The sequence below is a fragment of the Bos indicus genome, chromosome 16 (genome assembly GCF_029378745.1).
Source record: "Bos indicus isolate NIAB-ARS_2022 breed Sahiwal x Tharparkar chromosome 16, NIAB-ARS_B.indTharparkar_mat_pri_1.0, whole genome shotgun sequence".
Classification (NCBI taxonomy): domain Eukaryota; kingdom Metazoa; phylum Chordata; class Mammalia; order Artiodactyla; family Bovidae; genus Bos; species Bos indicus.
This window is the reverse complement of record NC_091775.1, coordinates 30,225,030-30,369,208: the sequence shown is the minus strand read 5'-3', so window position 1 is coordinate 30,369,208 and position 144,179 is coordinate 30,225,030. Positions and strand designations below refer to the sequence as shown.

Below are 144,179 nucleotides of genomic sequence, written 5' to 3'. Positions count from 1 at the left end.
GCCCTCAGAGTGGATTCTCTGAAGTTGGCTGGGTCTGAGACCCCAAAGTCCAACGTGAAGAGGAGCCCACCTCAGCACCCCTGTTCAGCAGAACCACAGGAGTGTCCCCCTGCCCTCAACTCCTTTCTGGCTCTGATTCCCCAGGGCTAGGGCTGAAAGCCACAGCCTGAAGGTTGTAGCCCACCACACGACCCCTCCTCTTCCTCCTTCTCCTTTCCTTCTCTGTGAAAGCCCCTGAACCTAGACATTCAACCCACAGATTTAGCAAGAACAGAACTCATGTTCCCTCAGGATATTCAGGGCAGGAAGGAAGAACCAGCAGCCTTTGCTGGCAATAGAAGGAGGAAGTCTATCTAGACAGCTGCTCTTCCAATACAGCAGTCACGAGCCATCAATGGCTATTTAAATCTAAATGAATTAAAATTAGATAAAGTTTAAAATTCAACTGCTCAGTTTCACAAACCACATTTTGAGTGTTCAAAAGTCACATGTGGCAACCAGTCACTGAGAATCAAACGTTTCCATCATTATGGAAGGTTCTGTGCTGTGTGCTTAGTCGCTCAGTCATATCTGATTCTTTGCAATCCCATGGACTGTAGCCCACCGGGCTCCTCTGTCTATGGGATTCTCCAGGCAAGAATACTCGAGTGGGTTGCCATGCCCTCCTCCAGGGGATCTTTCTAACCCAGGAACTGAACCAGAGTCTCCTGCATTGCAGGCAGATTATTTACCAGCTGAGCTACCAGGGAAGCCCAAGGAAGGTTCTATCTGCTGCAGTTCCACTCCTGGGATTATACCCCGAAGAAACCTTCACATATGTGCTCCAGGAGAAACCACAAGAATCTTTATAGCAAAATAATCTGTAATAGCAAAGCATTGAGAAGAGCTTCAATGGTCATCTAATGTGCAGAGAATATAGGCTACAGTGGAAATTAATAGCAGCTTTACACATTTGTGTGGACAAATCTCACATGATGTTCAATTTTTTAAATTTCTTTTTATTGAAGGATAATTGCTTTACAGAATTTTGTTGTTTTCTGTCAAACCTCAACATGAAGCAGCCATAGGTATACATATATCCCCTCCCTTTTGAACCTCCCTCCAATCTCCCTCCCCATCCCACCCCCATAGGTTGATACAGAACCCCTGTTTGAGTTTCCTGAGCCATACAGTAAATTCCCATTAGCTATCTATTTTACATATAGTAATGTAAGTTTCCATGTTACTCTTTCCATCCATCTCACCCTCTCCTCCCCTCTCCCCATGTCCATAAGTCTATTCTCTATGTCTGTTTCTCCATTACTGCCCTGTAAGTAAATTCTTCAATACCAGTTTTCTAGATTCTGTATATATGTGTTAGAATATGATATTCATCTTTCTCTTTCTGACTCACTTCACTCTGCATAATAGGTTCTAGGTTCATCCACCTCATCAGAACTGACTCAAATGTGTTCCTTTTTGTGGCTAAGTGATATTCCATTGTGTATATGTACCACAACTTCTTTATCTATTCATCTGTTGATGGACATCTAGGTTGCTTCCATGTTCTAGCTATTATAAATAGTGCTGCAATGAACAATGGGATACACATGTCTTTTTCAATTTTGGTTTCCTCAGGGTATATGCCTAGGAGTGGGATTGCTGGGTCATATGGTGGTTTTATTCCCAGTTTTTTAAGGACTTTCTATACTGTCTTCCATAGTGGCTATATCAATTTACATTCCCACCAACATTGCAAGAGTGTTCCCTTTTCTCCACATCTTCTCCAGCATTTATTGTTTATAGATTTTTGATGAGGGCCATTCTGACTGGTGTGAGGTGATATCTCATTTCAGTTTTGATTTGCATTTCTCTAATAATGAGCGATGTTGAGCATCTTTTCATGTGATTGTTAGCCATATGTATGTCTTCTTTGGAGAAATGTCTGTTTAAGTCTTTTTCCCACTTTTTGATTGCATTGTTTGTTTTTCTGGCATTGAGTTGTATGAGCTGCTTGTATATTTTGGAAATTAATCCTTTGTCAGTTGTTTCATTTTCTATTATTTTCTTCCATTCTGAGGGTTGTCTTTTCACCTTGCTTATAGTTTGCTGTGCAAAAGCTTTTAAGTTTAATCAGGTCCCACTTGTTTACTTTTGTTTTTATTTCCATTAACCTAGGAGGTAGATCATAGAGGATCTTGCTTTGATTTATGTCATTGAGTGTTCTGCCTATGTTTCCCTTTAAGAGTTTTATAGTTTCTGGTCTTACATTTAGGTCCTTTAATCCATTTTGAGTTTATCTTTGTGTATGGTGTTAGGAAGTATTCTAATTTCATTCTTTTACATGTAGCTGTTCAGTTTTCTCAACACCATTTATTGAAGAGGCTGTCTTTGTCCCATTGTATATTCTTGCCTCCTTTGTCAAAAATAGGGTACCCATAAATGCATGGGTTTATTTCTGGGCTTTCTGTCTTGTTCCATTGGTCTATATTTCTCTTTTTGTGCCAGTGCCATACTGTCTTGATGACTGTAGCTTTGTAGCATAATCTGAAGTCAGGAAGCTTGATTCCTCCAGCTCCATTCTTCTTTCTCAAGACTGCTTTGGTTATTCAGGGTCTTTTGTGTTTCCTTATGAATTGTGAAATTTTTGGTTCTAGTTCTGTGCAAAATGCCATTGGTAATTTGATAGAGATCGCATTGAATCTGTAGATTACACTTGGTAGTATAGTCATTTTCACAATATTGATTCTTCCTACCCATGAACATGGAATATCTCCCCATCTGTTTATGTCATCTTTGATTTCTTTCATTAGTGTCTTATAATTTCTGTGTACAGTTCTTTTGTCTCCTTAGGTAAGTTTATTCCTAGATATTTAATTCTTTTTGTTGCAGTGGTGAATGGGATTGATTGCTTAATTTCTCTTTCTGATTTTTCATTGTTAGTGTATAGAAATGCAAGTGATTTCTGTGTATTGATTTTGTGTCCTGCAACTTTGCTAAATTCACTGATTAGCTCTTGTAATTTTCTGATACTATCTTTAGGGTTTTCTACGTACAGTATCATGTCATTTGCAAACAGTGAGAGCTTTCTTTCTTCTTTTCTGATCTGGATTCCTTTTATTTCTTTTTCTTCTCTCATTGCTGTAGCTAGGACTTCCAGGACTATGTTGAATAATAGTGGTGAAAGTGGACACCCTTGCCTTGTTCTGATCATAGGGGAAATGTACCGGGGTCCAGCCCCAGCAGGATCCAGGGATACCCTCAGGATGAACGGTGTCGGCGAGAGAGATAAAAGTAAAGGGGAGAGAAAGAGGCTGATATCCCTTGGTTTACACAGAAAGCCAATAAAGTCCCTGACATGGGACTTGCTCTGTTCACGGAGGCTACAGGCGCCCTCTCGGTGGGGTGAAGATGCAGGGCGTCCCCTCCCCTGAAAATGCAGGGCGCCTTCCTGATTGAGTCTTAGAAGCCCAGGCAGAAAAGTGAACTCAGAGGGCCTCTGTGCTCCAAGGAGTCAGCCTGAAAGAAAGAGAGAAAGGGAGAAGGAAAGAATGACACGGGGAGACCAAGCTTCAGTGAGCAAGGCCTGTAACTTTATTTTTAAAAGGAGCTTTTATACCCTCAGTTGTACATAGAGGATAATGGAAGGTGCAGAGTCATGCAGGGTCAGCAGTCCTTGACCCTTATCGAGACCAGCTTTCTTTAGGTGATTCACATCATCATCTGGCCAGGAGGCCTGTTAACATTTTTCTTCTGATAAAGGTTAGTCAACCAGAAAACTTACATTCTCTAAGAGTGATTTTTCTAAAGTCTGGCGCCACTCTCCGAAAGCACTAGATAAAGTTGCATTCCTATAGGGCAAAGGTGCAGTGGGGTATAACAAGGAAAGAATTTATTAACTCAAGGGTCTAAAGTTTAACACCAAGGCTACTACTTATTTTTTCTATATACCAACTATATCAACTAATATACTCCCAAGGACACAATGGGATATGGAAACTTGGCAGCAAGCATTGGCCCAACAATGAAATCCTTCACCAGTTCTATTCTAATAATTTTTAACTCCTTGAAAGGCTCTATATTTTTAGAATGTTTTAAGCTTCCCATTCCTCTCGTGGTTGGGAGGCTGTAAACAATCACATGCGTAGTCGTAAGAGTCCGGATAAACCTGTCAGGCAAGTTAGAAAGCCATCTGAGGGGTTTGAATTGAAACACTCCTATTATGCCCAGGAGACTTATTAACTAGAGCTCTAAGTTGGTTTCCTTTAGGGAAAGGTAGTCGAGGATAGCCCCCCACTAATGTCAGAGGAGTTGGTGAAAGTCATAAAATAGTAAGACAGACAGATTCTGGTTTGGGGGTAGATGCTTGAGCAGGTCCAGGGGATCCCTTGAGTCCTGATCTGCCTTGCCTGTCAGGTCTCTTCCACATGACCTTGTCATGGGTGGGATCTCCCATGCTGGCTCCCGGCAGGAATGCTTTCAATTTTTCACCACTGAGAATAATGTTTTCTGTAGGTTTATCATATATGGCCTTTAATATGTTGAGGTGGGTTCCTTCTATGCCCATTTTTTGAAGAGTTTTAATCATAAATGGGTGCTGAATTTTGTCAAAGGCTTTTTCTGCATCTATTGATGCTTTTGAACTGTGGTGTTGGAGAAGACTCTTGAGAGTCCCTTGGACTGCAAGGAGATCCAACCAGTCCATTCTGAAGAAGATCAGCCCTGGGATTTCTTTGGAAGGAATGATGCTAAAGCTGAAACTCCAGTACTTTGGCCACCTCATGCGAAGACTTGACTCATTGGAAAAGACTCTGATGCTGGGAGGGATTGGGGGCAGGAGGAGAAGGGGACGACAGAGGATGAGATGGCTGGATGGCATCACCAATTCAATGGACGTGAGTCTGAGTGAACTCCGGGAGTTGGTGATGGACAGGGAGGCCTGGCGTGCTGTGATTCATGGGGTTGCAAAGAGTCGGACACGACTGAGCAACTGATCTGATCTGATCTGATCTGATTGAGATTATCATATGGTTTTTATTTTTCAATTTGTTAATATAGTGTATCACATTGATTGATTTGCATATATTGAAGAATCCTTGCATTCCTGGAATAAATCCAACTTGATCATGGTATATGAGCTTTTTGATATGCTGCTGAATTCTGTTTGCTAAAATTTTGTTGAGGATTTTTGCATCTATGTTCTTCAGTGCTATTGGCCTGTAGTTTTCTTTTTTTGTGTTGTCTTTGTCTGGTTTTGGTATCAGGGTGATGGTGGCCTAGTAGAATGAGTTTGGAGGTGTTCCTTCCTCTGCAATTTTTTGAAAGAGTTTTATAAGGATAGGCATTAGCTCTTCTCTAAATGTTTGATAGAACTCTCCTGTGAAGCCATCTGGTCCTGGGCTTTTGTTTTTTGGGAGATTTTTTTTATCACAGCTTCAATTTCAGTGCTTGTAATTGGGTTGTTCATAATTTCTATTTCTTCCTGGTTCAGTCTTGGAATATTGAACTTTTCTAAGAATCTGTCCATTTCTTCCAGGATGACGTTCAATTTGAAAAAGCAAGTCTTCATCATTGGACAAATAGATTTTTAAAATGTGGCATACCCATACCATGAAATATTATTTTGTGGTAAAAAGGAATGAGGTACTGCCATGATATGAATGCATGTTGGAAACATCACAATAAGTGAAATAAGTCAGTTATGAAAAACTTCATGTTATATGACTCCATTCATATGAAAGTCCAGAATAAGCAAATCCCATGTTTTTTCTGTCCTAGAGACAAAAAGTAGATTAGTGGTTGCTTAGAGCTGAGGCTGGGGCTGGGAAGAAAGGAGAGTGATAACTAGAGCTTAATTCTGAGGTGATGAAAATACTCTAAAACTGATTGTGGTGATGGATGCATATTTCTATGAATATACTAAAAATTATTTTTTTTTAAAAAAGTGAAAGTGTTAGTTGCTTAGTCTTGCCCAATTCTTTGCAATACCATGGACAGTAGCCAGCAGGCTCCTAGGTCCATGGAATTCTCCAGGCAAGAATACTGGAGTGGGTAGCCATTCCCTTCCCCAGGGATCTTCCCAAACCAGGGCTCAAAACTGGGTCTCCTAAAAATGTACTCTTTAAATGGGTGAATTGTGTATGTGGTATGTGAATGACATCTTAAGGCTGTTTCAAAATGAAATGAAACAGCAAGTCACAGAAGAATATATATAATTTGAAGCAGATCAAAAACAAGACCAAACAATGCATTGTGTAGGTTACATATTTGGTAAAACTATAGGGAAAAGGATGGGATGATAAACACAAAATCCAGTAGAATACCTGTTTCTGGGGTGGGAAGGACAGAGATGTGATCATGGAGGTGAACACAAAGGCTTCCAATAGTGTCAGGAATGATTCTGTGTCTTCAGCAAGGTAGTGGGTCACAGGGGTTTAATTCTGATACTGGAATGTCCTACAACTGCTGTTAGCAGGTGGCAGTGATGACATAGTTGTCATTGCCTGGAATATATCTTTTTTTTTTTTCCTCAAACTTTTGTTTATTTTTTGGCCACACCATGAGGCATGTAGGGTCTTAGTTTCCTGGTCAGGGATTGAACCCATGATCCCTGAAGTGAAAGCAGGGAGTCTTAACCACTAGGCCACCGGGGAAGTCCCAATGCCTGAAATGTATCTTAAAGAGATTTTTGCATTTTTATTTTCCTTTTGACGTATGCACAGTTACACATGCCATAAATCTAAGTCTGAGAGACCTCTTACAGCAGGTATAAAATTTAAAAGTAAATGACAAGAAGAATACAAAACAGAGAAGAGAAAAGGGGAGCAAAAGCCACCTGAGTTGGGTGAGAGCAAAGGTTGGGAAAGGAGTGTCAAACATGGAGTCCAGGAGAATCTGGGATGGAATTAGGGAGGCAAGGAAAGAGCCGCTGGAGGATTGGTTGGGAATTAAACATAAGATCCTCCTTGATGCCCTTCAAGAGACTCAAGTACACAGTGCGATTCCTCTGAAATTATTTACAACCTGTTTCTGTAAGTGATTCTTCCCATGTATCCCAGCTTCAGGTCGGAACCACAGGAGTCAAGGAGTCCACAGGGTGGCCATGGGCAGGCAGCTTCCATTTAGCACTAATTAATTTATATCTGCCTCTTTGCAACAACAAAAACCAACAACCAAGAAAGGACCATTAGTGAAGCAAGCAAGTACACTTAAGCTCCCTGAATCTTATTTTCTTCATCTGACAAATTGGGCTCCTGATGCCAAGTATCAGGGAGTCCAGGTGACCAGGTGTGAGGCTGCAAAGATTCAATGAGTACACAAGTGAAGCACCATCACAATTACCTGGGACCAGGTAAAGCTCCCAGGCTTCCCAGGTGGCACAGAGGTAAAGGACCCACCTGCCAATGCAGAGATGCAAGAGACCCTGGCTCAATCCCAGGGTTGGGAAGATCCCCTGGAGAAAGAATTGGCAACCCACTCCAGTATTCTTGACCAAAGAGTCCAACGCAACTGAGCAGACACACACACATGAACTGCAGCTCCTTCCTCCTTACTTATAGAATACTTACAGAATAAGTATTTATTCTTATAGAATCACGTGACTGTTTCAAATGAAATAATAGGGGTAGAATACTTACGGAATCATGTGGCTGTTTCAAATGAGATAATAGGGGTAGCAGCGTCCTGAAAGCAAAAAGCCTCTCTAAATGAAAGTCACTACTGCTGTCTTTATTACTAATTTCATGTGCTTTACAGACATGAAATTGACAAAGGAAATGTAATAACAGCTTGTCAAAGAAACTTCAGGCGTGTTCTACCTTTCTCAAATCTTGAAAGCAGGAAAAAGGAGGTGACCAGGGAGGCATTTTTTAGTCCCTCTCCCTTAAAGGGGAGTCATCATCAGTGGAGGGAGGGGCGGGTGACGATGACTCACCAATCTCTGAACCACTAAGACTCAGAGAGGAGTGACCAGCCTTGGAAGCAGTGGGGCTGGAGCTTCAGCCCACCTCATTGGACTCCTATGTGAGGGCTCCTGGCACCATTCAGCTTGGCCTGATGAGCTGATGAGCACCAGAGCTGTAGATACCAGGGTGTGACGGTATAAACGAGCCCATGGTCAAGTCCGCCCTCCTACTTTGGGGGGCTAGTCAAGTCTGCCCTCCTACCTTTGGGGGCTGCTCTGTCAAATGGGAAACCAGAACAGAATCTGAATGGCGCCCTGGCTAACCCAGGGCAGAAATTTTCTGGGAAAACTTCTCAGCCCAGCTGACTGTCCTGTTTACACTGACAGGTTGCAGGAGCCACTGCTGTACCTCCCCTCCAGACAGATACAGGGTTGAGACAGGTGGGAAAGTTTGAAGTTCATCTGGACCTGATGCACATGACTGGAGGATTTCTGCACAGGCTTTGAGAGTCACTGATATTTCTTCCCCAGCCTCTCTTCAAACCTACCCTTCTACCCCTCCCAGGAAAAGTGTGCCTTGTCCCTGCATGCCTAACAGCCTCTTTTGTGATCCTGAGCATGAATTCTGTCCCGGGTCTGGGGGAGTGCCACCTTATTTGAACCTGTCATTGTTTACTGCTCACCCACCTACACTTACCTGCTTTTTAAGAATGCACTTAAAGACTTTTTCCCTAGACACCTACACGTACCTGCTTTTTAAAAATGCACTTAAGGAATTTTTCCACCGATTTCCTCTATTCCTTCTAATTGAACTTGTTCGTTTGACTTGTATTTAAGGGTCTGGCCCAGGCCTGGCTCCAGAGGATTTCCTGGTGGCCTCAGTTCAGTTCAGTTCAGTTGCTCAGTCATGTCCGACTCTTTGCGACCCCATGAATCGCAGCATGCCAGGCCTCCCTGTCCATCACCAACTCCCAGAGTCCACCCAAACCCATGTCCTTCGAGTCGGTGATGCCATCCAACCATCTCATCCTCTGTTGTCCCCTTCTTCTCCTGCCCTCAATCTTTCCCAGCATCAGGGTCTTTTTGGTTACAATTCCAGGCTTTCACTTTGTTGTGCTGTGCTGTGCTCAGTCACTTCAGTCGTGTCCGACTCTGCAGTTCCATGGACTGTAGTCCACCAGGTTCCTCTCTCTATGGCATTTCCCAGGCAATAGTACTGGAGTGGGTTGCCATGCCCTCCTTCAGGGGATCTTCCCAACCTGGGATTGAACCCAGATATCTTGTGTCTCCTTCATTGGCAGGAGGTGTTCTTTACCACTTGAACTACCTCCCCTGGCCTGGGGTTCAATCCCTGGTCAGGGAACTGAGATCCTGCAAGCCATGCAGCACGGTAAAAATAAAAAAAGAATATTTCAATTTGTTACTTCTCTGCCCATCTGTCTCTGTAGCCACCCAGTCTCCAGTGCAGAGTGATGGTAGGAGGCAGGTGGGTGGCCCTGCCCTGACCCCTCACCTCTCTCCCCCACCAGCCCAGGAGCCTCACCAACAGTGTCCCCGTGGGAACTGCAAAGCCAGCCTTGCATGCTAATAGTACCCAGCCCCAAAACAGATACATCATCAAACAAAATGTAAAGCGGAGAACACACAAACCATCCCCGGAAGGACTGCGGGGCATAAGAAGAAAGATACAACTTGGCTTGTTAAGCTGCCATCAGTCATCCAGAAGGCCGTGGGTTGGGGCTGGAGTTGAAAGTTCCAGGGAAGATTCTACTCTTGTCAAATTACATACTATGCCCCCCCACCTCACCCCCCAGTTTCCTGGGCCTCAAAGTGGTTCCGAAGTGCTGGCTCTAGAAGCCCTGGAGAGACTTCGGTGAGGATTACCAGGATTGTTCAAATGAGATGAGAGCTGTGAGGCTGCTCGAAAAGAAAAGGCCCTCACACAGGCAGGCTGCTGGTATCAGGACTGTTATGACTATTATTAAGGTAAACGCTCTTCAGGCCTAAAAGCTAGCAAGGGAGAAGTAAAAACAGCTGAGCCAGTAAGCCCTAAGGTGTGCTGCTCTCTTCTCAAAGTCCTAATACTATTGAAAATAGAAAAGGGATTCTTGGAGCTGAAATGTACACGCTTATTTCCCTTTGCAACTCACTGCTATTCACCCTCTTTAGGATAAGCTCGCAGCATCAGTGCAGGAAGTGTTCCTAATGGGCTCAAAGAGACTCCCTGCCTGGACTCCCAGGCCGAGTGGACGGCATGGCCAACGCCAGGAGGCTATTTTCTACTTTTCAGAAACCTCTCAGCTTCTAAGATTCTCCTGTAAAAGGCTGTCTGCTGCAGGTGGTAATGAACCTGGAATGTTTCAGTGTTCCAACTCAGGCACAGCCCAGACCTGACTGTGCTGCCAAAATCTTGGCTCCCGGTGCACCGATGCCAAACAGAAATACAGAGGCAGAGTTATGGAGGAGAAGGAAAAAGTGGCTTTATTTCTTCACCAGACAAAAGGGAAACACAATAGGCTAGCACCTCAAGAATTGTGCCCCACCCCCTGGTGAATAGGGAGAGGTTGTATAGTCAGGAAGGGCTATGTGATAAGGATCAAGGTAGTAACAGTCTTGCATTCTTCTGCAAAGTTTCAAAAGGTTGGGGTTACTGACAAGGTTGCAAACTTGAATTTTCTGAGCTATGTCAGACTCCACAAGGACTTAATAATTCCCCCACCCTCTTCCACAGGTTTTGGCTAAAGATTTGAGAGGATTACACCTGTATTAAGGTTAAATGGACTTCCCAGGTGGTGTTAAGTGGTAAAGAATCTGCCTGCCAATGCAAGAGTGGTTAAAAGACTCTGGTTCGATCCCTGGGTCAGGAAGATCCCCTGGAGGAGGGCATGGCAACCCACTCCAGTATTCTTGCCTGGGAAGTCCCATGAATAGAGGAAACTGGTGGGCTACAGTCCAAGGAATCGCAAAGTCAAACAGACTGAAGTGATTTAGCACACACTGACAAGATTAGGGTGTGTGCGGGGTCTCAGGTGCTCCTAATTTTGATGAGCTTCTCTGGTCCCTTTAATCCTGTCTAAGGCAGTTTCCTGGCTGCTCCTTGATTGGCAACTGTTCAAATCTGCTCTTTGGAACTCATGTAAAAAGGTCATGGAGGCTGGAGTCTTGCCTATAAGAAATGGGGGACAAAAAGGCCTCCGTGTCTGGGAGCCCCACAGGGCCCTGCTTGGCGTCAACTGTGAGATCAGGCCCTGTCCCTACCCTTGATGCCTCAGATCTGAAATGACAGCCTTTCTACCCTCCTCTGAGGCCTGCCTTGAAGACAAATGGACCAGTGTTCTACTAAATGCCTCCTGCTCCTCTGAGCAACCTCTAAAGTGAAAGTGAAAGTGAAGTCGATCAGTCGTGTCCGACTCCTAGCGACCCCATGGACTACAGCCCACCAGGCCTATGGGATTTTCCAGGCAAGAGTACTGGAGTGGGGTGCCATTGCCTTCTCCGTTAACAGTGGCTAGGCATATTATATTTACTTGGAGCTGGTATACTTGGTGACAGCCTTAGTGCCCTCGGACACAGCGTGCTTGGCCAGCTCCCCAGGTAGCAGCAAGCACAGGGCGGTCTGGATCTCCCTGGATGTGATTGTCGAGCGCTTGTTGTAATGCGCCAGGCGTGATGCCTCGCCAGTGATGCGCTCGAAAATGTCGTTGATGAAGGAGTTCATGATTCCCATAGCCTTGGACGAGATGCCCGTGTCCGGATGGACTTGCTTCAGCAACCTCTGCAGAGTAATAAAAGCTGTGGGGGCTACAGACTGTCTTCAGCTGGTTGTATGGAAGCAGGTATGGGAGGAGATTTGCCCTCAGTCTCCAGGAAAACTTGAGAGACCAGCTTGGCCTTGGTGTGGCTGGGCCTCCAAAGAGGGGAGTGTGGGCACCAGCAGTGCTGGGGCTGAACTCCAGCCCTGCTGAAGGAGTCTTCCTCCTCCTCTTCACTCCCTTACCCAGTTAAGTGGGTGTAATGGGGGCCCCAGTTGAGGCAAAGCAGGGTGGGCCTGGTGTCGGTCAACCTACAAGAACCCCCAGTACAGTCACCAGCTTTCACGTAATCAGTGGAAACCAACCCAAGGCACTTTTCAAATTCTATTTGTTACAGGCTTATTCAACATAACAAAGATCATCCAGTATAAGATTACCTAAACTAATTCTTTTTTATGCAACACACACATTTTTTGGAGTTGGGATAAAAGACCACGTGTACCTTAACTTCCAGGTGAGTGTCTGGGATGGCTGCTCAACTTGTAAAATGGAAACTCTCTTCCCATCAGCAGCTGCCTAGGCCAACCTGTGGATTGAATCCAATATGAAGACTTTTGTCTGTGACAATGGATTATATGCAAAAATAGGAAGGTCAGTTACATTGATTCTAGGTTTGCTAGCTGTATGTGCTGCCTGTCCCTCAGTGACACTCTGGCTCTGTCACCCATCTGGTTGTAGGTTTTATGTATATGCAAATTGTGCTAAGTCACTCAGTCATGTCTAAGTCTTTTTGACCCTATGGACTGTAGCCTGTCAGGCTTCTCTGTCCATGGAATTTTCCAGGCAAGAATACTGGAGTGGGTTGCCATTTCCTTCTAGAGGGGATATTCCCAACCCAGGGATCAAACTCATGTCTCTTATGTCTCCTGCAATGGTAGGTGGCTTCTTTACCAAGAGAGCCACCTGAGAAGGGCAACCAAAAATATTAATGTAAATAGGATAAGATGGCCTGCATATTAGGAAGCTGGCGGCCTTCATGGGTTGGTATTGAGTCATAATCCATACACTCTGCACAAATGTGCTGTAGTCTCCCTTAGCCCAGAACCAAAATTCTAAGAGTAGTCCCATTAGTCCTTCTCAAACTGCCCCTTCCCAGCAAGCTCCTCAATGAGTGGGAAATGAAGCCAGATGTTAATCAGTCCTTCCCTCCCCCCAGCCAAAGACAGAGCTTGTAAACATCTGGAGTGCCAGGACCATGTCTGTCAGGCCTCCCTAGCATGACATCCCCTACACAGGGATGCAAAAGGATTTGGGATGATAATGGCAAAACATGGCCCTACCAGAATCCCATGTGGACTGGTAAAGCTGACCCAGAGAGGGTCAATGATTATACTTCATCCTCCTGCCATAGCAATTGGTTTAGAAACATGTGACCTAATTAGAATTACACATCAGTTCAGTTCAGTTCAGTCGCTCAGTCGTGTCCGACTCTTTGCCACCCCATGAATCACAGCATGCCAGGCCTCCCTGTCCATCACCAACTCCCAGAGTTTACTCAGACTCATGTCCATCACATCGGTGATGCCATCCAGCCATCTCATCCTCTGTTGTCCCCTTCTCCTCCTGCCCCCAATCCCTCCCAGCATCAGAATCCTTTCCAATGAGTTGACTCTTCATATAAGGTGGCCAAAGTATTGGAGTTTCAGCTTCAGCATCAGTCCTTCCAATGAAGACCCAGGACTGATCACCTTTAGGATGGATTGGTTGGCTCTCCTTGCAGTCCAAGGGACTCTCAAGTCTTCTCCAACATCACAGTTCAAAAGCATCAATTCTTTGGTGCTCAGCTTTCTTTACAGTCCAACTCTCACATCCATACATGACCACTGGAAAAACCATAGCCTTGACTAGACAGACCTTTGTTGGCAAAGTAATGTCTCTGCTTTTTAATATGCTATCTAGGTTGGTCATTCCCATGGACGGAGGAGCCTGGTAGGCTGCAGTCCATGGGGTCGCTAAGAGTCGGACACGACTGAGCAACTTCACTTTCACTTTTCACTTTCATGCACTGGAGAAGGAAATGGCAACCCACTCCAGTGTTCTTGCCTGGAGAACCCCAGGGACAGAGGAGCCTGATGGGCTGCCGTCTACGGGGTTGCATGGAGTTGGACGTGACTGAAGCGACTTAGCAGCAGCAGCAGGTTGGTCATAATTTTCCTTCCAAGGAGTAAGCGTCTTTTAATTTCATGGCTGCAATCACCATCTGCAGTGATTTTTGGAGCCCCCCAAAAATAAAGTCTGACACTGTTTCCATTGTTTCCTCATCTATTTCTCATGCAGTGATGGGACCCGATGCCATGATCTTAGTTTTCTGAATGTTGAGCTTTAAGCCAACTTTTTCACTCTCCTCTTGCACTTTCATCAAGAGGCTTTTTAGTTCCTCTTCACTTTCTGCCATAAGGGTGGTGTCATCTGCATATCTGAGGTTATTGATATTTCTCCCAGAAATCTTGATTCCAGCTTATGCTTCCTCCAGCCCCGTGTTTCTCATGATATACTCTGCACACAGGCTTCCCTAAAATTAAAGAACCCTGGGGGAGACTCTCCTTCACCAGGAGTCACCATATCAGGAGGATGTGAGTCCATGGCAACCAGCATCCACGGTACCCGCAGTGAGGTAACACGAGCAGGGGTCAGCTTGGCCAGATGAAAAGAGAGAACATCCCCAAGAACTTTGAGCAACTGGACCTAGCTGCACCAAAAGGGACAGCAACCCTGTTATATCAGCAAATAGAATTTATATTTACAAGAAAGTTTGTTTTTTCTGTCAAACCCAGAATTCATGATAATATAATGGTTATATGTTCATGCTATTATTTTCATACCTCATCATGGTGCTCACAGAACATTTATTAGTGTTTGCTGACTTACAAATATGGGGTGTATACAATAGCTGACGTTTTTCTACAACCACAATTGTCCTCCAAGTCAGCTAAACTAATTCTTATGGGGCTATAGGGCACAGGACAGAGTTCCATGAACTGTAGGTTACCATGCTCCCACCATGCCCCTTCAAAACATACCTAGAAAATGTACAAATGTCTCCTGAACAGTCCTGGTAATAAGAATTGATAGTATTACCTGTAAACGTATCTTTTGCCACGTTCAGTTCAGTTGCTCAGTCATGTCCGACTCTTTGCGACCCCATGAATCACAGCACGCCAGGCCTCCCTGTCCATCACCAACTCCTGGAATTTACCCAGACTCATGTCCATCGAGTCAGTGATGCCATCCAGCCATCGCATCCTCTGTCATCCCCTTCTCCTCCTGCCCCCAATCCCTCCCAGCATCAGAGTCTTTTCCAATGAGTCAACTCTTCGCATGAGGTGGCCAAAGTACTGGAGTTTCAGCTTTAGCATCATTCCTTCCAAAGAAATCCCAGGGCTGATCTTCTTCAGAATGGACTGGTTGGATCTCCTTGCAGTCCAAGGGACTCTCAAGAGTCTTCTCCAACACCACAGTTCAAAAGCATCAATTCTTCAGTGCTCAGCCTTCTTCACAGTCCAACTCTCACATCCATACATGACCACAGGAAAAACCATAGCCTTGACTAGACGAACCTTTGTTGGCAAAGTAATGTGGAGAGTAAAAACAGGAAATAATTTTTAGGATGGGCCCACTCATCCTGTTGTCCCTCTTTTATGATCACCCAGAATCTAACACCAACAGTTACAATCACAATCATGAAAATACTACACATGTACACTTTTCTAACCGAGAATTCTAACCGTAAGGTCTGGTTATTCAGTTCAGGAGGCCCAAGTGTCCTCAATTCAGCAGGAATGATCAGGGCTTGGCAAATTTGATTTAACTGGAGTTCCAAAGAAATGATTTGAGGAACCAGAATGACTATTTATTGGTTTAGAATGAGAAACATGACATTTAACATTTAATTGACAAGATCGGAGAATTTACGTTGTCTGCTCTGAACATTGTCTTCTTAGTAAGAAAATCTACTTGGAAAATTGAATTAAGGAGGCCATTGGGTAAACATGAAATGAGACTAATGGCCTTGGATAGTCATACTGTTTGTGTTCCTCAGGCTGGAATAACCAGATGACTCATGTTTGTCCAGTTGTCAGAGGGTCATTTCCGCAGGTCAGAGCACACTCTCTAATAGATGGAACCACAGACTTCCTAAGAAATCCTTCCATATTCATATAACAGTTCCCTCTTCACCTTCTTCTCTGGGCATTCAAGACGTTCTCATCATTCAAGGCCAATTTCAATAAAAGGCTCAGAAGAAGGTAAGCGGGAATGGAAAGAATCTAGAAGCTTCTCTGGTGGACTTTGCTGGTTGCCGACCCCGCCCTCCTAAGAGAACTCCAATTGAGTTCTGGAGCCATGCTCATTCCCTGTAGCCCATGTGCTTCAGTTCAATTCAGTTCAGTTGAGTCATTTGGTCATGTCCGACTCTTTGCGACCCCATGGACTGCAATACACCAGGCCTCCCTGTCCATCACCACCTTCAGGAGTTTATTCAAACTCATGTCCATTGAGTCGGTGATACCATCCAACCATCTCATCCTCTGTCGTCCCCTTCTCCTCCTGCCTGCAATCTTTCCCAGCATCAGGGTCTTTTCCAAGGAGTCAGTTCTTCGCATCAGGTGGCCAAAGTATTGGAGTTTCAGCTTCAGCATCAGTCCTTCCAATGAACACCCAGGACTGATCTCCTTTAGGATGGACTGGCTGGATCTCCTTGCAGTCCGAGGGACTCTCAAGAGTCTTCTCCAACATCACAGTTCAAAAGCATCAATTCTTTGGTGCTCAGCTTTCTTTATAGTCCAACTCTCACATCCATACACGACCACTGGAAAAACCATAGCCTTGACTAGATGGACCTTTGTTGGCAAAGTAATGTCTCTGTTTTTTAATATGCTGTCTAGGTTGGTCTTCACTTTTCTTCCAAGGAGCAAGCGTCTTTTAATTTCATGGCTGCAGTCACCATCTGCAGTGATTTTGGAGCCCCCAAAAATAAAGTCGGCCACTGTTTCCACTGTTTCCCCATCAATTTGCCATGAAGTGATGGGCCCAGATGCCATGATCTTAGTTTCCTGAATGTTGAGCTTTAAGCCAACTTTTTCACTCTCCTCTTGCACTTTCATCAAGAGGCTCTTTAGTTCTTCTTCACTTTCTGCCATAAGGGTGGTGTCATCTGCATATCTGAGGTTATTGATGTTTCTCCTGGCAATCTTCTTTCCAGACTGTGCTTTATCCAGCCCAGCATTTTACATGATGTACTCTGAATATAAGTTAAAAAATCAGGGTGACAATGTACAGCCTTGACGTACTCCTTTTCCTATTTGGAACCAGTCTGCTGCTCTACGTTCAGTTCTAACTGTTGCTTCCTGACCTGCATACAGATTTCTCAAGAGGCAGGTCAGGTGGTCTGGTATTCCCACCTCTTTCAGAATTTTCCACAGTTTGTTGTAGTCCACACTGTCAAAGGCTTTGGCAAAGTCAGTAAAGCAGTAGATATTTTTCTGGAACTCTCTTGCTTTTTCGATGATCCAACAGATGTTGGCAATTTGATCTCTGGTTTCTCTGCCTTTTCTAAATCCAGCTTGAACATCTGGAAGTTCACGGTTCATGTACTGTTGAAGCTTGGCTTGGAGAATTTTGAACATTGCTTTACTAGGGTGTGAGATGAGTGCAATTGTGCGGTAGTTTGAGCATTCTTTGGCATTGCTATGTGCTTCAGGAGAAGTTAAACTATCACCAGCTCTAGGAGCAGCTCTAGGACTGGGAGCTGACTGTAGCTCAGAACGTGAACTCCTTATTGCAAACTTCAGGCTTAAATTGAAGAAAGTAGGGACAACCACTAGACCATTCAGGCATGACCTAAATCAAATCCCTTACAATCCCTTATAGTGGAAGTGACAAACAGATTCAAGGGATTAGATCTGATAGAGTGCCTGAAGAACTATGGACGGAGGTTTGTGACATTGTACAGGAGGCAGTGATTAAGACCATCCCCAAGGAAAAGAAATGCAAGAAGGCAAAATGGTTGTCTGAGGAAGCCTTACAAATAGCTGAGAAAGGAAGAAAAGCTAAAGTCAAAGGAAAAAAGGAAAGATATACCCATTTGAATGCAGAGTTCCAAAGAATGGCAAGGAGAGATAAGAAAGCCTTCCTCAATGATCAATGCAAAGAAATAGAGGAAAACAATAGAATGGGAAAGACTAGAAATCTCTTCAAGAAAATTAGAGATACCAAGGGAACATTTCATGCAAGGATGGGCACTAAAATAAAGGACAGAAATGGTATGGACCTAACAGAAGCAGAAGATATGAAGAAGAGGTGGCAAGAATACACAGAAGAACTGTACAAAAAAGATCTTCATGACCCAGATAATCACGATGATATGATCACTGACCTAGAGCCAGACATCCTGGAATGTGAAGTCAAGTGGGCCTTAGAAAGCATCACTACAACAAAACTAGTGAAAGCAATGGAATTCCAGCTGAGCTATTTCAAATCCTGAAAGATGATGCTGTAAAAGTGCTGCGCTCAATATGCCAGCAAATTTGGAAAACTCAGCAGTGGCCACAGGACTGGAAAAGGTCAGTTTTCATTCCAATCCCAAAAAAAGGCAATGCCAAAGAATGTTCAAACTACCACACAATTGCACTCATCTCACACGCTAGTAAAGCAATGTTCAAAATTCTCCAAGCCAAGCTTCAACAGTACATGAACCGTGAACTTCCAGATGTTCAAGCTGGATTTAGAAAAGGCAGAGAAACCAGAGATCAAATTGCCAACATCTGTTGGATCATCGAAAAAGCAAGAGAGTTCCAGAAAAATATCTACTGCTTTACTGACTTTGCCAAAGCCTTTGACAGTGTGGACTACAACAAACTGTGGAAAATTCTGAAAGAGGTGGGAATACCAGACCACCTGACCTGCCTCTTGAGAAATCTGTATGCAGGTCAGGAAGCAACAGTTAGAACTGAACGTAGAGCAGCAGACTGGTTCCAAATAGGAAAAGGAGTACGTCAAGGCTGTACATTGTCACCCTGATTTTTTAACTTATATTCAGAGTACATCATGTAAAATGCTGGGCTGGATAAAGCACAGTCTGGAAAGAAGATTGCCAGGAGAAACATCAATAACCTCAGATATGCAGATGACACCACCCTTATGGCAGAAAGTGAAGAAGAACTAAAGAGCCTCTTGATGAAAGTGCAAGAGGAGAGTGAAAAAGTTGGCTTAAAGCTCAACATTCAGGAAACTAAGATCATGGCATCTGGGCCCATCACTTCATGGCAAATTGATGGGGAAACAGTGGAAACAGTGGCCGACTTTATTTTTGGGGGCTCCAAAATCACTGCAGATGGTGACTGCAGCCATGAAATTAAAAGACGCTTGCTCCTTGGAAGAAAAGTGAAGACCAACCTAGACAGCATATTAAAAAACAGAGACATTACTTTGCCAACAAAGGTCCATCTAGTCAAGGCTATGGTTTTTCCAGTGGTCGTGTATGGATGTGAGAGTTGGACTATAAAGAAAGCTGAGCACCAAAGAATTGATGCTTTTGAACTGTGATGTTGGAGAAGACTCTTGAGAGTCCCTCGGACTGCAAGGAGATCCAGCCAGTCCATCCTAAAGGAGATCAGTCCTGGGTGTTCATTGGAAGGACTGATGCTGAAGCTGAAACTCCAATACTTTGGCCACCTGATGCGAAGAACTGACTCCTTGGAAAAGACCCTGATGCTGGGAAAGATTGCAGGCAGGAGGAGAAGGGGACGACAGAGGATGAGATGGTTGGATGGTATCACCGACTCAATGGACATGAGTTTGAATAAACTCCTGAAGGTGGTGATGGACAGGGAGGCCTGGTGTATTGCAGTCCATGGGGTCGCAAAGAGGTGGACACAAGTGAGTGACTGGACTGAACTGAACTTAGGAGGTCTAATTAGTCTCCAGGCACCCACATCTCCCGTGAAGAGATTGGTTCCAAAATGCATGTGACCTAATCTAAGACAATCAGTGGCGGCTTCTGGGAAGTTAGCTTCACTTCCCCCCTGTGAATATTTTCCTATTTGACCATGAGGCTGAATTTCAGGCTTCATCTTGGGCACCAGCCTGAAGATGAAACCAGCACCCACAGGAGGTCTGAGTAAGAGGCTCACAGAGAAACAGAGCCAGAGGCTGTGGATGGTGTCTCCCCTGACATTGACCCCACACTAGGACTTGAGTATGCCAGACAGTAGATGTCCTTATTGTTTAAATGAGTTCAGCTATGTTTTTTATTACTCGAAGCCACAGGCAACCTAACTGAACCATTTCCTCATTTGAGGATTATTTGGAGAGACAGGAGTGTTTGTTTGGTATCCTGGGGCAGAGTACAATAAACTCATCTCCTTTAACAATCATTTGATTAGACGCTGAACAAACGTAGGTGGAACAAGAATCCTCACAATCAGATCCCTAATTAGTTAACTCATACACTTTACTTCCTCCTGTTCATAAAGAGTCTCCAAACCCAAGAGAAAGAGGAAGGAGGAAAAGGTGAAATAATATGACTGGTGCAGGGGAAAGTTTGAGTTTTACATACAGCAGTTTATCAAATGAAAGCTTCAGGGAGCCCATAGGGTAGGTGGGTCTTCTCCAGGCCTGGCCTAAGGTTCTGATGCTCGGCGGGGGGGTGGGGGAAGGGCGGGGAGGGGGATGGGATGAGTACAGGGAAGGGAGGAACCAGGAGTTACATTATTCAAAACAAGCTGTCCAAAGATAGCCCTAAGGCATCCAGAACCTCCCCTCTTCATCTGACTCCTGCTTCATCCTTCTTACATAAGACTGCAGCTCAGCTGGTAAAGAATCCACTGGTGCTAGAGACCTGGGTTCGATCCCTGGATTGGGAGGAAGAACCCCTGGAGAAGGGAACGGCTACCCACTCCGGTATTCTGGCCTAGAGAATCCCATGGACTGTATAGAACATGGGGTCGCAAAGAATCGGACATGACTGAGCGACTTTCACTTGTACACTTGTAAGTTATTAGGGAACCATTGACCAAAACTGCCTGTCTTGGCCAAGAACAATGATAACCACTCACATGTGTTGTCTCACAACAGAAGATCCCTGTGAGGAACATGCTGCTGCCTCTGAAAACTAACCAGAATTCAGGAGGGGCCAAAAGGACGGAGGAGACACCAGCCCATAATATTGTCCTATCGCCCTCCTAGAATCCTTTGCACTGGCATCTATGTTGGCTGAGAGAAGCATGTGTCACCAGGAACCTGAGTTCTGACCTGAATCAGACCAAATATGTGCCAAGCAAGATGTCTGGCCAGAGACAACCCAGAAACTAATCCCATCACCTTGAAACCTGAGACTGTGAGCCTCATGGCAGAGCAGTTCTCCTGGATTCCCTTACCCTGATGCTCTCTGCCTGGGTGCTTTTTCCCAATAAAGTCTTTCTCTTTGTCAGCACGTGTGTCTCCTCAGACAATTCATTTCTGAGTGTTACTTTTTGTTTGTTTTTTAATATTTGCTTTTTTAAAAACTTTGGCTGTGCTGGGTCTTAGTTGTGGCACATGGGTTCCTTAGTTGTGGTATTTGAACTCTTAGCTGTGGCATGTGGGATCTAGTTCCCTGACCAGGTATTGAACCAGGGCCCCCGGTATTGGGAGTGCAGAGTCAGCCACTGGACCACCAGGGAAGTCTGAGTGTTAGATAAGAGCCCACTCTAGGACCCTGGAAGGGGTCCCCCTTTCTGCAACAAAATTATAAAATATAAATATTCACCAAAATATCTTTTAATAAAATTTAATATATAAATATATTTATGTTAAAATATTGTAATGAAGAATGAACTAGGTAAAACAAAGCTGGCTATAGGATGTATGTAAGCCAATTATGGGAAGAAACTTCCATTTCATAAAAACATTAAGTGAGAGACTTTGCATGACAGTCAGAGGGCTTCCCCTGATTCTACCATGACACTTGGCCTGAAGAGGAGAAGACGTTGAGAGAAGACGCGTGAACAGAGGTCTTATAGAGCAAAGCTGACTTGCTATGTGGCCCCAGAGCTCAGGATGCTTCCCAAGCTTTCTTCTCCCTGCCTTCTGCCATCTCCCCACCAGTCACCACTCAACACGCTGAACTGGCCAAAGCAACTTCTTTGTGACTAGTACTCAGCAGGCAAGGTTATTGCCTCACACAGTGTTGCACAGATATTGAAAATGGATCCCAGGGCAAAGTTTCATGTGAGCCCCTACCTGGGCCTTCCCACCCCATGAGTGGAACTGAGTTTGGCTGAACAAGGAGAAGTTTCTCAAAGAGTGAGAAAGCAAGTGTTTATTCTTCAGCGAGGAGAGGTTGTTTAGCCTAGGAGTTTGGGTGAAGTAGATTCTCTGCCATGCGAATAGCCTCAGGCAAGTGTAGACTCCAAAGCAGCTGAGTGGACAGAAGCCCCAACCCTCTCCCCACCCTTCCCTTCCAAGCTGAGCACTAACCAGGACTCCATAGCCCCAGGACAAAACCCACTGCAGAGAGGGGAGCAGAGTGGCCTCCAGCAGTATTTTTAGCCACCAGACCTCAGCCTGCTTGAGTCCAGCTTTGGTTTGGGGCTTTTATTTTTTTTAATGTATTCATTTTTTTCTCCTTTTCTTTTCTTTTTACAGATTAGTGATTTCTACTTTTAATTAAAAAGTTTATATAGTCAACTTTTTTTCTTTCAAATTCAAGTAAAAAAGAAGTAGGCAAAATATCCTACCACCTGCCAGCAACTAGAAATGAATGTAACAAGAGTTGGGCAAGACCTTAAAACATACGGAAGGACACAAAGGAAGGCTGGAACCAAGGGAACATTATGCCATTTTTTAGATAGGAAGACTCATAATAAAAAATGTAAATTCTCCAAAATTAATTTATAAAATTGAGACAACCCGTTACAAATCACAACAACAACAAAATACTAATTTTTTTTTTAACCAGGCAAGCTGGTTAAAGTTTAAATGAAAAAAGGAACAAGAATATCTAGGAAAATGCTGAAGAAGAAAAGCAATGATGGGAGATGAGGCCTCCCAGATATTAAAATGTATCTATATAAAACTTTATTAATTAAAACAACTCGAACACACAGAATAATGGAACAGAGTGAAATTTTTTAATGGGTCCCCAAATACAGGAATTTTGCATATGATAAAAGAGGCCCTCAGATTGATGGAAGAGAAGACGAACTATTCAAAACATGGAGTCGGGAAAACCAGATAGTCATCTGGAAAAAATAATTAAATAGGAGCCATGCCTCACACCACACAACAGCATACAATCAAATGTTCAAATAAAAGAATAAAAGGAACCATAAAATTACACATCCCGAGTCCGGTTCATTCACCTCTCAGGCTTGGGCTACTGGCTGCATGGAGAACACTGGCCACTGATGCCGTAGCCTGCTTTCCCAGCCACTATCTCCATCTCTGGGATGTTACCCAAAAAATTGAGTTCACTTCTCAGTGGCTATTGAGAAAAAAAGACAAAACCAAGCCAAAGATTTGAAGAAAGAAGGATTCATTGCTTGGAACAAGTAAGAAAAGTACCAAAGGTCTTTCCCAAAGCAGTGTCTCCCCAACAACACAACTGGGGAAGCTTTAAGCCAAGGGAACAGGCGTATTCATGAAGGAGCTTAAGCAGAGGAGAATTCAACGTAGAATTGGAGCGAAAAGGATCTGAAAAGGTCAACATCACCTTTCCATCCTCTACCTGGGTGGGGACCTTACTTTCTACAGAACTCAGATATGTATCAGATTGAGGTGTTGATTTCACAGGTACATTCATTTGTCAAAACTCTTTAAAAGGGACTTCCCTGGTGGTCAGTGATTGAGAGCTTGCCAGCCAACGCAGGGGACACAGGTTTGATCCCTGGTCTGAGAGGATTCCACATGCCACAGGACAACTAAATCTGGGTACCACAACTACTGACCCTGAACGCTGGAGGCCCCGAGCTACAACTGCTGAGCACACAGGTCCTAAGGCCGGTTCTTTGAAACAGGAGAGGCCACCACAGTAAGAAGCCCATGCACCGCTGCTGGAGAGGAGCCCCGGTTTGCTACAATTAGAGAAGGACTGCGAGCAGCAATGAAGACCCAGGGCAGTCATAAATAAAATAAACATTTTTTTTAAAAGAATGTTAACTATTCAGAAAAAAATTCTTTAAAGGGTACAATTGAGTCCATTTTATGTATGAAAATTTAGTCCAATAAAGAAGATTTTAAAACTATACTGAGATATGCTGCACCTATCAGATTGACAAAATTCCAAAAATTTGATAATACATTCTGTTGGCAAAACTGTGAGGAAAACCACTCTTATCAGTATTAATTAGTACATTTACAGATGGCAGTTTGCTGAATTAATCAAAATTACAGCTTCATATGGGCTTCCCTGGTAGATCAGACAGTAGAGAATCCACCTGCAATGCAGGAGGCCTAGGTTCGATCCCTTCTGGGTCGGGAAGACCCTTTGGAGAAGGGAATGGAAACCCACTCCAGTATTCTTGCCTGCAGAGTCCCCATGGACAGAGGAGCCTTGCGGGCTACAGTCCATGGGTTCGCAAAGAGTCGGACACGACTCAGTGACTAAGCACAGCACAGCTTCATATTCCTTGGCCTAGCAATTACACTTCCAAGGATTTATCCTATAGGAATACTTATGCATATGCAAATTAATATATATGCAAGGCTCTTTACTGCAACATCAATTGGAGTAGCAAAAGTTTGGACACAATCTAAAGGCTTATCAATAAGAGACTTTTTTAAAATCATGGTATTATCATGTTCTAAATCTTGCCTCCCAGATATTAAAATATATTATAAAACACAGGGCAACCATACAGACACTGAGGATGCTGTTTGTACTGATAAAGACCTCTGAGATATATTGTTAGGTGAAGGTAAGGTACAGAGCAGCATGTATGTATAAAAAAAGGAGAAATTTTTTTAAAAATGTTTCATTTACTTATATATGCATAAAGAAACTCTGGAAGTATATACATGTTGTTATACTATTAGGATAAACCAAAAGATATAATGAAAAAGAGGAGGAACCTGAAGGGAAACTGGCAGATGGACCTATACTGAAGACTCATTACTGATTTTTATTTCTTTCTGGCTGCGCTGGGTCTTCGTTGCTGTGTGCTGGCTTTCTCTAGTTTCGACAAGTGGGGGCTACTCTCTAGCTGCAGTGCACGAGCTTATCACTGCGGTGGCTCCTCTTGTTGCCGCTCCCAGGCTGTAGAGCTCAGGCTCAGTAGTCCTGGCTCACGGGCCTAGTTGCCCCAGGTCATGTGGGATCTTCCTGGACCAGGGATTAAACCCATGTCCTCTGCATTGACAGGCGGACTCTCAATCACTGGACCACCATGGAAGTCTTGATTATTTTCTTAGTTTGGGACCATGAGATATAATATCTAGTTGGAAAATTCTATGAAAAAAATTTTAAATTTAGCAGTATAGAAAAATATACCCCTACCCCGCCCCCCCCCCCAAAAAAGAGGAGAGGGGAATGAGGAGAAGAGAAAAATCCCCCAATGTCCTGGCACCACAGCCAGCGGTAACACTGGTGACCACGGGCACCTGGGAAGAGAAGGTTTGCTCAAGGTCTCTCCGGGCTGTGTGTCCCAGCTGTCATAACTCCTTCCCCGTAGAGCTGGCAGAGAGCCTGCGTGATGGGGGTCCTCGCAGGCACTGTACACTTAACCAGTGTCTGCAGGCCATAGGATCACTTTGGTAAGAAGAACCAAGCTCAGCTAACTCACCCTCTCCCATCTGTTAGGCTCAGATACCAGCCAGCTTCAGAAACCCCAGTTATTTCTGTTGTTCCCCAGGGGTACCTCAGGTGTGCTAAGAAACAAGTCCTGGCTGTCACTTCCCTTCCTCTCCAGATGCAGGCTCCTCCAGCGATGGCTGCTGCTGGAGCCTTGGCTGACTACCAAGAATCGAGAAGGCGCGCTGCTGCTGGGACCACTGACCCCGAGGCCACCGCTGGTACGGCTGATGTGTTGGAATCCCTCCTCAGGCTGCTCAGGCTGGACAGTGGCCTGTGGGAGAGCAGGAACAACAGCCTCTTTTCCGCAATGTTTTCCAAAAAGGTCCTAAAGCGGGGCTGCCTGTGCACTGATGATCTGGAAACAGTTGTTGATGCGCCAACGCTCATTCCCCTCAAATGACTGGTCTAATCCAGTCCCAGTAATTGCATCTGCACATCACAGCTGGAGCTGCTGACCCGCAGGACAGCACAGTAAGAGACAGAAAGAGCCCTGAAATCAAGCCCGAGAGTCTGATGAGCTGTAAACTTTTCTATTACAAGAAATAATATTGTCTAGGTCATTTTGAGTTGAGGTTTCTGTTTTAAGCAGTTGGAAGAATCCAAATTGATTCCTGTGAATCAGAGAATTTTAGTGAGTATAGCTCTTCACTCTCTCTCCCTCCTTGGTCCCTGGAGAGCGGGACCAGTGAAAATCCAGTGACAAATCTCACACTGGGCTCACAGTCCCCCTCCCTGGAGACCATGCCAGGAGCAAGCCCAGCTTACACAGGTAAACGGCACTGGCTGGGTATTGGGCCATGACTTTACACCTGGGAGATGGTGGAAGCATTGCAGTTGTGACTTGCACTCAAATCTTATTTGCTATGTGCTAGTTCTCCACCTCCAGTGAACTGTTTGCCCTCCTTAGACCTCACTATCTTACCTATAAAATAGAGAAAATATAGTGTCTACCTTAATGAGTTTGTCCATCTCTTCATTCACTCCCCAGAACCTTTTTGAGTACTGCTCACATACCACTGGGCACACCTGATGCGAAGAGCCGACCCATTAGAAAAGACCCTGATCCTGGGAAAGATTGAGAGCAGGAGGAGAAGGGGACAACAGAGGATGAGATGGTTGGATGGCATCACCAACTCGATAGACACGAGTTTGAGCAAGCTCCCAGAGATGGTGAAGGACAGGGAAGCCTGATGTGCTGCAATTCATGGGGTTGAAAAAAGTTGGACCTAACAGAAGCAGAAGATATTAAGAAGAGGAGGCAAGAATATACAGAAGAACTATGCAAAAAAGATCTTCATGTCCCAGATAACCAGGATGGTGTGATCACTCCCCTAGAGCCAGACATCCTGAAATGTGATCTCAAGAGGGCCTTAGGAAGCATCACGACGAACAAAGCTAGTGGAGGTGATGGAATTTCAGTTGAACTATTTAAAACACTAAAAGATGATGCTGTGAAAGTGCTGCAGTCAATATGCCAGCAAATTTGGAAAACTCAGCAGTGGTCACAGAACAGGAAAAGGTCAGTTTTCATTCCAATCCCCAAAAAAGACAATGCCAAAGAATGCTCAAACTACCACACAATTGCCCTCATCTCACACGCTAGCAAAGTAATGCTCAAAATTCTCCAAGCCAGGCTTCAACAGTACATGAACTGTGAACTTTCAGATGTTCAAGCTGTATTTAGAAAAGGCAGAGGAACCAGAAATCAAATTGCCAAAATCTGCTGGATCATCAAAAAAGCAAGAGTACCAGAAAAACATCTATCTCTGCTTTATTGACTATGCCAAAGCCTTTGACTGTGTGGATTACAACAAACTGTGGAAATTTCTTAAAGAAATGGGAATACCAAACCACCTTACCTGCCTCCTGAGAAACCTGTATGCAAGTCAAGAAGCAACAGTTAGAACTGGACATGGAACAACAGACTGGTTCCAAATAGGAAAAGGAGTACATCAAGGCTGTATATTGTCACCCTGCTTATTTAACTTTTATGCAGAATACATCATGCAAAATACTGGACTGGATGAAGCACAAGCTGGAATCAAGATTGCTGGGAGAAAAATCAATAACCTCAGATATGCAGATGACACCACCGTTATGGCATAAAGCAAAGAGAAACTGAAGAGCCTATTGAAGAAAGGGAAAGAGGAGAGTGAAAAACCTGGCTTAAAACTCACATTCAAAAAACTAAGGTTGTGGCATCCTGTCCCATCACTTCATGGCAAATAAATGGGGAAACAATGGAAACATTGACAGACTTTATTTTGGGGGGGCTCCAAAATCACTGCAGATGGTGACTGCAGCCATGAAATTAAAAGATGCTTGCTCCTTGGAAGAAAAGCTATGACCAACACAGACAGCATATTAAAAAGCAGAGACATTACTTTACCAACAAAGGTCCATCTAGTCAAAGCTATGGTTTTTCCAGTTGTCATGTATGGATGTGAGAGTTGGACTGTGAAGAAAGCTGAGCACCAAAGAATTGAAGCTTTTGAACTGTGGTGTTGGAGAAGACTTGAGAGTCCCTTGAACTACAAGGAGATCCAACCAGTCTATTCTAAAGGAGATCAGTCTTGAATATTCATTGGAAGGACTGATGTTGAAGCTGAAACGCCAATACTTTGGCCACCTGATGAGAAGAACTGACTCGTTTGAAAAGATGCTGATGCTGGAAAAGATTGAAGGCAGGAGGAGAAGGGGACAACAGAGGATGAGATGGTTGGATGGCATCACCGACATGACGGACATGAGTTTGAGCAAGCTCAAGGAGTTGGTGGCAGATAGGGAAACCTGGCATGCTGCAGTCCATGGGGTCGCAAAGAGTCGGACACAACTGAGTGACTCAACTGAACTGAACTGAACTGAACTGAGCAAGTGAACAACAACAACACATACCGGTGTCCTAGGCGCCAGGACATAAGAAAATTAAATGAGATTTCTGATGAAAGATGTTCAATAACCTTTTTCATTGAAGTCAGGGAACTGTAACCTTTTACAGTTCAGGAGGTCAGGAAGCCAGGACTAGGAACTTTGAGTCAGGCGTCTCCTGTTCCCAGTGGCCCACTGCCCCAATCCACAACAGAAGGGTGATTCCCAGAATGCGTAGACCCCCATTCCCAGACCCTGCACCAGGAATTTGGGGGTGGGGGTTGGAGAGAAGCTGGGCCCTGCTCTCCAGCAGCCACCAGACACCAGGGGGCACTGCCAGCCAGTGGGGTCGGGGTGGAGGACAAACTGCCACAAGTCCAGGCCCAAAAGGGCCTGGGAGCCAGATCCTGATGGGTAACCCACAGAGGCAGAGGTTGTGAATCCAGACTTCAAGTCCTTGTCGTGATCTTTTCCCACCAGACCTCACTTGCTACCTGCTAAGTCGCTTCAGTCGTGTCCGACTCTGCAACCCCATAGACGGCAGCCCATCAGGCTCCTCTGTCCATAGGATTTTCCAGGCAAGAGTACTGGAGTGGGGTGCCATTGCCTTCTCCAAGACCTCACTTACAGAAGCTCAAATTCATAAAGTTACTAAGCATTTCAAGGGCACCCACTACAGAGCATTAAACCTAACGCCTGCAGGCCCTTCTATCAGTGGGGCCCTGTACAACCCACGTGCTCACCCCTGAGGCCAGGCCTGATTTAAGGTTATAATTATAGGTGCTCAGAAAATGCTTGTTAATTAATTTGAGACTCTTTGAGAATTTAAAGCAACTGGAAACCTTCACTGACATTTATTTGTCTTGCTGGACCGCAGCAATGCTTCCCCAAGTGTGGGCCCATGGGCTCTCGTGGTTAAAATGCAGATCCCTGGGGCCCACTCCAGACCTCCTTAGTCAGAATTGGGAGTGAGGCCTGGGAATCTTCACACTTATAGCTCATCCTCAAGACTCTTCAAGGATTGAGAGACTGAGAACCACTGAATTCAGGCTGTGAGGACAGAAAGCATGGGATCTGTTGATGGAAGCCTCCCTCTATGTCCCTATTCTGCTGTGGACTTCACTTGCCTGGGACGATGCTTTGTCTTCTGTCTTTAAATGGATATAATGTCTGACTGGCTCACCCAGCAGGGCTTCTGTAAAGGCCACTCCCTCCAGGTCTGTGGACAGGCCCAGCTCCTCTTAGGACATTCTGTGCTTGAGCCAAGGAACCAGGTTCATGGGATTCACATCTGTGAATGCAACCCAAGTCTTTGGCTCTTCGGCCTCAAGGCTTCGCTGAAGAAGTGTTTGTTTAATTCTGTTGCCCATTCTCCTCCATCCTCCCACATATCTTCATCTCCTCATCTATTGCTGGACACAGTAATGGGAGGGTTTATGACAGTCATGAAGGTAGTGACCTGGGTGCCACATGCCCACCTCCTCTGTTATGTTCCCTAGCTGCTTCCTCCCTAGGGCTGGTCCTAAGCCTTGGGCTGTCTGAGCTTTGGGTCACCAGGGCTCCCAGACTGGGCTCCATCCACACCTCAGACCCAACCCCTCTGAGCAGCCAAGCGGGAGGGGGGTAGAGAGAACAAGCATGGAGGTTCCCCAGAGAAGCACTTCATTGCCCATTGAATTAATGTTTTCAGCAGACGTCTCCTTGAGTTTTATGAAAGCCTGCTTGCATCTGATAGACTACGGCAAATCAGGAAGGGAAGGTGCCACTCCCCAAAGGCTCTGCCTCTGCAGAAGAGAGTTTCAGTTGCTTCCCACAGACTGCCCAGCAACCACTCTAAAGCATGTTACCCCCAGTCGGTGTTCCCTCCTTTCCTGTTACTGCAAACAGGCTGGGTTCTATCTAAGAGCTGGAGCCTAAGGCTGATCAGAATAACCATCATGGAGTCTAAGCCGCCTCCATCGCTCTGAGGGGCCAGCCATTCCTGGTCCCCTTGCCTCATCCATACATGGATAGTCAATCCAGCCGTCCACCCAGAGCCCTCGCAGGACTTGGGGCTCCAGTGTTCCTGCATACTACAAGACCAAGATGGCAGGAAACCCCACAGCTCTGGCTTAAGCCCCTGCTTTACCAACTGATTGCTCAGTTGGTAAAGAATCCACCTGCAATGCAGGAGACCCCGGTTCAATTCTTGAGTCAAGGAAGATCCACCGGAGAAAGGATAGGCTACCACTCCAGTTTTCTTGGGCTTTCCTTGTGGCTCAGCTAGTAAAGAATCTGCCTGCAATGCAGGAGAATGAGTTCGATCCCTGGGTTGGGAAGATCTCCTGGAGAAGGGAAAGGCTACCCACTCCAGAGCTCTGGCCTAGAGAATTCCATGGACTGTATATAGTCCATGGGTCAGAAAGAGTCCCACACGACTGAGCAACTTTCACTTTCTTTTCTTCTCTGGAAGGGAGTGCAGAGCCCTGAGGCTCAGCTTCAAGGGTAAAAATCTCCCATCTCCAGCAGCCCAGCCCAGGGGAACACCCAGCTCTGCCAGAGGTGAGCTGACAGCGTCAAACCAAAGCCTGGATGTCCCTCTCTGCTGTTGCTGCTGCTGCTGCTAAGTCACTTCAGTTGTGTCCGACTCTGTGCGACCCCATAGACTGCAGCCCACCAGGCTCCCCCATCCCTGGGATTCTCCAGGAAAGAACACTGGAGTGGGTTGCCATTTCCTTCTCCAATACATGAAAGTAAAAAGTGAAAGTGAAGTCACTCAGTCATGTCTGACCCTCAGCAACCCCATGGACTGCAGCCTTCCAGGCTCCTCCATCCATGGGATTTTCCAGGCAAGAGTACTGGAGTGGGGTGCCATTGCCTTCTCCATGTCCCTCTCTAGGGATAACCTAATTTGACTTCCATCCTATTCATCGCTGTCTCCAGCAAGCCCCATGCGTTCATTAACATGGTGGAGTCTGGAGCCTGCAGCTGCCCGGGTTAATTGGAATTCCACGCCTCCAGCTAATTGGAAATTGATGACCGCCTCTGGGTGAGGAATAAATCGTCTTTCTTGGCAGCCCAAGGTCCTCACCCCAGGCTGTACTCGCCCGGGTCTGTGCCCTCCCCTGGGAAACGCACCATGTTCATCGTTCCAGCCTCCCTTCTGATGGGCACAGCATCGGTAGTGCTTCCTCGGGGTGTTAGGTACCTGAACGGGGAGCAGCCCAGCCACACCCTCCAGGCCCTCACCACCCTCTGTGCGATTCCACGATGTGCAGGCAGAGTGAAATTCTTAACCACAGGATGCAGATAACCCACTTCCTCATTTATAGGGGGATATATGTTTTTTCACTTATGTGGAAAAAAACCTCTTAAATATGTCCAATCAGAGTGGTGACTCAATTTAACAATGTCAATCCAAACCTCAGCATGTGTGCTGTGAAATTTTAAGAGTGCCAAGCCGGGGCTGTGGAAGCCAGCAATTGTGCTGTTACAGGTGCCATGGAAATCCCCCACCAAGATGCAACTCCAGTTTGTGATGGGATGACTACTGCCTTCTCAGAGCTGTCCGGAATCAGAACTGGAGAGCCCAAAACGGGGGGTCAGTGGGGTGTGCGGATGATGTTGCTGGCTTGAAGCGCCATATTTGGGCATCTGACTCTCTGGTAAGTGTGAAAGTTCTCCTGCCCAAGGGCACCAAGATGAACTTCTGCCTGGAGAACCATCTGTGATCAAGGAACAGACCAAGCACAGCTGGGCACCAGTCTCCAGGCCTGGCTCCTCACCACCATGCCTAACCAGCTCTCTCTCCACTTGCCTGCGGCATCCCACAGACAGGATGGCCACGTGGGCGGAAGCTGTGATCCTTCGCTGATGTCCCCACTGGCAGTTCCTGGACAAAGGCCCAGATACTTGCCTCTCAACACACTGCCTTGTCTCCCTCCGCTGCTGTGGCTTCTCAGAGAGACAGCCCTGGCCAGCTCTCCCCCACCCTATGCTCCTTGGGCCCCCTGTCTTTCTCTCCAAGGACTGGGGGCTGAGAATCTCTCTTAGTCTTGGCTCTCGGCCGGATGATTGAACACTTTAATTTATTTGCCAAGAGATATCTTTACAGCTCCGGCCTCAGTCATTCTCCCTGCAGCCATCTGCTGGGATGGGTATAATTCAGTGCCAAGAGGGTTCTGGGATGTACAGCTTGAGATAAAACTGCTAGGAAGGGGGCTTGGAGCAGATCAAAGCAGAGGGAGGGAGAGGCTCCTGGCTGGGGGTGGGTCCTGCCCCAGCTGGGGGCTGGCTCAGTGCGATCTCCATGCTGGCTGTGCCTTAGAATCACCAGAGGAGCTTTAAAAGTGATGATCCCCGAGCGCCACCACAGACCAATTAAATAAGGCATCAGTATTTTCAAAAAGCTTCCCTGGTGATTCTAAAGATCACCCAGAGATGAGATCAGCAGGCTCAGCTACGGCTGCTGGGGAGGGAGAGAGAGGGGGCCACTCCCAGTTGGAGGGGTGTCAATCCCACACACATCTCCCCCTTTAAGGCCAGAGAACAAGGGGATGGGGGTGTAAACCCTGGGTGTGTGCTCCTGTCTCTAAGAGAGGAGGTTGGCCTTGCAGAGCTTGCTGGGGTGGAGGGGGTGGGGGCAGTTCCCTGCTGCTCAGATGCCCCAGAGAGTAACCAGCGAAGGGGGCCCCAAAGTGGCCAGGCCTATTTCTGTGCTTCCTTTCTTCCTGATCCCACCTCCCGCTCCCTGCACCCCTACCCACAACTTTATCCTCTAAATCCTCCCCATCCACTAAGGCCCGACTCAGACAGCACCTCCTATTCATTCAACAAGCAAATACACAGCACCTACTGTGCAGTAGGCACTAGTTTCTGGGGACAGGAAGTGGGGACATGGTTCCAGCCTGAAGTTGCTCACTGCAGAGGGACCCTGGGAATCACAGCTCTCCATAGCACACAGTAACTGCCATGGGGGTGATCTCAGAGAGACAGCTGTGAGAGATCCTGAAGAGAGATCCTCACTTTCACACATCGGAGAAGGAAATGGCAACCCACTCCAGTGTTCTTGCCTGGAGAATCCCAGGGACAGAGAAGCCTGGTGGGCTGCCGTCTATGGGGTCACACAGAGTTGGACACGACTGAAGCGACTTAGCAGCAGCTTGGATGAAAGGGATCCCCAGGTGGTACTGGTGGTAAAACAAACAAACAAACAAACAAAAAACCTGCCTGCCAATGCAGGAGACAGTAAAAGACTCCAGTCTGATACCTGGGTCAGGAAGATCCCCCGAAGGAGAGTATGGCAACCCACTCCAGTATTCTTGCCTGGAGAATCCCATGGACAGAGAAGCCTGGCAGGCTACAGTCCATAGGGTCACAAAGAATCTGACACGACCGAAGCAACTTAGTATGCACACACAATGCTTGGATGAAAACTAGGAATCCTAGCTGCTAGACCAGGGGCTAGAGGCTAGAAGCAAAGTGGGCCTGGCTCTTGCCCTGTTTGAAAGCAAAAATGTTTCAAGGAGGCAAAAAATGCAAAAATAGGTACTAAATGTATTATTAGAGACACAGCACAATTTATGGAGAGCACACAGAGAAACAGTTTATTTAAGACAGAAGCAAGGCAGAAATACGCACTGGAAAGAAAGGGTATGGTGTCCTCTCTGATGAAGAGGCGTAAAGGAGCAGTAAAGAGGTAGTGTAAATCACTTGCATAGGACTGTCCTTCTGGGTCTTTGTTTACCTTTGGTCAATTATCTTGTTCCTATTTTCACACCAGTCAGGTGTGACCCTCCCTGATGTGCATGCACAATTTTTTGCTAAGATGGATCCCACCAAAGAAGACTGTGGGTACATGTCCAGACTTATTATGCGGTGGGGCCCCCTCCCTTTTTGACCCCCGAGGAGCCTTCCAACACATATGCAGACAGGGAAGTTTTCCTTGACCTCAAGAGTGGGCACCTTATCTCTTTACTCCAGCAGAGCTCAGCTTCTGCCACTAGCTTTGTCCTTTGAGTGTTTGGAGGAAAACAAAGCTTCAGTTTTACTCCACTTGACAAGCACCAGTTGTTCACCCCAAGGATCCATCTATCGTCTACCTCAGAGTTGCTGGGAGCACCTGGGGGCCTTCTTAATGGGACTTGAGGTCTTCTAGGGGGTTGTGACACTTAAGCAAAGTTTTAAGGGGCAGTAGTGTTCCTTGGAGGCTTTCTCAGGTTCTCACAGCCTCAGTTAACATCCCCCTTTTCCCTGTGACCAATGCATGGGCACCTTCTCTACATCAGGTGTCCTGTAACAGGTGTTTTGTGGCTGTACCTGAGAGCAGAAATGAGGTGCTTAGGTGGAAGGAAGGAGACTTGGTAACCCCAAAGCCTAGCTTGGCAACTGGTGTGCAGTAAATACCCAATGAATGGTTGTTGAACTAAATCCAGCTCTGGCTCTCACTTTTGTTGGGTGTGGGGCAGCAAAGCGAGGGCTTTCCTACAGTCGTATCCTCAGGCCTCTGTGGGACCAGGCCCTCCGCTCCTCTCTGTGTGCTCTGGGGTGCGAGCAGGAAGAAGAGGAGGGGAGGGCTGTGGTGCACGGCTGTGGGCCTTGAGGTAGAGTCCAGACGCTGCCCGGCAAGAGGACAGGAGCCAGGCTGTGAGGGCAGCGGCCTCTCTGGAGAGTATGGGTGGCCAGGCCTTCTCGCCTGAGGGGACGGGGGCCACCACCATGGATCTGCTCCAGGACTGTGCACAATTTGCAGGAGGGTTGAGGGACGGAGAGAGACTGAGAGGGCCTGGAGGTGTTCTGCGAAGAAGAAAGGGGAAAACAAGGAAAGAGAGCGTGTGCCGTATATGGCAGTTTGAAGTGAGGAGAAGGTCAGAGTGGAAGAGATGTGGCCCAAGGCCACTGGGAGGACTTGACCAGGAGCCTTGCCAGGTAAGAGGCCCAAGTCAGCCTCACAGACGGCCTCAGCTGCTTCATCCACCAGGGCCAGAGGTGGATAAGGGTCACCTGTGGTGAGATTTTTCAAAATACACTGGCTCAGGTCCAGCAGTCCTAAAGATTCTGATCTAGGCAGGGGCCCAGGATGTGTGTTTGAGGGGGAATAAAGGAAAGGAATACACGTAACGTACTTAGAAGGGCTCACACAAGCACTCAATACATCTTAGCTGTTTTATTCATTATTATCCAAAAAAGTCTACATATTTTGAGTATCGATGTAGCACTGACAATCTAACATTGATAATCTAACACCTCTGCCATCTTATAGAAAGAGAGATGGAAACTAGTAAATTCAAGGAGTGCCAGATCCCATCTTTCGTCTAGGCCTGCCTGTCTTTCTAGCCTCCAGATCCATCTCTCTATTCCTATCGCGCACAGTCATGGTCCAGGCCACCATCACCTCCCACCAAGGTGGCTCCGACAGCCCCTGTTTTCCTCTGCCCCCTGTCTTGCAACAGAGCAACAAGAGAGACTCTCTAAAGGCACATCTTCCTCCTCTCCTGCCAGTTCCCAAATCTCTTTTAAAGCGTGCTGCCAGTAAACAAAACGAGACTGCCAAACTGGGGCGGATTAGATCTTTCCCCAGCATCACGCTTACTTGTGCAGCTCCAGTGATGTGTGCATAGGGGGTGTGTATGTGTATGGGACACCATCTAGTGGACAGCAGGGCAACTTATTTCCAGACTATGAAATGGAAATAGGGCTTCCCCAAGCCCTAGTCAAGCTTCCTAATATCAGAGATTTAGTACATAGCCAGTTATTTAAAATAAAGATTTCTTTCACTCCACAGTAAGATCAATGTGGCAAAGGCAATTTATAGCCTGCTTGGAAGACCCTGACTCTAGGCCCAGGGAAGGGAAGAGTGGGTTGTTTCACACAGCGGGTGACCTGGCCTCCAGGGCAGCTCTGCTGATAAATGCCTGACTGTGAGCAGTGCTCCTAGTGCCCAGGGCCTCCACTGCCTCATCTGTAAACAAACGGCTTGTACTAGATGAATCCCAAACCCCTTCCAGCTCTAACAGTCTAGGTCCTATCAGATCACACTCCTCCTGCTGACCACAGCTTTCCTGAAAATGGGAAAGTGTTAGTCTCTCAGTCATGTCTGACTGTTTTGCGACCCCATGGACTATAGCTCCCAGGCTTCTCTGTCCATGAGATTCTCCAGGCAAGAATACTGGAGTGGATAGCTATTCCCCTCTACAGAGGATCTTCCTGACCCAGGGATCGAACCCAGAACTGCAGGCAGATTCATTACCATCTGAGCCACTAGGAAAGCAGGGTGACGATATAATTTATCATCCAAGACAGGACACTTTTTTCCAAGAGAAAATCTAGAGCAGATGGACACCAAGACTGCAGGTGTGAATTGGACAGTCCTTCTCAAACCAGGACAAATGACTGGCCACCTATAAAAAGGCAGCTCTTTGGAACTGTCCTAAAACATTGATGTTCACTCTTGCCATCTCCCATTTGACCACTTCCAATTTACCTTGATTCCTGGACCTAACATTCCAGGTTCCTAAGCAATATTGTTCTTTACAGCATCACACTATACTTCCATCACCAGTCACATCCATAACTGGATGTTGTTTTTGCTTTGGCTCAGCCTCTTCATTCTTTCTGGAGCTATTTCTCTGCTCTTCTCCAGGAGCATATTGGGCACCTACCAACCTGGGGAGTTAATCTTTTAGTGTCATATCTTTTTGCCTTTTCATACTCTTCATGGCATTCTCAAGGCAAGAATACTGAAGTGGTTTGCTATTCAACTCTCCAGTGAATCACGTTTTATCAGAAAATTTGGAAAACCCAGCAGTGGCCACAGGACTGGAAAAGGTCAATTTTCATTTTAACCCAAAGAAAGGCATCTGTTGGATCACAGAAAAAGCAAGAGGATTCCAGAAAAACATCTACTTCTGCTTCATTGACTACACTAAAGCCTTTGACCATGTGGATCACAGCAAACTGTGGAAAATTCTCAAAGGGATGGGAATGCCAGACCACCATAGCTGTCTCCTGAGAAATCTGTGTCCAGGTCAAAAGGCAATAGTTAGAACTGGACATGGAACAATGGACTGGTTCCAAATTGGGAAAGGAATACGTCAAGGATGTGTATTGTCACCCTGCTTATTTAAATTATATACAGAATATGTCATGCAAAATGCTGGGCTGGATGAAGTACATGCTGGAATCAAGATTGCCGGGAGAGACATCAATAACCTCAGATATGCAGACGACACCACCCTTATGGCAGAAAGCGAAGAGGAACTAAAGAGCCTGTTGAAGAAAGTGAAAGAGGAGAGTGAAAAAGCTGGCTTAAAACTCAACATTCAAAAAACTAAGATCGTGGCATCCGGTCCCATAATTTCATGGCAAATATATGGGGAACAGTGGAAACAGTGACAGACTTTATTTTCTTGGGCTCCAAAATCACTGCAGATGGTGATTGCAGCCATGAAATTAAAAGACGCTTGCTCCTTGGAAGAAAAGCTACAACCAATCTAGACAGCATATTAAAATGCAGAGACATTACTTTGCCCAAAAAGGTCCATACAGCTAAAGCTGTGGTTTTTCCAGTAGTCATGTATGGATGTGAGAGTTGGACCAAAAAGAAAGCTGAATGCCAAAGAATTGATGCTTTTGAACTGTGATGTTGGAGAAGACTCTTGAGAGTCCCTTGGACTGCAAGCAGATCCAACCAGTCCATCCTAAAGGAAATCAGTACTGGCTATTCATTGGAAGGACTGATGTTGAAGCTGAAACTCCAATACTTTGGCCACCTGATGTGAAGAGCCAACTCATTAGAGAAGACCCTGATGCTGGGAAAGATTGAAGGCAGGAGAAAGGGACAGCAGAGGATGAGATGGTTGGATAGTATCACCAACTTGATGGACATGAGTTTGAGCAAGCTCCAGGAGTTGGTGATGGAGAGGGAAGCCTGGTGTGCTGCAGTCCATGGGGTTGCCAAGAGTTGGACATGACTGAGCAACTGAACTGAACTGAACTGAACTTGGAACTGTCAGTCATAAGATGAGGGTGTACTCTCAAACTCCAGTGCTTTCCATGCCCATCCCAAGGACAGAGTGAAAAGGAAGAGTGTCACTCAGCCCAGAGTGCCTTAGTTTGGGTTCCCCCAGAAGCAGACCTGACTCAAGGACTTGGGTGGTGGTTTATTTTGGAGTGGGAGGGAGGTGGGGAAGAAATGAGACATAAGAGGAACTGTCACCAAAACAGGCTACTTTATCAAATGATTCCCTCTGAGGGCAGTTGAAGCTTAATCCAGAAGGGAAATTCTAGAAGCTTCAGAATGATCCCAGCCCCAGGACAAGGGAGCTGAAGCATTTCTACATCATCAACCAGAGCAGATCTCAGCTGCTGGAATGGAGGTCGGACATCCTGAGTAGAGGAGACAAGGGGAAGTGGAGAGGGGGTGGGCACCCACAGAGGCTACTACACTGGACTTGGAGATGTTTTCTTTATTTTTTTCTTTTCTGCTTTTTTCTTTTTAAAGTATAATTGCTTTACAATTTTGTGTTAGTTTCTGCTGTACAGCAATGTGAATCAGCTGTATGTTTATTTATCTGCCCTTCCTCTTGGACCTTCCTCCCATTCCCCGCTCCCATCCCACCCCTCTAGGTTATCACCGAGCACTAAACTGAGCTCCCTGTGCTATAGAGCAGCGTCCCACTCAGTTCAGTTCAGTTCAGTCGCTCAGTCGTGTCTGACTCTTTGCGACCCCATGAATCCCAGCACGCCAGGCCTCCCTGTCCATCACCAACTCCCGGAGTTCACTCAGACTCATGTCCATTGAGTCAGTGATGCCATCCAGCCATCTCATCCTCTGTCGTCCCCTTCTCCTCCTGCCCGCAATCCCTCCCAGCATCAGAGACTTTTCCAATGAGTCAACTCTTCGCATGAGGTGGCCAAAGTGTTGGAGTTTCAGCTTTAGCATCATTCCTTCCAAAGAAATCCCAGGGCCGATCTCCCTCAGAATGGACTGGGTTACACATGGTAGTGTACAAAGTCAAGGCTACTGTCCTGTTTGCCCCACCCTCCACTTCCTGCTCGTGTCCACATGTTCATTCTCTGTGTCTACATCTCTATTCCTGCCCTATCAATAGGTTCATCAGTACTGTTTTTCTTGAGGGAAACATTTTCATGGTATCATATAGGCAATGTTTCAAACAAAAAGAAGGAAGGGATAAGAGATGCCTCATACTTATTTAATAAAAAACTGGGGATTGCAAGTATACAGGAACCCATGAGCACCCCCAAACCCACCACCATTGATGTTAAGAGGGAAGGACTTCCTCACTCCTGGTGGGAAAGATTTTCCAAGCACAGTCCTGACTTCTCCCTCCTCCTTTACTCCCCTGCCCGTAGGAGACAGATGCATCCTTGTCCCCACACCCACCAGGTCCAGGCAGGCTCCCAAATTCTGCCTCTTTCGGGAGTTCGGTATTAGCAAGATCCCTGACCCAGAGTCTTATCCTCCAAGCTGGCCCCTATCGGTAAAAAGGGGGATGTTTTTCTTTCCTGTTCTGATTTATTTCTCAGTGCCTCTAAAGTCCAGGGTAGAGAAGAGGGTGCTGTTTGTTGGGGAGTCACTGGGACACCAGACAACAAGCAAGGCCAAGCCAGCAGTTGGCCCCTACCTCACCCACCCCTTCAGATGGCACATTGTCCCCATTTTTGTGTTCCCTCGCAACTGTCTTCAGTGTCTGTTTGGAGATTGTTTTCTCTTGATTTAAAAAACAAAAAAAAAAATTGTTTTGGGACTTGGAGAGGCGAGGTGAGCACAGCAGAGGATTTGGTGACAGCGTCTGGGACCATCCTGGCCACAGGGAGCTGCATGAAGGCCGGGCCTGGCCCGAGTCTCTAATCGCGGCCTCAGCCAGGGCCAGGTGGTGGGGCACTCTGGGAGCGAGGCTGTGTGTTCAGTCCCTCCCAGGCCCCTCTCACTTCCCCTCCGCCTGCGGTCATCTGTCTGAGGAGAGTCAGGAGGAAGTGACTGGCTGCTGCCTTCCTTTCACAGGTGAGGAGCTGGGACCCAGAGTGGAGACCTGAACACAGCACGAGAGTCGGTCGGTGCTTCCTGCGCTGTTCAGACGAGAAGGCACGGTGCCCAGGGGACCCAGGCGCTGGTCCACTCTGTGGATCCAGTCCAGAGCACAGGGATAGTCCTAGCCTCTTTCCTAAAAGGACGATAGCCCTGACCAGTTCATTCCAAATGCGGGTCTCCACTGGGCGCTGGTGTTTTCAGTAGTAAATTAACACATGGGGCCTGACTTTTACATCACTTTCTCAGTTGGTTTCCAGCTGCTTTCTTCTGGGTGTATGGATAACACTGAGTTATGAGACTCAGCTGAGGATGAGAGACTAGAACCTGGTGAGCCCGTCAAGACTGGGCCAGCTGGGCCTGTCCTGAGTACCAGCGACCTGGCCTTTCTCTGGAACTGCCATCTTGTCACATCTTCAGTCACAATCCATGAATGTGACGATCAGAGCCTGGGCTCTTCACAGGCTGGTGAGTGCTGGTCAGAGGCCATTCATTCAGTAAATGTTTACTGAGCTCCTTCTGTGGGCCAGGCTAGGAGCTTCTCAGGCATTATCTTATTGAATCTTCACAGCAGCCTCATAGGTCCCACTGGTATTATGTCCCTTTCACAGATGAAGAAATGGAAGATTAGAAAGGTTGGGACCTTGTTCAGGGACAAGAGCTAGGGCCAAGATTCAAACCCAGGTCCTCCTGAGACTTCAAAACCTGGGCTATAAACTACTGTGCCCCGTGTGATGGGAAGATGACATAGACCACCAACAAGGCACCCCGTCAGAAACTCTCCTCCTCCCTTGTTTTTTGAGAAAACTATATGCTGTACTTGTCAATGGGCCAGTTCTGTGATCTCCCAGAGGAAAAAAGCTTGCTTCTCACAAGGACGTATGAATGCTGAGCCCCAAAGAGGGGTGTCTGCTAATGGACACTCAGTACCTGCTAGCCACAGACCCTTGGTAAACTGTGATGGGTTGGCAGGAGGCTGTTAATTTATTCTTCTTCCCTCAAGGATGCTGGAAGTGGTCCTTTGGGGAGACACCCAATTCCCCCTGGGACAAGGACAGCTGCCCTCCCCTGTCCTTGTCTATTCTACAGACAGACCCCTGCAATCAGAGGACCAGCACCAGCACCCATTAGATGTAGAGCCAGACTGTTTGAGGGCCTTGGGCTCCCCAGCAGGTTCCTCCCCACCTCTGTGGGCAGAAAGGATGAAAGTACTATGGAGAGCTTCCATATAGGTTTGTTTGTTGGTGACGTATTGTTTGAAACTTTTTATTATGAACTATGTGGGACTTTCCAGGCAGTGCAGTAGTAAAGAATCTGCCTGCCAATGCAGGGGACACAAGAGACTTGACTTTGATCCCTGGGTCAGAAAGATCACCTGGAGTAGGAAATGGTAACCCGTTCCAGTGTTCTTGCCTGGGAAATCCCATGGACAGAGGAGCCTGGCGGGCTACAGTCCATGAGGTCACAAAGAGTCAGACACGACTGCAGCAACTTAGCACTCACACATGCATTCCACTGAAATGTGGGTTGTTTCCATTTGGAGTTGTTATGAACAGTTCTGCTACCAACATTTTGCAATGTTCTCTTCTTGATGCTCATGGGCAAGCATCTTTCTAGCAATAAAACTATGGGTCAGAGGGATGAACAAGTTCAACTTTATTAGGCAATGGGTGGTTGTGGTTTTATTCTGCCCTGGGGTTGGCTCTAAATGGGGAAGTTGCCATTGTTTATTTATTTTGCAAATATTTGATGAGCTGTTTTTGTACCAGTCACTGTGCTGGGTAGAATTTCAAAAATGAACCAGATATTGCCTTTGTCCTGAAGGATTCACAAGTTAGATGGGAAAACCAGCTATGTGAGCAGATTATTTTAAAACAGGATTCAGCGTATGGTTAAGGAGAGTCCATGAGTTTACTCTAGGCTCTGGGAAGCTCTGAAAGAATGCCTCTTTGGTTGTGTCTCCAGGGCACAGTCGCTGGGTCTGGAGAGGGGTCCTTGCCCTCCATGTCCTACCTGTGGTACAATCGAGGTGACTGAGCCTGTCTTGGGTTGTCCTGGCCTTCTGAGTCTGCATCATTGCTGGTTTGCTCACTGCCACTTCTTTACACCTCTGCCCACACCTTCGTCTCACAATAAGAGAATGCTTCTATCCAGAACACTAGCCCTCAACCCATATAGATTGATCATATTCCTGTTGGACAGAGTGGAGAAAGTCTGGGCTGGAATGGCTGTGTTCTCTCCCACTCTGCCCTCACTAGCTGGGTGACCTTTGGGAAATCACAGTAGCTCTGGTCTTGTTACCAAGAGTGTGTGGGATCCGGCTGCTCGCCGCTCAAAAGCCAATAAACAAGCCAAGTTGATGGAAAGGAAAGTTTGCTTTATTTCAGATGCCAGCATCTGGGGTTTGGGGGGCCACATGCAGAAACAACACAGTACATTTCTAACAGTCATCTTCAAATTGGTCATCAGTGGTCTGACCAGCATCATCTTGGTTGTTTTAGGTAGCTAATCTTCAGTTCCAGGGTCCATTTGTTCCCCTTTCTTTGCGGCTAATTCTCAGAATTGTGGCAGCTGTTGTCCTGGTCACAGTCTGGTCATCATGTAGTTAACTTTTCACCTGGTGTTTTGGTGTATATAAGACAACTCATGGGATATGCTTCAGAATATTATCTATAGCCCTGTGTGTATGTGTTAGTCGCTCAGTTCAGTTCATTTCAGTTGCTCAGTTGTGTCTGACTCTGCCACCCCATGAATCACAGCACGCCAGGCCTGCCTGTCCATCACCAACTCCCGAAGTTCACTCAAACTCATGTCCATCGAGTTGGTGATGCCATCTAGCCATCTCATCCTCTGTCGTCCCCTTCTCCTCCTGCCCCTAATCCCTCCCAGCATCAGGATCTTCTCCAATGAGTCAACTCTTCGCATGAGGTGGCTAAAGTATTGGAGTTTCAGCTTTACCATCAGTCCTTCCAAAGAATACCCAGGACTGATCTCCTTTAGGATGGACTGATTGGATCTCCTTGGAGTCCAGGGGACTCTCAAGAGTCTTCTCCAACACCACAGTTCCAAAGCATCAATTCTTCAGCGCTTAGCTTTCTTCACAGTCCAACTCTCACATCTATACATGACCACTGGAAAAACCATAGCCTTGACTAGACGGACCTTTGTTGGCAAAGTAAGGTCTCTGCTTTTTAATATACTATCTAGGTTGGTCGTAACTTTCCTTCCAAGGAGTAAGTGTCTTAATTTCATGGCTCAGTCATGTCCAACTCTTTGCAACCCCATGGACTATAACCCACCAGGCTCCTCTGCCCATGGAATTCTCCAGGCAAGAATAAATAAAGTGGGTTGCCATTCTCTTCTCCAGGGGATCTTCCCAACCCAGGGATGGAACTTGAGTCTCCTGCATTGCAGGCAGATTCTTTACTATCTGAGCCACCAGGGAAGCCCCTGAGAGGGAACTAAAGATCCTTGACTATGCTTAATAACTACATTATTATTGCTTAGTCTCCTTTGACTGTTTTCCTTTGTTTCAGCATTTCTCACTTCTCTGATTAAACTTATTCTTTGATTAATGTTTTCGACAGACAAAAGGCAGGCAGAGGACGTGGTGTGGGGGCAAGGACCATAGGGTCCTGCTCCGTTTCAGTTTGAACTGTAAACCCAGGAGACCAGACACAGCTCCAAGATCCCTCCCTGTTTTCAAAGTCTGGGGATGGGGACTTTTGGCCCAGCAGTTATCACTCCTTGCTTCCGATGGGAGGTGGGAGGTTCAAGAGGGAGGGGACATACATATACTTATGGCTGATTCATGTTGATATATGGCAGAAACCAACAGTGTTGTAAAGCAATTATCCTCCAATTAAAAATAACTAAATTTAAATTTTAAAAACTTAAAAAAAAAAAAAAAGAACTCCATGCTTTCACTGCAAGGGACATGGGTATGAGTTGAATCCCTGGCGGAGGAGCTAAGATCCTGAAGCACAGAAAGAAAAAAAAATTTTTTTTAATTCTGGGGGTGGAGAGCGGGGGTAGAGGGTTGCTATTATTGTATTCCAGGGAATTAAATTCAACTCAAGTTATTTCTCAATAAGTCAAATCACAAATCTCACTACAATAGGGTTCTACTGTCATTCAAACAATCAAACCTTTAAACATTAAATTATGTGTGTATTTAGTTCTAACTAAATTTTCTGCCCTCTGAAATTGTACAGAAAGAAGAATCACTGATTTTGATGCTTTTTTTTTTTAAAGGAATAGTCATTAAACAATAAATCATAACAGTTGAAAAAATGACTCTGTGTAAATGCAGTTAGGAAGTCTGCATTCTGATTAGAATTATGTAATGATTTCCAAGGCAGTTCTGTCTCAAATACAAAGTTTCCCAACTGTATGGTAATATAACTGTGGCTTGGGGAAGCTATTACCCACTTGAATTGGTGAGCTACCTGTAGCTTTATTTTCTTCTCTTTTCTCCTTTGTATGTTTTTTTTAAAGAACAAAGAAATAAAATAAGATTGTCTCAATCACTAAGAGAACAGGGACAGAGATCTTCAAACTAGAAATGTGGGAATGAGAATGTATACTGTCCGTGGCTTTGCTTTCACTCGAGAAATGAGCTTGCTGCCAGCATTTAAGTTCCTGCATCAGCCTCAGACCTACGGATGAGGCTTTGATCTCTCGGCAGTTCTTTCTAGAACATTTCAGTCCATCATAACAAAGCCCCAATTCATGACAGAAAATCAACGTCCAGGACAATTGTGCGGGCTTAGCAGGGAACATAATCTTCTGAGGCAATCGTGAGTTTCTTTACATTAGTCTCGTGTTTCAAAAAAAACTAGGCTTATTTGCTGTGTGAAAAAGGCGCTCAGGAGAAAACTGGCCTCCATGCTCAGAGAGGTGGGGCAGCGCAGCTGGGCTCAGACCAGGCTCAACCTGGTCTGGGCTCACTGAACTGAGCCCACCGCTGAGGGGCCCTACATCTTCACCAGGCCCTGTTGGGTTTGCTCCCGCCTTTTTTTCTTTTTCTTAGATTTATTTTATTTGTTGGCTCTGGTGGGTCTTCGTTGCTGCACACGGGCTTTCTCTAGTTTCGGTGAGCAGGGGCTACTCTCTTGTGGAGTACAGGCTCTAGGCAAGAGGGCTACAGTCGTTGCCGCTGGAGGGCTGAGTTACATGTGGTGTCTTCCTGGGATTCAACCTGTGTCCCTTGCATTATAAGGCAGATTCTTAATCACTGGATCACCAGGGAGATCCATACTCCCACTTCTTTCAAGGCCAGTCAAAGAAAAAATTTTTTTATGTATTTATAAATGCCAACCAAGGTCCATCTAGTCAAAACTATGGTTTTCCCAATAATCATATATAGATGTGAGAGTTGGGCCATAAAGAAAGCAGAGCACCAAAGAACTGATGCTTTTGAACTGTGGTGTTGGAGAAGACTATTGAGAGAGTCCCTTGGACTGCAAGGAGATCCAACCAGTCCATCCTAAAAGAGATCAGTCCTGGGTGTTCATTGGAAGGACTGATGCTGAAGCTGAAGCTCCAAAACTTTGGCCACCTGATGCGAAGAACTGACTCATCTGAAAAGACCCTGATGCTGGGAAGGATTGAAGGCAGGAGGAGAAGGGGATGAGAGGATGAGATGGCTGGATGGTATCACTGACTCAATGGACATAAGTTTGAGTAAGCTCCGGGAGTTGGTGACGGAGATGGAAGCCTGGTGTGCTACAGTCCATGGGGTTGCAAAGAGTCAAACACAACTGAGCGACTCAACTGAACTGAACTGAAATGTATTCCCAGGTGGCGCTAGTGGTAAAGAATCCACCTCCAGTGTAGGAGACCCAAGAGACACGGGTTCAATCCCTGGGTCGGGAAGATCCCCTGGAGGAGAGCATGGCAACCCACTCCAGTATTCTTGCCTGGAGAATCCCATGGACAGAAGAGTCTGGTGGGCTACAATCCGTGGAGTCACAAAGAGTTGGACACAACTACGTGACTGAGCACAAATGTATTCAGTCATTCATTCATTCAACAAATGTTTACTAAATTGTTTATCATACGCAGATGCAAGGCTAAGAGTGAAGAATACAAAAGAATTCATTTTATAACTTACCTATATTGCCAAGTAGTAGAGCTGCGTTATTCACTCATTCATTGATTCACAGGGCACTGCAAGTATAATATGGCTAAGACTCTCAAGGAGCAAGTGCCAGTCCTTAAAGAATTTACAGTTTAGTAGGAAGTGCAATTGGCATGATGAAGGTCATTGTAGGGGCTGCCTTCCACTCATTCATTCATTCATTGATTCATTTCTACAGAAGCTGTTTTTTCTAAATTGCCTGACCCAAGTGTCCCTTTGGAATAATCTATGTTAAGTATTGCCAATCACTCAAAAAGTCCAGAGCGATCCCGTTACCCCTTTTTGAGATGTGGCCTCCAAGCATGCCCTGGTCAGGACTCCTTGGCATGTAGATTGGCACTAGGGGGTAGAAGAGAACAAAACTTAAGAGGCCCAAGAAAATTCTTGAGAGAAATGGCAGAATCCAACCTCTCCGTCTCTCACTACAACTCCTCTGTCTGACTGAAATGGTTCCATCTGAGGTCTGCAGCAACAATGTCCGCGAGGGCTCCAAAGATACCAGCGCTCAGACTGATGGGGAAGGGGTACTGGTTACAGCACAATTGTAGCCTGTGTTTGGAACTAAACAGTTGACGCTCATGGACATTCCTCATCCCCCACCAAAGGGCTCCATGTGGGCTCTGGTCCTAAGGTGCTCCTTCAGCTCAAATGACACATCTTTCTCATACACAAGGCTCAGGAGGCAGTCATCAAAATGAGGAGGAGCCCTGAAGTCTTCCATGCCACCATATTTATGCCAGGAACTGCTCCAGGCCCCAGGGACCCAGCAGTGAACAAGAACCAAATGCACAGAGAGCCTGCGTGTGGACACCACCTTCTGGAGCAGCCACCAAAATGTGAATAGAGCCAGAGTCTTACCGCCTTCCTCACCTGAAAGTAACGTGGCTTTGCTTTGTTTCTAAGGCTGCATGTTTTACTTATAAAATCAGGGAAGCAACAAGGCTGTAATATTGTGGCTTTTTAAAAGGAAGACAAGCAAAGGAGGGTGAGGCCATGCGTGGTAGAGGCGGCCATGGAAACAGGCCTTCTCCGCCTCTCACTCTGCACAGACCCCTGGCTCCAACCGCCCACCACAGTCTCCCAGCATCATTTCTGTCTTCCCTCATCATGCAAGAGCATTTGTTCTTCTCATCTCACTCTGTTAATAAACCAGGCAACATAATGTAGGGTAGAGAGCATTTGAAAGTAGGAACAAACAGGGAAATAAAGTAAGGCATGTTTATATGTCATTTAAAAAGAACTATGAGTCTTAGAGTAAACAATGTGGAAAATATTTTTTTAATGGGCAAAAGGTAGAACAAGAAATTTTTCTCACTCTTTTTTTTTTTTTTAATTCTTTTGGCCACATCTCTCAGCACGTGGGAATTTAGTTCCCTAACCAGGGATTAAACCCATACCCCCTGCAGTGGAAGCACAGTCTTAACCACTGCACCACCAGGGAAGTCCCAGAACAAGAAATTCAAGAAGACATTGAAATAGCCAATGAATATATAAAAAGATATTCAATTTTGTTGACAGTCAAAAACTATTTAAATAAAAAATATTAAAACCCAACAATACTAAATGTTGGTAAAGATATGTAACTAATGGAACTCGGACACAGTGCTCTCAGGGGTGTAAATTGGGAGGAACATTTTGGAAAACTGGCAGAATCTAATCAAATGTATGCAAGCCCTATGATTTACAATCCCACTCCTAGGTAAAACTAACCTAAATTGGAAAGGAGCTCCAAAAGTTATGTATTGTGTTGACCAAAAAGTTTGTGTGGATTTTTCTGCAAACGTGACAGAAAACCCAGGCAAACTTTGTGACCAACCCAATACATTCTAGTGGATAGTAATGAAACCTGGATCAACCAAAAACACGGAAACAGCCTAGATATCCATCAACAGAAGTACGTTGAAGTGTGGTCACCTGGTGGAATAACATGCAGCAATTAGTGACCGAAGTGCAAACACACGCAACCCTGGGGTGAATCTCACAGACACAATGGTGAGCAAAAGTTAAGCATTAAAGAGCACAGAGTATAGGAATCCATTTGCATGAAGCTCAAAAGCAAACAAAACTATAGAGACAGAAGCCAAGCAGTGGTTGGTGGGAAGTAATAACAGGGAGCGCACACGGGGGCTGCTTTTGAGGAGCTGGGGATGCTCTGTATCCTGAACTGGGCGGTGGTCATGCAGAGGAATTCTCTCAGTAAAAATCCATCAAGCTGTTTGCTCAAGACATGTGCACTTTACTGTATGTATGTTATTCTTCAACAACATCATTACAAATAAAATCAGAAAATCATTAGAGTCTCAAAATTCAAGGGACTGTACATTTATCCACACATTCACAACTTCCACCAGATGTTAGTCTCAAACGCTGCTGGAGGGAGTATAAATCAGTATAGCCTCCTCAAGGAGCAATTTGCCAGATTCTCTAAAAATTTTAAATTCATCATCCCGTCTCTAGGACTCTGTCTCAGAAATCATAGCAGAGGTGTACAAAAACAAATGCGTAAGGGTGGAAATGGCAGCACTTTTTTTTCCAGTTCAATTCAGTTCAGTCGCTCAGTCGTGTCCGACTCTTTGCGACCCCATGAATCCCAGCACGCCAGGCCTCCCTGTCCATCACCAACTCCCGGAGTTCACTCAAACTCATGTCCATCCAGTCGGTGATGCCATCCAGCTATCTCATCCTCTGTCGTCCCCTTTTCCTCGTGCCCCCAATCCCTCCCAGCATCAGAGTCTTTTCCAATGAGTCAACTCTTCGCATGAGGGTTTTTTTTTTTTTAAGAACAACAAAAAAAAGTAAGTAACAATCTAGATTTTTATAAAAGCCAAGTAAATTAAGGGGAGAGAGACTGACTGAGTGGCGGATGTCATGTAACATCCAACCCACCCCAAATCCCATGAAGCCAGAGAATAAAAAATATTTTTAAATTTATTTGTGTATTTATGTATTTGGCCGTGCTTGGTCTTAGTTGCGGCACTTGGGACCTTCCATCTTCATCGCAGCATGTGAGGTCTTTCTAGTTGCGGCATGTGGAATCTAGTTCCCTGACCAGGGATCAAACCTGGGCTCCCTGCACTAGGAGTCTGCACTAGGTCCAGTGGAGTCTTAGCTACTGGACCACCAGGGAAGTCCCCAGGGAAGAAATATGTTAAAGTAATTAATAAGCCCATAACAGTACAGGAAGACAAGAAAGCGTGCAGTCGGTGTGTTCTGATCACTCCCTCCTCACCCCGTTAGTGAGGGAGTGATCCCTGCCCTAAATAGTAGGACATGACAGCTGATACTGAGCAGATGAGGGTGACGGGAGCTTCTTAGTCACCTGTATCACAGCGTCGGGGGGAGGGCACACACACCAGGAAGGGCCACACCAGGGCTGTACTTGGGAGCAGAGTGAAAAAGCACTGACTGTTGGAGGCAGGCTTTGAGGTGACAAGGAGATGGGCTGACCCTTGGTTTCCATGGTGTGGGGATGTCATTGACTTGTTTGAACAAATGTTCAGGCTGGCAGGAAGGTAAAACCCCTTTGATTGAGGCTGTGGACCAAGAATGTCACCTGCTGTTTCAGTGAACAAGGATGCTGTGGCCTTCAAGTCCTCAGCCACTGCAGTCACCGCTGATGGTGTGTCCTGAGGGAATTCGGAGTGGAGAAAAACAAGATACTGGCCCTAGATAATTAATGCACATATCAAAGCATAATTCCATCAAGCCCAGACTTTTGCATCTTCCCGTATATAGAAAAGCTCTACATTCACTGATTTGATATGCTTTTTTAATTACCAGTAATCTTTTGATGTTTAACTACCTGTTTTTTGTTTGGTTTTTGTTTGGTTGATTTTTTTTTTTTTTTTGCAAAACCTCCTGGCTCCTTCCTTGTCTCTTTCAAACAGGCCCTCAGAGTTATATGAGAGGCTGCCTCCTGGGCTTAAGTGCTCAGTAATGCAGCAAATAAAACATAAGTCTCAACTTTTCGACAGTGTATTTTTTCCAGTCAATGAGATTCAGGTGGGTAGGGTGCTGTAGCCCAGTTGATACAGGAACTAACCAGTGGGGAGCCTTTCCTAATAGGAGACGGGCACGCTGGTGAGAGCCAGGGAACACAGGGTTGGGTCCCGTGAGGCCCAAGGATGGCAAGGCAGGACATGGCATCCCAGGTCTTACAACGTATGGTGGACCAAGGCCTCAGAAAACCCCAAACGACAGAGGAGACAGGGTGGGGCGTGTGGGGAAACTCCCAGGTAACACCACAGCAGACGGTGCCGCAGGAGCAAGGCTGGGTGTTGGAGGACGGAGGGAATGAAATTTGCCCACTGAACTCAGAAGGCATCTTAAGACTGAAAAAATGAGGCAGGCCACTCCTTACAATCAATGGATCGGTTTATTATAGAGTCACTTACTCACTTGGTGGGAGCATAATCAGGTTGATCCGGAAGAATGTGCAGCTGCTCTCCACACCTGGGACAATTTTATAGTTAATCTAGGAAATGAGGGCAGAGGCTTAGAAACAGCACATGCATTCCTAAGTCAAGACTTACAAATGACTAACTAGTCTCATGGGCACCAGAAATATATCAGCGAAGGTTTCCATCATTGTCTGGGGAATAACAGAGCATAGAGGCTACATGGTCCTAATAATTATTAAACAATATCTACTAATTACAATGCCCTTGACAACAGAGAAATGATTTGCTGCACAGTACAGTCCTGGGTAGGGTGAACAGAAGGATAGGAGAAACTGTAAGTGCCCGAGATGGAGTCAGTTATGCTAATAGCCGACTCCATCAGCTATTAGTGGGTAAGGAAAGCTGCACACCCAGGCAACAGCTAAAAGGGGAAGAGGAATTTAGGGGTATTAGTCAAGGCTATGAGGGCACATCCAGGTTAGGTGTGGGAACTGGAGAGCCTCTTGTGGCTCCTGACTTCTGCTGTCTCCAGGAGGGGTAAGAACTCCTGCAGGCAGAATAACCTACCAGCACCCCATTGCAGGAGCATGCACCCACTCTCACCTCCCCACCCTGCTCCCCACAGACTAAATCACCAGCCATGACAAACAAAACCAGAGATGAACACATATATAATCTCTAATACACACATCAGCAGGTGACCAAGAACGACTAAAGGTTTAAATCCTGCCAACACTACAAAAGTCACACACAGTAAAACCCAGAGACAGCTCTGGTTCAGAGTTCAGGTGATCGGTTACAGTGTGCTTCCTCCCCACGCTTGGTTCTCAAATAGGGGCAAGATAAATTTTATCTTTGGAGGAGACGGAGGGCAGGGCATATATAAAACTCTTTGGAGAAAACATAGAGGAACAGCTTCATGATGCTGGATTTTAACAGCGCTTTTTTTTCTTTTTGGATTTGACCAAAAGCATGGGCAACAAAAGTAAAAACAGGTAAGTTAGACTAAAAATTAATTAAATGTTAGTCAAAATTTAAAACTTCTGTGGATTAGAAGACATATACAACACAGTGGGAAATCTATAGAATGGGAGAAAATATTTGCAAATCATATATTTGATAAGGAGGATTATGTTAAATATATATATAGAAGTTCTACAACTCAAGAGTAAGAAAACAAACAACTCTACTACAAAATGGCCAAAGGACCTGAGTAGACATTCCTCCAGACGTACAAACACCGACAAGCATGTTAAGAGATGCTCAACCTTACTAATCATTTCAATTCAGTTCAGTTCAGTCGCTCAGTCGTGACCGACTCTACTAATCATTTAGAGAAATGCAAATCTAAACCACGTTGAGGCACCATCTCACGCCCATTAGAATGGCTACTATAAAAAGAAAAGAAGACCACAGAAAAGTACAAATATTGGGGAGGATGTGGAAAAACTGAAATACTTAAGCAGTGTAGATGAGCATGTAAAATAGTACAGCTGCTGTGCAATGGCGCCCCACTCGAGCACTCTTGCCTGGAAAATCCCATGGACGGAGGAGCCTGGTGGGCTGCAATCCATGGGGTCGCTAAGAGTCAGACACGACTGAGCGACTTCACTTCCACCTTTCACTTTCATGCATTGGAGAAGGAAATGGCAACCCACTCCGGTGTTCTTGCCTGGAGAATCCCAGGGATGGCTGAGCCTGGCAGGCTGCCGTCTATGGGGTCGCACAGAGTTGGACACGACTGAGGCGACTTGGCAGCAGCAGCAGCTGTGAAAAGCAGTATGGTGGTTTCTCAAAATTTTTCAAATAGAATTACCATATAATCCAGTAATTCCACTTCTGGATATGTACTCAACATAATTGACCATAGGACCTCAAGTAGAGCTGCATTATTCACAATAGCCAAAAGAAGGAAGCAACCCAAGTGTTCATGGACAGGTGAGTGGATAAAATGTGATATACACATACCATGGAATATTATTCAGTATTAAAAACAAAGGAAATTCTGATACATACTACATTATAACATGGTTGAAACTTGAGGACATTATGCTGAGTAAAATAAGCCAGACGCAAAAGGACAAATACTATATGATTCCACACTTACATGAATACCTAGAACAAACTTCCAATTCATAGACAGAAAGTAGCAGGGTAGGTGCCAGGAGTTAAGAGGAAGGAAGAAATGGGGAGTTGTTTCATAAGTATACACTTTGAGTTTTACTGAAAAGAGTTCTGGAAAGCGGTTGCACAACAGCAGTAATGTATTTAACACTACTGTTGAATACATTCTCTTAGAAATGGTTCACACACTTAAAAATGGTTAAGATTATAAATATTATGTGTGTTTTATCATAATTAAAATAAAATTTAAAAAACTTTCGATTAGTTGATATTTTCTATTTTACCTTCATTCTTATTTCACTGATCACTGATTTCTGCTCTTATTTATTTTATTCTGTCTTTATACTTAGAGTTTATTGTTTTTGTCACTTCCTCTTTTTTACCTATTTTTTTTAAGTTGGAGTATAGGTGATTTATAATATTATGTTAGTTTTAGGTGTATGGCAAAGTGATTCATGTATATATATATATATTCTTTTTTCAATTAATTTCCATTACAGATTATTAAAGATATTGAACCTAGTACCCTGTGCTATACAGTAAACTCTTGTTGCTTATTATCACTTCTTGTTTTAAAAAATTTTTATTGGAGTATAGTTGATTTGCAATTTGTGTTAGTTTCTGCTGTACAGCAAAGTGAATGAATTATATGTATACAAAATGATATATCCACGTCTTTCTAGATTCTTTTCTCATATGGGTCATTGCAGAGTATTGAGTAGAGTTCCCTGTGCTATATATTAGGTCCTTATTAGTTATCTGTTTTATGTATAGCAGTGTGCATATGTCAATCCCAGTATCCCAGATTATCCCTCCACCACCCACTTTCCCCAGTGGTAACCATAAGTGTTTTTTCTATATCCATGACTCTATTTCTGTTTTGTAAATATGTTCATTTGCATCATTTTTTCTTTTCACATATTAGTGATATCATATGATATTTGTCTCTGTCTGACTTATTTCACTTAGTATGGTAATCTCTAGGTCCATCCATGTTGCTGCAAATGGCATTATTTCATTCATTGTTTATGGTTAAGTAATATTCCATTGTGTATATTTTATATATATATATATATATATATACACACACACATCTTCTTTATCCATTCATTTGAACATTTATTATCACTTCTTAAATACGGACATTAACTCATTTTGAAAAATGGGCTTTCTTCTTTTTTTAATATAAGTAGTTAAGACTATAAATTGCCCTTAGAGGGCCAATCTTGCTGGATTCCATAACTTTGAAGCAAAATGTTTTCGTTATCATTCAGTCCTGGGCATTTTAAATTTTTTATTTTGTCTTTTTTTAAAAAAGAATTACTTTTAAAAAAAAAAATCAAGGTATAATTTACACGCAATAAAATACACAGATCTTAAGTATTCAGTTTGGTGAGTTTCAGCAATTGTAAACCCCTAAGTTATTAAAACACAAAATAACAAACAAAACATTTCTATTATCCCACACCTCTTCCAGTCCATAGTCACCCACCCACGCCTGCTGCAATTACCGTTCTGATTTCCATCACCAGCATTAACATTCTGTAGTTGGCTTCTTTTGCGCAATATGATGTTTTAATATTTATCTTTGTTATCAGTAGTTTATTCCTTTGTATTGCTGAGGCATAGTTCTTTGAAAGAATGTAATATAATTGGTTATCTATTATCCTATTGATGGGTGTTTGGATTATTTCTAGTGCTTGGCTATGTAAATAAAGTTGCTATGATTCTTTTCTTTTTACAGAATATGTTTTCATTATTCTTGAGTATCTAGGAATGAAATTCTTGGCGTAGATATATACATAATTTTATGAGAAACTGTCAAAGAATTCTCCAAAGTAGTTGTTCCATTTACAATCCCGCCAGCAATGTGAAGGAACTCCACTTCTGCCACATTTTCACCAACACTTGGAATTGTCAGCCTTTTCAATTGTAGCTGTTCTGTTGGGTATGAACTAGTACCTCATTATGGTTTTAATTTGTACTCCTGCTGACTCATGCTCTTGAGTTCCTCGTTTTCTTCCCTGAGATGTCTCTATTCTTTTACATGTCTTTACTAGGTTGCTTTTTTGCTTAATATTAACATATATTGATTTCAAATTCTTTTTCAGGTACACCTGTGCAAACGTAGTCTCAAATTCTATAGCTTACTTATTTAGCATCTTCATAGTGTGTCTTGAGAAGCTCAAGTTTTTCATTTTGATGAAGTACAATTTATCACTGTTTTCTTTCACAGAAGCTCTCTTTATTGTAGAGACTTATACTCAGCTTTTTAAAAGATAATGCACATTCTTTCTCGCGTGCTTACGCCTCTGTGTTCAGACCGTCCACAAACGCTACCTCAGATGTTTCTCCAGATTGAAGCAGTCTAAATTATGGGTGACTCCTTCAAATTGGTGTTTGCTTTACTAGCATGTGGGGTTTTTAATTATAATAGTATTAGCACAAGAGGAGTTCCTTTGCCAGGCCCATCAAGATGTGCAGTTTTCACTTCCACTGATACCTCAACTTTCTCCCACTCTGTTCTTGCCTCCTTTATTGTGAGACCAAAATGTGGAAGGCATTCTGAGACCTTGCCTGTTTTCTCTCTTAAGGCCTATTTTGTGTCTTTCTCTCTTAAGACCTAGGGGGCTTCCTGGCAGCTCAGTTGGTAAAGAATCTGCCTGCAATGCAGGACACTGTCTGCAATGCAGGAAACCCAGGTTCGATCCCTAGGTTGGGAAGAGCCCCTGGAGAAGGAAATGGCAACCCACTCCAGTATTCTTTGTGTTAATTTTCTAGCTAACCTTGATGTCTTTAGCTTTTCCCATAAAAGATATATTTTCCTCTGGAATCTCTCTGACCAATACTACATGGTTTTGCTGTTGGAAAATCTGGTGGCAAATTGATTCTCGTTCTTTTGCGTGTTCTGCTCTTTCTTTATATAGGTTTTGCCATTTTCTCTTTATTTTTGGTATCCTTACACTTCTGTATGAGTCTACATGTGGGTTTTTTTTTTTCTATCTGAAATTCTATGGATCTTGCAATCAAAGGTTTTTCATGTTTCTTTGTTTGTTTTAATTTTGAGGAAATACCATCAGTATTTCTTGAAATAATTCCTTCTCTCCATTTCTATTCTTCTCTTTCTGAGATAGAGAAGAATAGGGATTTCTATTATTCAGATATTAGGATTTCTATTTCTTGTCTTCAGTTTGGTAAGTGGCAATGCCAGTACTCAAAACAATGCATCTTGGAGAAGGATCAGGGTTGTGGAGAAACCAGAAGAGTTTACTGTCTTTATTTTATTTGCAATTAAGGTATTTATTTCTTTATTTTAAATATTTATTTGGCTACATCGGCTCTTAGTTGCGGCTCTTGGGATCTTTAGTTGCAACATGTGAACTCTCAGTTGTGGCATGTGGGATCTAGTTCCCTGACCAGGGATCGAACCAGGGCCCCCTGCACTGGGAGCATGGAGTCTTTGCCACTGGTTAGTCAGGGAACTTCCCCTAAGGTATTTATTTTATTTTATTCTATTTTCTTGGCCACATGTGTGGCATGTGGCATCTTAGTTCCCCAATAAGGAACTGCAACCCTGTCCCCTGCATTGGAGACACAGAATCTTAACCACTGGATCACTGGGGAAGTCTCTGCAATTAAAGTATTTATGAAAAGTAATAGTATAAACTTTTTCAAAGACAAACAAACAAAAGCACGATATACATACACAATCTGAAGAATATGGAAAAAACATAATTCAGGATAAAGTACAAAGTCTTAAAATACATATTGGAAAGCAATAAAAATCAGTAACAACTTAGGGAGGCAAGAGGTTAGATTATGAAATTGAATTTTCATCTTTTGCTCTGTACACATTTATTTTCTCCAAATCAGCTCTGCCCAAAATAAATATAATGCAAAACGCTTATGTAATTTCAAATTTTAGCCATTAAAAAAAAAGCATAAAATTGATTTTAACAATATATTTTATTTAACCCAATATTCCAAAACATTATCATTTCAACATATAATCAATATAAACAAATTACCAGTGAGATATTTTACTTTAGATTTTTCATACTAAGTCTCCAAAATCCAATGTGCATTTACACGTACGGCACATCTGAATTCAAACTCACCACATTTCAGGTGCTCTGTAGTCACACATGGGAAGTGGCTGCTGTGTTGAACACAGCCCTGTGGCTCAGTTGGTAAAGAATCTGCCTGCAGACCAGGAGACCTGGGTTTGATCCCTGGGTCGGGATGATCCCCTGGAAGAGGAAATGGCAACCCACTCTAGTATTCTTGCCTGAAGAATTCCATGGACAGAGGAGCCTGGCAGGCTATAGTCCATATGTTGAGTCAGATACAACTTAGCAACTAAACCACTAAACCTAAATATTTTACAAAATGGATGTGTCTGTGTGTCATGTGTGAAATATGAAAACTCAGTACAGATAAACATAAGTAACATTATCATCCCTCCAAACAAACCAACGAAAGTATGGTTCATCTATTTTATAAATGTGCAAGCAGCTGTTGAAAGGAATGGTATCTCTGGGATACTAAAAAATGTAGGGTACAGTATGTATTCAACTCATGCTGTGTGTGTAAAGAATCTTGCAGGTTATAGGCTGAACCATAAACAATGATGAGTGATGACCTCTGAGCTGTGGGAACAGGTGTAGGGACAGCTTGAGAGTAGAAAGGCTTCCATTCTTTATTCTATTCATACCTGTGTTGTTTAATTTATTGTTTGTTTTTGTTGTTTAGTTTTATCAAAGAAAAACCACCATACGTCCCTTAAATTCAGTCTCTCTCACACACATACACCTCTCCCCAAAACAATAATACCTGGGCTCTGAGCTCCTCAGGCATCTCTGGAGGTCCTGAGAGACGGTGAGCAGGTGGGGATGTATTTCCTTGCCCCTGGTCAGTTGCCCATCCCCACATACAACAGGAATTGAGGTTCCTGTGGAGCTAGTTATACAATAAAAAGAAAATTGAGGGTACTTGAAAAATATGGATTTGATTAAATAAACACTTTCTGAAGGCCAGCTAAATGCCAGGCATCTAGCTGTCATACAGAAATAATGTTGAGCAAAAGAAAGTTTCTGCCAAGGAAGAGCTGAAACCTAGTGAGGGGCCAGGTCTGGCCACAGCCGGCTGCAGTACAAGGAAGAGTCTAGAAGACACCGGCGCTTTCATCAGAGAGAGAAGGATGGAGGAGACAGTGGCGTAAACTGTAAATTGAGAGGGAAAGGCAGAGGCTCAGTTCTCTTTCTGGCTTTAATACCAGGTGACCTTGAGCTGTCCATTCTTCTCTGCTTATCTTCATTTTCTTATCTGAAATGAAAACAGCTCCTGGAAAGAATGTAACTTAAAAAGTGAACACATAGCATAGAGACTGAGTCTTCCCTGAGAAGAGAGGGCAGCTGCCATGCTGTGAGGGAGCCCAAATCACAGCGAGGCCATGTGAAGGGGCTTCCGCCTACAGCCCAGCCAAGAGCCAGCTGCAGCCACCAAAGGAAGCCTTCCAGCTGACTGCAACCACCTGAGACCCTGGGTGAGACCCATCTGGTAGAAACCAGCCAACCTCCAGGAACATGGCTGGTAATGACTATTTGAAAAGACCCTGATGCTGGGAAAGATTGAAGGCAAGAGGAGAAGGGGACGACAGAGGATGAGATGGTTGGATGGCATCACTGACTCAATGGACATGCGTTTGAGTAAACTCCAGGAGTTGGTGATGGACAGGGAGGCCTGGCGTGCTGCAGTCCATGGTGTCGCAAAGAGTCGGACATGACTGAGCTACTGAACTGAATGACCATAAGTGACTTTATTGCTTTTCACCTCATAGTTTTGAGTGGTTGATTATGCAGCAATAGATAACAGGGAAGTAGCAAGAGGTGAGAGGACAACGACAATTGAGTACCCCATTTTAAATGAGCAACACCCATTCAGCTCCAGCCAATTTTTGCCACATGAGAATTCGAGATCCAGGGTTCCCACATTTCAAGTTAAAACAGAAATCCAGGCTTTTATGAGAAACATTCAGGTTTTGAAATGTTAACAAACAGTTCAAAACCATCTTAAGCCAATTTAAGACAATGCTGTGGGCCAAATGTGGCCTTCAGGCCACCAGCTGCCTGGGTCTGGTTGGGCAAAGTGGAGTAACTATTGTCTGCCTAGCCCCTTCTTTCTCTGGGAACCCACCCCACCCCACCCCATCTAAGTAGCTGCTATAGAGAAGCTCCATGTTCTTACGTGACCAGACCTCTGAGTCCCTGTTGATTGGCTCGGGGATAGGCATCTGACCCACACTGTTTTCATCAGAATTCCCACCTGAAATGTCTTATGCAAAACAGAGGGGAAAAGACCCTCCCCCTAATGATACAAGCTATTAAAAAAAGAGAGGTCAAGAGACATCTGGGGCCTTAATCTCTGCTGTATGTAGCAGAAGCCAGTCTTCTATAAGAAACATGTTCTGGAGAAGTGGCAACAAGAAGCGGAGATAGTCCCAGAGGCATCTCAGTCCCTGGATCCCACCGTCTCTATTGCCATCCACATTCCATCCTTCCCAGGTTTGGGTGATTCTTCCTTCTCTTCTTGGGGCTTCCCTGGTGGCTCAGATGGTAATCTGCCTGCAAGGCAGGAGACCCAGGTTCAATCCCTGGGTCAGGAAGATCCCTTGCAGGAGGAAATGACAACCCATTCCAGTATTCTTGCCTAGAGAATTCCATGGACAGAGGAGCCTAGCAGACTACCGTCCATGTGGTCACAAGAGTTGGACAGGACTGAGCAACTAACTTTGACTTTCCTTCTCTTACACAACTACTTCAGTATTCTCTCCCTAAATTTCCCTTCTGACCCATCTTCTTTCTAGCCAGATTTCTGTCACGTATAAGCAAAAAGTATTTTTTTTTTTTAATTTCACTATTTATTTTTGGCTGCACTGGGTCTTCATTGCTGCACGCAGGCTTTCTTTAGTTGCAGTGCGCCAGCTTCTCATTGCAGTGGCTTCTCTTGTGGATCACAGGCTTATCTCCCCTGAGGTCTGTGGGATCTTCCAGGACCAGGGATGAAAACCATGTGCCCCTCTTTGGCAGGAAGATTCTTAACCACTGGACCACCAGGGGAGTCCTAGAGTCGAAAAAATAATTTTTTTTTCCTTTTTTTTTAAATGTATTTTTAGTTGGAAGGTAATTGCTTTACAATATTGCGTTGGTTGTCAACGTTTTGATACGGAAATTCAAGAGAGGGTTTTGAGCAGAGTAGACATCATGATCAACTTCATTTTTTAAAAAAGTTAACTTTGGAGGTTTGACAGAAAACAGCAAAATTCTGTAAAGCAATTATCCTTCAATAAAAAGTAAATTTAAAAAAAAGAATCCAAAAAAAGAGGTGGGGGAGATATGCATAGCTATGGCTGATTCATGTTGACGTTTGGCAGAAACCAACACAATTCTGTAAAGCCATTATCCTTCAATTAATAATAAATCAATTTTTAAAAAATAAAAAAGACAAATTTGGCAATGGATGTATTGGAAGAGGGTGAGCAGAATAACACTGAGGGGCAAGGTGGTAAAGATGATGGCAGAGGGAGGCAGAGGAAGGGCCAGGGAGGCAGCAGACAAGGCTTAAATGACCAAGGAATGAGCTGTCACTAGGCCTTTCAGGCTCATGCGCTTATGTGAAAACTGGGACTCAGAAACCCCCAGAAACACTGCTGAGGCAAGTGAGAGCGAGGGGCGCTGAGCGACTCTGCCTCCCTGAGGCAGGGCAGAGGAGGCCCTGAGAAGCCTGAGGTCAAATGTCGTTATAGGCTCTTTGCATAAACTTGCCAGAAGGAGCCCAGGAAAATCCATCCAGATGCTTCAGTCATTCTCAAGTTATTCTTTAAATGCTCAGAAAGGGGACTCCCTGGCAGTCAAGTTAAGACTTCACCTTCCAATGCAGGGGGTACAGGTTGGATCCCTGGTTGGGGAGCTAAGATCCCACATGGCTTATTGCCCAAGAAACCAAAACATAAAACAGAAGCAATATTGTAACAAATTCAATAAAGACTTTAAGAATGGTCCACACCAAGGGGGAAAAAAAAAAAATCTTATAAAATGCTCAGAAATGTGGAAAGCCTTGTCTGACGAAGAGAAAGGAAAAAGTCAAGAGTGGACAAGGCCCCTTATCAAACAGATATGAAAACTTTTATTTCTCCCAAAATGGAAACAAAAAGTTCAGGGTTTCCAACCACCCAAAAAGCCTCCTTTGGCCGGTTTCTTGTGTTTGGTGTACCACCCCAAAACCAAAGAGGATCCTGGTCCGTCTACTGGCAATGATGCAAAGAAACCGGGAGAGATGTGAGAGACAGTGCTGCAGATGGCAGGCAGCCTGAAAAGGAGTCTGCACTGTGGCAGGAAAAGTACCGAAAGGATCTTGCTGCATCCTGAGCCAAAGGAAGGCTGATACGGCAAAAAAAAAAAAAAAAAAAAAAGATGATGTCAAGGCTGATCCAAACAAGAAAAAAAAGAGAGAGAAAGACAATGAAGGAGAGATAAATGAAGAGGAGGAAGATAAAGACAACAAAGTCGAAGGTAATGATTAGTGATGAATGAAATAGTTCTAGGGCAGCTTTTATTTTTTTTTCTTCTTTCTTTTCTGTCAAGCAGTTAACCTCCCTGGACACAATTCATTCCTTTTAAATTGAAAAAAAACTGAAATGTAAAACTGTAAGATTTTCTTTTAAACTGCCCCTTTTGGGGGTGGGGGATTATTGTTAACAAGAATTCCCCAATAAGTTTTTAGACAGCCCTGTACTGGTGCTATTTTTCATGGCCACCAACCTCACCTGGTATCACTTTTGGTTGTAAATCAGCATGGGAATTCAAACCAGCTTCATGTTGGCGCCCAGGACAAATTAATTATATAGGTGCATGGTTGTTTTTTCAGTTGTCTCTCATGCAGCTTATAGGAAATAGTTGTTCTGTTACTGAATTGTCCCCTGTAATTGGAGGTAGGGGGAGTTATAACAGTTTCATGACAGTCTAAATGCTTCTAAGTAAATATAATAGTGTATTAATTAAAACAAAAAAAAACTTTTATGGCATTATCAGTTCAGTTCAGTTGCTCAGTTGTGTCCGACTCTTTGCGACCCCATGGACTGCAGCACACCAGGCTTCCCTGTCCCTTGCCAATTCCTGGAGTTTACTCAAACTCATGTCATTAAACTCATTAAACAGGTGGGCTCTGCAAAGGAAGTACCAAACGTGCATTCATTCATTCACTCAACCAATATTTTGAGTGCTTGTGCACTCAGGATATTACAACAGGCAAAATCGCTGCCCTAGTGGAGCTTACATTTTGGTAAAGGAGACAGACAATAAACATATACATGTATATGAAATATGCTTAGAAATAATAAGTGCAAAGAAGAACATAAGCAGGGCAAGAAGATGAAGATAGCGTACAAATGAAGTATCTTAGCTGGGGTGGTCACAGAGACATGTGAGCAGAGGCTGAATGAAGACAGGGAGTGAGGCTTGTGCTCACTGGTAAAAACTTTTGGGTGGGTGGGGGTGGGCTTGAGGAACATGCAGGAAGCCAGAGTGGCTGGGACAGTGGGAGCCCTCAGGAGATGATGGCAACAAAGTCAGGGAAGCAGCCAGAGCTCAGATTCAGCCATAGGAAGAACTCTGGATTTTATTCCAAGTGTGATGAAAAGCCTTTAGGTTTTGGACGTGGAAGTAACACAGGATGAGATCTAAAGTGACCTCACATGCTTTCATGGGCAGAAAAAGAATGTAAAAGGGCCAGCATGGAAGGAGACTCTCCCAGAACCGCCAAATATGTAGGCGGTCCTGAAACCAGTGCTATGTTGATGGGAAGATACTGAGAGACTGTGGAGGTCAGGAAGTCAACATTCAGCGACGGATCGGATATGGAATAGAAAAAGAATCAAGTCTGACTACGAAGCATTTAGCCTAAGCAATGCAGAGGACCATGGACCATTTGCCGAGGTAGAAAGCACTGGGGGAGGTTTTGGACATTACTGGATGTCCATGTAAGATATCCAAACAGAAATATCGAGTAGAGGGGTAGAATATACCTGGCTTTCCTTAGTGTTCTTGGGCAGGAATTCCTCTCACCTTTTTGTAAATTGAATCAACCCCATGGAGTGCAGCCCACCAGGCTCCCGTGTCCACCGGATTCTCCAGGCGAGAGTACTGGAGTGGGTTGCCATTGCCTTCTCCAATAGTTGATTTACAAAATTGTGCTTATTTCTTCTGTACAGCAAAGTGATTCAGTTATACAAATTTTTTTCATATTCTTTTCCATTAGGGTTTATTACAGGATATTGAATATTGTTCCCTGAGCTATCAGATAAAATCTTGCTATTTATTCAATCTATATATAACAGTTTGCATTTGCAAACTTCCAATCCAACCTCCCACTTGGCAAGCATAATCCCTTCTCTATGTCTGTGAGTCTGTTTCATATGTAAGTTCATTTGCATCATATGTTAAGACTCCACATGTAAGTGATATATGGTATTTGTCTCTCACTTCACTTCATATAATTATCTCTCCAGTATTCTTGCCTGGAGAATCCCATGGACAGAGGAGTCTGGCAGGCTACAGTTCATGGGGTCGCCAAGAGTCGGACACGACTTAGCAACTAAACTACTAAACTACTGCTAGGCCCACTCACGTAGCTGCAAATGGCATTATTTCATCCTTTTTTATGGCTTATACTCCATTCCATTCATCTGTCAATGGATATTTGGGTTGTTTCGACGTCTTGACTATCGTATACAGTTCTGCTACGAACATAGGAGCGCGTGTATCTTTTCAAATTATAGTTTCGTTCAGATATATGTAAGGCAGGGATTCTTAACCTTTGTGTGTGCACCCAAGGCCCATTTGTCAATCCAGTGAAGTCTATGAGCCTCTAATGCAATAGTAGCTTCCAGATACACTATCAGGCAAGTTATCTGAGAAGTCACAGAACAGAAAGCTCCACAGACTAAGATGCTTGAATTGCAGGGCTTATTAAATCAATTTGAAACACCTAATTGACATCTTCTGCAGCAAGGAGAACAACATGGGGTGGATAACATACCCAGGACAGGCTGGAGGAGAGATGGAGCACGTCATCTAAACCCGGGATCTTGCAATGTTCATTTGTTCTGTCTCTCTCTGAGACTGACAGTGGGGTTATGAAGACTGGAATTGAAGATATTCAAAGTTATTCAACAGAGAGTAAGTACCTGGAGCCAACCCACAGTCACCTATCAGAAAGACACAGGGGCAAGCACACCTGGCCGCAGACGTAGCTCGCCAATAACCTGCTGAACAGACGTGGGTTTTATCTGTGGTTCTTGAGCAGAGCACATGGAAGCCAGAATGGGATCACAACATTATTACCAGTGAGTGGCTATTAGGGATGACACACTTGTCAACCCAGAGGTCAGATGATGATGCCTGTTGATTTGGTTACCCTCCAAGTAAAATTCTTTTATTTGTTGCATCGTATATTCCACTTACTCTATTCACATGTAACATATCAAACAGGTCACTACTTAAGCTTCTTGCCTAGGTCTGTCTCACAACCTACTAGCCTACTCAACATCTGCATCTCAAAAACTTCTGGCTTTTTCCTTCTGTATGTTTAACAAGTTTTGTTTCATTCATCTTGTTTATTTTTCTTTTCCTCTATAGAATGGAATATTCTCAAATAGAGCATATTCCATTATAATCATGTTTTAGATGAATAAAATAAAATGCATAGAATTGAAAAAGAAACCAGGTATATACAGTTCTACATTAAATAACAAGACCCAAGGCAATGGCAACCCACTCCAGTACTCTTGCCTGGAAAATCCCATGGACGGAGGTCCATGGGGTTGCTGAGGGTCAGACACGACTGAGCAACTTCACTTTCATTTTTCACTTTCCTGCACTGGAGAAGGAAATGGCAACCCACTCCAGTACTCTTGCCTGGAGAATCCCAGGGATGGGGGAGCCTGGTGGGCTGCCTTCTGTGGGGTCACACAGAGTCAGACACGACTGAAGTGACTTAGCAGGGAGGCAGATCTTTCAGTGACTGAAATTTAAGTAGTGATGAGCTTAATACTGAGTTCTCCCTGTTGACTAAAAAAAGATGTACAACTTGAGAGTTGTGAGTTAAGTTCTATTTGGGGCAAAATGAGGACTGCAGCCTGGGAGGCAGGATCTCAGATAGCTCTGAGACTGCTCCAAAGCAGCAGTGGGGGAAAGTCAATATATAAGGTTTTGGTGAAGGGGGAGTTCACTGCCATGAAACACTCATTTTACAAAGGGTTTTTGTTAGTCATGAGGATCTGATGTCACCATGAAGGGATTTAGTGCTTCTCTAGATATGAGGAGAGGCAAGGACTGAGATCATAAAATCTGTTCCTCAACACATCCAACTATCTAAAGACCTGTCCCATCAGATTCCCTGGAGCACAGAGTGCCTCACTCCACCCTGAACTCCCTCAGGGCTGTTGAAGGTCAATAGCTTTAGCAGCATGGGGTTCAATCTCTGTTGTTGTTGTCATTGGCAATGCTCTTGGTAAGTGCCAATTTGTAGTTTACATCCCCAACAACTGTAAAGTGACATGACAGTGCTGTGATAACTATTGCTGAGACTCCCGAACTTTGTATCCATGCATTAAAATCCATATGAAGGCGATGCTAGACTTCAGTTAATATTCGGTCCCAATGGTCCGCAGACTGCAGTCAAGCCCAGGCGAAGGCCTGCCCAGGTCCTCTGGCTGCCAAAGGACTTTCCCCAGCTAGTCCAGCCCCTTCCAGATCTGGCTGGAATCAGCTGTGAAAACACTTAAGCCTTCCTGGGGACAAACAGTGAAAGGGGACACATGGTGAAAGGACTGGCACCCCGTCCTTCCCAGGGCTGCAGGCGAAGGGTCTGCCGGGCCTCTGCCTCCAGCATCCCGGAGGGAGGTCGCGCAGCCGCAGGCGCCGGGGAACTACCGCCCCCACCCCCGGCCGGCAGGGGGCGCGCGCGCCGGCGGCCCCGCCCCTGCGCACGGGCGCCGGGGCGTGCCCGCCGCCAGGCATCAGCAATCTATCGGGAGCGGCGGGTGGCCTACGCGGCGTGTTCGGAGGCGGCGGCGGTTCTAGGCGCCTGGCCGCCGGGTAGCGGATCGGTGGTTGAGACGGCAGTAGCAGCAGCGGGTCTCCTGGTCGCGGCGTCGGGCTTCCGGAGCTGTGAGCGGTAGAAGGATGGCGGAGTCTTCAGACAAGCTCTACCGGGTCGAGTACGCCAAGAGCGGGCGCGCGTCTTGCAAGAAATGCAAAGAGAGCATCCCCAAGGACTCGATCCGGATGGCCTTCATGGTGCAGGTGCGGGCGGATGGGGCGCTTTGTGCGCGGCCGGGCCTTCGCGCGTCCGAGGAGGGTGGGGGGAGGGCCGGCCCGGAGCCGTGGGCCTGGCCGACCGCTCCCAGCCAGCGCGGGGCCTGCGGGCACAGCTGCTATCGCGGGACAAGCCCGCCGGGTGGACCCTTCTTCCGTCAGGTTTTGCTGATCTTGCAGGAAAAGCCCGGGAAATACGGTCTGGAGCCGGTGGGGCCTTTTACTTTGTGAAAATTGGGAGCCGCTTCTGTCCTTAATTCTGGGTTTATTTTATTGCCATACGTTTCGGGAAGGAAACTGACTCGTGGTTTTTTGAGGCTAGTCTGTCTGGTTTTGACCTACCTTGTTTTGGAAGATATTTGTCCTACATTGACGGTGGCGACTGGCAAGTGACGATTTGGATTTTTTTAAATCTATTTTTGGCTATCATTTCAACACCCGCTCACTCTTTTTTTTTAATTAATTATGCAAAACTATGCAAGTCGATGTCATTTCAGTACAGTGCGTTCACTTTTGGCTTACGTTATGGTTTAACATTTCCCCCCAAACTTTCCAAGTTCACAGAACGTCGTCTTTGTAGCTATCCGGTTTGAGTAAGAGTGGTTCGTAGTGATTCTCATCTGGGCTTGTTAATAGAGTCAAGATTCCCTCCGGTGGTCCCTAAGGCTTCGGAGCAGGCCAGGAGAGTTGTTGAAGTGAGGTGGTGTGTCTGAAGACCCCTCCCAGGGCAGAGAGATTCCTGCCACTTTAAGCTTCCAAAAAGCTCCCGTCTGTCTGTGTAATTCTAGTTCCCACCTGCCCTGTCCTCCCCACCCCAAGGTAAAGCTTTTGTCCAAGCTTAGTGCTCATGGTCAAGATAGCTTGATTTCCCTCCACCGGTGAGGCAGTAGGTATTTTAGGAATGACTAGGTGGTATTGCTGCATTTGCGGTAGTTAGGTGGTGTAGGGGAATGGGTACCAGTGTGTACTAAGGCTATCTCATTTCATAATATTGTTACCAAGTCCCAGCTCAATTTGCTTACTGCCCGACAGGCTAATTGAAGCAAGGAATACTAACTTCATTATTTGGAAAGTCAACTGACTGAGAAAATGGCAGACTGTTGTCTTAAAGTCAGTTGTCTTGTTGGGATCTGGATGCCAGCTTCTTTTATAGGACACAGAGGGGAAGGAGTTCAGAAAGTAAAGATCATTTTCTTGCAAATCTCTCCTGAAATGGCCAACCTTAGGGAGGGGAAAGAAACTGAAGTTGCTTAGTCGTGTTCAACTCTGCAACCCCATGGACTGTAGCCTGCTGGGCTCCTCTGTCCATGTGATTTTCCAGGCAAGAATACTGGAGTGGGTTGCCATTTCCTTCTCCAGGGGGTCTTTTCGACCCAGGGATCCAACCCGGGTCCCCGGCACTGCAGGCAGATTCTTTACCATCTGAGCCACCAGGGGAGCCCTTAGAGAGGGGATGTATGTGTTAATCCCTTTAGGCAGAGGGACAGGGTGCCCGGAAGCAGATTATTTTATATGATTATAGTAACGAACAATGAAAAACGAAGGTTAAAGTCCAATAAACAGATCCTGATCCATCTGGGAGTTAGAATTAGCAACAGTATGTCACTTCTCAGGTGGCACTAGTGGTAAAGAACCTGTCTGCCAATGCAGGAGACCTGAGAGATGCAGGTTTAATCCCTGGGTCTGGAAGATCCCCTGAAGAAGGAAATGGGAACCCACTGCAGTATTCTTGCCCGGGAAATTACATGGACAGAGGAGCCTGACAGGCTCCAACAATATGACAGGGGTTGGCATTGTCATCTTAGTATCATTCTCAGGGCCACCTAGCTCACTACTGAACACTTATCACTTAGTAAACACTCACTGAGCACCAGTTAGATTCTAGGCATGGTGTTAAGTACCAGGGGCACAAGGACAGACTCCATTTCCGGGAGCTCCCAATTTGGTTAAAGGGGTGATGACTGGTAAACATTGCTGTGCTGGGGTGAGTGCCACCTGATGGGTGCCCTTGGCATGGTGGGTGCCAAATTGGAGCTCACCACAGAAGTGGCAGAAAGTTGAGGATGGAGGAGTAGACAAGGCCTCCTGTTTGAGGAGCCTTATCTCCCCCAGAGCGTCTTTTCATTTCATCCTAACGTTTGGGTGGCTTGCTGATCTCGTGAAGTCCCCATTAATGCAGGGGCTCTTAACCTGGAGTCTGTGGGATGGCACGTAGAACTCAAGAGGTCCATGAGTTTCAATGAGAAAAGATTGCTGTCTTCCCTGGACTTCGGTTACAATTCATTACTTTCTGCATTTATGAATGTAAGCCCCAAAGCAAAGGCACAGTGACAGTAACTGCGGTTTCTGTCATCAGCAGTAGTTATTTTCATATCATTTACAGATGTTGGGGATTTTTAAAAATAATCATTTATACTCGTCTCAGCAAGATTGTGGGCTTCCCTGGTGGCTCAGACGGTAAAGAATCCACCTGCAGTGCAGGAAACCTGGGTTCGATCCGTGGGTTGGGAAGATCCCCTGGAGGAGGGCATGGCAACCCATTCCAGTATTCTTGCCTGGAGAATCCTCATGGACAGAGGAGCCTGGCAGCCTACAGTCTGTCGGGTCACAGAGTCGGACATGACTGAACAACTAAGCGTGGCATAACATGGCAACAAGATTACAGTAGTTGTTAGCAATAAGATTATAGTAGTAATTAAAGCGGTACTGTATCTTGTTATTTAATGCTTTAAAGTTTGTGGTGAAGGACAGGGAAGCCTGGTGTGCTACAGTCCATGAGGTTGCAAAGAGTTGGACTGAGCGACTTGTAGATTACTGTATCCCAGTAAACTTTTTAAATGTTTTCATAATTATTTTAATACCATTGATTTCCTTTGTGAACTTACGTATTTTATTGTGCATTTTAAAATGTTAGTCAGAGAAAGGGACATCCATAGGCTTCACTGGACAGTCAGAGAGGACCCTGTTCTACTGGGACATGGGTGAGGAGTGAAGAGGCTGGTTGGCTCTAGTCCAGAGGGTTCCACTGAGTAAACTCTTCTAAACTAAACAAAGTGTAACATTCTGGGCTCTCCTGTTTACTTTTAGTGAAGGAATTAAAATTAAGTGTGATTTTTTTTCTCTAATGGTAATTGAGGGTGGAGTTTTAACACAAATGTTTTGTAGGTCCTGTAGGCTGAGCTGGTGAAGGCCAGAAAAAAGAAGCCTTTCTTCCCCCACCCCCACCCCCTTTGGATTTAAATACCTTCTTTTACATTTGTGTGGGAGGATTGTTTGCGGAGGAGTATCCAATACCTGATACTTTAGCTGGCAGGCCCTGGGGCAGCCTGGAGGGGAATGAACCGGACCTTGCTGTTCTTGGGAGGGCCTGCAGGAAACCCTGCTGACTTTCTTCCTGGTAACAGTGGTTCTGCACTCTCTGGGGTAGCCTGGCCCTGGTGTGGCCTCTTTTTTATAGCCCATTTCTCAGGAAGCAGCCTGAGGTGGCTGGGTAAGGACCCTGGTGCGTGGTGGGCCCTCATGTTTGCTGAGTCTACAGCCAAGGATTCTGCTCCTTACAGCAGCGGGGCGGCTGCCTGGTGAGGCAGTAGTCTTGTGACCTTGGTCTGGTTAGTTTCTTGCCATCTCATCCTCAGTCCTGAGTTCTTAAGTATAAAGCTTTGTGTTGATCAAGGGTTCTTTCCTCTGGAGGGAGACCAGCGGCCTCAGCAGTCCCAGAGTTTGTGCCATGAGTATATCCTGGTGGAGACTTTTTATGTTTGGCACTGTGCCGGTGGCTGGGGACACAGCACTCAGGCCAAAGTTAAAGGAGCAAGTGTGGGGGCCTCAGAGAGCCAGGAAGAAATTGTGGCCGTAGGTTCCGGGGTTGGGGGGCGGCGGGCAGAGCCATGAGTTAGGGCCCTCCCTCTGCACTTAGAGGAGGCTTAAAGAGGGGTTCCAGGGCATGCAGAGCCAAGTCAAGGCCACTGCAGATGCTGTAACAAGACGTCCGGGTGCTTAAGGATGTGCTGGCTGCCTTGGTGAACGTTTAAGAGCCAGGACACGAGTCTGTTCTCTGAAATGCCATTTGTTGACTGGGTGTGGATGGGGAGGGCTGTCTTGGAGTGAGCATCTTTCCCACAGCAGGAGTCCCTCCATCCTTCCTTTCTTCCTCTTCCCTCCAGACCTGGGGCACCCCGCAAACGTTCTGAGTGCCTGCCGTGACTGTGCTGGCAAGACAGGCGTTGCATGGCGCCTCTGGCAGCTCCTGACCCGATGCAGGGCACAGGCCTTGATCAAATAATAGCCCAAATGGATCTTAACTCTGGGGAGCTATGGGAAGGGGCATCTGTCATGGGACCTGAGGAAGTGCTGTTGGCTCTGGTTAGAGCTGGGAAGCCCAGAGGACAGCCATTGCTGCTGTAAACCTAAGCTGCGCGACCCTGAGTCCTGTGCCCCAGCCATTATCCCTGTATTTTATTCAGTGCTGTCTATAAAACCCAGAGAGAGGCTGCTTACCTAGTAGGAGAGGGCCAGTTGGGAGAGCTCATCCCTGCTTTTCCCGAGCACTTTCTGTGTCCGCATAACTCCATCCTAAACGTTTTGCTTGGTGTTTATTTTTAATGCTGTTTTATGCCATCTGCTTGACATTTAGATTTATGTCCTATCAAAGCAGATGTTTGGGGTAGTCAGTCAGAAGAACCGTTTGTGTATTTTTAAGTACCTCTTCCTGCCAAGAGACGTAGAGCAGCGTAGTGGAAAGAACGGGGGCTGAATCACCTGCTGCATGTCTGACCGCACCCCCATGAGACTGTGAAATGAGGGTGCTGGTTCCTCAGACAGCTGTGGGGTGTCCCATGGTGGGTGGTGGGCAGCAGGGTCACTCCAACTCCTGGGGGTGGGGCGCCCCTCAGCCGGTCCCTTTGAGTCTCCCTCATGGAAGTCCTTCATTCCGTGCACATCTGCGTGGCTGCTGCCAGCATGACACTTCTCTGACACATCTGCTCAGCCTGGCGCTTATCAGGGACTCATTCCCCATTGTCCTAGGTGCACAGAGCCCTGGGGGCTGTGCAGGCCCTGGCGGTGGCGGGGCCTCTTCCGCTTGGAGGTGCCCAGGATGCAGGACTGGCATCTCCTGTGCCTTCACCGAGTTCTGAGCTGAGTTTGCGACTGAAACGCAGTGGCAAGTTTGGTATCTGCGCTCAGGGCTGAACTCTAAGCTGAAGTGCCGGTCAGCCCCACAGGATGGCCTGGTGCCTGTCCCATGGCGGGCAAGGCAGCTTCCTCAGCTGAGGGGTGGGTGCCGTCCTCTGTTGACAGATAAGCAAGGGGGTTTGGGATGTCTGGTGCTGAGGGCCGCACCTGAGGCTCACGGCTCTTTTCCGCCTCTGATTCCGCCCTTCTAGTCGCCCATGTTCGATGGGAAAATCCCGCACTGGTACCACCTCTCCTGCTTCTGGAAGGTCGGCTTCTCCATCTGGCACCCTGATGTCGAGGTGGAGGGGTTCTCTGAGCTCCGCTGGGATGACCAGCAGACGATCAAGAAGATGGCCGAGACTGGCGGAGCGACAGGTGTGTGCGCAGTGGGGAGGCGCGGGGGTCGCCCCAACCCTGGAGCTTCCTGGGTAGGGGCCCGCTCTGTGAGAGCAAAGAGTAGGTCCTTCAGCTCACTCTCCCGTTACTCCAGCAGCATTCAGTGACCCAGACTTGTCCTGTTGGGTGCGGGATATGTTCCTTCTAGATGCTTGAAATGTAGCCTTTAAATTTGCTGTGGTTGTTATCTTACTAGACCCTCTTTTAGAGTAGTTTCAGGTTCACAGCACAATTAAGCAAAAAGTATGGAAAGTGGAGAGTTTCCACAGAGGTGTGACCTCTTCCACCATCAACTTGCCCCAGCAGCTGAAGTTACATTGACACATCGGTTCAGCCAAAGTCCAGAGTTTATATTAGCCATCAGTCGTGGTGGTGTACATCTTTCCTGTAAGGGTTTGAGCAAATGTATAATGACAAATATCCATCATCATAATGTCATACAGAGTATCTCCATTACTCTGTAAAATTCCTCTGCATTCTACCTGTTCGTCCCTCTGTCTCCCAACCCCTGGCAACCACTGATGTTTTTCCTATCTCCATAGTTTCATCTGTTCTAGAATATTGTGTCATTAGACTCACACAGTATGTAACCTTTTCACATTGGCTTATCTCACTGGGTAATACACACGTAAGGCTCCTGCATATCTTGTCACAGGTGGATAACGTTTCTTTGGGGCACCGAATATTCCACTGTCTGGAAGCACCAGTTTATCCATTCACCTAGTGAAGGACACCTCAAGTGCAGCCCGTTCTAGCAATTATGAATAAAACTATGTCCCCGTGCAGGGTTTTGTGTGGACATAAGTTTTTTAGTCATTTGGATAAATACTAAATACCAAGGCACACAGTTGCTGGATTGTATGGTAAGAGTATCTTTAGATAGCAAGCTGTCTTGCTTGACCATTACATTCCTACCAGTAATGAATCAGAGTTCCTATTACTCCACGTCCTTACCAATGTTTGTTACCAGTGTTTTGGATTCTGGCAAACTAATAGATTTGTAGTGGTATCTTATTTTAATTTGCAATTCCCTAGTACCATATGGGCAAAGCTAACACAATTCTGCTAGGAGAACGCACTGGTCATAGCAGACACTCTTTTTCAACAGCATAAGAGACACTTTACACCTGGATAACACCAAATGGTCAACACTGAAATCAGATTGATTACAGTTTTGTGGCCAAAGTTGGAGAAGCTGTATACGTCAGCAAAAACGAGACCTGGAGCTGACTGTGGCTCAGATCATCAGCTCCTTACAGCAAAATTCATGTTTAAATTAAAGAAAGTGAGAAAAACCACTAGGCCAGTCCATTGTGATCTAAATCAGATCCCCTGTGATTATATAGTGAAAGTGATGAATAGATTCAAGGGATTAGATCTAGTATACAGAGTGCCTGAAGAACTGTGGACAGAGGTTCGTAATATTGTACAGGAGGCAGCAAACAAAACCATCCCAAAGAAAAAGAAATGCAAGAAGACACAGTGGTTGTCTGAGGAGGCTTTACAAATAGCTGAGGCAGGAAAAGAAGCAAAAAGCAAGGGAGAAGGGGAAAGGTTACCCAACTGAATGTAGAGTTCAGGAGAATAGCAGGGAGAGATAAGAAGGCCTTCTTCAGTGAACAATGCAAAGAAATAGAAGAAAACAACAGAAGGGGAAAGACTAGAGAGCCCCTCAAGAAAATTGGAAATAGCAATGGAACATTTCATCCAAAGATGGACACAATAATGGACAGAAACGTTAAGATCTGATAGAAGCACAAGAGATCAAGAAGAGATGGCAAGAATATACAGAACTGGACAAAAAAGATCTTAATGACCTGGATAGCCACAATAGTGTGGTCACTTACCCAGAGCCGGACATTCTGGAGTGTAAAGTCAAGTGGGCCTTAGGAATCACTGCTGCCAGTAAAGCTAGTGGAGGTGATGGAATTCCAGCAGAGTTATTTAAAATCCTAAATGATGCTATTAAAGTGCTGCAGCCAACATGTCAGCAAATTTGGAAAACCCAGCAGTGACCGCAGGACTGAAAGAGGTCAGGCTTCACCCCAGTTCCCAAGGAGGGCGGTACTAAAGAGTGTTGACACTACGGGGCAGTGGCGCTCATCTCCCGTGCTAGTAAGGTTGCGCTCAAAATCCTGCAGCCTTCCACAGTATGTGAACCGAGAACTTCCAGATGTTCAACTGGGGTTTAGAAAAGGCAGAGGAAGCAGAGGTTAAATTGCCAACACTCATGGATCATAGAGAAAGCAAGGGAATTCCAGAAAAACATCTACCTCTGTTTCACTGGCTATGCTAAAGCCTTTGACTTTGTGGTTCATAACTGTGGAAAACTCTTAAAGAGATAGAAATACCAGACCATCTTACCTGTCTCCTGAGAAACCTCTATGCAGGTCAAGAAGCAACAGTTAGAACCTTATATGGAACAACTGACTGGTTCAAAATTGAGAAAGCAGTATGACAAGGCTGGTTATTGTCACCCTGTTTGTTTAACTTATATGCAGAACACATCATGCAAAATGCCAAGGTGGATGAGTTATAAGCGGGAATCAAGATTGCTAAGAGAAGTATCAACAACCTCAAATATGTAAATGATACCACTTTAATGGCAGAAAGCAAAGAGAAACTTAGCCTTTTGAGGGTGAAAGAGCAGAGTGAAAAAGCTGGCTTAAAACTCAACATTTAAAAAACCAAGATCATGGCATCCGGTCCCAGCACTTCATGGCAAATAGAAGGGGATGAGGTGGAAGCAGTTACAGATTTCCTCTTCTTGGGCTCCAGAATCACCGTGCACGGTGACTGCAGCCATGAAATTAGAAGACGATTGCTTCTTGAAGACAGGAAGGTTACGACAAACCTAGACAGTGTATTAAAAAGCAAGGACATCGCTTTGCCAACAGAAGTTTGTATAGTTAAGGCTGTAGTCTTTTTCTAGTAGCCACGTATGGATGTAAGAGTTGGGCCACAAAGAAAGCAGTGCCGAAGAACTGATGCTTTCAAGCTGGTGCTAGAGAATACTCTTGAGAGTCCCTTGGACAACAGGAAGATCAAACCATTCAATCCTACAGGAAATCAACCATGAATACTCATTGGAAGGACTGATGCTGAAGCTGAAGCTCCAGTACTTTGGCTACCTGATCCGAAGAGCCGACTCATTGGAAAAATCCCTGATGCTGGGAAAAATGGAAGGCAGCAGGAGACGAGGGCAACAGCAGATAAGATGGTTGGATGGCATCACCAATTCAATGGACATGAACTTGGGAAAACTCCAGGAGGTGGTGAGGGACAGGGAGGCCTGCCATGCTGCAGCCCATGGGATCACAGAGAATCAGAAACAACTTGACAACTGAATAGCAAGAAGTACCATATGATTTTGAGCATCTTTTCACGTCATTTTATTGAGTTCATCGTATAGTTTGGACAGCAGTCCTTTATCAGATATGCCTTTTGCAAGTATTTTCTCTCAGTCTGTGGCTTATATCTTTTATTCTCTTGGTGCTATCTTTCACAGAGTAGACATTTTTTATTTTAATAAAGTCTGACTTATAAATTATTTCTTTTATGTACTGGGTCTGGTACCATCTATAAAAAGTTATCACCAGGGGCTTCCCTGGCAGTACAGTGGTTGAGACTGCGCCTCCAATGCAGGGGGCACAGGTTCAATCCCTGGTCGAGGAAATAAGATCCCACATGCTGTAAGGCACAGCCAAAAAACTTTAAGAATAATAATAATCGATAAGTAAATAAAAAGTTACCACCATACCCAGATGGTGCTAGTGGTAAAGAACTCACCTGCCAATGCAGGAGACTTAAGAAACACAGGTTCAGTCCCTGGGTTGGGAAGATCCCCTGGAGGAGGAAATGGCAACCCACTCCAGTATTCTTGCCTGGAGAATCCCATGGACAGAGGAGCCTGGCAGTCTCCTGGCAGTCTATAAGGTCACACAGAGTCAGCCATGACTGAAGCAACTTAGCACCATACCCAAGGTCATCTAGATTTTCTCCCATGTTATTTTCTAGAAGTTTTATAGTCTTATGTTTAATCAATACGTTTAAGTCTGTGATCCATTTTGAGTTATTATTTGCCACAGATGTAATCTGTCTAGATTAAATTTTTTTGCACATTTATGTCTTATTGTCCCAGCACCACTTGTTGAAAAAGCTGTCTGTTCTCCACTGAGTTGACTTTGCTCCTTTATCAAACATCAAGTGACTGTGTCTGTGTGGGTATACTTCTGGACTGTGTTCTGGCTTATTTATCAGTTTCGCCAGCATCACATTGATTTGATTATATAGCTTTACAGTGAGTCTTATTGTCAGGCAGTGTCAGTTCCCTGACTTTGTTCCTCTTCAATATTGCGTTGGCTGTTCTGGGTCTCCTGACTCTCCGTATAAGCTGTGGTCAGTTGGTCAGTATCCACAAACTCAACTTGCTGAGATGCCTTTAGATTTCAAATGGTCGATTTTATTTTTTAATCATCCTTTGAAGGCTATCTCCCGAGACTCTATTCTCATTTCTCTGCCTTCTTGTGAACTGACCCAGTTTAACCTATGATTGTGACTCCAGGCTGTTTTGGAGAACAAGAAGTTTTAAATTGTCCCAGATCCTGTAATTCAGAAAGAACTATCATTAATATTGCAGGGTGTCTTATTAGAAAATGTTTTTCTATTCAGACATTGATGCTTGTGTGTTTGTGGGTTTTTACTCCTGCAGAAAAAGGTTTCTACCTTAAGTATAATACTTTTTTTTTTAATGTTCAGTCACCTTTTCTTTGTGATAAAATATACATAACACAGTGCTTACCACTCTGAGTGTACATTTCAGTGGTGTTAAGTGCAATTCACACTGCTATGCAGCCACACCATCATCCTTCAAAACTTTTTCATCTTCCTAAAGTATTACTTCATAGCCATGAAACATGAACTCTTTTCTCCTCCCCCTACTCTCTGACAACCACTGTTTCTGTCTCTGTGAGCTTGATTACTTCTAGGTACCTCATACACGTGGAATGACACAGTATTTATCCTTTTGGGTTTGGCCTATACTGTATTTGTCCATCTGTGTCTGACTTATTTTACTTCGCATGTCTTCAGGGTTCATTCATGTGGCGTCTGTCAGAATTTCCTTCCTTTTAAAGGCTGGGTAAGAATTCTGTGATATGGCTATCCCACATTTCATTTATCTGTTCATTCTTTGGTGGACATTTGAGTTGTTTCTGCCTTTTGGTCATTGGTGAATATTGGTGTGCATTTATCTGATGCAGACCCTGTTTTCTGTTCTCTTATGTATATACTCATAAGTGGAGTTATGAGTGGAATTATCATAGTGGAATTTTCATATCAATACTCTACGTTCAATTTTTTTGTGTAAACTGTAGTACTGTTTGCCACAGCAGCTGTGGGTTTCTGATTTCTCCACATCCTTATCAACACTTTTGTTTTCTGGATTTTTTGGTTTTACAGGAGTTTTTAAAATATCCTTAATGTTTTGAAGTGATATTTCATAATCTTGATTTGTATTTCCCTGTGGTCTACACATTGCATTTTATAGTTTAATATTTACTTTTCTCACATTAAAAGTTACAGATTTCCATCATTATTGTTCAAGATAACATTGTATTCATTTATTCAGATTTTGCTAAATTTTGTGCATCATTTAAGTATTTGGCATATATTACAGTAATTTGACTGAGTCCTTGTCATATTGCTTTATCAGTTTTTCCAGTTGAGCTGAGACACCTGAAGGTTAGTTGAGTGGCCCAAGGTTAGCATGGTGGTGAATGTCCGTGGCGAGATTCAAGTCCAGACTCTCTTACTTTTGAAACTAGGCTGTAAACCATTTAGTTCTGTTACAAACAGAACTGTCACAAATTTCTCATATATCCTGGGCATCTATCCAGTTATTTCTTTAATTCTAAGAGGAGGAAATACTGCTAAAAGAGATGAACTGTTTCACAGTGTGTGTGCCAGCCTGCCTTTTAGAAGGATTGTATCAGTTCTGCCTGTACCAGCAATGTGTGATGTACCCATTTCTCCACTTCCACACCATCCATCCCTAAGTACTTTTCATTTCGCTGGACATGTGTTTCATCATAATGAAGCTTCATCTTTGAGTCAGTGTTCTTGTTGTAATATCTGTTTTCTCACAATACCTGTTCTTAGTATTTTGAAATTTTTCATCCAGAATTTTTAAAATAATACACAGTTATATGCACAGACTTGACACGTACAGTTCAGTGAATTTTGGCAAGTGCATGCATGCATCTAACATTCACCCATCAATAAGTAGCCCCAGAAGGGTCCGTTGGGTCCTTTCTGAGTCATCTTTCCTCTCAGCAAGGTAACCATTGTTCTGATTTCTGTCCCTTTGGATTAATTTTGTGTGATTTAGCATTTGGGAGAGAAAGCAATAGTATCTCTTTCTCTTGTAAACTGCTTTTGCTCAGCATGTCTGTGAGACTCATCCAGGTTGTCTGATGTGTCATCAATTCTTTTTTTAATTACTGAAGAGTAGTCTTTTGACTATATCTCAGTTTGTTTGTTCATTCTCCTGTTGATCTACTATCATACGTCGTAGTAAGCACTTACTAAGTTCTTTCCAAAGTGAGGAAGGGGGCTGCAGAGGAGGAGCCAGCATGGGAGTGGTAAGACCACCACCAGCTAACATTGTGCTATTTCCAGGAGCCTGAGAAAAATTTTAATTTCATTGCCAGAGAAGAAACTGTTAACCAACCACAGTAGTTAGAAACGAACCTAGAAGAGATGGACCAGCTGCCGTTGCCCAAAACACAAGGTGTCCTGGTAGAGGAATCTCAAGAGGTAGAGGAGGACAGGGCTCTTTGGAACTACACTGAGGCTGTTGAACTGAGCATGGCTGTGTTAGATGTTTCAGGCAAAGGCCAAGATGGAGTTGGCAGCAAGACCGAGAAGACACTGATTGACTTTGGGGCAGGGTACGCCAAGTCCAACAGAAGCACGTGCAAGAGCTGCATGGAGAAGATAGACAAGGTGAGAGCCTGGGGCTTGGTCTGTCTGCCTTTCTGGATTTCTTGCACTGGATGTCATTGGATAGCTCAAAAGAAAAAGAAAATAGGGCTTTAGGTGCTGGGTAAAACTAAAGTGAATCATCTTAGTAGAGACAGGAGATAACCGTGACTTTTCTTGTGGACACATCTAGCCCTGATCATTCACAGTGCTGTCCTTGTGTGTCACTGAACCTGCTCTTAGGAAACGTGGGAGAGTTTGGAAAACATGCACACAGTGGGTCTCTTCTGGACCCCCAAAGGGCTGCAGGAAGCTGTTGGTTGTGTTTTATGGTAGACTCAGTTTAAGGAGTGCGTTTGTTCCCTAGTGTCAGCCTCCAGGCTTTCTTCCGCTTAGTCGGGAACTCCGTCCACCCTCCTTCCTTTCCAGCTCTCACCCCTGTAGAATGACAGCTGGTTGGGTAGAGTGACGGCCGTCGGAGTAGCTCAGACGCAGATCGAGGGGTTGGCCTGTGCCCTTTAGCCTCGTTACCAGAGATCCTCTCATCTTAGGCAAACATTCTGGTTGATTAATTTAAGGCATTGATGAGAAGTTTCTACCTCCTCAGTATTGTACAGGAAATTGAGGAGAGTCAGTGAGTGTTCAGAAAGGAAAAACATGGAGTTGCTAGATCTTCTCCAGCTGCCTTCTACCACAGGAATTTGAGGCACAAGTTGAAAGTTTCAAAGGGAGTGCCCAAGGCCGTGTGTCATGGAGCATGGCCGGGCCTGAGGTGGAGTTGTGTCAGTGCCACTTGGTCCGAGTTTCCCCGTCTGGGGCTCACAGGCCTGGAACTCACTAGGGATGTCAGACCTGGGCAGGATGGCAGGACTGGATGCTAGCTGTACGGGTTTGCTACCGCATTTTAGGGAGCCTTCATCTGTGTAAAGAGACTGAGGAGGCTGGGTAGGAAGTTGCAGAAGATCCCTGCTAGGATTGAGGCCTGCTCTGTGTCCCTTGGGGGCTTCCCTGGTGGCTCAGATGGTACAGAATCTGCCTGAAATACAGGAGACCCAGGTTCAATCCCTGGGTCAGGAAGATGCCCTGGAGGAGAAAACAGACAACCCGCTCCAGTATTCTTGCCTGGAGAATTCCTTGGGCAGAGGATCCTAACGGGCTACAGTCAATAGGATTGCAGAGTCAAATACGACTGAGCGACTAATACTTCTCCTTCTGGCTCCCATGAGCCTGCAGTCTAGCGTCCCAGCCATTGTTCTTACCTCTGCACCGGGGTCTGCAGAGTGTCCTCAGGGTGATGTTACCACTTTATCACTTGCCCAGGCAGCTGGGTGGGCAGGTAGCTAGTTGGACTTAACCTTACTTAAAATTAGGGAGCAGAGGCTTCAGGGTAACACAATCCTTAATGGCATAAAAGAACCAAAACCTTCCAGCAGCCCTCCCATCACCTTCATTGTGGACCTGGTTGCCCCTGGGCCACCCTGATGTTTGACCACCCTTCCTTGTCTCTCTTTTAACACGTGTGGATTCTCCTACAGGGCCAGGTGCGCCTGTCTAAAAAGGTGGTGTACCCCGATAAGCCCCAGCTGGGCATGGTTGACTGCTGGTACCACCCAAAGTGTTTTGTTCAGAAACGGGAGGAGCTGGGCTTCCGTCCCGAGTTCAGCGCAAGCCAGCTCATGGGCTTCAGCGTCCTCACCGCAGAGGACCAAGAAACCCTCAAGAAGCAGCTCCCGGCCATCAAGGGTGAAAGGTGGGTAGAGGGCTGGGGGTGGAGGGTGCCCATGGGGCTTCAGGGAAGGGCTTCCCGCAGGCCCAGAGTCTGTATCAGACTGCTGCACCCTCCTGACTGCCCCCTCTGAGCGTCCCCCTGACTAGAGTCCGCCACCGCCTCTCACCGCTCCATGGCCCGCTCTCACGTCCCCGTGGCATCCTCAAGTGCAGAGGCGTCCTTCAAGCACTATCCCAGTTCTAAATGCGCGCGTGTAGGACTTGCCTGGTGGTCCAGTGGTTGAGAGTCTGCCTTGCAGGGCTGGGGACACGGGTTCAACCCCTGGTCTGGGAAGATTTCGACATGCTGCCGGGCAGCTAAGCCTGTGTGCCCTAGAGCCCATGCTGTGCAACAAGAGAATCCACCACAGTAAAGAAGTCCTCGCACCACATCTAGAGAAAGCCCGCACGTGGCAACAAAGACCCAGAGCAGCCATGAGCAGATAGTAAATTTTAAAAATGAAATAAGTGCACAAGTTTATGGTATAGCACATGTGGTTCTGGAATGTTAAAGAAAACTAGCAAGTCAGAGGCATGGATTTTAAAGTCCTCAGGGCGCTTTGACACTCAGTATAGGTGTAAGAAGAATGCATAAGCTTCCATTTATGCTGTAACCACCAGAATGGGTTGAGCATTCTGGTGTGCTGGGCGCTATGCTAAGCCTTTTACAGGATAATTCATTTAACCATCACCATGATCCTACAAGGCAGAGGGTATTCTTTTCCCCACTTTAATGAATGAGGGGAAATCCAGGGGTTCGATCTCAAGCCAGCGTGACAGCTGAAAGCATTAACCACCATGGCTGGCCTCCCCTGTTTCTAGGGGCTACTGATGACCCTCAGTGCCCTCTCTCAAGTCAGGGGTGATGCTCCTTGGTCAGCACTGTTTGCTGACCTGGCTGAGGCAGACCGGCTGGCCGCGCCTAGACTACTGCTTCTTGTTGGGCTTGAAATGATAGCTCGGCCTCCCGCATTTGAGAATAGCCTCTTGGCCTCAGGAGCAGCCCTGTGTCTTAGCTTGAAAGACTCAGTGCCTGACACTGGTGCTTTGTCTTCTGCGGTCCCTGCCCTCAGCCGTGGCCTTAACCTGTAGCATAGTCCCTGCCAGAACCTTCCAGGCCTGGTCTATGCCAGGCGATGGGTGGCATTTTGATGTCAGATGGGGCCTAAGCCCTAGGTGCTGCGCCAGGTTGTTCCAAGGCTCTGGAGCGACCGCTGGCCCGTCCTCACAGTGGAGTGTCATGAAGTGGCAGCTGCAGACCTGAGCAGACGGCGAGCTCCTGAATGGGCAGCGCCTGACCGGGCCGAATTAGAGTGGTGTGAGGATGCTGTGTCACCCGAGGCATTGGCTTTCAGGGTTTCAGTGGTTCTGGTTCTTTCTCTCACATCCTTTGTCTCTTTCAGAAAGAGAAAAGGTGATGAGGTGGATGGAATAGATGAAGTGACCAAGAAGAAATCTAAAAAAGAAAAAGACAAGGAGATTAAACTTGAAAAGGCCCTTAAGGTGAGTCCTGAGCTGTGTGTCTCCTCTGGCCATTCAGTCTAATTCTCTTCCTCATTCTGGGGAGAAAGTTAAAGGAGGTGCGGGTATCCTGCTTTATAAGAGCTTTTAAAATTCCCAAATCGATAGTTGTTGTTCAGTAGCCTGGCTTTCCCCCCAGGCTTTCTTCCCTCCTCCCAAAGCAACGCGAAGGCATCCACAGTGGGCTCTCAGCGTCAGACCAGTGGCCAGGCTGGTGGGAGCCGAGCTGTCACTTCCCACTCAGCAGCCTCGTGCTGGGCTGGGCGTGTCACACCTCAGCCATACAGTGCATCACCGCATCCCAGACCTGGAGCACACTGGAAACTGGGTATTGAATTCAAGGATGCCGAAGGTTCTTGGCACAGAGAATGGCTGAAAGAGATAAAATTCAATTTTCTTTTTATGAAAATCTCTTCTTGGGGAAGAAAAAAATAGAAGGCATATAGTAAAAGGAGAAAACTGCCCGTTAGATCGGTGGTCATTGAACAGAGACATTCGTCACCGTGTTGGTAAACGTTGTCGAAGCAAAGTAAGAATTATTAACCAGAAAATGGCGAGTGTGTGTTTGGGAAACTAGGAGGGGGCCGTCGGTCTCTTCTTGGGGGTGTGATTTCCATGCTTAACACGAATCACAGATTCGGTGTGGGTTGTCCTGCATTTTAAAACGTGTCTGCTTTGTGCCAGCCCTGGCTGCAGGGCCGCTACAGTGGGTTTGGTGTTCTTCCTTCCGTGCTCCACACGCTCCCCAGCCCGGCACATCCGTTTGTGCTGGCCTCCCGTCCTTGGTCACGTAGGTGACCTCATCCTTCTGCTGCTCCCATCTCACCTTGCGCCCTTAGACTTCTTCCTTGTCCTCCCTCGTTCGTTATGCTCTCTCATTCCAAGGCTCACCACGTGGTCCTGCAGGGGTGGATTTTTTAAATTGCATATTTTATTTTTAAAAAATGATGCATACTAAATTCATTTTCACTTTGTTTTTGGACCACACCGTGCAGCATGTGGGATCTCAGCTCCCCAACCAGGCCTCGAACCCATGCCCCTTGCAGTGGAGGCACAGATTGTTAGCCACTGTACCACCAGGGAAGTTCCAGGGGTCACTATTACTGAGAGGCCCTTACGGAGGTGGGGCAGGGGAAGCAGTGTGTATGATGCAGCTTTGTCACGTTAAAGCCCTTCTCACCCAGTGCTGAGAGAGCTGGCATTTTCATCTGTCTTGCAGAGGTGGGGGTCTCAGGGCATGACCCGCGCAGTCCCCTAAAGCAGGAGGAAGTGTTCCCCTGCCCTGACTCTGCTGTGGGGAGGCCACTGCCTTTCTAAGCAAAGCACATGTGAGAATGAGTGCAGTGACGGGAAAAGTGCCCACAAAGAGTAAGCACTGCATAAATGTTACCACAGAGATTTACAGTTCTGTTTTCAGAAGACCTGAAGTCTGTTCACAATAGTGAGCATAATGCACAGTTGAGGCAGTCGGAGTGTTTGGGGCTTGTCCCTGCTCGCTCGCAGGTAGTTGGGGAGCCGACCCTCCTCCCTTCGGTGCTGGGTGTTGGGACAGATAAACCCGGTGCCTTCTTGCGTGCGTGTCCTGGGATTTGTCTCTGAGGGGCTGGTTCCAGGGACTCAGGTGCCCAAGTGCCCAAACCCCAGGCCGACTCAAGACACGGCGCCCCGTGCTAGGAGCAGGGTCCTGGGGATGCGGCAGCTCCGCTCAGTGCAGGGTTGTGAAGCAGGGCTATGATGGGAGCCAAAGCAGGGCCAGGGTGGAACCTTCCTCTGGTTGGGCTTCTTTCTCTGAAAAGAGCCAATCTCTCAGCTGCTGGCTGTTGTGCGCAGGCCCAGAACGACCTGATCTGGAATGTCAAGGACGAGCTAAAGAAAGCGTGCTCTACGAACGACCTGAAAGAACTGCTCATCTTCAACAAGCAGGAAGTGCCCTCCGGGGAGTCGGCGGTGAGCTGCCCTTGTGTTACGGGAGCCGCGAGCCAGGCGGCCAGGCCGTGTGCGGTGACTGTCCCGGTGGAGTGTGGGAGGCCCTCCGGTTGAACACCTGCCGGTATTAATTGGGAGCGACATTCCACAGTCGTGTTGCATGGTCATCGCCATCAAGGTCGCCATTTGCGGGGCAGGAAGGGGCAGGCGCTCAAGCACTGAGGTGGGCCGCACGTCTGCCTCGTGTGTTCATGCCACACCCTTGGGCCCGAGGAGCTCTCTCTGCTGCCTTCCTCCTGGACTCCCCGGGGGCCACGAGGGCTGTTTCCCCAGCAGGCCCTGCCGTCACTCCGGTGCACTCAGAAGCAGTGGATTCTCTGGGCTCTCGCTCTATTTCTCAGTCACCGAGGGAAGGGGTAGCTGCAGGAACACTTCATGCGTGGACATAAGATCCAAGCTCCAACCATGATCCACCTCCCCTGGGGAATGTTAGGGAGCCTCAGGGCACTCCCTTTTTTAGCAAGTGAAGTCTGTGCAGATTCTTCATCCCACATTGGCAAATGTCCTCTGAAGGCCCCCCGCCTTTCCTCCCTGATGTGTTTTCTTCACTGGCTTCAGATCTTGGACCGAGTGGCCGACGGTATGGTGTTTGGCGCCCTCCTTCCCTGCGAGGAATGCTCGGGCCAGCTGGTCTTCAAGGGCGACGCCTATTACTGTACCGGGGATGTGACTGCCTGGACCAAGTGTATGGTCAAGACACAGACGCCCAACCGGAAGGAGTGGGTGACCCCAAAGGTAAGTGAGGTGGGAGGTAGGAGCAATCCTGGGATCCGTTTACAGAAAAACCTGGTCCCACCTCCCATGCTTGTCCACACTCAGGGCCACCATGACTGCAGAGTAGAGTGTCTCAGACCTCTTTACATTGGGGCCTTCCTCATAATCAGAATATGAAATTATGTCACTGGTTCTGTACATTTGCAAACTACACAGATGGAGAACCAATGCACTTCCAGCCGGAGCACGGGTTTGTCCAGCTGGTGTAAAATGTGGAGACTGAGTCATTTTTAATTTCTGTTTCTCAAGTGCCTCCCCTCTGCCAGGCACTGTTCTGGGCACAAGGGACACAGCGGTGAACCAGTGGCGATTCCTGCCTTTACCACAGGAGGGTGCTTCTCAAGGACATTTCTTTGCCTAGGTGCTGGAGGAGGAGTAGGACCCAGGGTTCACGTGTCCCCTGTCACCTTCTCTCTGCTGAGTTCTCAGAATGCAAAAAGCCTCAGTTGGGGCACCTTGTTAGGAGCTGTGCTGCTGGGGAGCCAGCAGTGTCAGGGGGCGGGCTGCTGGAAGGACTCAGCACCACCGGGGACGGTCGTGGCCCTGCCGCTCACTGGGCTTTGGGGTTGGTGTCTGTCAGGTTGCCTCACTGCCTGTGTCTTCTCCTGGGGGGAGCATTTGGACCAGCAGCATATGTAACTGTCACCTGCATCGGGGCTGATCGCCGCTTTCCCACGTTTTCCCCTTTTGCACTCATTCTTTTCCTGCCTTCTCTGTCCCCTACCGTAATTATTGAATACCTCTTGTGCAGCTGCTCTGAAACAAATCTGACTTTGTCGCTGCCCCACCCTTAAAACCTCAAAGTGATTCCCCGTTTATTGTAGAAATATTTTCCCAGTTCTTCTGAGAATGCCAATGTTATGAGCCCATTTGTGGTATTCGTATCCCTTTCAGTATCTTGAGTGAGTGATGTTGCTTAATCGTGTCCGACTCTTTGCGACCCCATGGACTGTAGCCTACCACGCTCCTCTGTCCGTGGGATTTTCCAGGCAAGAGTACTGGAGTGAGTTTGCCATTTCGTCCTCCAGAGGATCTTCCCGACCTAGGGATTGAACCCAGGTCTTCTGCATTGTAGGCAGATGCTTTACCGTCTGAGCTACCATAGGTTGGGGAAAAAATAAGATTGTTACGTGAACTATTTTGTGCTTGATATGCCAGTTGCACTGCATCTATGTGTAGTTTTTTAAAGGTTGTTGTAAAAGGATACCTGGATGTGCAAGACATTTTGTCAGGTCAGCAGTGCTTGCTGCCCAGGCAAACTCATGGACTTACAGGCCCTGTGTAGGGACTGCGGCCACCAGGGGCTTGGATCCCAGAATCAAGGGCATCTCCTTGGCTTGACCCCCTTTCCCAAAGCCCTCCGTGGTCTGACTCCAGCTGCCGTCTGCAGCCCCTCTCTTGGCTCTTTTATTCCTCCTCACATCCTGCTCTCACCACTTGACGCACGTTCTCTCCACCTCCGTCTCACCCCTTCCCCAGTCCGTCCTCATCTGTGTCTCTTTGATCACGCACTCCACAGTGGGGAACCAGCTGCAGTTGTGTGTTCCCAGTACATCACAATACCCGTCCGGTGCATTTACCTAACTGCCTGCTTTCCAGCTTGCAGCCAGCTGAGCAGGTCCCTGCCTCTGAGGAGCCCTCCCAGCGTTGGCATCACTTTAGCACGCCTCTGGTTTAGAAGCCAGCTCCTATCTGGAAGTTGCCTCCTTACATCTGACTCTCAGTCAAGGCTGAACTTGTTTCTCAAAGGCCAAAACTCTCTTAAACCCACTGTGACGTGTGGCACATGTTAGATGCCCAGCATATGTCTTCTCCACTGGGTGGTCATTAACCATGGATCCAGCAGGAAAGGACTGTTTCTTTTTTTAACTTTTTATTTTGTATTGGAGCATAGCCGGTTAACAACGTTAATAAACAGTGAAGGGACTCAGCCATACATATGTACATATCCGTTCTACCCCAGACCCCCTCCCATCCAGGCTGCCACGTAACACTGAGCAGAGGTCCATGTGCTCTAGTGGGGAAGGACTCTTTGTTGGTGGGATGAATACTTAGGAGAGTAGGGAGCTGGTAGCCCTGAGCCTCGTGCATGTGATGCTTACTGTGTGACCACTTAGAGCAGAGCCCATGGTGACACCTGGGGTGCAGGTGGACTGTGCTGGACACTGACCGGTGTCGGGCCACCTGCATCCATGGCCGCTTCTTCTAGGAAGGGAAGAGAATTGCCTTGATTTCCTTCTAGGTAATAACCTCTCTCCAGGGATGTGGAGAGTCTGAGGGGCTTTTGGTCATGGAAAGGACATATGACCCCAGGACAACGCCTCTCGACCCTTAGGATTGCAACTCGAGAGTGAGGGTTGTAATCAGGTTCCAGCAGAGGTCCCCTGACCAGATAATCAACAGGTTTTTTCCTTTTTTCTTTTTAAAGAAAATATTTTTCTTATTAAAGCGTCACAGTACCAGCTCTATTATAAATGTAGAAGCACTAGTCATAAGTACTATATCAACAGTATTTCATACCAAAAGCCTCCAGTCTTCCTATTTTGTTATTCTTTATTGTAAGAAGAGAAAGATTCTCAAATTCTTTGCTCTGTCAGTTGGTTATTTCGTGGGAGAACTGATTTAACTATAACTTACGTTCTTTAGGAATTCCGAGAAATCTCTTACTTCAAGAAACTGAAGATCAAAAAGCAGGACCGTATATTCCCCCCAGAGAGCAGCACCCCGGTGGGGGCAGCAGCCCCACCCTCTGCAGCTTCAGCGCCTGCCGCTGTGCACTCTGGCCCCCCAGGTACAGCTCCGGGCCCAGCCTGGGTAGGGAGGGCTGGGGTCCTGAGCTTAGCGGGGAGAGGGGAATCCGGCTGGGTTCTTCTCCTGTTGGCTGATCCCACGGGGAAACCCTGCCCTTGTTCTCCCCACCCCACCGCCAGCAGGAGGAGGAAGGCTGGGGAGGGGCTTCTGAGAAGGATCAGGGAGACGGTTGCCTGTGGGGGCGTTGTCCTGCCTGCCTGAGTCTGCACTGCTGGTCAGAGGCAGTCCAGGTCTCCCCTTTCCGCCTCTGGGCAGCGCCCCCCCCTCCACCCCACCATTCATCCCGAGCCTAATGTGACACGGGCTCTGTCCCCTCAGAGACCCGCTGTATGTACTGTGATCGACGTGAAAGGTATTCCACACCAGCAAAGACAGTGAGATCAGTCTGTTTTCCTGGCAGAAAGGGGCTGCTGTCTTTGTTTACTCAGATATGTGGCTTAGTTGTGGCCACCATGTGGCAGGTGGAGGATGAGGATTCATCTGTGAATGTCAGCCCACCAGTGCCCTCCCTCCATCCCCTGGGGAGAGGTTGTGTGGTCATCCCGAGTCACCCTGCTGTTTGCAGGTGGGCTGGCTGGGGTTGGCATCCGGGCCCTGCGCTGAGGGTCCCCTCTGCTTTCCCCTCACTTGCAGTTCACAGCTCAGTGGTTCTGTTTGCTCTGGAGACCTCAGCCAGCTTTCAGTTAAACCCTGTGGGTGTCCCTGGTTGTTTCCCCCCTCACAGTTCAGTTTAGTCGCTCAGCTGTGTCCAACTACTTGTGACCCCATGGACTGCAGCACGCCAGGTTTCCCTGTCCTCACCAACTGCCAGAGCTTGCTTAAACTCATGTGCATTGAGTCATTGATGCCATCCAACCGTCTCATCCTCTGTTGTCCCCTTATGTTCCTGCCTTCAATCTTTCCCAGCATCAGGGTATTTTCCAGTGAGTCAGTTCTTTACATCCGGTAGCCAAAGGATTAGAGCTTCAGCTTCAGCTTCCAATAAATATTCAGGACTGATTTCTTTTAGGACTGACTAGGTTGATCTTGTGATCCAAGGGACTCTCACAGGGATGGCTTAAAGGATTCCACTGCATCACTTGTGGAAATGTGTCACTAGCTCTATACGTCTCCATTTGCAACAAATAGAAGGCACACACCTAATCCAGGTCTTCCTGGCCTGGGGTTAGTGCTGAACACCTGAAATGCCAAGGTTCTTGGTGCCTGAATCCATCTCAACTCAGTGTGGTCCTGCTGACCAGAGCTTCCAGTGGTGGATAAGACTGATTTTTTTAATGGGGTTGATTAATAAGTATCCTGTGAGAATTGTAGTTTGTTTTTAGTTGTGGAATGGGGGGAAAAAATAACAGAAGGAATTGCAAGTTAATATGATGACTCCGGCTGCCCACCCCTGCCCAGACCCCTGGCCCTTCCTTGTCTGTGGTGCAGACCCAGACGCCCCCAGACATCCCTGCTCATGGCCTAATTGTAGAACGGTGTCAGTGCATGGCTCATGCCCAGCTGGCCCTTTTTGTGCCGAGGACGGTGTGGTTTGCTGTCCTCTGCTTTCCTGGTACTCTAGCTCTTTGCTGTTTACATGGCCTTTTCCCTAAGGAGACCCATTTCTCCCTGGTCAGAGAGGGTGCTGAGGCCGTTCAGGGGCCTTGCAACCTGGCTGACTTTTCCCTGGGAACTACTGCCTCGTTTTCTGCTCTTCCCCACCACAGGCAGCAGCCCTGTCTCATGATCCTGTTTTCCATTCCAGACAAGCCATTATCCAACATGAAGATCCTGACTCTCGGGAAACTCTCCCAGAACAAGGATGAAGTGAAGGCCACGATTGAGAAACTCGGGGGGAAATTGACAGGGACGGCCAACAAGGCCTCCCTGTGTATCAGCACCAAAAGTAAGTCTCACTGGCCCGAGAACCAGGGGGACCCTGTCTGTCTCTCCTGATTGTGTTGGGCCCAGTGTCCGACACACACAGGGACCCTAGAAGTATGTCTCTTACTGCGGGCGTGGTTCAGGTTCTCTGGGAAGGGGCATGGGCTCTCATAACTTGGCCTTGCTCCCTGCTGTGGTCTGTGCTCGCTTATCTGAAGACCAGCCCACTGTTGTCACTTAGCACTGTTCACAAGATGTTGGTAGATTTTCCACTAGAACAAACGTTCACAGCTTAAGCAGGCTTGAAATGCAGAGTTCAGAGGGTACACAGATTTTTTTGCAGACTTATTACACCAATGACCATCTTAAGTCTCCAAGAGCAGAAAGTACTACACCACTTTTCCCATACAAACCTGACTCGCCTTCTGTGTGAAATGCTTGTTGACATCTGGTTCTGTAGAATGGTTTGGAGAAAGCAGCTCTCATTCATCACACCTTAGAAAAGGAGGCTTGTTGCTAGTGGCAGACAGTTGTCGAAGTGAGCGAAGTTCCTGAGTGCTAGATTTTGAAGGAAAAGAAAACTGAGTGGGGAGGAAAGTACTAAGCGAGTAACGACTCTGGAGTAATCTGAGATTTTGCTTTTTGTTCCTTCCAATTGGAACAGAGGAGGTGGACAAGATGAATAAAAAGATGGAGGAAGTAAAAGAAGCCAACATCCGTGTCGTGTCTGAGGACTTCCTCCAAGACATCTCCGCCTCCACCAAGAGCCTTCAGGAGTTGCTCTCCACCCACCTCTTGTCCCCCTGGGGAGCCGAGGTGAAGGTGGAGCCTGTTGAAGCAGTGGCCCCAAAGGGGAAGTCGGGGGCCGCGCCCTCCAAGAAGAGCAAGGGTCCCGTCAAGGAGGAAGGTGAGGCCCTGAGTGGCCCCATCGAGTCCACCCGTGCAGAGCCTCTCCCTTTGTGCCCCAGTGGTCTGATGAGTGCTGCCCACACCAGCTTTGTCAGTTCGTTTTCCCTTGACACAGAATGGCAGCAACTTCAGGTGGTGAGAGGCAACACACACATCCCCTGTTGACTCTGATACAGGCGAAGATGACTCACCTGCCCTGCCTGCCACCTTCCCCTTCCTGGTTTATTTTTAATGTTTGCATTTCTCTGTTTCCTTCCAAGGTACCAACAAATCTGAAAAGAGGATGAAATTAACTCTTAAAGGAGGAGCAGCTGTCGACCCTGATTCAGGTGAGGAAATGGGAGTGAACAGAGTGGGCTGCCAGGTTCCCTGGTCCTGGGGAACCAGAAGGGTCCCCTCCCTCCCCCTACCATGGGGGCAGACTCTCAGGAGCTCTGTCCTGACAGGTCTGGAACACAATGCACACGTCCTCGAGAAAGGCGGGAAGGTCTTCAGCGCCACCCTCGGGCTTGTGGACATCGTCAAAGGGACCAACTCCTATTACAAGCTGCAGCTCCTGGAGGATGACAAAGAGAGCAGGTGCGCCAGGGGGCGGGGAAGTGTCCAGAGGAGCGCGCTTCCGAGAGCAGGGCCCCTCGGAGCTGGGCTGTCCGTGCACCTGGGGACCAGCCGCCTCTTGAGGATCATAGGTGTGCGGTGATGTCTTCAGTGAAGGAGGGAAGAGGCCGTGGCCCCTGGACAGCCTTGCTGTCCTCAGTCATCTGTGTCACATCAGGCTCCTGGGTTACCAAAGGTGTTTAGGATGGCTTCTTTTTTTTTTTTTTCAATGTAATGGAGCCAGGTAAGAGCTGGTCCTGGCGTGCTGAGAGACAGGGCTGGCTTGACTGCCCATACTTATCTAATCGGAGTGGTCTTCCAACGAGCGGATGGGCTCTTGCTCTTGTTACAGCCGCTGTGGAATGGGAGCTACATGTAAGCGGGAGAGGTGTGTGAAAGGAACTCTTGCTAAACCCTAATGGCGGCAGAAAAGCACTTTGTATTTTGAACTTGATCTTTTCTTTTTAGTAAGTGGAAACAGTTTACCCGTTAAAGTCCAAGAGATTCAAAGAGCTTTACTCGTTGAAAGGCAGACCCCTGAGAGAATGTCAGCACCTGGCAAATCTCTGCAGCTGCCAGTTGTAGGCACTGGCAGGCTCAGGCCCTTCCCATTTCTTCAGCTTCTCACAAACCTGTCATTTAAAATGTGAACCTCGGGGACTTCCCTGGTGGTCCAGTCATTAAGACTCCATGCTTCCAGTGCAGGGGGTGTAGGTTCAATCCCTGATCTGAGGAACTAAGATCCCACATGCCGCACAGCACACCAAAAATTAAAAGACTGCCAAGTCTGTCCATATGAATGAAACAAGGTTTTAAAATGCGAACCTCAAAGGTGACCTTACAAGGGCACTTAACATCTGTGTGGCTATTCAAAGTTTGTAAAGAAATAAAATCCTACGTCGTTTAGTTTACTGCTGACTCTTGTTGGAGATTTGAAGATAGGGTTTCTTGCTTGTAAAACATAACCTTCCAGAAGCTAGCTGTGTATCGGAGTGCAGGAGGAGGAGTAGGGTTTTTGTAAAAACACAAGAGTACTGTAGTTCATAAACTGCAGGCGATGAGAACAGAACTGTCTACTACCAACACACAAGAAGTTATACTGGTGATTTCAAATGGGTGGCTTATCCTGGTGGCCTTGATTTATTGGTTTTTATAGGGAAATGGCATTATGGGCTGTTAGAAGATTTTTTTCAAGTTAGGTCCATGTGGTATCTTGAAAACATTTCTAGAGGGGGGAAAAAAAAAACAGAGAAGGAACTTATATGCCTCTGGGCAGTAGCCCAGAAAACCAGCAGGAAGCACCAGCTTTTCTGATTTTACTGCTATATCTGTACTTACTGTGGTGTGAGGTTTAACTTCTGCATGATTTTCACTAAGAAAAATGCACTCCCCCAAAGATAGGCAGCCCTGCCCCTAGAGTACCTGGGACTTAGCTCTAGCTTGAGATGGAGAAACTGAGGATATTAGCCTAGGTCTGTAGGTGGCTGACCCTGGGACCACTCTCCTGCCCCCTCCCATTTCATTGTATCTCAGCCTCTGATCTGAGCCAAAGGTTCTTCATTCTTTTTAGTACCTGTTGTTAATCCATAACTTCCAGGTAATACTTGCTGTGTTTATTTGGGAAAAGGAATTGGATGTTTTTATGTAAAGGCCTCTGGAGAAGGAAATGGCAACCCACTCCAGTATTCTTGCCTGGAGAATCCCACGGGCAGAGGAGCCTGGCTAGCTACAGTCTATCGGGTTGCAAGAGTCGGACATGACTTAGTGACTAAACCACCACCACCACCATGTAAAGGCCTCAGGATTTACTCCTCAAGTTCAGCTGCCAGATCCAAGGTTAAACTGTTCTTTGGTACTTTTTTAGCTCACTTGCCAGTATGATATGGAAGGGCATTTTTTAATTACTTTAAACTTAACAACTCTCAGTTTTAATAGAAATTAAAATAAAAGTTGTTTAATACTGGTTCCTTTTGTTCCTCTTTGTCAGTTATCATCATTTTGGGGTGTTTACAACTCTTTTCTCCCTCAAGGGAAATAGCAGTGAGAGGAAGCTCATCCTGAAATACGACCGGCTGACCCGCAAAATTGTATCTGATGCTCTTCTTCTCTTCCCACAGGTACTGGATATTCAGGTCCTGGGGCCGTGTGGGCACGGTGATTGGTAGTAACAAACTGGAGCAGATGCCATCCAAGGAGGATGCCATTGAGCATTTTATGAAATTATATGAAGAGAAAACCGGAAACGCCTGGCACTCTAAAAACTTTACGAAGCATCCCAAAAAGTTCTACCCTCTGGAGATTGACTATGGCCAGGTAATCATGCTCTGACACTTGCTAGTGCTAGTAAAAGATTTTCTTTTAAAAACCTGCCATGAGTCAGATGACATCATTGATGAATTCCACCAGATATTTAAAGAATCGATACTGGTCCTTCGTAAACTCTTCCAAAAAACAGAAGAGGAAGGAACACTTTTCAACTCATTATACAAGGCCAGTATTATCCTGATAAGCACAGATGGATAAAGACATTACAGGAAAACTACAGACCAACATAGTTATGAATATAAATGCAGAACCTTCGACAAAATACTAACAAACCGAATCTAGCAGCACATGGGGATTTAGACACTATGACTGAGTAGGATTTATCCCAGGAATGCAAGGTTGGTTCAACATGCAAAAATCAAATCAGTGTAATGTAACATGAGTAGAATAAAGGATAGAAGCCACACAGTCATCCTAATGAACACAGAAAAAGCATTTAATAAAATCCATGCCCTTTCATGAATAAAATCTACTCCATGAAGTGTGAGGTGAAGCTTATAAAAACAGTGTGAGCATTTTCAAGACTCACAAAGGAGCAGTCTTTGGAATTGCTCCCTAAACACAAGGAGGGAGGAGTTCATAGAGGTTGCTTATCTGAAGGTCATGCGACTTGCTTTATCATCAAGATAGAATTATAGTGACTACACTGGGTCACAGTTTTTAGTCCTAAATTATTTCCTGATAATTTCCCATTATTTTTATTTGTAGCTTGATCGTCTCCCTTTATATTACCAGGCAACCTTCCAGTGTCTCTTGACTGATACTATTGAGGCCATTTGTTTTTGACAAAATTCTTACATTGTTTCTATATGAAAACCTGTTGCTTTTATAATGAGGGGTGGTGCACATTTATTATGCAGAGGGAAAGAGATTTACTGCAGTGGTACAGGTTTTAACTCGAATCTTTGAGGTCTAATGTGTCAAAGGGGGATTTGACGAATTTGTAAACTGTAAGTTCTCTAGTTTATAGAGTGTCATGAACTTTACCATTAAAAACAGAAATTAACTCTTATATAATGTTGGGGTAGAGAACTTGGACTTGAGTGTTGGACATACTTGGTCTAACTCAGCAGTGCTCCCTACTGAGTTTATTTTTTGCATTTCAAAAAGATGTACAGTTGAACAACACAAGTTTGAATTACATGGGTCCACTTACATGTGGAATTTTTTCATTGTAAATACTGCAGTTCCATACAATCCATGGTGGTTGAATCCACGGATGTGCAGAGGATAGAGAGAAACTATGTAAATTATATGCACATTTTCAACTGCAAGGAAGGGTGGCTGGCACCTGAGGTGTACAAAGGTACAGAAAAGTTAAGCTCAAGGTATATGTCTGTATATTCTTCTTTTCAGTTGACAGGTACTTTTAGCCACCGTAGCCCTGGAGTCTTTCCTTACGCACTGTGTTGCTACCACCCACGTTTTGCCTTAATGTTCTAGGAGTATTTCCCCGTGTCCTCTAGAGCGGTGCTGTCCAACAGAGAGATGCAGCCACTTATGCAATTTTAAATATTCTAGTGGCTACATTTTATGAAGTAAGAAGAGTGACATTAATACTAGTTAACCCAGTATGTCCAAAATATTATCATTTTGATATGTTGATATCGAAATAGCTTTCCTTTTTTTTTTTTTTTAAACTCAGTCTTTGATAGCTGATGTTTTTCTAGCTCTTAAAACATATCTCAATCCAGAATGACCACATGTCAGAACCAGGGGCTACTCTGTTAAATGGTACTGAACTAGAGCATCATTTCTAAAGTCTGTATAGAATTCCATCCTCTGGTAGTAATAATAGTGTTAGTTGCTCAGTCATGTCCAACTCTTTGCAACCCCATGGACTTTAGCCCACCAGGCTCCTCTGTCCATGGGATTCTCCAGGCAAGAATACTGGAGTGGGTTGCCATGCTGTCCTCCAGGGGATCTTCCTGACACAGAGATCAAAACCCAGGTCTCGTGGGTGGCTGTAGTTTGTAATTTACCAAACAACACTCTCCCATCCCCCAGTTAGATGTTTAGATTATTTTTAGATATTCGCTATAATGATGCTGATGTACATATTTGTATGCCTTTTTGTTTACTATCCTTAAGAGTTCCTGGTTACAGTATATGCATATAAATAAGGCTTTTTAACATATTAATAGTTTGCCTTCAAGTAAAGTTACAGCTGGAAGATAAGAATGCATGCAAAGACGTGTGTTTCAGCATTGAGAGTAGATCCACTGTGACACTGACAGCAGCACCCTGAGCACTAGCACACGGGTTCTTCTCTGCAGCTTCATTAAGCCAAGCAGATTCCAGGAGCAAAGCCCAACACCAGTTACCCTCATTCAGTCAGGGTCTTGGCTCAGCCTGGGATCCCCAGCTGGCTGGAGTTATAAGTCTTGTGTTGTTAGTATATTAGGAAGAGCAATCCCAGGGAGCAGGGGTGAGGGGTAGGGATGATGCTCGTATGTGCTCTAACGCTGTCAAGCTGCCTGACAGGAAGTGGGACTGGTTGCTTGATCCTTTGGCACTATAGAGAAGGCTGTGTGAATTCAGCCTTGGGTGAGGCAGTGTAAGAGAAGAAAGGAGGCAGAATTTGTCCATCAGTCCAGTGTGCCTTGGGTTTAAGGTTTGCCCTCATAGGTGCCAGCAGTTCCACGTTGGGCATGAATGGGCACTGGGCAGGTTCCCAGGCACAGGGCACCAGCAACAACAGCGTGGGAGGCCGTGCGGGTGCCTGCAGGTCTGCCTGTGCAGAACTGGATGCTTCGGTGGTGTCTGGAATAAGAATCGGGAGCAGCTGAGAGGATCTGGGGCGCACAGGCAGTCTCATCCTGTCCATACTCAACATCTTCCTCCTGGCAACTAATGCCAAACCTTTTTGATGAACACGCAGCCTTTTTTTTTTTTTTTTTTTTTTAACCTTTTGGTGGCACTCCATCCTGTATCCTTTCTCTGCCAGATGACACTACCACAACTTTGCTTGGGTTGTTTAATTGGGTCTCTTCCTGATTTTCCCTACAGGATGAAGAGGCGGTGAAGAAGTTGACAGTAAACCCTGGCACCAAGTCCAAGCTCCCCAAGCCAGTGCAGAACCTCATTAAGATGATCTTTGATGTAGAGAGTATGAAGAAAGCCATGGTGGAGTATGAGGTTATTGCACTTTTGTTATATTTATGAGCATTTGCTGGGGTGGATGATTGGAGTGCTGAGTTGGCAACGAGTTCAATGGCTGGTCTTCAGCCTGAGACATACAGGAGTTCTGTGGCCTGGGGTACCTACACTTTCACAGAGAATCATTGGCCTGTTGTGAAATAAATGGTATGTTGTCCCCATTGCACTTTTTCCCTTGAAGTTGCCATAAAGGAGTGTGGGGCATGGTTCTTCTGTGGCTCAACCAAATAGGCCACTTGGAGTTGTCATGGAAGTCCAAGATGGAGCCCATTTACAGTGAAAGAACTGCTGTGACCAGCAGAGAGCTTCTGACACTTGCTTCATCAGATAAAATTCATACCAGCCAATCATAGGGTGGAGGGGAGGGGGAAGTGATGACTGGAAAAGTGGCAGGGACCACCAGCCAGGGCCAGGTGCTCTCTGTTTGTCCCCTGGGAGATGAATGTTCTTGCTGCCTCTAAGCTTGGAGCCGCTTTGAAAAAGAAGCAGGGACTAGCAGAGTGCAGGCGTTGCAGATTAGCCTTGACCATTCTGCCCCTTCACGAGCTTGCTTCCTCTCTGCTTCTTCCAGCCAGCCTTAAAGAAAGCAAGACAAATCTGGGTTGTAGAGACCACTAGCAGCTTCTCTTTCTCAGCCCTGCATCTCCCTGTCTTAAGCCCAGCCTGGCAGGACTGCTGGGGCTCTGCTGTTGTTACAGTGTTGGGTCATGACTTAGACACCCCTAACAGGTGTGAAGATAGCTAGGGCTTCTGCAGATATCTTGTTCAAGTAGATATACAACCAGGCTTCTTGCTAGGAGGTCTGACAGGTTTGAACAGCTTATGGGCAGGCTCAGCAAGAATGCCTAGAGAAGAGGTGTACCAGAGTGGGCAGGGGCATCTTCATTTCATGAATCTTTCAAAAGAAAGGTTCCACATACCCTTTCTGGCTTTCTGTACTCTGGCTTCTCTGTGATTCATAGAATTTCTCAGCTGTCATCAGACCCAGTCTCTCTATGTGAAATGACTTTTTTTTTTTAATATTGTTTTATACTCTAAAAAGGGCTTTCCCTGGTGGCTCAGACGATAAAGAATCCACCTGCAATGTGGGAGACCTGGGTTGGGAAGATCCCCTGGAGGAAGGCATAGCAACCCCACTCCAGTATTCTTGCCTGGAGAACCCCATCACAGTGGAGCCTGATGGGCTATAGTCCATGGGGTTGCAAAGGGTCAGACATGACTGAGCAACTTAGCACACATACACTCTAAAACAGCCTAGAGACACGGAACTAAGTGGGTTGGGCATGTGGAGAGTGGGGCACCCACTCCCAGCCCAATGGACTGCACGTGAAATGGGGTAACCAGGTAGATAAGGAAACATAGTAACCAGGGGCACTGTGTGCTCCCCTGGAGCAGGTGAGTCCTGAGACCAGAGCAGAGTCCGAGCCGGGCCGGGGAGGGTGTGCGCTGAGTCCAGAGCCCACGCTCCAGCTTTGAAGCCTCCTTCCCCACTGCAGCCCACAGTCGCGAGTGGAGGTGGCTTGTGCTGGTTGAGCCCTTTCCTTGTTCTTGTGGGCTGTGTCTGTGCATCTGAGGGTGTGGGTTAGAGAAACCAGGTCTTTTTAAAACAAGCACCAGAATTACCCAGCTCAGGAAGGGCTTCCCTCAGAGTCTCTGCTGTCACTCTGGTCACACTGTTCTTGGAGTATATCTTCTGGAGTTCCCTCTTTAGAATTGCTTTAGAGCCAACTCACAGTCCATGCTTGGGTCACTCTGCTCTTTTACTATACTGTGTCCTTGGCTCAGAATACATTACCCATCCTCTTCCCTGGACTGCACTCCAACTGTTTAAACTCTTCCCAGAAAGCAGCTCTCCCGGGGATGGGCGGATGGGCAGTACTGAGAACACAGAGGCTGTCACCACTGGCCCCTAACTGGGGCCTGTTGGGTGTGAGCACTTTCACATCCTCTTAATATTTCATCTAATCAGATAGCAGTTCCACTTCTTGAGCGCTTGTCCAGCTCCATCTTTGTTCCAGGCCCCGCAGACACTAGCCCCAAAGATGGGCTAAGTGCAGTCCCGGGGCCAGGAGCTCAGGAGTTCTGCTGGAAACAACCCTAGAGACAGCGGCTCAGGATTCAGAGCAGGGGGCCCCGTGGGGGGCTGATAGAGGAGGGGGCCTAGCCAGCATTCAGGCAGGTCGTTCCCATAGGGAGTGGGTGCCTCGCTCCATAGCTGGTGACCAGACCCCTGGCCACAGAGTTCATGCTTCTCCCACTGCAGCCAGCTCCCTGCCTTCCTGCTGGTTCCCAGGGTGTTGTGAGCAGCACTGTTGTAGGGACAGATGTTTAACCTTCAGGGTGACTGATTTGAGGGGTACATTGTTAGCTTGATGTCAGTATGTGTGTTCAGGAGCGTGTCGTTTTAAAAATAATTTTCACCACTTTATGGTTATTTTCTGGCTGGGGATGGCCTTGGCTCTGAGACCCCAGGGAGGGCCTCACTTGGGAATTAGATGAGAGTCCTGCTGTGTTTTCTTCCAGAAGTGTGGGACTGTTTCAAACCCAGTACAGGGGTGGGGGCTTGGCTTATCTCTGCCGTAAATGAACAAAGAGTCTTCTCTCACAGACTCCCATCCACTGCACTGGGGGTAGGGCTGCACAGCCTGTGGAATTGGGTCACCAGGTCTCCTTAGGAGGGCCAAACAGACTGTGTCTGCTTCTTTTGGAGCCCAGAAGGCCTGGGGTGATGTTCAGTCCGGCTCTCCCATCATCACGCCGGACAGTGCCCAGCTTTCAAAGGGAAAAAATCCCCCCTGTCTCCTCAGATTGACCTTCAGAAGATGCCCTTGGGGAAGCTGAGCAAAAGGCAGATCCAGGCTGCATACTCCATCCTCAGTGAGGTCCAGCAGGTAAGACCCCAGCCTCTCCTCCAGCTGCCCCATGCTGGGGGCAGGGGCATCTCCTGGGCTGCCTGTCGTCCTCTGGTGGGGAATGCAGCAGTACATTTACTCAAGGTTAAGAAAATAGACATACTGATTCCTGCTGATTTAGATGGTTTTCAGTTCATCAAGTATGACAAACAAAGTAAGGTGATCACAATCCTAATGAATTAGCAGTGTTTTCAGTTGTCAGATATGAAGTAAACACTTTATGCCTGATGAGGAGTTTCATTCTCCTGCCTCATAAAAACGTTCTGATTTTATTCTGTGTGTCCTTAAGAGAGGCTGAGTTTATTTGGCAGTTACTAGGAAATCATCAAGTAGCATCATCACGCAGTTAAATATCGCTTTGCTCTTGCTCATGTTCATTCCACGTCCACTTGGCTGAGCATCTCCCAAGGTCCCCCGTCCCCAGTGTCTTCCAGCCTCTGCCCTGGAGGGTTCCACTTGTGTTTGGGGATGGCACATGAAAGAAGAAAACCACACAGGACGCTGAAGTCGGACCAGGGCAGGGGACTTTAGCTGATGCTGGAGAGGAGGCCCTGAAATGTAGCGGTTAAATCCGGTTACAGCCAGTCCTGATCAGTTGACCTCTTTCCTTGTTACCCAATGCCAGAGACCTGAAAGCCTGCTCAGCCTGAGCTCTTTCCCATTCCAGAATGTCCAGGCGGAGGGGCTGGGGTGGTGTCCTTTGCCTGTTGCACAGAGCAGCCTGCAGCACAGGCAGAGGTTTACAACGAGGACAAGCCCGAGTCACCGTGAGAAGCCAACCTAGGGCTTCAGGTGCTGACTCGTTGCCCCTTTACCCTCCTGTAGGCACCGAGGGTGTCTGCCGAGCGTGCACTGACTAGGGGTCCAGCTCCTCCGTTTCTTTGTGCGTTTACTGAGCACCTTCTGCGTGGAGCACTGACTAGCAGTGCGGCCTGGGGAGGGGCTCACCTTTCTGTGCTGGCCCTGGCCCGCCCCACCCCGCCCCCGCCTTAAAGATGAAGGTCAGTGGCCTAGGTGGCCGGATTGAATTTTATAGCAAAGGGTCTTTTTTTCTCCCCCTCAAGGAGTGTTGTTTTTTTTTGTTGTTGTTGTTGTATCAGGTCTTAGTTGTGACCTGTGGGTTCTTTGTGGCAGTGCACAGGCTTCACCGTAGTTGGTGATGCTCGGGCTTAGTTGCCCCATGGCATGTGGGATCTTAGTTCCCCAAACGTGGATTGAACTCACGTTACCTCCATTAGAAAGCAGATTCTTAACCACTGGACCACCACAGAAGTCCCCGACAGTTTGTTGTGAAATCTTTTCAAACACGCAGAAAGTTGAAAGACTTCTGTAGCAACAGCCAGTGTGCCCACCATCAACATGCCCCAGTGGGTATTTTGCATAGCGGTGCGGGGTTTATGGGTATATAAATGCACAACTGTCTGTACACGTGAAGTCGTGTACGGGAAGCCCATGTGTCCAGAGCCACCCGGTTTGAGGATGGGATCCTGCCGCTGCCCAGCTGACAGGCGCTGCAGAAGGTGGTTTCCTGGCCTGGCCACATAGACTTGGTGGCAGCACCTGGCTTCCAGAGGAGAGAGTCCGGCAAAGTGCTGGGAGCTCAGCGGTGCCTCAGGCTGTTCCCTCTGTTCCCTCCCCCCAAAGGCACTGTCCCAGGGCAGCAGTGACTCTCACATCCTGGATCTCTCCAACCGCTTCTACACCCTGATCCCCCACGACTTTGGGATGAAGAAGCCCCCGCTGCTGAACAACGCAAACAGCGTGCAGGTAGCACCGCGGCCCAGGAGGAGCCACTGGTCTGGGCTGTGCAGGGCTGGGTGTCACTCCCTCATCACTGCCCCTCTGTGTTGTGATCCCCGAGGGCGGTGGCCAGGCCCACCGCTGGGCTCTCATTTCAAAGTAGGGTATCGCCCCATATCAGGAGCCTGATCATGGGTAGAACAGTTGGGTTTTCCTGCCCTTGCTGAACCACGTCAGTCTGGGGGAAAAGAACTATAGGAGAGGGGGGGAGCATCTTTGTCTCTGCTTTCCCTTTCTCCTTCATTAGGCAGCCAGTGAGAGGTCTCCACCTGTCACCAGTGTGTGGGAGAGAAACCCCACACACAAAGCCATGTGGTTGCTGCCTCTTCTGCCCTGGAGAGTGAGCCTCCTTAGCATTCCAGAAATCCTTAGGCGTGTACCCTGTGAACAGAGAACAGGCTGTCCCTGGACACCTGGGAGGGACCTCGTCACTGTGTTAGACATTGTCTGGGTTCTGGGTCAGTTTCTCCCTCGCCTTGTACTTAGCTCTAGGTTTTCCTTTCCTCCAGGCCAAGGTGGAAATGCTAGACAACCTGCTGGACATTGAGGTGGCCTACAGTCTACTCAGGGGTGGTTCTGATGACAGCAGCAAGGACCCCATTGATGTCAACTATGAGAAGCTCAAAACTGACATTAAGGTAACAGGGCCTGCCCTTTCTGAAGCATCAGACCCTCTGTCCCAAGAACAGTGGTCCCCAAACTTAAACATGCATCGGGATCTCCTAGAGAGCTTGTTAAAACAGATTGCTGGGGTCCAAGGATTGACCATCCTGATAAGGTTCCTCGGTGTTTCTGCTTGTGGTCCTCTGAGAACCTCAGAGCCTTCACCTGTAAAGAAGCACCTTGTTTGCGAGGCAGGCTTCCAAGTGAAGGCAAGCGCTGATGGCAGCCGTAATAAAGCTGCGGTGCCTAGATGCATGTCCTCTGGAGTCAGAGTGGCTGTGTTGGTGAGCACAGTTCTTGAACTTGGGTCTGTTGGAGGCTTGGGCAGAAATCACCCTGCCTTGGCCAACCGGAGAAATTTTTGCCTTAGCTACAGGCTTGCCCTGGCTTTGAGCCTGGTCTCACATCTCACATGTGCCTCATTTCACAGCCCATGTCCTGCCCTGCAGTGTGAGGAAGTTCAAGTACACTGGGATCTGTTCAGCCTGGTGTCCTGTGTTTACATAACTAAAAAGAGCCTTTGCTCCATCCTTAGGACAAACTATATGTTTTGTGTGGTGTGTGGGTGTATGCCGGTAGGATACCAAACAGCCTAGTTCTTCATGAAGGGGTTTGTTAATGTCTCCGTTAATGATTGTGAAGCCATTTAATTAAGAAGCAATGAGGAGAACTAGAATTTCTGCATTCTCTGAACTTTGGATTAGACTGAAAATATAAGTCCCATCACACACTCATTGATTTAGGCAGAGATTCCATTATCTGATGGTTATTTAGTGCACATTTGCTCTGAGCCACGATGTGCTGTCCCTGAGGATTCAAATGGAGCACCCATCACCGTCGTCAAAAGCCCTAGAGTCTGTCGTATCCTCACTGCTTTGGGTTGCAGGTCTTGGCTGCAGGGTGTCTCCTGGCCCCGGGGCTTTAAGTCATGGTTCAGTTCAGTACACGCAAGCAAAATCATTTCCAACTCTTGGTGACCCCATGAACTGTAGCCCGCCAGGCTCCTCTGTCCATGGAATTCTCCAGGCAAGAATACTAGAGTGGATTGTCATTCCCTTCTCCAGGGGATCTTCCCGATCCAAGGATTGAACCCAGGATCTCCTGCTTAAGTTATGGTTAAGGGGACTATTACCTGAGAGCCAGCTAGCTCCTCATTGTAGAGGTTCCCCGCTCCCAGTGAGCCCCACGTTCCTAGCTTTCGTGATGGCCCAAAGCATAGGGTTCTAAGGCAGGAGGGAGGCTGGGATCATGCAAACAGGTGATGCCCGAGGAGATGGGGGGCCTGGAACACAGGCTGGCTCTCTCCCACCCGGGCTCCACGTGAGCCATGTATTACTTGTTCGTCAACCGAGCCTATTGTTGTTCTCCCTGCCTCTGTGTGGCTCTCCTTGCTCTGATTCCAGGATGCTTTATTTCTAGGTTGTGGACAAAGATTCCGAAGAAGCCGAGATCATTAGGAAGTATGTGAAGAACACTCACGCGACCACACACAACGCGTACGACTTAGAAGTCGTCGACGTAAGGCTCTCTCCTCCCTCTGCCCCCTTTGTGTCCTGTCAGCTCTTCCCTGCCCATTCCTCCGACCTGGGCCGGGTAGAAAAGAGCAGTTGGCTTTGCTTTAAATAACCAGAGGAAGTGACACAGTTGTTTGTGGGACACAAAAGTCCATAGTCTTGTGGTTTGGGGTTGGCTTTTTATTCTGTTTTAAAGGACATTTCCTACCTACCATTCCAAAAACCTAGTTCTCGCCTAGTTTTGGAATCAGAACTATTATGAGAGATCCAAAATAAAGTGCCTCAGGTGTGCCTCTGCTGCACGCAGTATGCATTCAGCTGCTGGTCCCTACTGGACGAGACCTTGAGTGTCTGTTGGTGCATCCCAGCCCGATTGGAACACCTTACGTACTGCAGAAGGCCTCACATGTCTCAGCTCTGTTCCTGTGTCTCTTCGGATCTTCCAGTTCCCCCACAGTAACCTGTGGCTCCTTCCACCTCTCTCCTTTATGTAATAACTCCGACCAGATCTTCAAGATAGAGCGCGAAGGGGAAAGCCAGCGTTACAAGCCGTTTAAGCAGCTGCATAACCGGAGGCTGCTGTGGCACGGGTCCAGGACCACCAACTTCGCGGGCATCCTGTCCCAGGGTCTCCGGATAGCCCCACCTGAAGCGCCTGTGGTACGTGCCTGGCCCGGGAGCCATAACAGGAGAGGGGTGGACTCTGCCCATCTCTGCAGCCATCTCCACTTGAGCCCTGTGGGTACTTGTGTGGGAAGCCTCTGTGTGCCTCTGTGACCACACAGCCTTGTTTAAAGATGAAGGCACAACCATGGTGGTTAAGGTGAGCGTTGCCGCACGGCCCTTTCCTGACCTTACTACCAAGCTGCACACAATTTCTGGAACAGAGGAAGTGAAATGTTTTGCAGACCCTGCTGTGAATGATAATTGGGTGTTGACTGGCAGAGAGCACAGACTTTGGCCACGGGCCAGGCTGAGTCTCAACCTACCTCTCCCACCTCCCAGCTGGGGACCTCCAGTCTGCCTTGGTAGAGTCTGCTGCTCAATTATAGACGTGACCCACAGGCAGGAACTTAAGAAGGGTCTGCCAGGCCCCTTGTTCTGTAGTTGTAAAAAGCAAGGAGCTTAATGACCGGACTTGTTAGTGTGGCAGAGTCCACTGTGCCGTGCAGCAGCAAACACTCTAATGTCTCTTAATTCCATTTTCCCTTAAAGGAATAAAAAGTATAGCTGTGTTTACCGGGTGTTCACATGTGCCACACCCTGGTCTAAGAAGCCGTTAGTAGCTCATTTAATTTTCACAGCAGCCCCATAGGGTTCTTTTCCCCAGTTCAGCGAAGAAAGTGAGGTCCAAAGAGATCCCAGTGACTTCTCACAGCCCCTAGGCAGCAGGTGGAGCTGGGATCTGAACAACTTGCTCCTGAGCGCAAGCCTCTGCCCTCTGTGGGGGCTGCTAGTAACCTGTCAGGGCTGTTTTCTTGGCACCTGGCTCACAGTCAGCGCTCCCATTAGAAGGTTTTCAACTGTCCCTTTTCCATCTCTCTAGACGGGCTACATGTTTGGTAAGGGAATCTATTTCGCTGACATGGTCTCCAAGAGTGCCAACTACTGCCACACGTCCCAGGGAGACCCAATAGGCTTGATCCTGTTGGGAGAAGTTGCCCTTGGAAACATGTGAGTAACCCCAGCTCTGGGGCTGGTGGCACTTGATGGGGGTGGATGGGGTGAGCTGCAGGAAGGAGCTTCCCCTGGATAGGTGTGATCCTGGAAATTCCCCACCACAGTTATAGGACCCACCAGTTCGGCGGTGGGTGTCAGACACCAATGCAAGTTAAGTGAATGAGGGAGGCACAGAAATGCTTCACAAAACCAAGACAGGAAGACAGCCAGGCCTCAGGTACTGGCAGTTCTGTTCTTCCTGTGGACTGGGAAGCACAGAGGGTGGTCACTTCATTGCCCCTGTCCCCCTACTGATTTTTAGATTTCCTTTCTGAGACCAACTCAGGTTGAATTGGAATCTTAATCCCAGTTGCAGATTCCTTGCAGAGAAAATCTGATTGGCCTAGCTTGGATTGGTTGTCCACCTTGGCCTTATCGACCATAATCCGGAGAGAGCAGGGTTATGTAATAGACCAGGAGGGGTCTCAGGGTCCTGGACTGGACAAAGTTCCACAATGGCAGCTACACCATAGCTCTAATCGGGCCCTTTCCTGGAAGCAGCCTTCTGGCAGTGATCGTTGGCACCAGCTGTTCAAAGGGGGCTGCACCTTCCATGTCTAGAACCAGAGCAGAGGGGAGCTCCTAGCAGGGAACGTGGACTGGGCTCTCTGAGTGGTGGTCTCAGCAGCTTCTGTGGCCTTGCTTTGCTGTTTGTACTGTTGGTCTGAGAGCCCAGTGACTTTAGAGGCTCTTCTGAAACTACCTTCTCTTATAGGTATGAACTGAAACATGCTTCGCATATCAGCAAGTTACCCAAGGGCAAGCACAGTGTCAAAGGTAATGTGTTTCGGAAGCTGCTGCTGCAGGTACCCAGGACGGCACAGGGAGGGGGCTTTGTTTCCCCCAAAGTCATAGTTTCTGTGGCTAGCTGTTAAAAGTTCTTTTTTTTTTTTTAAAAATGTTTGACTCTGGCCACAAATGACCCTGGTTTTACAAATGCCATAGAAGAGTTCTGGTTCCCGCTGCTAATTACCAGGTGCACTGACTTTGGGTTCTAACCTGACTCCTCGCTTCAGTATTGAGGGCCTTCTGGTGGCATAGTGGTACCTGGAGCTTCTTGAATTGCTATAGCTCATAGCCCGTAATGATTTAGGACTTCCTTCTGCCTAGGTGAAGCGAGGGCTTTGGAATTCTACTTAACGGAAAGCAGGGTGGGGGCACTACTATGCTGATGAAAATCAGTTAGGCTGGAACTTGCTGTATACCTACAGCTGTATGTCTGGAAAGAGGACACAGTATTGGGTTTCGTATGTCTTTTAAATGTATATACAGATCTCATCTCTCTGGACCGTTTTCGGCATGTTTCCACAAATCATATCCCGTCTGCCTTCTGTCCTGCAGGTTTAGGCAAAACTACCCCTGACCCATCGGCTAGTATTACTGTGGATGGTGTGGAGGTGCCTCTCGGGACAGGGATTTCATCTGGTGTTAATGACACCTGTCTGCTGTATAACGAGTATCCTTTTACAAGTGTGCTATGCATGCCTCAAGCAAAGGTCTGGGGCTGTGAAGTCACTTAAATGCAGCCAGTTCACCCAGGGGTGGGCTGGCTCAAGACTGTCCCGTGGTGTGTCTCACGGGGAACAGTTCCCCTCAGTGGTCTCCCCGGTCAGGATGAGAGACCCAGCCCCCGACCTGGGAGGGTTTGTGGCGTGTGGCCGTAGGCCAGCTTATGGGCAGCAAGCATGCCCTCCTTTGTGGAAGCGTTTGTACCTTGACACACTTCCCCTCCAGGTACATCGTCTACGACATTGCTCAGGTCCACCTGAAGTACCTGCTGAAGCTGAAGTTCAACTTTAAGACATCCCTGTGGTGAGCTGTGAGGTGCGCAGGCTGGTGACTGGCGTGCTTTGCACTGACTGGCCAGGCAGAAACCTCAGCTGAGTTGCTGAGGCATAGTAGCTTCACTCAGTCTCCTTAGAAGGGATTTTATATGAACACTTGGTCACATGTTTCAGCGATTTTCCCAGCTTTTCAAATCCCTTGATTGTGTTGGGCGGGGGAGCGGGCGGGGGGTGGTTTCGGGGTTTTTCTCCTGCCAGCCATAACCCTGGTAGGTGCAACTGACAATAGCGGAAAAGCTGGGGAGGGTCTTACCTGTGTCTAGATTAGTCCAATGAAAGAGCCTTGCAGGCCACATTAGAACATCTGCCTTACTGGTTTCCCCAGGGAAGGAAAAAAATAATCTTCTACCCTTGTTTTTAAGTATTCATCTTTAGTTTTGGAAAAATGTTAAGTGTTTATTTTGAGGTCAAAATAAAAACTAATTTCATACTATTTAAATTTCCTTTTTTTTTTTTTTTCACTTTGTATTTGTTGTCACCCTTTCAGCCTCTTGTTTTTTGGTGAGAAGTGTTGGGAGACCACAGGGAGGAGCTTTAACAATTTCTCATACTGAGAAACAAAAGGCACTTTCCTTTTCTAGAAACTCGTGAACATGGAAGCTCTCGGAATACATAGTAGTTTTAGATTGCATTTAAAATTCTGTTTTCCTCTGAGCAATTTTGTCTTCTAAATTAAGACTAGCATCACCAAAATACCAAAGGGCTAATAGTAATTCTGGATTAAAATGGAAATGGCTTCTGTCGTTATGTGTGTTTGGTCTCCTTCTGACTGCGGATCTGTTCATCTTCACAGTGCAAGGTCCACAGAGACTGTAGGGGGATTGTTTGCACCCGTATCCATGAAACCCCAGAATGTGCCAGGCAACATACAGCAGTGGCCAGTAGGAAAGCCCCATCTGAGTAACAGAAAGCCAAGCATAGGAGACCATGCTTCTTTCTCTTCAGTTTATCAGATAGTTGGCGGTGATAAACCTGTGTCAGCATGCACTTCCTTTCTGTGGAGTGTTATCTTACATATACTACGTTGCCTCCTGCCACTGCTGTATATTGGAGCATAGTGCTTATTAAATATTTACAATTAAGTTCCCTGAAAGCCAGAATGGTATCTTGTGACACTTTATTAAACCTTCTACAGAAGGAGAATGGGAAGTGAGGGCTAGAAGGTGGAGTCACAGGTAAGAGAAGGCCTCAGAATGAGCTGCTGTTGCAGCCCCAGACACACAGGTGTTCTGGGTCAGAGGAACAAAGAGCAGACTTCATTCCAGACAGGAAAGAAGAAAAACACATTTTCTCTGAGTTGTTACATTGAAGTGATGATAGCGGCAGGTGCAGTTATGAACTGTGACTGTGTGTCTTGGTAGCCATATTTGTGGCTTTCTGCAGTTAATAAAATTTAAGGGCCACACAAAACCCAAGTTAGGGTGTCATATTTCAGAAACAGGCAAACCAGCTTCTTTATCTTTTGTTTGGTGTCCTTAACTTTTGATGAAAATCCTTAGCAAAATCAACCTGAGGCCCCTCTCCTGGTTAGCTGGCCACTCAGTAATGCTCTCAGGCTCCCTAGATCCTGAATATTCTGTACTCTTCACCATTTTTTTTTATCAGCACAGAGAAGGGCAATTACCAGCCCCCACCCCTCCCTGCACCACAGTACCTGATTAAACAGAGTATTTTTAGATTGGAGTGATTGCTTAATGGGTTTTCTATAATCAGAAGTGATTTCTTTCTTTAAAAGAGATTCTGATTCCATACTTTCTTGCTAAAAGAGGGAACCTGCCATGTTATGTTTCAATATTCATTTTTTTATTTTCTTCCTTCACTTTACAAAAATTGAGGTTAGCAGCTAAAATGTGTATAGTTAGTTTAAAATTGTAAATCATACAGAAGCACAGGGTGCCTGGTGAGCCAAGGTGCAGCCCTGGGCCTCTGCTGGGAGCTGCCTGCCCTCCTGCCTTTGCCTGGAAATGCCCTTGGACGGCCGCAGCTGCCAGAGACAGCATTTGGCTCACGTTTCAGTCCACACTGTTCACACAGCGTGGCGCATGCCCGTGGTTTAAATGTTCTAAGCAGAAGCACCACCCATCACTCCAATGTGTTAACCAACAGGGTTTGCATTGGCAGTTCTCTCTTGCTGCCCTCTTTTGGAGGCTGAGAACAGCACCTCGAACAACCCTGTGAGAGCACTCCTGTGAAGCTGCTATAGTGATGTGATGACTGGAGTTTCGCACTGGGGTAAACCCCCAAACACTGTGCTTTTAGGGTCCCCTGAGTTAAGCCCAGTGGCAGCTTGGCCATGCAGAGTGTGTTCTGTGTTCAGTGTTCACGCTGAAAGCCCTTTGACCTGCTCCACACACCTTGTGTCTTCTCTCCATGAGGATCTGAATATCAGGGATAGGTTTATCTCCAATCTGCTGGGCTGGTTTTAATTACTCTCCTTGTCACCCAGCTACTTTAAGGATTTCATATTTCCAAAGTAGCATCACTTCCTCTTCAATTCCCCAAATACTGGGAGTTGTTTTTTTAAAGGAATGGTGTTCTAAGTAAGGCTTTTCGTATTGTGGCTCCCTGGGAGCTTATAGCTGGTTTTGTGGGGTCCAGAGTAGTGATGACCAACATCCCACCACCTGCCTCACTTCTGCCCAGTAACCTTTGCCTGAAAGATCATCAGGCAGGTCCTATTTGCATTTCTCTGGCTTAGGACAGCAAAGCCAGGCCAGGATCTAGGTTATAAGCAGGTACATTTTTGGAGACTCATTTTGGAAAATAAAAAGATAACGGCCTGCAAACATTTTCCTCAGGTAAGATGTTGCTGACTGGTGGACAGGGCTGGAGATGGGGACACCTGGGCATTAGCCCTGTTCCACCACTGTGCCTTTCTGGGCAGGGGGTCTCACCTTGCAGCAATGGGCTCGTGCCCGTAAGTCAACTGGGTTTGCCACGTGTCCATTCACCCAGATGTGGCCTCATTGAAGGTGGAATGGGTCCTAAAGCTGAGCCAGTGTGCCAAACAGGGTGAGGCTGCACCACAGGGCCTGTGAGATCTTAGTTCCTTGGTGGGGTCAAACCCTCGCCCCCTGCGTTAGAAGCATAGTCTTAACCACTGGACTTCCAGGGAAGTCCCCCAGAATATGTTTTAGATCAGATACCAGCCTGTGGTGCTAGAAGCAAGGGCTAGAGTGGGCATAGCTCCTGACTCTTGCCACGTGTGACTTCCCCTGGAGCTCTGCTGGTTTGGAAGTCCAAGGCCTGAGGGAGACATGCTTCCCTAGGGGCCACGACAGTGGTTCCACCGACTTGGAAGATAAGGCTGCCACTTTAGGGCTCTAAAAACCACCATCTCCACAGGCAGAGAAAGGGGTTACTCTACTGGCTAATGTGACATTACCCAGTGGGAGATTGGGACGCTGGACCTTGGAGGTAGAAGGACAGTCTGCAGCCCGGGGGCTTCTCAGCATCACCTTGTCCATGGCGTAGTTGGACGGGGGTGGGGTGGGGAGCGGAGCTGCGGTCAGTGGAAGTCCGCAGCCTGTTACAGTGGTGGGGCTGTTGGGGACCTGACCCTCAGGAACGATAGTTTGGGCACTTCACCAGGTCAAAAACATCAGCTAAGGTTCAGACTGAGGACAGAAGAAGTAGGAAAGAAGAAGCTATAGGTAACAATTGTGGTTTTATGACCCGAGCATAAATAACTGAAATAACCAAGTACGGGGCTGTAGACAACTGGCCTGAGTGGCCTGAGCCTAGGATGTGAGATGATGGGTTAGAAAGGCTATAAATGTAAAATTGTTTATAAAGTGTCTATAAATGTCAATGTGGGGCTTTCCTGGTAGCTCAGCTGGTGAAGAATCTGCTTGCAATGCAGGAGACCCCAGTTCAATTCCTGTGTCAGGAAGGTCCCTGGAAAAGGGATAGGCTACCCACTCCAGTATTCTTGGGCTTTCCTGGTGGCTCAGATGGTAAAAAAATCCACCTGTAATGTGGGAGACCCAGGTTCGATCCCTGGGTTGGGAAGATCCCCTGGAAGAGGGCGTGGCAACCCACTCTAGTATTCTTGCCTGGAGAATCCCCATGGACAGAGGAGCCTGGTGGGCTACAGTCCATGGGGTCACGAAGAGTCGGACACAACTGAGCGACTAAGCACAACACAGGCAGGTGTTAGTAAGGTTACATTTGTGTACCCCCAAGCTCCCATGCATAATTCGGTAGATCCTGAACTCAGGGATGCTGTTGCCTGAGAACTGGTGGTGGGTTCAGCTTGGGGGAAGCAAGGTTCAGGGCCCAAAGGAGAGAACCCCTGACTTCCCAGGGTCATCTGAGTCTCCTTTCAATCAGGGCTTTTTCTCTTGACTGCAGAAAGATGAATCAGGGCTTTACTGGTGGCTCAGTGGTAAAGAATCCACCCACCAATGCAGGAGACACGGGTTCAGTCCGTGTCTGCATGCCACAGGACAACTAAACCTGTGAGCCACAACTACTGAAGCTTACACACCAAGAGCCCGTGCTCCGCAACAAGAGAAGCCACCGCCATGAAAAGCCAGTGCACTACGACTAGAGAGTAGCCCCTGCTCTCCCCGACTGGAGAAGGAGGGCCCATGCGCAGAAGGAGGGCCCATGCGCAGCAGCCAAGACACAGTGCAGCAGTAAATTTTAAAAGGAGAATGTCAAAAAAAGGAAAAATCTAGCCATTCTGAATGCCTGAAATCTGTTGGTACCAACCTCTGAGTTGCTCTGAGAGTGTGTGTGCTAATTCCTATAAAGTACTTGGCATGGTTCCTGACCTTGGTATGCCCTCAGTAAACTTCAGCCATTATTGTTGAAATCCTAACAGATACCTTTGGCTGGGGTGTGAGTTGAAACAGGAAGCTCCAGTTTAAAAAAAAAAGAAACAGGCTTCCCTAGTGGTCCAGTGGTTAAGACTCCACCCTTCCACTATAGGGAGGCATGGGTTTGATTCCAGGTGGGAAAGTTTTTCATGCCATGAAGTGTGACCAAAAAAAAGAAAAAAAGGAGAAACCAAGGAACAAGACTAAGGAATAAATCCTATGCTTGCTGGGAGCCATTGGACAGTCAGGAGGAAGTGAAAGAAACGTGAAAGTGTGAGTCACAAAGTCGTGTCTAACTCTTTGTGATCCCATGGACAGTAGCTCTCCAGGCTTCTCTGTCCGTGGAATTCTCCAGGCAGGAAAGTGGAGTGGGTTGCCATTCCCTTCTCCAGAGGATCTTCCCCACCCAGGCATCAGGAAGAAAAGCCCAGAGTTATAAAGGTGACCTTATGCCCACATTTTCAATCTCCTGGGAAACCTCACCTTGACACTGGCCTCCCCTCAGTGTGCCTTCATTCTCTGCCCCTCCCTGTCACCCCCTTAACTGTAAAGGGACGGACGCTCCAACAGTGCTCCCCCCAGGCCCAGCCCTGCTTCCAGCCAGACCTCCTGGGGCTCAGAATAGCCCAGCTGCTGTCTCAGCAGATGGCCAGTCTAATTTTAGCCATGTGGTGCTCACCCAGAGACCAGGCTGGGCTGTTTAGATTTGAATAAGCCAGTGTGCGACTTTGGTTTGGAGCCAGTAGCAAAGCTTTGAGCTGTTGTGATCTGTGTCTGCTCGTGCTTTACAGGCATTCCAGAAATACAATTTTTGAAGTATTTTGTTTCTCTAAACCAACAAGAGCCCAAACTGTAAAAAAACCAGCGGGCAGTCAAGCCTGCGGTGTGTGGGAACTAGCCAGGAGACTGAGGATGGAAGGGGGTGAGAAGCAGACGGTGCTGCGGGCTCCTGCCCTGCTCCCCCAGCGATGGGCAGGTGGCCGGGCCTCAGTATCCGGGGCACACCTACCCCTCGATGCTGCCTTTGTCAGAACACAAGAAGAGAGTCTTAGCTTCCCAGTTCATCTCCTGAACCACTTCTGGTTGATGGGCTGTATTTTTGATGCTGTGAAAGGACTGTGATCAGGAAGAAATTAACCACAGATGTAAATAAGAATGGGCTTCCCAGGTGGTGCTAGTAAAGAACCCGCTTGCCAATGCAGGAGACGTAAGAGACTTGGATTTGATCCCTGGGTAAGGAAGGTCCTCTGGAGGAGGGCATGGCAACGCACTCCAGTATTCTTGCCAGGAAAATCTAATGGACAGGGAAGTCTGGCGGGCTGCAGTCCATGGCATCACAAAGAGTCAGATGTGACAAGCAACTTAGCATGCACACATATACAGTCCCTTAAGACAAGGTAGCGTGAAGTGGCAGATGTGGAAACTCGGTCTTGGAGAGGTGAGACTGTCCAAGTTCCCACCACAGATTGGAATTGAGCAGGTTGAGAACCTGTGTTTTCCAGCATGATATTTCTTACACATCATCCCCCATATATGAAGACTGTTTTGCATACAAATTATCTCAGAGAGTTAAGACAGCCCAGTATGGCTTGGAGACCCCTGACGTAGCCTGCCTTTGCCTTTCTGTGAGCTGATAGTTGAGGACCCGAGAAGACAATTGCTAGAATGAGGAGACCAGGCTCTAGTTCACAGCTTCCAACACTGGGTCTGTGAACTCTTAGAAGGTGCTGGATGGTCATCAGGGAATCCATTGAGTCAGCAGCTGCTTTCAGAGGTAAGAAAAGGAAAGCAGGAACTTCCCTGGCGGTCCATTGGTTAAGACTTTGCCTTCCAATGCAGGGGCCATGGGTTCAATCCCTGGTCAGGGAGCTAAGATGCCTTTTAGACAAAAAAAAAAAAAACAAAAAAAACTAATACACAGAACAGAAGCAATATTGTAACAAATTCAATAAAGACTTTAAAAATGGTCCACATTAAAAAAAAAAAAAAAAAACTAAAAAAAAGAACAGGAAAGCAGTTCCAACAATAATAATATATGTCATCTCTCCAGTCCCATCACTTAATGCCAAATAGATGGGGAAACAGTGGAAACAGTGGCTGACTTTATTTTTTGGGGCTCCAAATCACTACAGATGGTGATTGCAGCCATGAAATTAAAAGACGCTTACTCCTTGGAAGAAAGTTATGACCAACCTAGACAGCATATTAAAAAACAGACATTACGTTGTCAAGAAAGGTCCATCTAGTAAAGGCTATGGTTTTTCCAGTAGTCATGTATGGATGTGAGAGTTGGACTATAAAGAAAGCTGAGCGCCGAAGAACTGATGCTTTTTAACCGTGGTGTTGGAGAAGACTCTTGAGAGTCCCTTGGACTGCAAGGAGATCGAACCAGTCCATCCTAGAGGAGGAGATCAGTCCTGGGTGTTCATTGGAAGGACTGATGTTGAAGCTGAAACTCCAATACTTTGGCCACCTGATGCAAAGAGTTGACTCATTTGAAGAGACCCTGATGCTGGGAAAGATTGAGGGCAGGAGAAGGGGACGACAGAGGATAAAATGGTTGGAAGCCATCACCAACTCAGTGGACATGAGTTTGGGTAAACTCTGGGAGTTGGTGATGGACAGGGAGGCCTGGCGTGCTACGGTTCATGGGGTCTCAAAGAGTTGAACATGACTGAGCGGCTGAACTGAACTAAACTGTCCAGAAGTGGACAGTGGCAGGATTGCTTAATTCAGCTCTCTATTTCTCTTGATGGTGACAGAGTGGCAGCTGGACTCCGAGCATCAACATCCAAAGGAGGAGAGAGTTGTCCCCTCATCCTTCTCTTTTTACCAAAAAGATTTTTCACTTTTTTATATATTGGTTTACTTCTGTGCTGGGTCTTTTTTGCTGCTCCCGGGCTTTCTCTGGTTTCAATGAGTGGGGGCTGCTCTCTTGGTTTAGGTGTGCTGGATTCTCCCTGTGGTAGCTTCTCTTGTTATAGAGCATGGGCTCTAGGCGTGCAAGCTCAGTAGTTGTGGCACATGGCATAGTTGCCCCGTAGCATGTGGAATCTTCCTGGACGAAGGATCAAACCTGTGTCCCCTGCATTAGCAGGCAAATTCTTATCCACTGTACCACCAGAGAAGTCCCAAGACAGACTTCTCTCCATTACTCCTAGTAGACCTGGTCTCACTGGCTAGGGCTGGGACACAGCTGTGAGGGAAGTTAGACCCAGAACATCTGGTGTTTTCAGCCTGTTCAGAGGGAAGTGGGCTCTACCAGCAAGGACCAAAGGGGTCAAGAATGGTGGTCGAGTGCATGTCAATCCCTGGGAAGTGGATGGGAAGGAAGGTGAGGCCCAGTGCACTTTTTTCTGGGCAGTGGGTCCATAGAACCCATCAGATTGTCAGCAGTCCATGAATGCAAGGCCTTCCCAGAACCATAGCTGTGGAGAAACTACACCTCACTCAGCTGCTCTGACAATCTGTGGTGTTCCTGAAGAAAGGTACAGACCATCATAGAAATAGAAACAGTTGTCCGGGATGGCAGTATTTTGTGCTCATCTTGGACTTCCCTGGTAGCTCAGATGGTAAAGACTCAGCTTGCAATGCAGGAGATCTGGGTTTAATCCCTGGGGTGGGAAGATACCCTGGAGGGAGGGCACAGCAACCCACTTCAGTATTCTTACTTAGAGAATGGACAGGGGAGCCTACAGCCCATGGGGTTGCAAAGAGTCGCACACAACGGAGCAACTAAGCACAGCACAGTGCTCATCTCAGACAAAGTCAGGCTTCACTGACACTGTCGAGGTCATGGTCAGCAACCCACGGGAACGCCAAGCTCTTCTTTTCCTCTTCAGCTTTATTTTTTGCTGTGAACCCCAGGATCCTTGCCCAGGAGATGATCACACTCTGCTCGTCTGGAGCTGAACTCCGTCTGAGTGGGCGCTGGATTCCAATTGGACTGGTGGTGATTCCATTCCTGCTCGGGTCAGGGCAGCCACTGTGGTGCCCAGGACACCAGGAAACAGCTCCAAGTGGCTGGGCCAATCTGAGAGCTTGCTGCTTTGGGTTAGTGACTCCCTAGGGACAAGGGCCAGTGGGTCACAGGCACTGAGAGCTGCTGCTCCCTTGAACCTGGTGAGCTGCAGCCTGGTCATTTCGGTGACCACCCCCCACGAACCCTGGTGCAGGGGATCCCTTCTGGAAAGCCCTGATTTATGGCAACAACTGTGGAAACACACCTAACACCCTTGCCAAACAAAACACATCTATATTATGTTGAACAAGCACAACTTGTGATAGAAACCATTTACATTAAGTCTATATACAAATGAGTTCTATTCCAAGAATGTGTTCATAAGTTTAATTTGTTTGTAAGTCAGAGTTAGCCTAGGTACCCCACTAACACAATCAGTTATATAGTACTATAGTATATTTTAGTCACTCAGTCGGGTCCAACTCTGTGACCCCATGAACTGTAACTCACCGGGCTCTTCTGTCCATGGGATTCTTCAGACAAGGATACTGGAATGTGTTGCCATTCCCTTCTCCAGGGGATCTTCCTGATCCAGGAATTAAACCCAGGTCTCCTGCATTGCAGGCAAATTGTTTACTGTCTGAGCCACTGGATAGCCTACTGTAATATAATACTTTACTGAAATATAATTACTTTTCTGAAAAGTAATACATAAAAAGCAAAAAATAAAACAGTTTTAACCTTAGAGTATAGTACTCTGAGATCAAGGAGATTAAACTAGTGAATCCTAAAGGAAATCAACCCTGAATATTCATTGGAAAGACAGATGTTGAAGCTGAAGCTCCAATACGTTGGCCACCTGATGTGAAGAGCCAACTCATTAGAAAAGCCTCTGATACTGGGAAAGATTGAAGGCAGGAGGAGAAGGGGACAACAGAGGGTGAGATGGTTGGATGGCATCACCGACTCAATGGACAGGAGTTTTGAGCAAGCTCTGGGAAGTGGTGATGGACAGGGAAGCCTAGAGCGCTGCAGTCCATGGGGTCACAAAGAGTCGGACACGACTGAGCGACTGAACAAGAACAGTAGTACCCTGAAAAGTGCAGTAGTACAGTACAACAGTTGGCATACAGGGAATGGCATCCAGTGAACAGGCAAGAAGAGTTACTGGCTGGGGGAGGGAGAGGAGATGGGAGCCAGGAGAGCAGAAGGATCATCAGCAGTAGAAGACGGAGGGCAAGCTGCAATTTCACCCATGCCTGATGTTAATGAAACACTTGTTCACGTCTTTGAAATTTCAAAACTTGAAGGTTTTTATGCAGGGGACTTACTGTATTTTTCTCCCACCACCCTTTTAAAATTGTTCAGTGAAGGAACCTTTCTGCTGCCACTGGGAAAAAAACTCGGCAGGCAGGCCCTTGACTTCCCTTCTATAAAAGCGGAAGGTCTTTTACACCCCATGGTAACTCTAAAATTCAACCATTTCAACTCAGGACAATCCAAGATGATAATCAAATCTCCAGACTTGGTTTTAACATTACCATTTCTCCCTCCTTTGGCTCCACTGGGCCAGCTTCAGGCTGGAGGCTGAGATGGGAAAGGGACACAATGGTTCTCTGTCAGGCACTCCTCTTCCTGAGTTTCTGGCCAGTTTCAGGGTCCCAGAGACGAGAAGGAAGGGAAGCAAAGGCTGGAGGCTGGGTCAGGTCCCCCCTGCACAGGCACCTGGCTGATCTGTCTCTGGCAGCTATGTGACACTGACTTTCTTAGGGTGCTTCGTCAGCTCTCAGGGAGTGCATCCTGGGCCCCTCGAACCTGGCAAGTGTGTCTATTGTGGTTTCGTGGGGCAGGTCTTAAAATCAGACATTTGCCTCCAGCTTTCTCCTGCTCCCAGGCTCCCCCCAAAACACAGGCAGCTCCACTGGACAGGCAACGAGAGGACCTCTCACTGTACTCCCCCTGGTCACCCCTGCGCCCCCCAACTCCCACCCTGACTCTCTAGAAGCTTAGCCAGTCCCAGCACAGTGACCCTCTCCAACCTCCCCTCTCCAACCTCCGCTCTCCAACCTCTCCTGCAAAGCACTCGATCTGTTCTGTATTCCCTGGTGGGATACAGACTCTAGTCCAGCATGCCCCAGGCTGAGGGCTTCCAGACAAACCTTCCAAAAAAGTCACCCACTTCCCCTTCCTGGGGGAGAAAGATGGGCTCTCAGCACAGCTTTTTATAAGATGCTTCCCTACTACATGGGGAGTATGTAGTACTCCCTTATATCCCCGACCTGACTGAGGGTTCTAAGATTCTTAAAACTCTTCTCAGACTGTTTCCCGTTCATATCAATTGTATTTCAGAGTCTCCATCAAAACTACAGTCCAAATACCCTCTTGCACACTATTTACAACCAGTGTTCTTGCCTGGAGAATCCCAGGGACGGGGGAGCCTGGTGGGCTGCTGTCTATGGGGTTGCACAGAGTCGGACACGACTGAAGTGACTTAGCAGCAGCAGCAGCAGCAGCAGCAGCAACAGAGGTAGACATTATTATCCTTACTCTCCTGATGGGAAATAGGCACAGTGAGGCTAAGTGACTTGTCCAAGGTCCTACAGCTAACGGATGACTGTTCTCAAAATGCCTTTTATTGCCTGCCATGCCACTCCTGCATGCTTAGTCGTGTCCGGCTCTTTGCGACCCTTTGGACTATAGTCCACCAGGCTCCTCTGTCCATGGGGTTTTCCAGGCAAGAATACTGGAGCTGGTTCCCATTTCCTTCTCCAGGGGATCCTCCCAGCCCAGGAATCGAACCTGCGTCTCCTGCATTGAAGCAGATTCTTTACTCACTGAGCCATCTTGGAAGCCCTGGTCACTACACAAATCCTGGTGAATGGGTAGACCACATGACAGTCCTCTTCGCCTAACCCAAGGCCAGCAACTGATGATCAATATGTTCAATAATCTGTACAAAGAAAAAAAAAAGATTACTCCCCCAAGGAATGCTTTGGGGGTGACAGAAAGGTTATATATCTTGATTGTGAGGTCAAAGTCATTGAGTTACACACTTTAAACAGATGCATTATTAAGTTATACCTCACTGAAGTTGATTTTGAAATATCAATCAATTAAATAATAATAATAACCTCTGGCCCCTCAGTGATGAGGGACTAGAGCTGAGATGTCATTATGCAGATGTGGAGCTGGGGACCAACTTGGACTCTGCATGAAGAGCTAGTGGAAGTCATCAAAGGGAAGGGAGGTGCCCAGCAGAGTTCCAGAGAAGTCACTCGGCTCACCCATCTAGGGGAAGAGAAGACTTTAGTTCCTGACTTTCTACTTCCCTCTTCCTTCTGTTTCCTTCCTTTGGACTCTCAAGGCCTCTGTAGCTTTATCATAAGGCTTCTCCTTTTAAACTTGAGCCAGACCAAGTGGACGGCTGCTCTCCACCCCAGCGTGTGCAGCAAAGGGACCCCAGTGCAGGCTCTTGGGCCTGGAGTCCCTGTCTGAGTTCCCAACTGTCACGTTTCTGCTGGGCTGGCCCTCTCCTGGGGACTGCATACTCATCCAGGTACCCTGACATCTGATGAGCTCACCCTCACATCCCCACAGAGTGCCTACAGGGCCTCTCTGGGAAAAGGGCCGATGAACAGGAAAATATATGATGGCTATCTGAGGCCAGACCCAGTCTGCTGTCTGCCGGTCTGGCTTCTGCTTGGAGGAATGAGGCAGGGAGAAGCCATGGAAACTAACCAAGCATGTCAGTCAAAGGGAGCAGCTGAGCTCACTTTCTGCATGAGGGGGACAAGAAGGACAGAGCCACGGATGCCTGAAATGAAGAAAGCACTGGTTTGCCCAAACGAAGGAGGTTGGTGTGACTGTTCTGAACCCTTGTAGCTTGAAGGGGAGGGGGCCTGGCATGATGAACCCACAGCCAAAGCCCAGGGCAGGAGAGCGTGGTCTCCAGATACACTGCCTGGGCTTCAGTCCTGGCTTTACCAGTTGTGAGACCTTGGACAGGTTACTAAACCTCTCTTTGCCTCGTTCCTCATCTGTAGGTGAGGATCACAGCACCTACTCATGCAGTTGTTGTGAAGGCTTGGGACAATTTTTGTTTCTTTAGTTTCCAAGAGTTAGAATGTGAAGTACTTAGATCAGTGCCTGATACAGTGTGATTTTGTGGCCACAGCAGCAAAGACCACATGGCCTCAGAAAGTACCTCAACAGTCAATACCAAGCTCTTCTCACCCACCCCCAGCCCCAAACATGCCCCTCCTCTCAGCCAGCCCTGTCAATTTCAAACATTTCAACTTGCTGAAAGACCTTAAAACACACTTGTTTTTACACTTCACTTGCTTAGCCCACTATCTACGTATATTCATCTCATTAAAGTTGAAATTAGGTTTAAAATGTAGTTAAATTTTTAAAAGTTATATTTAAAATATTTAAAAGTTATATTCATGAAGCAATTCTATAAGAAAAATTGAAAATGTCAGATCAGATCAGATCAGTCGCTCAGTTGTGTCCGACTCTTTGCGACCCCATGAATCGTGGCACACCAGGCCTCCCTGTCCATCACCAACTCCCGGAGTTCACCCAGACTCACGTCCATCGAGTCAGTGATGCCATCCAGCCATCTCATCCTCTGTCATCCCCTTCTCCTCCTGCCCCTAATCCCTCCCAGCATCAGAGACTTTTCCAATGAGTCAACTCTTCGTGTGAGGCGGCCAAAGTACTGGAGTTTCAGCTTTAACATCATTCCTTCCTTCATGGGAAATAGATGGGCACACAGTGGAAACAGTGTCAGAGTTTATTTTGCTGGGCTCCAAAATCACTGCAGATGGTGACTGCAGCCATGAAATTAAAAGACGCTTACTCCTTGGAAGGAAAGTTATGACCAATCTAGATAGCATATTCAAAAGCAGAGATATTACTTTGCCAACAAAAGTTCATAAGGCTATGGTTTTTCCTGTGGTCATGTATGGATGTGAGAGTTGGACTGTGAAGAAGGCTGAGCGCCGAAGAATTGATGCTTTTGAACTGTGGTGTTGGAGAAGACTCTTGAGAGTCCCTTGGACTGCAAGGAGATCAACCAGTCCATTCTGAAGGAGATCAGCCCTGGGATTTCTTTGGAAGGAATGATGCTAAAGCTGAAACTCCAGTACCGGCATAGAAAAAACAAAAAAGATTGAGAAGAAACCCCCAAAATGTAAAAATAGCAGTCTCTATGTGGTAGCCTTGTAGGTACTTCTTATGTTCAGGTTTTTCACATTTTCCCACAATAAGCCTTAACAATCAGAAAATAAAAATAATCAGCTTCCCCAGTGGCTCAGCAGTAAAGAATCTGCCTGCCATGCAGGAGATCCAAGAGATGTGGATTCAATTCCTGGGTCAGAAAGATCCCCTGGAGAAGGGTATGGCAACCCACTCTAGTATTCTTGCTTGGAGAATCCATGGGCAGAGAAGCCTGGTGGGCTACAGTCCATGGGGTCGCAGAGAGTTGGACATGACTGAAGCAACTAAGCACGCATGCATGCAATAAAAAAATAAATCTTCTTTAATATAGTTGGAAAGTCAACTTTCCTGTCACACTCTCATTATTTCTGCTCTTTACTACAGATAAGCACTGGTCTTTTTGTTTTTTAATTAATTAGTTAATTTGGCTATACCGGGTCTAACTTGGTGGCACTTTCATGGTGCCCTGCAGGATCTTTTAGCTGCGGTATGTGGGATCTAGTTCCCTGACCAGGGATCAGACCCGGATACCCTGTATTGGCAGCACAGAGTCTTAACCGCTGGACCACCAGGGAAGTCCCCTTGAAGTCTTTTCTAAGATTTCCCCTTGAGAGACCCTGGGTGCCCTTAGCTGGAAGCAGAAGGCGCTGTGGCAGAGGGGCACAGGCACACCTGGGTGACTTTCTGGAGCCCCCTCCAAAGCCACCTCCTCAGGCACCTTAGCTGGGGCTGTTTATCTCCAAGACGCTCCTGCCTTCAATTCTAGAACACAGGCCTGCAAGACTGCTGCTGGCCTTGGTTTCTGAGAAAACTTTTTCCAGGCTTCACCTCTGCTGCTGCTGCTGCTAAGTCGCTTCAGCCGTGTCCAACTCTGTGGCATGAGTACTGGAGTGAGTTGCCATTGCCTTCTCCCTTCATCTCTGGGTGGGTTATAACCACCCACTGGTAGAGTCAAAGGGGCACTCATTTTTCTGCACTTCCAGGGACTGACCATATTTTCTGACTGGGAAGTTGGGTTTTACTGAGGAAAAGGTCCACTTGGTCAAGGTGGACTCCAAGGGGAGGGTGAGCTGTGCTGGCTGGTTAAGGATAAGGGAGTGAGGAACTGTGGAGCAGAGGGAAGACAGTGGTAAGCTTCTGGAACCTCAGGAACTTCTCCACGTGGGTCCTGACTGTTAGCAGCTGCCTGCTCCCTAGTGATTAGCAGGAAAACTCTTGAAATGGAAACGGGTCAATGTGCTTGCCTTTGATAGCAGCAAGAAAGAGGGAAGCAGGGAGTTCTGGGCAGCCCTCCTCAGCACTCCAAAGAGTAGAAGGGTGAAGGGCGGGTCAAGGCCTCCTGCAGAGGGGGGAACATTTCTGAGAGGATGGTCCTGATACAGGGGACTCTGGGCTGAGCAGCGCAAAGTCCAGTGTGGAGCCCCCAGCAAAACTCATTTTCACATTATAAACCCCACATCCTAAGTGAAGCTCAGGAAGCTTGATTTAAAACCCACATAGAGACTTCCCTCGGAGAAGGCAATGGCACCCCACTCCAGTACTCTTGCCTGGAAAATCCCATGGATGGAGGAGCCTGGTGGGCTGCAGTCCATGGGGTCACTAAGAGTCGGACACGACTGAGCGACTTCACTTTCACTTTTCACTTTCATGCATTGGAGAAGGTAATGGCAACCCACTCCAGTGTTCTTGCCTGGAGAATCCCAGGGACGGGGGAGCCTGGTGAGCTGCCATCTATGGGGTCACACAGAGTCGGACACAACTGAAGCGACTTAGCAGCAGCAGCAGCAGCAGCAGCAGCAGAGACTTCCCTGGTGGTCCAGCAAGACTCTGCACTTCCACTGCAGGTGGACGCTGGTTCCATCTGTGGTTGGGGAGTTAAGATTCCATATGCAGCAAGGCCCAGCCAAAAGAATAAAAAAAATAAAACCCAGATAAATATCAATAGTAACTTGTTGAATTTTTAGAGGTCAAAGACACTTCTTCATAGTATGTCATCTTTTAAGTTTGTCTACAACGTCTTCATTGTTTATTTGAAGATGTAAATAGACAATTTACTTACTTACTTAACTTTATTCATTTAACCAACACTTAGCTATAGTATTTGCCTGGTTCTGTTCTAAGTCCTTCAGAAAAAGATCAACACATTGAAACTACTGTATTTTATCTTAAAACTAGAAAATAATTAATTTAAAAATCTCACTCCGTATTTTTTTGTAATTTTTAAGAGAAAAAAATAAATTTTTTTTTTGCCTGGCTTTAACACAAAATTCAAGGCCATAGGTGCTTTCAACTAGATTGACGGAGTCTCTTTGTAGTTGTCATTTCTCTATTTTAGGCATGAAACTCAGCCAACTTATCTATCAGTCATCCTACAGATTTCAGGAAGTATATGAAACAGTGAGGACCTCCCCCGTTAGGCCTCTATGTGTCCAGTTAACCTGCCAGGCCCTACTGTGCTTGGTAATGAATGGTGCCCCACCATTCAGTTGGGGAGCAGAGGTTGAGCCCCCATGTCAGAGACACACAGAGGCTTAACTTCCTGTGGACAAGAGATTAACAGGTGTTATCTGATGCCTGAGGAGTGGGCTCCTTGTCCATTTTCCACCGTGCCTTCATGCCACAAACGATGTCCACTTCTATCCCAAGAAGCCTGTGAAGGAACGCCTCCTCCCACAGATGCGGTTTCGCAAGTACCTCCCATGAAAAATCAGATCTCTGAGGAAACCACAGGGCCTGAGTCTGACTGTTCTTGTCACAGGCTCTCTTTGTTCCAAAGGTGATCAAAGAAGCAGCAAGAAGCAAAGCTGGCAGCATTTCCAGGCCAGGAAAAACACCTGGACCTTGTTTTTAAAACCCTCTGCTCCACTGATAATTTGCCCCAAGGTGCTCAGCTGAGATATTTCAAGGGCAGATAGCCAAGTGTATTAGAGCTTTTCCCCTTTCATCTATCAAAGCACTGGATTGAGAAAGTCATTTTATATCCAGAAAACTATATATATGCCTCTCTGTTCTGAAAGCAGAAAATTATTACCAAAAAATTATTTTGTAGAAAATCTTTTAAAAATCTAAGTAAAAAAATATATCCTGTTCTATTCCAAGGAACACTCTTGGAACGACTATGTTGGAAGTTGCTTTATTTAATGGAAAGCAAATAAATTTATGGGCTGAAATTAAATAAGTCATCAGGAAATCAGTGAATGGATCTGAATGCATCACTTAACCTGCTGTCCTTCATTTTCTCTGATAGACGATGAGAGCTACCTTTACTTGCAAAATTAATAGTCCTAGTTGGTTTGGGGAGGCTTTGTTTGTTTTTTAGTTTTTGGCCCAGCCTAACAGCATGTGGGATCTTAGTTCCCGGACCAGGGATGGAACTGGCACCCCCTGCAGTGGAGGCAGAATCCTAACCGCTAGACCCTCAGGAAGTTCTAGTCCTACTTGTTTTATCTCATGGTGAGGGAGGTCTTGAAATCCCAGCCAATCTTTCTCTTAAAATGTAGTCTCAACTCTCCAATCTGCAAATGACAGTGGCTCAGTACTTCTGTTCTGCTTTAGAATGAAATTGAATGATATTACATTTAGAATGAAATAGAATGTAAGACAGTAAATTACAAGGACTTTGGATTAGAAACCCAGAAGGAGATAAGAAAAGGGATAGTGTAAAAACAGGGGCCTGAACTATAACAGGGGGTAGAATATTGAGGGTTTTTTTTTTTTTTTTCTTGTTTTGTTTTGTTGTTTTGCCAGTTTTTACCTGTCCTTGCCAATTTCCTGACCATGGGTTGTCAGATTTTTATCTGTTGGAGGTCAAGGGAGCCTGAGAGGAATCTGTGAACCCTCAAATTTGACAGGTTAAAATGTTGTTGTATGAGGGTGTGTTGATTCTAAGATACGCCCACAAATTCTTTGGTAATTCTCCCCTCCAACAAGGAAAGTTGATTCCTCTCCCCTTCCTCGTGTGCTTGTTCGGTGACTTGCTCCCAGAAACTCAGTCATAAAGGCACTGCCTACAGGCCCTCCTTGCTTTCTCTTTCAGTTCACCTGAGGAAAGCCAGCCACCACATTGTGAGGACGCCAGCAGCCCTCACCAGCCACATGAGTGAGCCACCTCAGAAGGGGGTCCGCCCGACCCAGTCCAGCCTGTGGGCCAGGGTTTCTCAGCTTCAGCACTCCTGCCTTTTGGGGCTGGATCATTTTTGTGTGTTGAGCTCTCTAGTGCGATGAGGAGGTTTAACAACATCTCTGACCTCCACTCCCTAGATGCTGATAGCACACACCACACTCTTGGTGATAATCAAATATGTCTTCAGACATTGTCAAATCTCCCCTGAGAGGCAAAGTCACCCTCAGCTGACAGCCACTGTGTTAGATGACTGCAGCCCTGGTCGACTTCTCAACTTTAACCTCATGAACCAGAATCTCCCAGCTAAACTGCTTCTGAATCCCTGACCCACAAAAACTGTGAGCTAATAAGCCACTAAGTTCTCAGGGGTGATTTATTATGCAGCCATAAGTTCAGTGGGCATGTGAATTTTCAGAGGGAAACAAAGGTCTTTCCCTTTCTTTGGGTTCCTGGGGGCACCTGACCCTAAAAGGTTTAAGAACCCTGGATCTTGTCCAGCCTCCTAACCTAAGTAAAAATCGTTTCTACAACATCCTTGGGTATAGGTCAAACATACACTACTTGGATACTTCCAGTATTCCTACTTCATAACATCATTCAGTTCATTTTTTTTCTCAACAGTGACTTGTACTGAGCCAAAATCTACTGCATGAGCTCCTGCCTGTGTGGCTGGTGACCTGTGTATTTTCATTTGTCCTTCCCAGCTCCTCAATCCCTATCAAACTTAGCTTTCCTCTGCCCTGTCTTCTTTTTTTTTTTTAAGACCCCTGTTAACCTAGTAAAATGTTTCTTGCTACTGAAAATATCAGCTCCAAAAGATAGTGCATATTCTGTGTAGCATTTGTGGAATAAGAATGCCAGGCAAGGGGCTTCCCTGGTGGCTCAGTGATAAAGAATCCACCTGCCATTGCAGGAGACACGGGCTTGTTCCCTGTTTTGGGAGGATCCCACGTGCTGAGGAACAAATAGGTCCATGCTCCACAACTATTGAGCCTGTGCTCTAGAGCCCAGGAGCCACAACTACCGAGCCCACGTGCCACAACTACTGAGCCCCCTCACCCTACAGCCCGTGCTCTGCAACAAGAGAAGCCACTGTAAGGAGAAACCATGCACCACGACAAAGAGTAGCCCTGACTCATTGCAACTAGAGAAAGCCTGCTTCCAGCAGTGAAGACCCAGTACAACCAAAAATAATAGATAAATGAAAAAAGAAGTAGAAGACGGGGTGCCTTGCCCTGGGTACTCTGAGTCTGGATGCCTAGATGTGCCGTAACCATCAATCACCACGAGAGGAGCTCTCTCAAGGAAAAGGTGATGTGCTGAGAAAGGCAGAGCAAAAAGACAGAAGGACCCAGGCCCTGCTAATCTCCCCAAATTGCACACCCACCAGCCTGAGGCTGCCCTCCTCCAGCAGTCTCATTACCTGAGAGAGTACTACTTTATTGTTTAAAGTCACTCAATGGCACCCCACTTCAGTACTGTTGCCCGGAAAATCCCATGGATGGAGGAGCCTGGTAGGCTGCAGTCCATGGAGTTGCTAAGAGTCAGACACGACTGAGCGACTTCACTTTCACTTTCCACTGTCATGCATTGGAGAAGGAAATGGCAACCCACTCCAGTGTTCTTGCCTGGAGAATCCCATGGACGGAGAAGCCTGGTAGGCTGCAGTCCATGGGGTCGCACAGAGTCGGACACGACTGAAGTGACTTAGCAGTAGCAGTGAGGGTAGTCTGTTACTTGCAAAGATCCTAACTGATACAATTAAGAATTCTCAATATATAAAGGACTCACTACATAAAGGCCACCTGACACGAAGAGCCAACTCATTGGAAAAGACCCTGAGGCTGGGAAAGACCGAAGGCAGGAGAAGGGGGCGACAGAGGATGGGGTGGCTGGATGGTATCACCGACTCAACAGACACGAGGTTGAGCAAACTCCTGGAGACAGCGAAGGACAGGGAAGCCCAGCGTGCTTCTGTTCATGGAGTCACAAAAAGTTGGACACAACTTAGCAACTGAACAACAACAACACAAAGGACTTTAAAAAGATATTCCTCATGAGGGAACGCTCAGGAGTGGGAAGTGTGTGTGTGCGCTAGCATGTGTGTTTGCCCCAAGGGAACAGCAACATCTAAGGAACAAATGAAACAGAACAGGAAGGCAGAGGAAGATAGGGGGATAAGAAGCCAAGAGCTAAATATAGACAAAAACCCAAATATATCGTTCAAGAGGAGATTATGTTTAGAAGAGGAATTAGAATGATACAGGAAGAAATCAAGAAGAGGTGCTGAATAACTTTGGGAATTTTAAAATGCTGATGATTAATGGAAAGGCAATATAGTTTTCAAACACAGAGGCCCAGGGAAAGGACAAGAATTAAAGGACTAAGGTAGTAGGAGAAAGCACCAGTTCTAGGACCAGGTGAGAGGAAGCAAATGCAAAAATACCTATTAGATACTCATTCTGTGTTTGCTCATGCAGGTGACACAATAAATCCAAGAACAGTTGAAGCCAAAGTACAAGATTTTCTCTCAAAAAAGCAATGGAGAACATTCTATCCTGCACATAAGATACATACAATAAATATTGCTTGAATCAATTAGGAACAATATTTGATCAAGAAGCCAATTGTTGGGTTAGGGTTATTGTGTCTTTGGAACACAGGGAAAGGAAAACTAGCAGAGTGGCTAGAGTGATTCTGGAAGGAACCATGGGATATATGAACTGGGTCTTGAAATTTATAGAGAATTTATTTGGGCATGGAAAAATGTGTAGAGAATTAATGATATTGTGGTGGGTCATTAAATTCTTAGTCATAGATGCCTGGCAGTTGCTGCAGTCTAAATAAGTCCAATTATTATGATCCAGAGCAAGCATGTTATCAATGCAGTAGAAATGAATGTGTGACTAATTGTTTTTAATTTAAAAGGTAAAAAGGATTTCATTCAAACAGAAAAATGTATGAAAAAACTTGAGTGACTAATATAATCTTTGTGCCACTCTTTTCAATGTTAGCAATTCTTACATTTTTTAATTAATAAACAGGCACCACAAAGAAGCTTAACTGAAAGAGAGTCTTTGTTAAGCTTGGTGCTTATGTCACTAAGAAATTGAAGCTGTCATAGTTACCCTGAAGTGAGGAGCGTAAGCTGCCTGACTGCTTCTTGACTGCTTCTTGCTAGTCACGTGATGATGAAAAGTTTTTTAAACTCTAGGAACGTCAGTAAAATAAAGATAATAGTAGTGCTTCTCTCGATAGATTGTGAGAATTAACTGAGAAAAATGAAGGTAGTGATAATTAATGAGGTGGCTCAGACGGTAAAGCGTCTGCCTGCAATGCAGGAGACCCGGGTTCAGTTCCTGGGTCAGGAAGATCCCCTGGAGAAAGAAATGGCAATCCACTCCAGCATTCTTGCCTGGAAAATCCCATGGACAGAGGAGCCTGGTAGGCTACAGTCCATGGGGTCACAAAGAGTCGGACACGACTGAGCGACTTCACTTTCACTTTTCACATACTAAGTATTCTTAATTAAGAGCTAAAAAGCTCAACGAAAACTAAGATCATGGCATCCGGTCCCATCACTTCGTGGGAAATAGATGGGGAAACAGTGGAAACAGTGTCAGACTTTATTTTGCTGGGCTCCAAAATCACTGTACATGGTGACTGCAGCCATGAAATTAAAAGATGCTTACTCCTTGGAAGGAAAGTTATGACCAACCTAGATAGCATATTCAAAAGCAGAGACATTACTTTGCAAACAAAGGTCCATCTAGTTAAGGCTATGGTTTTTCCTGTGGTCATGTATGGATGTGAGAGTTGGCCTGTGAAGAAGGCTGAGCGCTGAAGAATTGATGCTTTTGAACTGTGGTGTTGGAGAAGACTCTTGAGAGTCCCTTGGACTGCAAGGAGATCCAACCAGTCCATTCTGAAAGAGATCAGCCCTGGGATTTCTTTGGAAGGAATGATGCTAAAACTGAAACTCCAGTACTTTGGCCACCTCATGCGAAGAGTTGACTCATTGGAAAAGATTCTGATGCTGGGAGGGATTGGGGGCAAGAGGAGAAGGGGACAACAGAGGATGAGATGGCTGGATGGCGTCACTGACTCGATGGACGTGAGTCTGAGTGAATTCCGGGAGTTGGTGATAGACAGGGAGGCCTGGCGTGCTACGATTCATGGGGTCGCAAAGAGTCGGACACGACTGAGCAACTGATCTGATCTGAAGTCATTATATAGGACTTCCCTGGTGGCTCAGACTATAAGGAATCTGCCTTTGGTGCAGGAGACCTGGGTTTAATCCCTGGGTCAGGAAGATCCCCTGGAGAAAGGAATGGCTACCCTTATTATATAAAATTTTTATAAAGTAAAAAATTATTATATAAATACATAATAACAATTATCACAGGCATGCAAAACAGTCTAAGGCCTAAAACCAAGTGGGCCAGAAAAAAGAAAAAAGTAATGACCAATAATTATGAAATAATCACCAAATAACCAAAGTTACCTACTATTGACATTTTGGTATATTCCCTTCCAGTCTTTTCTCTATATAAAATGTTTTGGTTGTAACCATACTACATGTACAATTTTGCATCCTACTTTTCTTTAAAATTTACCACCTTCAAATCAATGATATATTTCTAAATCTTTCCGTGTACAGTCTTCTGAGCTCTTTGTTATTTATAATGTTTTTGAATTTGCAGAAAAGCTGTTTTTGAATTTGCAGAAAAACCTTCGTTATTGGGGTCTCTGAAGTGTCAGTCTGCCTTGGGCAGTGATGCTCTTCACCCTGTTCTGTGATTCTTGAGGGCAGTGGGCACCGTCTGATTCAACTTTGTTCTCTTAGCTCTAAGCAGGTAAGTGCCTGACATCAGGGCAGGACTGAGGATACTTTGGCTGAATGAATGAATGAGTAAATGAGTTAACAGGGATGCAGGTTGCTTGAAGTTTATTTAAAGACTGAGGAGATCATTTTAAGGTCAACCAGCTTTATTTGATTTGAATACTCTCTCATGCACATGTGGCAAAACAGTATCATGTCTAGATTCAGTTCAGTTCAGTTCAGTCACTCAGTCGTGTCCGACTCTTTGCAACCCCATGAACCGCAGCATGCCAGGCCTCCCTGTCCACCACCAACTCCCGAAGTCCACCCAAACCCATGTCCATCAAGTCGATGATGCTATCCAACCATCTCATCCTCTGTTGCTCCCTTCTCCTCCTGCCCTCAATCTTTCCCAGCATCAGGGTCTTTTCCAATGAGTCAGCTCTTCTCATCAGGTGGCCAAAGTATTGGAGTTTCAGCTTCAGCATCAGTCCTTCCAATGAACACCCAGGACTGATCTCTTCCTCTAGGATGAATTGGTTGGATCTCCTTGCAGTCCAAGGGACTCTCAAGAGTCTTCTCCAACACCATCAATTCTTTGGCACTCAGCTTTCTTTATAGTCCAACTCTCATATCCATACATGACCACTGGAAAAACCATAGCCTTGACTAGACAGACCTTTGTTGGCAAAGTAATGTCTCTGCTTTTTAATATGCTGTCTAGGTTGGTCATAACTTTCCTTCCAAGGAGCAAGCGTCTTTTAATTTCATTGCTGCAGTCACCATCTACAGTGATTTTGGAGCCCAGAAAAATAAAGTTAGCCACTGTTTCCACTGTTTCCCCATCTATCTGCCATGAAGTGATAGGACCGGATGCCATGATCTTAGTTTTCTGAATGTTGAGCTTTAAGCCAACTTTTTCACTCTCCTCTTTCACTTTCATCAAGAGGCTCTTTAGTTCTTCTTCACTTTCTGCCACAGAGATTATGACTCTTATTTTTTACACAACCTTAGGTTTTTTCCCAAAAATGGACATTTGGGGTGCAATGCAGAAGTACACTAAAGATCCAAAAAGCTCAATGAACCTGAAGCAGGAAAAAACTCAAATAGCAACATGCCAAAGGACATTATAATCAAATTGCTAAAAACAAGCAATAGAGATCTTAAAAGTAGAGAAGAACAAAGATACCTTACATCTAGAGGACCAAACAGTTTTCATTAGAAACAATGCAAGCACCCACCCCCAAAATGGCCTCTTTAAAATGCTGAAAGATAAAAAGTTACCAGTCTAATGAAATAAAGATACTTTCAGATAAGCAAAGGGTGAGAGGGTAATTTCCCTCAGAATTGCATTATTAAGAAATGCTTTTAAAAGAGTTCCTCAGTACTCTTGCCTGGAAAATCCCATGGACAGAGGAGCCTGGTGGGCTGCAGTCCATGGGGTCGCGGAGGGTTGGACACTACTGAGCGACTTCACTTTCACTTTTCACTTTCATGCATTGGAGAAGGAAATGGCAACCCACTCCAGTGTTCTTGCCTGGAGAATCCCAGGAATGGCAGAGCCTGGTGGGCTGCCATCTATGGGGTCGCACAGAGTCGGACACGACTGAAGCGACTTAGCAGCAGCAGTTCAGTTCAGTTGCTCAGTTGTGTCCGACTCTTTGCAACCCCATGAATCACACCTCCCTGTCCATCACCAACTCCGGGAGTTCACCTAAGCTCATGTCCATTGTGTCGGTGATGCCATCCAGCCATCTCATCCTCTGTTGTTCCCTTCTCCTCCTGCCCTCAATCTTTCCCAGCATCAGGGTATTTTCCAATGAGTCAGCTCTCCTAATCAGGTGGCCAAAGTATTGGAGTTTCAGCCTCAACATCAGTCCTTCCAATTAACACCCAGGACTGATCTCCTTTAGGATGGACTGATTGGATCTCCTTGCAGTCCAAGGGACTCTCAAGAGTCTTTTCCAACACCACAGTTCAAAAGCATCAATTCTAGAATAAATGAATGGAAAAAATGCAAACACCAATCATAAGCAATCTAAACTAATATCAGACAAAGTAAATTCCAGAAGAAGGAGTACTACCAGAGATTTTAAACATTTTTTCATGATGACAAAAAGGACAATCCATCAAGAAGATAAGAATCCTAAGTATGTGTATACTTAGTAAATGAAATTCAAAATAGATGAAACCAAAAATGAAATGAGAAATAAATCCACAATGACAGTTTCAAATTTCAACAATTCTCTCTGGGCAATCGATAGGTTAAGTAGAGAGAAAATCAATAGGTGCAGCTTTGAACATTATCAATCAACTCTACCTAACTGTTATTTATAGAACATGACACCTAATGATTGCAAAATACACATTCTTCTCAAGTGCAAATGTAACATTCACCAAGATAGTCTATATCCTGGGCATAAAACAAGTCTCACATTTAAAAGGACTGAAACAGTGTAGAGTATGTTCTTTGACCATTAAAGAATCAGAATGGCAACAACAACAAATAAAAAAAAAAATGACAATATCTTCACCTTCCAGGGTAAGTCTCATCCAATTAGATATTCATGTGGCCTTTTCTATCTCAGTTCAGTTCAAGCAAACTCACTGGTTTGAAGTATTTTCATAGTTGAGACCACCAGGTAGAACTAACCATTCTATTTCTTTTGCCTGCACTGTATTCGGTATGAATGTCTGTATATAAGTATGAATATATGCCATGCAATAAATACAGAGATTATGCTGATATTTTATGTACAGACACACATATGTAATTCTTATTTTGTAGTCAGTCTCATCTAATCCTTTCATTTTTGATAAAGGACTGACTAAAATCAAATTTTAAAAATACGATAAACTACAATGGAATATAATTTGCAAAAATGCTGAGGCAGGATGCTGTACACCTAAAACTAACACAAAAGGTACTTCCCTGGTGGTCCAGTGGCTAAGGCTCCAAGCTCCCAATGCAGGGGCCTTGGGTTCAATACCTGGTCGGGGAACTCGATCCCACATGCTGCAACTAAAAAAATCATCCTGCGTGCTGCAAGCCAGACCCATGCAGCCGAATTAAAAAACAAAGGAAAACTAACACAATATTGTAAATCAATGACATTTCTGTTAAAAAAAAAAAAAAAAAGGAAAGAAATGGAAAGAGCCTTGGGAGCACTGCTAGGGCTCAACCTCTGTCCTCTCTCTGCACCTTCAGTCCACCACTTTCTTTTCTGTGGACTGGCTTTTTCTAGCCACAGGGCAGAAAACACAGGCAAAGAAAAGGACACATCTGTGCCGTACCGTGTAACCATTTGGCAAGTGACTAAGTCCACTCTTTCCCACCCCATTCCACAATCCTTATAGGAGAGAATCACTGATTCAGTTTCCTATTCTTGAACCAATTACCTGTAGCAAAGTGAGAGAAAGCAAATCTCGGGTAGGAGTTACTTTTGAGCCAATCAGCTGTGACCTGCAAGTCCTAGGGAGACACATTTCAAGCCCAGCTGTGCTTTCTTGGTTCTTGCTGTCTGACTCAGCCCTGGGACCTTCTGCTGCAGCCAGAGCAAGGATATTTAGGACAGGATAGACATGTGCTAACAGTGCCTGAAACAAATATTGACAATTCTGATGAGCAATGATTTCCATTTCTGGCAGTGATGTATATTCTTATCCATGAAAACGACAACAAAATTAGACCTAGAATCAAAATGAAGTGTGTCTTGGTTGAAAACATTGCAAAAAGACTATTGCATCAAGCCTTAAGCGTCATCTTATTCAACACAGAAAATCAACTCCTGATACAGCAGAGATCAGATGCTAAAATTTCCTTTCCATTTTGTTTTACCAGCACTTGCAGTTATCCATTAAGTCATAAAGGGGAACTTGAAGAAAATAATGCAACTGAAATACGAAGGGCAGCACAGAGGCCTTTAAAAGCTGAATTAGTGATTTCCATGGCACAGGTTTCCCCAGACGATACTGACTTTTTAAATTTTATTTATTTTTGACTGCATCTGGTCTTAGTTGCAGCAGTGGGATCTTTTTCATTGCAGCACACGGGCTTCTCTCTAGTTTGTGACGCGTGGGCTTAGTAGTTAAAGCATGTGGGCTTAGTTGCCCTGAGGCATGGGGGATCTTAGTTCCCAGACCAGGGGTCAAACCTGAGTCCCCTGCATCAGAAGGCAGATTCTTAATGACTGGACCACTAGAGAAGTCCTTTTTTAAAAACTTTATTGGGATATAGTTGATTTACAATGTTGGGTTAATTTCTACCGTGCAGCAAGTGGATCAGTTACACATATACATATATCCACCCTTTTTTAGATTCTTTTACCATATAGGCCACTACAAAATGTTGAGAAGAGTTCCATGTACTATACAGTAGGTTCTTATTATTTATTTATTATTTGTTCAGGTTATCTATTTTACATATATTAGTGTGTATATGTCAAGCCCAGTCATCCAATTTATCCCTCCCCCACACCCTCTGGTAACCAGAAGTTTATTTTCTACATCTGTAACTGTATTTCTGTTTTATAAATAAGTTCATTTGTAGTTTTCTTTTTAGATTCTACATATAAGCAATATCGTATGGTATTGTCTTTCTCTGTCTGACTTGCTTCACTCAGTAGAACAATCTTTAGGTCCATCCATGTTGATGCAAATGACATGATGTCATATTTTGATGGTTGAATAATATTCCATTGTGTATATGTACCACATCTTTATCCATTCCTCTGTTGCTTGACATTCAGGTTGGTTCTACATCTTGTCTATTGTAAATAGTGCTGTCATGAATATTGGTGTGCATTATTCTTTTGGGTAGTGTTTTTCTCTGGATATACTCCCAGGAGTGGTTGCTGAGTCATATGGTAACTCTATTTTTAGTTTTTGAAGGAACCTCTGTAGCAACTATACCAGTTTACATTTCTACCAACAGTGTAGGAGGGTTCCCTTTTCTCCATACCCTCTTCAGCGTTTACTGTGTAGATTTTTTTTTTGACAACGGCCATTCTGATTGGTTGTGAGATGATACCTCATTGTAGTTTTGATTTGCATTTCTGTAATAATTAGTGATGTTGAGCATCTTTTCATGTGCTTTTTAACCATCCATGTGTTTTCTTTGGAGAAATATCTATTTAGATCTTCCATCCATTTTTTTAATTGGATTGTTCATTTTTTCAATATTGAGCTGCATTATCCATTGGTATGTTTTGGAGATTAACCCCTTGTTGTTGTCGGTTGCTTCATTTGCAAATATTTTCTCCCATTCTGAGGGCTGAAAGACAATAATTTTTTAATGAGAATTCACTGTAATCCGATGGCATTTGGGGTGAAATTAGGTGCATTTTGCTTGTGAGGAAGAATGTATTAATAGCTTTGGATTCCAATGCCTGTGAAATTAAGAGCTATTGTTATGTGTCCAAGGGAGAACTAGAAGATTTCTGCAACCAATGGTGTAATCAAAATAACTTCCGGGTTTAAAATGATCTCACAGATTTTTCTTTTCACATGTTGAGGTAACTTTATTTGAATCAGTTCATTGAACATTAGAAAACATGAATATGAAAGTTCATGAATGATTCTACAAGTACTGAAAAACTGGTCCACAATAAAAGGGACTGATGATGACCTCAGGCCTATGACTATCAAACTCAGATGTGTGTTCAACAGTCCTTGAAGCACTTAGGTATCCGCTTTTCCTCAGTGTACTGTCACTTGAATAAACAGGTTCCTTTGAGGAACGACTAGGAATCATTGGTGTTCACTAGCGGATCAAGGGTGCTTCCGCCTAAGAACTTGGCCAGCTCTTCCATCAGTGGGTCCCAGATCTGTATGTAATTTGGCTCAGGGTTGGGAAATGAGCAAGGCATCAAGACTTTTTATTAGGGTGACTGCCTTCCTGTTCCGGAGAAGGCAATGGCAACCCACTCCAGTGCACAGAGTCAGGCACGACTGAAGCGACTTAGCAGCAGCAGCACCCCTCCTGTTCCGCCTCTTCCAACCTTGTCTTGACTGTAGCTATTAAGTAGTTGCTTTGTTGGCTACCCATCTATTTTGCCCCCGGAGACACCATATGTTATTAACTATTTCCATTTCCACATGTTTCTGTGGGTCAACTCCCTTGGCTGTCCCTTCAACCATGCCAGTTTTTGTGGTAGAAGCATCCCCCACCCACACTGCTTTCTCATGATTAAGCACTGCCATCTGGCCTCTGTTATTAAAAAAAAAAATTCTTTTATATTTAGTTTTGGCTACCTCAGGTCTTAGCTGTAGGCTCAGTAGTTGCTCTGCGAGATGTGGGATCTTAGTTCTTCAACCACGGATCGAACCTATGTCCTTGCACTACAAAGCAGATTCTAAACCCCTGGACCACCAGGGAAGCCCCTGTTGCTGCTGCTGCTGCAGCTAAGTCGTTTCAGTCGTCTCTGACTCTGTTCGACCCCATAGATGGCAGCCCACCAGGCTCCCCCTATCCCTGGGATTCTCCAGGCGAGAACACTGGAGTGGGTTGCCATTTCCTTCTCCAGTGCATGAAAGTGAAAAGTCAAAGTGAAGTTGCTCAGTCGTGTCCGACTCTTAGCGACCCCATGGACTGCAGCCTACCAGGCTCCTCCATCCATGGGATTTTCCAGGCAACAGTACTGGAGTGGGGTGCCATTCCCTTCTCTGAGGGAAATCCCTAGCTGCTGTTATTTTCAACAGGCCCCACATCATTCCCATCACTCTTAAGGAGAACAGCCTGCAACTGCCTCTCCTATGGTCACCCCTGGCCTTCACGGGAGAACCACTGCTGAATTTCTCCACACTAGCACATTCTGAATGACATGTCCCCTGGGCTTTCCCAAATAGCAGCACACTTCTCTGTTCTGGCTTGTATGAAGTATCCATTAGAGCACACCCACCTCTCTGAGCCCATTTATTCCTTCCTCTACAGTCTGCCAGGGAAACTCAGGAATTTCAACTTCATTCATTTTAGACTGTTGCTTTCTCCAGGCATCTTTGTGATATTGTAGTAACCCTTGAGATTTTTGTCAGGACATTAAATCCTACGTCCCAAGAGAAGGTCCCCAAGTCAATGAATCCTTCCTCATCCATTTTATATTTATTTAAATAAAATAAATATTTTATTTTATTGAAAATTTTATTTTATATATATATAGTCTTCCTGATCAATAACCTTCAAAATCCAATCTAGGGACTTCCCTGGTGGTCCCCCTGGACTAAGACTCCATGCTCCCAATGCAGAGGACCCAGGTTCAATCCCTGGTCAGGGAACTAGATCCCACATGCCACAGCTAATGATCACACATGCCACCACTGGAAGATCTTGCATGCCACAATTAAGACCCAGTGCAGCCAAATAAGTCAATAATTTTTTAAAAGTCTAATTCAAAATCTCCTGGTTTCTACCAGTATGTGCTGGGTAATTCTGGAAGCTCCATCCGGTGTAATCTCTCTCCTTCTTTTTCAGCCTTAAGCTGGAATTTAACCTTGGTTATCAGCCTAGCAATCAAGAGAGTGTGATTGGGGTGGGGGAACCCTATTGTTTTGTCAGAGAGAAGATGCTTCAGTGTCTTCCTGAGTGGGAAGAGAGCTAGCTCTAAAAGGAGGCCTGGATTCCTCTACACCTCCTGAACACCCTACAGGGTTCAGGAGAGTCTGCAGAGCCAAATCCTCAGGAACATTCCCCTACAAGTCTCCTTCCCAAGAAAGTGTGTTAGTCACTCAGTTGTGTCCAACTCTTTTGCAATCCCATGCACTATAGCCCGCCAGGCTCCTCTGTCCATGGAATTATCCAGGCAAGAATAGAGGAGTAGTTAGCCATTTCCTTCTCCAGGGGATCTTCCAGACCCATGGATCGAACCCTGGTCTCCCACATTGCAGGCACATTCTTTACCATCTGAGCTGCCAGAGGAAGCCCTGTCAAAGGACTCCAGGTTTTCTCACCTAGGACTCTGACCTAGGCATGACATAACCTGCCCTGGCTGAGCATTTACATGTCTCTGGAGCTCAATGACTCTATTAAATCCTACTCTTACTCTTTTGCTATGTTCTCTCTTCATGGAGGCAATAAAGACCTCTTAATAAGCTAGCCAAGAACCCTCTGGCTCTCCACTTAGCTTTTAGGTGTTGGATAACTTTTTTTTCGTTATTCCTATGCAAGACATCAGTACAACTTAGTAATAACTAGCCAATCCACTGTCCTTGTAAGCACCATTTCCCCCTTTTCTTTCAGTGCCTGAATCATTGCATAAGCGAAGGTGTGTTCCCCTCCCCTGGGATATTTTTCTAGGACACCACAAGTGAAATCTTCAGTTACCAATGTGCCAAGAATTATGTCCCACATTCCACCTGGGCTGGGATATTCCCTGCCAGCCAGGTGATGAGTTATCCAGTTCAAAGTTCATTGTAACACCTACTTTTCCAGACTATTTCCTAATATACATGGTTCCAGTTCAGGTGCTCTGAGAAGCAGGTATCAGGAGGGAATCAGAAATGCAGATTTATTTGGGGAAACACTTTTGAAAGATAAAGCAGAGAGGGAGCAAGAGGATGTGGGGAGAACCTCAGAGCAGACTCCAGGTCTGACACCTGTAAAAGGAGATGGAAGGAAGGAAAGAGCTTCTCGTAGGAAGAGGCTCCGACTGTAATGCAGCTCCAGGATCGTCTTGGGCAGGCCAGTTGGGAGACTGTGTTAACTATACTTTAATCACTTTCAATGTTTGATTGCTGGAAGGACTCACAGGACTCCAACAGCTTACACTCATATTTTTTTTGTTTATGTGTTTTTAGACTTTATTTTTAAAGAGCAATTTTAGTAGCAAAATTGAGCAGACAGTACAGAGGTTTCTTATACACCCCCTGTCCCCCCCACATGCACAGCCTCCCCATTTACACATCTCCCACCAGAGTGGTACATTTGTTACAACTCATGAAGCTACGTGGACACACCATTATCTCTCAAAGTCCACAGTTTACATTAGTGTTCACTCCTGGTACAGGACAATTTTTTATTTGTTTGTTTTTTATTTTTTATTTTTTTACTATTTGGCCGTGCCCTGTAGCATGTGGGGTCCTTGTTCCCCGACTAGGGATTGAACCCATGCCCCTTGCATTAGAAGTACAGAGTCTTAACCACTGGGCCACCAGTGGTTAAGGAATTCCCGGTCCCTGTTTGCTTTTTAACAAGCAAAGGATACAGTGTGGCAACAGCAAAGTTATGCAATGAAGGGGCTGGAGATCTCAGGTACAGGCTTCTTTGTTCACCCACTACTGGATCCCACAGGATGCACTTTGTCTCCAGGTCTCAAACCACTATTAGCTTGTGTACCAAGGAGTCCAAAATTGACTCATGGTGGAGATCACTTAGAGGGAGCTGATAGTGTAGGCATATTCTAGCTCCACGACCAGTTCTAATCATTGAAATCCCCAAGACTCCACCAAAGAAACAACTACTAATCAATGCTGACAAGCTTGTATATCTTGCACCCCAAATACAGACCAGCAGTCACAGAACATCATTTATTATGTTCCACAGTGTTGCCAAGGGTCACCCATGTTGCAGGCAGCTAGATGAGTATGCAGCCAATCCAGACCATGCCATGCAGGAGCCGCAGAGCCAAGACTGCCCAATACAGGAGGCCCAGGTTGAGTACAAATGGTTTGGCTCTGGCAGCTCTGCCATGCTCAGTTACTGGCTAGGAGCAGCCGCCCGAGGAGAGCCTGGCATCAGCAGAAATGCTGAGCAGACCTTACGGTGCAGCAGGGGGGCCCGTCAACCAACTACATTCCTCACAGCTGGAGCTCTACGAGGCATCTATCACCATAGCTAGCAAAATTCACCTCAGGAAAAGTTTTTCAAGCTCCCTCTGACTCTTGTGACCCATGTTTATTACTCTAGTCTTTCCTCTTGACATATCTTTAAAAAAAAATTTAATTAATTAATTTGACTGTGCCAGGTCTTAGTTGCGGCATGCGGGATCTAGTTCCCCTAAGTAGCAAGGGTCAAACCCAGGCCCTCTGCATTGGGAATGTGGAGTCTTAGCCACTGGACTACCAGGGAAGTGCTGTCTTGCCGTATCTTAAACTCTCCAGCCATCCTGAACTACTTAAATATCCTGCAATAAAAGTCATTTACTTTCTCACCTCTGGGCCTCTGCTCATGACCCTCTGCCATTAATACTGTTACTTTCTTCTTCCACTTCCTTCCCCTAACTTCTACTCATTCTTCAGGTCTCAGTTCAGACACCATTTCCCTATGAAAACTTTCCTGCTCCCTGCCCCTGTATGCTTCTATAGCATCCTGTCCTCAACCTCATAGCACTCATCACTGACTGTTAATAGCTGAAAGAATCTGTGTCTTCCACTAGCCCACACAATCTGTAAGGGTGGGCACTATGTCACATTGAATGTTACCTAACGCATGTCACACTAGGTGCTTAATAAATATTTGCTGATTGACTACTGGATAATTTCACCCTTTTGAATTGCTTAGAATCTGAGAGTTTAGAAATGAAAGCAAAATCAATGATTATACAACTCTTAATGTTTTCTTACATCCCACAAACATATACATGTCCTGAAGGGACAATCTTTTTGGGCTAGAATCCATAAATCCACTTCATGAAGCCATCTTTCTGGTTTGGGCAGCATTGATGACGTGGCACTCCTTATTGGGTGGTCTAGTCTCCTGTGCCCCCTAGTTGACGTTCCCCAATTCATTCAGAAAATTCTAGACAATGATTGAGTATGTTCATTTCTGTGGGGAGTATGTTTTTCTACTTTACCTCCCATGGGATAATCTAGTACAACTTTTTCCGTAGTTTGTTATGAAAGATACTTGGTGAAAGAGGTTGCTCTTATTCCTTCAAGGAAGTGATGTTTTTCCTTAGGCTTGACTCCATTTTGTAGAATAAAAAACAAAGAGATCTTCACTAAAAACAACAACAACAACAAAAAAACTGGGATATGCTACTAAAGTTTGCTGAGCATAATGTCTTTAGAAGTAGTTTCTCAGAAATACAACTCACAACATTTAGTTTCTTCTCGGTACAGTTAGGGAAACAGGACATAGGAAAGCGAGGCAGGAGATGGTGTTTCTGTGCTGGGATATGGGCCAGGTGTTTTATGTAAGTGCTCTCATTTAATTCATAGTACAGCCTTAGGAAATAGGTTTAATGATCCCCTCCTCTGTTGTTGTTTTTAAACTAAATGATACTTTTACCTGGGTCTCAGGAAAAATTGGTATTGGATGACCCTCCTAAGGGTCATTCTAAAGAAATAGGATCTATCAAGAATTCAATTTGCATCTTCCTGTAGTCACTTGGGTTGAACAGGAAAAGCAGCTTCTCTTTCCAGCAGAGTTTGCAGAATAGGAAGTAGAATGTTTGGCAGAAAAGACAGAGTGGACAGGAAAGCAGTTTGATATTGGTCTTTTGTTTGCATCTATCATTTAAAATTGCTCAGCAGAGGGCAGTTGACTTTGCATCTTCACTGAGTGACTTAGAAAAGGATTCTACAAAAAGTGCCCACGGGGGGATTTGCCTGGTGTCTCAGACGGTAAAGCGTCTGCCCGAAATGCGGGGGACCGGGGTTCGATCCCTGGGGGAAAATCACCTAGAGAAGGAAATGGCAACCCACTCCAGTACTCTTGCCTGGAAAAGTCCATGGATGGAGGAGCCTTGTGGGCTACAGTCCATGGGGTCACAAAGAGTCGGACACAACTGAGGGACTTCACTTTCTTTCTTTTCACTGGTAAAGAATCTGCCTGCCAATGCAGGGGATACAGGTTTGATCCCTGGACGGGAAAGATCCCACATACCTCGGAGCAACTAAGCGCAAACGTCACAACTACTGAGCCAGGGCTCTTGTGAACGGAAACTACTGAAGCCTGTGCTCTGCAACAAGAGGAGCCACCACAACGAGAAGCCTGGCACCACAGTGAAGAGTAGCCCCGGCTTGTCACCACTAGAGAAAGCCTGCGTGCAGCAACGAAGACCCAGCACAGCCAAAAAGTAATATAAATAAACCTTTTTTTTTTTTTTTTAAAGTGACTACCAAAGATTTTAGATTGAGGTAAAATCCAAAGAGTCTGAAAATAAGATTTATGTAACAACTTTATTGAGAGATAATTCACAACCATGAAATTTATCTGTTTAAAACTTATAATTCAGTGGGTTGTAGTACATGCACAGAGGTGTGCAGCCATCACTGCAATAAGTCAATTTTAGAGCATTTACTTCACTCCAAAAGGAAGCGCTGCATCCTTGAGTAGTTATTCCCAATTCTCCGCTACCTCCAATCCCTTCTCTGTCTCAACTCCATCCTTGTGCTGTGCTGTGATTAGTCGCTTAGTTGTGTCCGACTCTGCGACCCCATAGACTGCAGCCCGTCAGGCTCCGCTGTTCATGGGGATTCTCCAGGCAAGAATACTGGAGTGGGTTGCCATGCCCTCCTCCGGGGATCTTCCCAACCCAGGTACTGAACCCAGGTCTCCCACATTTGGCAACTCCAGCCTTATGTAACCATTAATCTACTTTCTCTCACTATGGATTTGCCTATTCTGGACATTTCATATGAATGGAATCATACAATATGTGGTCTTTTGTGACTGGCTTTTTTCACTTAGCATGTTTTCATGGTTCACCTATGTTGTAGCATGCATTAGTACATTTCTTTTTATGGCTAGGTAATATCCCATTATTACTATTACTATTACATACCACTGTTTTCAACAACTGGTTTTATCATGAAAGTAACAAAATCTTACTGTAGAAAAATGATACAGATATAAAGAGAATAAAAATCACCCATAATCCTACCACTGAGAGACAGCTACCATTGTATATCTTTTGTTTTAGATTTTAGTCTCTGCATGTGTATTTATAAATGAGATCACACTGTGTGTACTATTTGTACAATGTGTATTTTTAATAGTGGTAAAATATACATAATATAAAACTTACCATATTAACTATTTTTAAGTGTACAGTTCAGAAGCATTAAGTATATTCATACACTGCACAAACATTACCACCATCCATCTCGGAACTTTATCTTTCCAAATTGAAGCTCCATAACCATTAAACAGTAACTCCCCATTTGCGCCTCTCCCAGTCCCTGGCAACCACCATTCTGCTCTCTGTTTCTATGAATCTGAGTGAGTGAGTGAGTGAAGTCGCTCAGTCGTGTCCGACTCTTTGCGACCCCATGGACTGTAGCCTACCAGGCTCCTCTGTCCATGGGATTTTCCAGGCAAGGGTACTGGAGTGGGTTGCCATTTCCTTCTCCAGAGGATCTTCCTGACCCAGGGATCGAACCCATGTCTCCCACATTGCAGGCAGATGCTCTACTGTCTGAGCCACCAGGGAAGCCTTATGAATCTGATTAGCTCATGTAAAAGGAATCATACAATACTTGTTTTTGTGTGTGTGTGTGACTGGCTTATTTTACTTAGCATGATGTCTTCAAAGTTCATCCATACTGTGCATATGTTAGAATTTGCTTCCTTTTTGAGGCTGAGGAATAATGTAATAGCCCATTGTATGTATTTACCATATTTTGTTTATCCATTCAATATTGATGGACCCCTTGGTTACTTCCACCTCTTTACTATTGTGAATAATGCTTCTATGAATATAGGTCTACAAGTATATCAAGACCTTGCTTTCAACACTCAGAAGTAGAATTACTACAGCATATGATTTTGCTGCTCAATTTTTTTTGAGGAACCACCATACTATTTTCCACACTGGCTATACCAGTTTACATTCCCAGCATCTGTACACAAAGATTTCAATTCTTCCATGACTTTGTCAACACTTGCTATTATCTGTCTTGTTGAGCATAGCCACCCCAGTGAGTGTGAAGTGGTATCTCATTGTGGGTTTTTAAAAAATATTTGTTGTTTATTTATTTGGCAGCACCAGGGTCTTAGTTGTGGCGTGTGGGATAGAGTTCCCTGACCAGGGACTGAACCTGGGCTCCCTGCATTGGGAACCTAGAGTCTTAGCCACTGGACCAACAGGGAAGTCCCTCATTGTAGTTTTGATTTAAAATTCCCTGACTAATAATATTGAGCATCTTTTCATGTGCTTATTGGCTTATATCTTCTTTGGATC

At 46.0% G+C, this 144,179-nt stretch overlaps 1 protein-coding gene across 2 annotated transcripts; it reads left to right on the top strand.

Annotated features, from left to right (window-relative positions):
• Positions 1-66,089: 66,089 nt before the first annotated feature.
• On the top strand, positions 66,090-107,546 carry PARP1 (poly(ADP-ribose) polymerase 1). Of its 2 annotated transcripts, none has more exons than XM_019976546.2 (23): positions 66,090-66,385; positions 71,782-71,947; positions 78,858-78,973; positions 80,485-80,699; positions 82,120-82,219; positions 84,068-84,184; positions 84,782-84,958; positions 87,644-87,788; positions 89,553-89,693; positions 90,336-90,578; positions 90,841-90,909; positions 91,027-91,159; positions 93,295-93,490; positions 96,512-96,640; positions 99,469-99,552; positions 101,218-101,340; positions 101,883-102,011; positions 103,456-103,554; positions 104,058-104,210; positions 105,097-105,224; positions 105,985-106,046; positions 106,611-106,725; positions 107,004-107,546. In XM_019976546.2, exons 1-23 carry the CDS (start codon positions 66,266-66,268, stop codon positions 107,083-107,085), a joined length of 3,042 nt encoding a protein of 1,013 aa, XP_019832105.2. In that variant the 5' UTR covers positions 66,090-66,265; the 3' UTR covers positions 107,086-107,546. The 2 variants fall into 2 exon arrangements, with proteins under 2 accessions (XP_019832105.2, XP_019832104.2); XM_019976545.2 differs by having other exon boundaries at positions 78,849-78,973.
• Positions 107,547-144,179: the final 36,633 nt, after the last annotated feature.

Coding starts and splice junctions, on each gene's coding strand:
- PARP1 (XM_019976545.2), top strand. CDS start 66,266: ATGGCGGAGTCTTCAGACAAGCTCTACCGGGTCGAGTACGCCAAGAGC. Junction 91,160..93,294: donor GAGGATGACAAAGAGAGCAG/GTGCGCCAGGGG, acceptor CTCTTCCCACAG/GTACTGGATATTCAGGTCCT. Junction 93,491..96,511: donor TGGAGATTGACTATGGCCAG/GTAATCATGCTC, acceptor TTTTCCCTACAG/GATGAAGAGGCGGTGAAGAA.